Below are 131,192 nucleotides of genomic sequence, written 5' to 3'. Positions count from 1 at the left end.
GAAGTCATTTACAGCAGGTTTTGCTTAGCACTTAAAATGTTGGCATAGAATTTAGAAGAAATACTCAAATTTCCTATTATACTGGAATATATGGATAAATAATTCGCTGCCAAATGAGTTTTATTCAGTTTTGTATTGTATATATTCTCTGTATGTACAACGTATATTCTATAAATGTCCTTATTCGTTTCCAAAAATCATAAATAATTTAAGTCAACGCCTAAATCAATCCGCGTTTCGTTACTGAAACGACCTTTGTACTCACTTCGCGATTAGTTTTACTATCTAACTTATGAGTCATCATGTGCATGAATAAAGTGTCCCAATGCTTCGTGGGCTTATTATACGGAAATAATAATAATAATATTCATTTATTTTCTCACAAAAACAGAATAAATAAAGGAAAACGGCTTTCCCGATTCTCATGAAATTTTGTGTGCATATTGGGTAGGTCTGAGAATCGGACAACATCTATTTTTCATCCCCCTAAATTTTAAGGGTAGTCCACCCCTAAATTTTTTTTTTAATTTTTAGATCATTTTTTATTTTTTTTTCAACTGAATCAACAACATTAAAAATACATACAACCCTAAATTTTCAACCCTCTATGATCAACCCCTATTTTTTATTATAAATTATATACATGGCAAAACGATGTTTGCCAGGTCAGCTAGTATATTATATAAATATGTAAAATGTTCTCACATAAATAAACAGCTGTTTTTACTACTTCAACGTATTTTTAATTCATATTTGAAATTACCTCTCAAACCAAGTGTACAACAAAAAATAGGGGTTTTTATCGTCATTTATGGGTATTGTGTGGAAATCGTCTCTTGCCTCTGGGATAAACAATCGAGGATTATAATAATAAACATAAAATTTTCTTTTATCTTGTCTAACTAGCATTTCATGAGAAACATAAAATTTTCCTGCTAGGCATCTCTTCCTCAACAGAGGATGTATCCAACAACTCTTCTTTCTACTTTGTCTTCCAACGTCTTCTACAATAATTATAATAATTTATTTATTGCCAGAATTTGGTACAAAATGTTAAGGTGGTACAATCGTAATTCGTTTGCATATTCTGCCGCACACAGTGGCGCGCAAATTTACCTTAATTTACATTTTACATTATTAGTTACTTTATTAAAATTGTATCAATTACAATGTCTCACACGAATAAGAATTTATTGATATTTTTCCAAAAGTAACTAAGTTGCGTTTTAAAGACTCTAAGATCTTTTAATTCTTTCGATAACTTTTGTAAGCTTTAATTGCCATGCAAAAGATGTTTTTCCGAAACAGTTCTAGATTGATTTACGAGAAAAATCCTAAATTTTATTATAAAACTAAAGTGAAAAGCAAAAGTCAATCTGCTGTACATGACCTTGATGGCATGTGATAGTATACATGTTATCTCTTCCGAATAATGATCATTTTAGAACATTTAAATTGTTTTATAAATAATTGATATTCCTGCCAACAGTATTAATAACATTATGTGTGGGATTTTTCCGAATTGATAAAGAACAAAAACTGTTAGAGTACTGTACTGTATCTAGAATACAAACCGTACCAATTCTTAAAAGGCCGGCAACGCACTCGCGAGTCCTCTGGTATTGAGTGTCCGCGGGCGGCGGTATCACTTAACATCAGGTGAGCCTCCTGCCCGTTTGCCCCCTGTTCAAAAAAAAAACGTAATAGTAAGTAAATACAAGAAGACTAATAAACGCGGTTCTTTTTTATTTATTATTATTTATGTACATAAACATTCGAGGATGTTTGCCAGACTGACGTGACTTCCTTTCTATATTTTTTTTTATAGAACAGGGGTCAAACGGGCAGGAGGCTCACCTGATGTTAAGTGATACCTCCGCCCATGGACACTCTCAATGCCAGGGGGCTCGCGAGTATGAATATGACTGTCCTCCTCACATATTACTGTTATTTTTGAGAGTATAAATTTAAATGTTTAGATTTATCTACAGAATGAAATAAAAAACTGTTATGTCATAAAAATTTATTAAAATCCAAAGTATAATTGATCATGTCTGAATCTTTAAAAACCTTGAAAATTTTATTTACATTATCAAAAGTTAAAGATGTCATGAAGAAGGGGTCATTCAGTTCATTCACTGATTCGACACTAGCGACTTGATTGAATATCGATATTTAATTAACTATCTAGATATTCAATTAACTCCCTGATTTAACTACTTTACTGCGACATATAAACGGGAATGTAAAGGAAATAAAAATTAAACGATTTATTTAATAAATACACTTAGAGCTAAGTTTTGACCGAAGAAGAGAAGAGAGAGAATTTCTTTTTGGATGCTCCGATTTCGTTATCTTCCGCGATGGATCTTCAAATGCCGCAGCGCACATCTGGCCGCCGTGCCTTTGGCGATGCGGTAGTTCCGTCCGATTCCCTTGAAGGTGCCTCTGCCGAACACTTCTACGCACACGCGGACTCGTCTGCCGTCGGCTAGGCGTTCGGGTTTTCTAAAAAAAATATACCATGTTATAGCTAAAAGGTTGGTTTAAACAAATCTTAGAAATTACTGGTTTGAATGTAAAATCTCTTGTGTCGTAAAATTTATATATCCAGTATTAAACAAAATGTGTGTCAATGTATTCTATAAAGGTGAAATTTGTTTTAAGTAATTTATAATGGTGGTTATTTAATTATTTAGTTATTTATTCCACCTAAATATTCTAGACCGATTATCCTACATAAAAATATATATAAATATAGCTAAATATTATTATAAATGAAATTAATTTATTAATCATTGTAATTTTATTCAAATGGCAACACTTAATTTTTTTATTTATTAATTTATTAACACTTCGTTGCAATACATAAAAGGAAAATATTAAACATAATGTAATAAAAAGCAACGCTTATTATCGCTTTGAAGCGATTTCTTCCAGACAACCACTGTGAGTATATTACATACTTTACAATATGTACATATGGCTTCGTAAATTTGTGATTTAATCTCAGATCGACGCCTGCGCACTGACAGATGTCAAATAACATATCAGACGACATTGACATCTCATCTATTCTGTCATAATTATAAATATATTTTTATATCAATGTATACAATTACCCGCCTAAATCAGACTTAGAGTTCTCTCTAAGCCGGCAACGCACTTGCGAGTTTTTTTCCCAATGTGAGACTCCGTACGGACTCAAAAATATGTCGGACACTCACCCAAACTTAGCCGTGTCCGGTTCGGCCTCCAACAATTCCCTGACTGGGGACTTGGGGGCTGCGGCACTGAAGGCTTCCAGCTCGGCCATCATCAGACGGGCGTACGACCGCCACACGGATCCGAGTGACATGCCTGGAAATAGAGTTTTTTTTCAAAGCTACCGTCATATCGATTGCTAGGTTTGAAAACGAATTGAGAAGTGCCTGGCTATAGTACGGACGCGGAGCACGAAGAATTTTGTACAATGACCTTTGGGCCTACTGCCAGTGGTTAAAAACATTTTTTTTATAAGTACGAATACAAACGGTAGTTTTGATTTTTATTTAGACTAAACGGCTTGATGGATTCATAAAAAGGAAAAGTTATGATTGCGACTAAGATTTGGTAAAAAAAAAGAGAAACACTCTTAAAAAAAACATTTAATTTTAGTCAGAGGCATCTATTTCTGATGAACTATCAGATGTTTCGCCAGATACGTCACTACTTATATACTGTAACATATATACTACTTATAACAAAACAAACCAAAGTACATGTGCACCACCACATGTCTTTATGGTTATGACTAAAAGGTTTACAATCTCTGAATACGGCGGTCACTGCATCTGTGTGAGCGCAACGGCAATATGTTTATGCGCGAGCGACAAAGACATAAGATGAGGGGTCATTGTACGAAATTCTTCGTGCTCCGCGTCCGTACTATAGTCATATCTCTTAATAGGATAAAATTGAAATGCGGGTAGTTTTAAAAACTTAAATATTTCCTAACGTCCTGCGATACGACGTCATTATATGAAAGTGCTTTCTCAAATATGTGAACTTTTGAGAATTCCAACTGAGAATGCATTTTAAACAATAATTTGAAAATTTATTAATGTTTCGTATAAAATTTAGAAAAGTAAAGCATATGTTAGTCAGAATAATTTATTTTTTTAGCTTCTACTCTTAGAATACATCTTCATTTCTCTTGAAACAATTTTTAAAATTCATGCGTGTCCGTTGTATTCAGAAATAGTTTCTTATTGATTTATTGTCCAGTTAAAAAAAAAAATTCCCACACCCACTTGGTCTACAATGTGCAATATTCTAGACCCGAATAATCTTGACATTTAAAAGATCGCTCAATCAGTTCTTTCTCTATCTTTCTCTCTCTCTATCTAGTAATATTTATTTTTGTTGTTATGTGCACGCACCTGTTATGCCACACATTGTTGCAAAGTAACCTCTTCCTTATTTTTTTAATAATAATTAAATAAAAAAATGACTCACCGGAATCGAGGAAAATGGCCCCCGCTACAGATTCAAAGAGATCCCCGAGTGCCTTCGGAACCTCTACATCTTCGGCTTGCTCCATCTCATCCTCTTGTATTAAATAGTGCTGGAAATAGAATTAAAACAATTGGTAAAAACAAATAGGAACTATACGTTCGCATAACTCTGGTTTGGATCGCTTAGAGAGAATGTCCAGGCCGAACCTTCATGGACCTAAAGGTGTAGTGTAGTAGTAGTAGTAGTAAGAAGTGTCATTGGATACTTTGTTATATTAAGGGTCTGTTTCACAATGTCCGGATAAGTTCCAAATAAGCTATTTGTTACTTATTTGTAGGATAAACAGTATTTTTGCGTTTCACGACTGTCAGATAGCGCTATTCGTCATGAAATGCAAAGTTATATTTTAAGAAGAATAATATGTGTTGCATAGCTATTTGGTACTTTATCCATAAATTGTGAAACAGGCATATTAGTTATTGGTCTTCAGATAGACTAGACAATTTATAAAAAAAGTCCGCATAGTCTTTACAATCCGAATGTCTACAGAGTTAAAGAGAAATTGTTTCTAGTTGTTAATTCACAAGTATTGAAAAATATCGATAACTAGATCACCCGGTGAAATTGACGTGACAACGTCTAATAATAATATTAGTTGTCCCGTTGCGCTCGCTGTCCCGCTACGCTCATTGTCCTTTTACGCCCATCGTCCCGTTACGCTCATTGTCCCGCTTATTATTCTAATAAGCTTGCGCAACAATTATTTTCCACTCGAAGACTTAATATGCAATAATTTAATCATTGTTTTGTTATGATGTCATGTTCAATTATCGCCAGAGAACCGACTTAAGAGACCTTTTTTTAATTCAGACCTCTTACTTTTAAAATTCTGAAGGTAAGGTACACTAAGTAAAAGACATCAAATATGGGATTCATTATCAGGATTATCATTTTATTTAAATTAAACTGATTATTTATTATTAAACCTTCCTTGATGTCCACAAATATCAAAATGATCCAAATTGGTTAAGCCGTTCCCGTGTTTGAGCATGACAAACAGACAGCAATAAATAAATATATATATATATATATATATATATATATATATATATATATATACACGACACATATATATCTACTTTACTATACGAAATATAGATAATCATTTGAAAACCTACCTCTTCACTAATAGAGTGACCATTCTCCTCTTGTATCTTCACGTACTTCGTCAGCACTTCGTTGAGTCCGGGGGACATGTGGCGGAAATATCTGAAATTTATTTAACACGAGAATGTTATAATACATATTACAATTTATCAGTGTGTACATTACAGTGAATACATTTTATTTACGCTTCTAATTATCAACTAATATATAAGTAAGTAAGTGATACCGCCGCCTATAGATACACACAGAAGGCTTGCAAGTTCGTTGGCGGCCTTTTAAATGTTTTGTTTTAAAAATAGAACGTGACTTAACGTTATATATACGACTAGTACGCATTATTTATGATAAGTAGTATCATTAGCCAGCGCATATTTTGTATTTTTTATATAATAGAATAGCAGACTCGGCCAAGCGTTGCTGTGGCTAAGGTTTTTGTTATATTACATAGTAGTAAATTAATCAAGGGAAACCGTAGGAGAACTTATGTGAAACGTTGGTACCACGACACGGACCTAAACTAAACTACCTTTAACTCAGCGCCATCTGTTAGAATTGTATCTAATAATAAACAAATGTTAATGTTATCGTAATTTTAGTAAGGATGCCTATTTTTTTTGAAAATAAAATATAGCCTATGTCACTCAGGAATGATGTAGCTTTCCAACAGTGAAAGAATTTTTCAAATCTGCCAAGTAGTTTCGGAGCCTATTCAATTCATACAAACAAACAAACAAACAAAAAATCAAACCTTTCCTCTTTATAATATTAGTATAGACAAACTTGAAGTCACGGAAAAATGTTTTCCAAAAAAAAACTTCAGCATTTAGAATATTTTCCCTTAAGGGGAAATTTATTTCTACACAAATTGAAACATATTGGACATGGGATTTTATTTTTAAGATTTATTTATTTACTTGTTTAATAGCAATGAATTTTATGATTTATTATTACTTTCATAAAACTAGATTTAGGTTCTTTTGACGTCCTGGAATACGGGCTTAGCAACAACAACCCCTATACAACGATTTTATGAAGTGAGGGTAGGAATTTAAAATTTTCACCTACCCGCCAAACTAAAATTTTTACTTACTTATGAAAGCCGTGCCTAGCAGCCAAAGTAGCGAATATTGTGTTATTCACGAGTGCCGAACGCAGGTCTGTGAGAGCACCGGGCGAGTGACGCCGCGGGTCTTCATACAAGTGTCGGGTTATTAAATAATCTGAAAAATAATTGTGACTTTCAGGATCTAACAGTTTTTATCTCATTACACTATCTAACTGAAATCTCTTTTCATTACAGCATAAACGCGATGACAGAAAGAGATGAAAGAGTATTAATTCTATTTTTTGTTAATTTTAAATCGTGTACTTTTTTTGTTTACCCTCAGTAAGTATTTATTTTCTATTTTTCGATCCTAGTGTTGCCTGAAAATAAATCGCTTGTTAGCGAAAACAACATCCGTTGCCATAATAACTTATGTAACCTGTTTTTTTTATTTATTTATTTGGAAACAGAACGGATACATCTCTACATTAAAAATAAAACATAAAACTAGCACATTGGATGTATCCACAATAGGTTTCCCTGATATAATATGTATGCTAAAAGTAACATATATAAATGTTTATATTAAAAAGTGATCATATACTATATTTAAAAGTCTTAGTATTACCTAAAATAGCGTCTCCGAGGAACTCCAGACGCTGATAGCAGTCTGTCAGCCTATTTTTCTGATGGGACGCGTGAGTAAGGGCTTGGAGTAACAACGATCTGTCGCGGAATCTATATTGAAGAGTCTTCTCCAACTCTTCATACCCTGAAATGGATTTTTTTCTGAGTCTATGCCTAGTCTAAAATTGTCTATGTCTGTTTGATTTATTTATTGGCAACAAAAAAGGTATAAGTATTCATAATACAGGGAAAATTGTACTTTAGCAGCCTCCAACGTTTCAATTGTTTGTGTTAATTACGTACAATAAACACTATTTTAATTATTTAAGAACATAAATAAATGTAATACAATTTCATTTACACAAATTGCTAAGAGAGATGAAAACATTTTTAATAAATTCATAAGAATTTAGAATTTTGTTGTATATATTATTTATATTATATTATTAAACTATAATTCCCTTTGGAGTAATGGTTAGTGTAATTAAATTTTCAATTGTTCTTATATATTTAATTATTACAACACTATAAAAAATAAGTAAATATAATTAAAACAAATACATTTATTCACTTTAGAAAACACAGATTCATTTTTGTTAGTGATTCAATTTAAATAAAATAAAACTGGTGATACCTGACAGCATTTGTTCAAGTTCTCCTTCTGGGTCTTCTATATATCGTAGAAGAGGAGATGGCGGTGCTTTCAGCTCCCCAAATACAGGCTTATAAAAGAAACAAAAATTAAACCAACTTCTCCGTATGTAATAAATTCCGATTTATATTAGTTAAAAATGTATTCTTGAAGTTTAAGGAATTCCCCATAAATTCTTGAACAGCACATGGTCAGTCTTTTTTGGTGGATGCGTTGCTGGCCTTTAAGGTGTACGCCCTTTTTTAGCAATTGGAAACAATATAATGATTTCATTATTTCATAGTAATTATTGTTTCGGGACTTACTTGGATCCATTTCCCATCAGCATCCCTATAAGGTCTCAACGATCCAACCGGTCTACCAGTCCAGCTCCAGTCTTCTGGTGGAGGTTGGAAATCCGGAGTACCTTCCTCATCAGACGAACAGCAGCTTTCCGAGTCACTCGATAGCGGTTCGAAGGTTTTTTGAGGCAGTTTCTGGAATTTTATTACTTACTGAATCTCTTTACAGCCATAGTTTTAAAAAAATATTTTCATTATAAATTAAAGTTATTATTATTGGTTGTGCCACGTAAAGTTTACGCATCTCCTACTCTTACTATTCCCATCTCTTTCCTTCAGAAACTACTATTCGGGCGGAAACTGATCCAACAATACAAAGAATCTTTCGCAAGAACATTTATTAGGAGAGGAGTCGTGATATAGCGCTTGCCGTGACAGCTCGCAATTTATCGCATTAATGACGGCCAGCTGAGGTATCTAGAGAGGGACCAACTGATTAGTGATTATCACTACTGCATTTGATGTGGTCGCTTGGCTGGTGACTTTCTTGTATACATAACACATACAGAGGCAATCGAGCCCAATGTGAAGGCGGTGGCGGTTAGTTTGGACATAGGGAAAGCCTTCGATCGGGTGTGGCACAGAGCACTGTTCTCGAAGCTTCCAGGCATGGGCTATGTGAGAAATTATGCAACTGGGGTTTCATGTTTCACGTTAATAGGAGCATCAAGGTCGTCATCGACGGAGCAGGTTCTCATCTTTAGCCCGTGAATGCTGGAGTACCACAAGGCAGTGTACTATATCCGACCCTGTTTCTTTTGCATATTAATAATTTTTGCGACTTAGCAAGAGCTTACAGATTCTCTCCCTTGACTGTGGATTCAACGTAGAGTGGTTCGAATCGACCAAGAACCTAAAGTCGAATTGGTTCGATGGGCAGATGGTTCTACATAGTGGTGGTGGACGGCAAATTGCCTTAGAAAACGCTGTTGTGGAACGACGGACGTCGAGGTGATACGGGTGGAATTTCGTATTCTACTTCAATGTCCAATGATGAAACTCAGTTGCATTAATCCGAACAACTTCTCTGAATACTGACTGATCATGAAACTGATTCTGCAGTATGAGGCCAAGACAGAAGGAAGGTTGTAGCAGAAGACGGACTAACTAAAGCGCACCTCTTCAACACTGCTGGCCGGCTGGTAGTTCTGGCTCTGCACGTAGGGATGCTCCAGGGGCAGTTCCAACAGATGACACGGCAGCACACGAATGCCAAGCCAAGACATAAAGAGCAGGGCTCCGCGGGGTCCACATTCCAGCAGATAGGCCCCGATTAGGGCTTCCACGCAGTCCGCTATGGATTTATCTGAAAATATAATAAACACTTTACCCCCTTATCCAAAAATATAAGGTCTCGTTCTGTCAATCTGCGATGAAAAGAGAAAAAACTGAAGGAAAAGACCTTCAGAGACAGTTAGTATTAAATAAAAATACAATTTCATAGCCAGGATTCGAACCATCTTCATCTCTTTCTTTCTATTAGCGTTATTACTGATATGAAAAGAGACAGATGACTTTAATGTCTTATTTATAACGAGGTAAAAGAATATTCTTACCCGGTATACTATGCTGCGTTATAAGATTGTACGGGATGAAACATCCTGTATTATCTATCGGCACTTTCTTTTCGCCTTCCTCTTGATCGTGCTGACGACAAAACATTTATTAATATAATAATAATGTAAATCTTCCATTCGACCATATCTTTGGATGGTGGCAGCAGGCCCATATTAATATATACTAACAGTTGTACAATTGATTTTATTTTAATAATATATCACCAATCACATTGGTGCGTGTACGTTCCAGGTTACGTACACGCACTCATACGCACGAAACAAGCACGACCATTTTTTACAGTTGCTGGAGAAATTCGATAATACAAATTATTTATTCACAAGCACTTACAGTGTCAACGATACCGTCGAAAAAAAATTAATATATAATATAATATACGCAATATAGCTACAACTATTATGTGGAATAATTAATAATATGTATATGCTATAACTCAATTCAATTTATAAAATTCACCATAAGAACATTATTTATGATTTGAAGTGTTCAAGCCAGGGCAGAAATACTTACCCCAGGTTGCATTGTATGTGGGGGCTTGTGGCAGGGTGGCAGCCAATTGTCATGCGGCTCGAACTTCGAGGCGATCATGCGAGCACCTAAACGCTTATTGCGACCCAGGCGGTACAGGTTCAGATTGGACACCTGCAAACAGAACTACGTCAAAAGGCCAGTGGCTGAATGAAATATGAAGACATAAATATTATACTCTGATTCTTCCGTAGGATTCTGACAGCTATAATTTTTTGATATATCAGAGATAGCAAACCTTTTTGGCCGGATCATTTTTCAATTTCAATACGAGACTGAACTTCTGAGTCTATAGATACATTTTATTTGTTGGTGAATGTATCTATTTTATTAGGTGCGGTGCTCCACTTTAAAAGTAATTTAACGGTGAGTCCCTTTTCAAATAACGCACAGGTAAGGATATTTTTTTTATAAAGGTTTACTAAACCTGGAATTAGTAGGCAGTGACGCCAGCTAAATGAATAAAATAATATAATGTAATAGAAGTTTAATCGATTTATTGTTCGTGGTATTCAAATATTTGTTACTATGTATTGACAGAAATTTTCTAATAATATTCAAAAGCTTAAACCGGAATGGTTTAAATAAATATACCGAAGATTTATAAACTACCTTCTTAATAAAATGTAAATCATTCAAACTAAAAAAAATCTGTCCCTTTTCAACACAGTGTAAACACAATTTAAAAGAAAGAGACGAAAGAGTACTTTGAAAAGTGCATTTTGAATTTAGCGTGTTATTTACCTGTTTACTTCTCATATGCGATAGTTTCCCTTCGTGTACGGCTGGGTGTGCGCAATACAAGTACGCAGTGATCGCAAATTTCAGAAAACTGTCACCAATCGTCTCCAAACGTTCTAGATTTATACCGTCATTTGCGTTCGACATCGTTAAAGCCTGAAATTTAATAATGTCAAACTTAAATACCAAGTACCAGTGACACCTTTTAGGTCTTGGCCTCAGATATCTGCATCTGTTTCTAGAACATTTGTCAACTTTTGTCAGTGTAACCATTTACAATAATACCAAACACGGAAATTTAAAACTCTCAGTTCTTCACAATCACGAAATAATAATGGCAAGTTGACAACATGTTTACAATTACATCAGACCACAAAAAAACCACTCACACAACAAACCTACAAAAGAAAGACTCAAAGTAATCAGCTATTGTCGTGACCGCCATCTTGTTTTATATTATTAATCAACACGCTGGCTTTCAGTCAGACCGATAGTTAAACGTTTTCGACGCTTCATTTAAATGAATATCGACTTGATTGAATATCGATCTTTAATTCACTGTCTAGAGATTCAATTAAGTCTCTGAATTAAATACTATACTGCGACATTTACATTGGAATCGTGTTTTATTCCAAATATATAGTGCTTTATGTACCAACTGTAACGACGAAAATAAAATCACAATAGAAACACAACTAGATATACTGTGTAAAAATATGAATAACGTCATTTTGAGTTTTAGTTTAATATATGACTCCTTTAGTTGTTCCCACTCATACATTCTAATAAAACAGTAAGTTTCCGTTAATATTTTAAAAGGTCGACTGTATTTCTATTGCAATTTCACTAAGATTTAAAACTCCTTAAATAAGCCAAGTTATTATTATTTTTAGCATCGCAACCAAGGGGTTGCGATGCTAACAAAAGGTTGTTAGTTATAAGTTTATTTTAAAAGATTAAAGAAAAACCTAAGTCTAAGTCTAAACCTAAGTCATAGCATCAAGTTTTTCATGTGTTTGATATTTCCAATTACCGCCACCGAACGAAAATAAAAATATTTTTGTTAATAACCGAAACTAACCTGCAATATAACACTAGGACTGGGCCCCGGATGGCCTTCCAAACTCGGCTGATAATCAAAATCAAATTCTTTTCCATTCTGACATTGGTCCAAGTAATACGGCTTCAAATCACTCGAATCCCGTCTGTTGATCAATTCCTCATATTTATCCTTGGAATCAAAGCCGACATTTGCAACTTTTTCGTTCACATAATCTGTGGCATCGATATCTATATCGACCATAGAGAAGCAATTCAACTTTTTAATTTCCTCATCCGTCAATGTCTTTTTTAATTCCGCGAGAAGTGTCCGTTTGTTCTTCTCTATGGCTTCTAGTGTTATTTGACCATTGTCTGTATCGATTCCATTAAGATATGGAAACATTTCTGATATTTTATCTTTTGATACATCTGTTTTAGATATTTCTTTATCTTTATTATTAGAATTGGCTTCCATTACAGCATTGGATGAATCAGATGATTTCTGATAGACGATATTATTCTTAGAGACGACTACTTTGAGACCATCAATATTTTGAGTTATATTTGTTTGTTCATCTGTATCTCTACCCTCTGGTAGGAGGTTTTTTATCGGATCACTTCTTGTAATAAGATGACCAGCAATAATTTCTTTTTCGTGTGATATAACCGAATTACGGTACTTTGACACATGCTGAAAAACAACATTTTATTTTAAATCCCATTGTATAGCCTTGTCAGACGGTCAATATAATTTTGAAATGTCGTCAATTGACTGATGTGCAACGGCAGAAATAAATATCAAGTATAATCATAAAATCTAGATATTTGAGATGCACGATGCATCAGTCACTATTTATTCACTGTATTTGCATTTTGATTTGGAGCACTCAGAGTAATGTTGAATCGCCATTTTACAAAAAAAAACCTACGTAAAGTATTTTTCAAAAGTAACTGATTTCGCAAATTTACTTAATATGAGGTAAGGTTAAGTTTGACCTGTATTATGGCAATACTGGCCTAACTTTTATCGCACATTATTACGGAACACGTCTAATCCAAAGAATGATCTTCTGACTAATGACGATTCTGAAGTCAATATATATTGAGATATGTATCGCCATATATATTTACCGTCTGATCCCTGCCTATCACAACTACAAACGATAGCAAAAAAAACACATTTTGATGATAAAAAATATAAAATCCCCCAGAGCTTCTTAAATCACAAAAAGATTCCCCAAAAACCTCTTAATCCTCACCTCTGGCGGTGGTGTGCCATCCTTCAAAATCTCCTTATAGGCCGCCACATCTCGCATATCGTCGTCCCTGTCAGGCAAAGGCGCAGGGGCCACAGGCCGACGTCGCTCGACGTCCACCGCTTCAGCCTCATGGGCTGTCTTGTATTCAATTCGTACGCCCATTGCAGCTACGACAAAGAACTTCTCAATAAGTTCGTAAATTTTAAAAAAGTTGAGGAATTTGGAGTAGGAGAAATAAACAGCTTTATGAAAAGTATTTGTTATACAATCGAAATGACCAGGAATCTTCCATTATTTGGTGGTATTTTACTGACCTGACGGTCAACCTCCAGTAATGGAGTGGCACTTGAAGAAGAAGAATTTTACTGACAAGACATCTTATAAAAGAATCATAAATCAATATGAAAAATAATTGACGGAACAGATGAGACAGAGAGAAAAGAGAAGATAGAGATGCGAGAGCAGATAGAAACAGCGAGAGAGAAGAAATAAACAGAGGAGAGAGAGAAACTGAGAGAGAAATAAATAAAGAGAGAGAAAGAATGAAATGTGTAATTATCTTATACATTATGACAAGAAAAAGATTAGATCACTATGGCATTTCGAATTTGTTATCACGAATATTGATTGTGTTTAAAAATTTGATTTAAGATTGTTGTGTTGCTTGTTTTCTATATTTATTTGTAAAAGCTATCCAACGCTCGGCACGATTATATACGTAAAATTATATAAGTACTAATTTACTTATTAATTTACTAATTTTTAATATGATAAGCACTTAATGTGTTAAAGTGCTCCTATAAGGGTACAAATAGATATGAATATTTATATGTTAAATGTTGTGTTTTATCTATATGTGTGTGTATTTTTATACATGTAATATAAGTGGTTTAATTATTTAAACTGAATTTTATCTCGATAACTTACCATTAGCATTTTTGCTACTTGAGAATCCGTCAGAATCTTCGTCACTACCGTCCGAGTTGAAGTCTGAATCGTCTGTATCAAAATCGCTGAAAACATACTCTAATTATATCTATCGTAAAATAGATACAAAATAAATGGAAACATCGAATGCACAATTTTCTGTATATTTGATTATTTGGTCCTTCGAACCAGAATTATTTTTTTTTTTTTATAGAACAGGGGGCAAACGGGCAGGAGGCTCACCTGATGTTAAGTGATACCGCCGCCCATGGACACCCTCAATGCCAGAGGGCTCGCGAGTGCGTTGCCGGCCTTTTAAAAATTGGTACGCTCTTTTCTTGAAGGACCCTAAGTCGAATTGGTTCGGAAATACTTCAGTTGGCAGCTGGTTCCACAGAGTGGTGGTGCGCGGCAAAAACTGCCTGGAAAAACGCGCAGTTGTGGAACGGCGGACGTCGAGGTGATACGGGTGGAATTTCGTATTCTGCCTCGACGTCCGATGATGAAACTCAGCTGCAGGTATTAATCCGAACAACTCCTCTGAACACTCTCCATGGTAAATGCGGTAGAAGATGCAGAGAGACCCCACATCTCTACGCAACGCCAAAGGATCAAGCCGCTTGGAGAGATTTTGGTCGTCAACGATTCGAACCGCTCTTCGTTGAATACGGTCAAGTGGAAGAAGCTGGTACTGGGGAGCACCCGCCCAAAGGTGGGAACAGTACTCCATGTGGGGCCGAATTTGCGCTTTATATAGTTGCAAGCGGTGGCCCGGAGTGAAGTACCGTCTCGCCCTGCTGAGCACACCGAGCTTTTTGGAGGCTAATTTTGCCTTTCCCTCCAAGTGACCGCGAAACTGAACGTCGTTCGATATGTCAACGCCAAGTATTCCAATGCTGGCTGTGGCTTTAAGGAGAGTGTTTTCGAAAAGAGGAGTAGCGACAAAGGGTGTTTTTTTAGCGGAAAACGCGCAAACTTGTGTCTTTTTGGGGTTAAATTGGACTAGGTTTAGTCTGCCCCAGTCAGAGACTCCACGTAGTAGGGTTTCTACTTCAGACACAAGTTTGTTCCGGTACTCATCGACATCTGCCCGAGAAATACTTGCCCGGCCAGTGTAAAGAGTGTCCCCAGTGCTGTCATCCGCATAGCAGTGAATGTTGCTAAGTTGCAACATATCATTGATATGCAGAAGAAACAGGGTCGGGGATAAAACACAGCCTTGTGGGACCCCAGCGTTCACGGGTTTAAGGTCGGAACATGTTCCATCGATGACGACCTTGATGCTCCGATCGGCCAGAAAGCTGGAGATCCAATCGCATAATTTCTCGGGAAGCCCATAGGCTGGAAGCTTCGAGAGCAGTGCTCTGTGCCACACCCGATCGAAGGCTTTCGCTATGTCCAAACTAACCGCTAGAGCCTCCCCCTTGGACTCAATTGCCTCCGCCCATCTATGCGTAAGGTATACAAGAAGGTCACCAGCCGAACGACCACGACGAAAGCCGTACTGAGAGTCACTTATCAGCTGGTGGACCTCCAGATACTCCAGGAGCTGGCAATTAATAATGGATTCCATTATTTTGGAGAACAAGGAGGTTATCGCTATTGGGCGATAGTTGGACGGATCGGAGCGATCGCCTTTTTTAGGGATCGGATGTATCGATGCGATCTTCCAGCACTCCGGGACAGTGCCAAGCGAGTACAGGTACCGGAAAAATTATAACCTTTACCACAATAATTTATTTTTGGCAATATTTTTACCAAATAAATACCTGGATAAATATGAACAATCGCTTTCAGCCATAGAGAATTTCCTTCCAGGGTAAAGCTTCGGCTTATCTATTGGATCTGACCAATTTGCACCACCTGAAAAATGTATTACAAATGTCAATATCTGTATTATTTTTTCTGGCAAGTATAACTCTCGTATGTTATAATAATAATAATGTATTTACTTAAGATAATGTGGATTCTATTGGATAGATTTTGGTTCACAGGTTCATTTTTAAATTAATGTTAGAATTTGGCATTGACTTGATATATAAACAATCAAGTCAATGAATGCCTAGACATAGGGTTCCTTAAGATAAAAATGAAGCAATTCCTCAAAAGGGTTCTCTCACTATGAGTGTCAGTGGATGGCGGTATGACTTATCAGTCAACCCCTTGGCCCATTTGTCCCCTGTTCAATAAAAACAAGCACATAACGAACTAACGCTTACTATATTATACAGTCTAACATATAACCTGTAGCAGACGTGCAGAATGTAAGGTTAGGCGGAAGAGGCTCCATAAACTCGTCGTACTCCATTGTTTGTGGTATTGACGACGCCATTTCATTACTCCAAGTGCCAATCTCAAAACCCTAAATAAATAAAAAAACATTTTATTTGTCTACCCTCAAATAAAAAAAAACTATTCAAACATTTTTACCAAGCATTTTTTCTTAAGCTACAACTACAAAATAGGTATGAAATGTTTCCGAATATTTTCTAATATTAATTTAACAAGGGTTTACCCATTCTAGAGATCAACCAAAACTATATTAAAATACATCGGATTTTAACATAAATCACAAATGATAGAAAACTCACACTCTCCGCTTCCTCCTTCTCTTGTAATATATCATTGATCGTCTTCTCCTTCTGCTCCTGCGATTCATCTCCAGTCTTCTGCAAACTCTCTTGTTCTTCTTTATCCCTAAAATTTGACTAATATTATAAAATAAATAATTTGTTTTGTATGTTTTTACCAAACTTTAAAACTACTGCACCGATTCCAGAAATTCTTATGCAAGAAAGAAAACAGGTTTACGCAGGCCTACTTGACAACCGGACTATAGGGCTTCATTTTTACTCAAAGCCTCCTGCTATTGCTGCGATGCAGAGGGTTATTGAAAACCTATCCTCAGACCTCCACACGCCCTTAATACAAGAAATGTAAAAAAAAATTCTGGTGGTAGAATCAAGTCAAAGTCAAAAGTCAAAATTTATTTATTTATTCATATAGGTAACATAATGTACACTTATGAACGTCAAAAAAAAGAAATATTATATGTCACCAAATTAATACTCATTATAATGTTACACGCAAAAAATATTTTTTTCCAAAAACAACACAAGTTATTTTTCTAAAAACAGTACATTAAGTTGATTCTTTAAAACTCCAGTTGGAAGATGTTTTAATGTTATATACATCACCTTGATTGTCATAAAAAAGGTGTTTTTTCAAAGGACAAAGGTAACCCAACTATTAAGATAAATAACTCCACAAATTACAACATTTCTTTTGGGCCTTAAATACCCCATTTACAACGACTGAATTTCGTAAAAATTTTGTTTCCCCAAACTGTAATCTATAAGTAAAGAAGAAACATATGCATGATGAGGAGCTGATACATCATGAGTTCGCCAGGGCATTGAAACCAGGACGACATTAGAATGCCAAATAAAGCACTCGCGATCCCTCTGGCATTGAGAGTGTCCATGGGCGGCGGTATCACTTAATATCAGGTGAGCCTCCTGCCCGTTTGCCCCCTGTTCTATAAAAAAAATATTCCTGAGTAACAAAGACTACATTTACTTTCAATATATTGGTTGTTAGTGCAATATAATTGAAATCTAATATCTTAGACGGTAAAAAAAATCAGTGGCGTTACAACTCTTTAGGTCTTGGCCTCAGATTTCTGAATCTGTTTCATGATCGTCTTTTTTTCTCAGATGGTAAAGTTATAGATATTTCCCACCTCTGTTTCTTTTCCAGATCTTCGCTCTGATTCCAGTCTTCTATCTCCTTCTTTTTGTCGTGTTTCTCCGAGTCGGCACTGAGTACCTTAAAACATATTATGGCTGTTTTATATATTATAGTCATACATACACATACAGTAAAAATTAAAAAGTGCGTGCGTACAACGTACACATGTCAGAAGTGAAACTTGGAAAATTAATTTAATTATTACTTAGGTAAAAGCCCCAATAGATGATCATGTACTGGTATATGATCACTCCATGTATTTGTATATCTATATTCACACTGTTTACACATTGTATACGTGCTAAGGACAATATTATATATAAATAAAATATTGCACAAGTCGTTATGCGACAGAATTTCCATCTAAAATTCTAATATGTAACTACTAAACGAATACATCAACCAATAGCATGTATTTTTCTTCGATCTCCCTTTCTCACTCTCTCAATCGCTCTCTCCCTTTTCTTCGACAAAAACGCTGCACATCTTCGTGACGTTGCGTAAAAAAATTACCCTCATACGCCTGAAGAAGTTTTACTTCAATAAATATAATCATATATAAGTGACATACTTAGGGCCTGTTTTACAATGTATGGATAAAGTGCCAAATAGCTATGCAACACATAAATTATTCGAAAGATAAAAGTTCCGAATAAGATACTTCGCATTTCATGACGTATAGCACTATCTGACAGTCGTGAAACGCAAAAATACTGTTTATCCTACCAATAAGTAATAAATAGCTTATTTGGAACTTATCCGGACATTGTGAAACAGGCCCTAAGTGACATAAATAATTCACCTCTGCCAAACTCCAGCCAAAGTCCAGAGCCGGCCAGGTGAACCCTGGACACGAGTCATCGTCTATTCTGGGAATGCCGAGCCCCACGTCCAAGGCTACGGCGCGTCGGATCTCATCCGCTATCAGCAAGGCGTTGATGCTGGAAAACGTCATACAATTGTAGACTTAACAAAAATCTTCTTTTCTCTTCTAGATGCGGTTGCCTATTTAAGGAGTGTATATAAACAATATATATAAACAATATATATATATAAACATATATCCCAGTTATACAATGTGCGCTGTATGTCAAAAGACAAAAATCATTTATTCCTGTAGGTACAATACACTTATGAACGTCACAAAGAGAAATATATGAAATGCTTCTAATTATACATTTACTGCCAGTTCTCAAATCAAGGGCAAGCAAGGCAAGAACTGGCAATAAACTCTCCGCCACTCTTTTTAATCGCCAAGTTTTTGTTTTACATAATTTTGTAAGCTGCAACCATTACACCATGTTCCACATGACATCTTAAGTTAATAATAATAAAACAAATAAAAAACAAAGATTTGTCCTTTATCTAAGAATATAAATATAATAAATTATGTTGTGTATATTTGTGTATGCATTTTTATATAATTTTGAATTTTGAAGACGACTTACGGACAAATTCGGGTAAATTTTTTAATGTGGTTTGAGAAAGATTTTTATGTGAAGAAAATCTAAAAACCAGTTTGCTACTAGCATTGCATAAAATTTGGGTTATATCTTTAATATTGTCAAAAATTATTATATTATCGTCACACAATGTATATAAAATAAATAAATTATCTGACAGATTTAAAACTACATGATAAATCAAAATACGATTCTAAGTGGACTTGAAAAGAAGTTATAGTGAATGAGTGAACGAGTGAGTGAGTGAGGGAGTGAGTGAGGGAATGAGTGAGTGAGTGAGGGAATGAGTGAGTGAGTGAGGGAATGAGTGAGTGAATGAGTGAGTGAGTGAGGGAATGAGTGAGTGAGCGAATGAGTGATTGATTGAGTGAGTGAGTGAGTGAGGGAATGAGTGAACGAATGAATATCAGCAACTCACCGATACAACACACAGGGCAACGCAACTGTAGCAAACCAAAGCGGAGCCGCAAAAGGATGGACTTTGCAGAGTTCTGGTACCATTATCTGCTTCTGGTCGAGTCGATCGCGTTTCGCTCTGCGCGTACGCTCCGAAGACACGGGCAACGCTACGCCTTTGCGGTTCACATATCTGACAAATTATTACAAATAACAACTCAAACACATATATTTTAATCGTAACATTGTTTTGCAGGCTCTTAAATCCTAATGTGGTTTAAGTTTCAATTTTTGTTTGTTTATTCCTGTTATTTTTATCTTTTTAGTTTTAGTTTTTAGTTATATTATTAGTGATTTGTTTTATTTTTGTTTATTTTGTTCCTTTGATATATTGCTTAAGTTCTAATGTAATTGTATATGTATGTGTAAGCGTGTTAAATTTGTGATGTCATGTTTTCTTGTATTTTTTAGGCATACACATTGTTTTAGAATGTATGATAAATAAATTACTATAGGTCCGTTACATTTAAAATATTTATTACCATCAAAGTAAAAGTACAGTTCAACGCGGCAGACCCGGACCACGTTATATTAAATCGCGTTGTATTAGTATTCTCATAAAACAATTATTCATTTAATTATTTAAACTTATAATTATTTGGACATAATTTGAAGTTTAAATTTAAAATTAAGTCTAAATAATAAGTTTAAAAACAATAATACATAACTATAATCCGTAAAAAAGTGTTTTCTTTAAATGTGTAAAAATTATGTTAATAAAAGACAATACTAGTTCAAAAATTAATTAACTTTGCTAATTTAATATAATTTAAACTCACCTGGGCGTCAAAAGGTTTAACCTGGCACTGGTGTGATCCACATCCAACAATGGCTGATCGTTCTGCGTCAGATCAACCCCGTACTTGGCTTTGTAGTAAGAGCGGAAGGTCGCGTGCTGATCCGAAGGGAATGCCGAGTCGGGGGTGAGGTGCCAGCATATCTCTGCTACCAGGAAGAACTGAAACCAAATTATCATTCTTTGAAAGAAGGAACATATAATTAAAAGGCCGGCAACGCACTCGCGAGCCCTATGGCTGAGAGTGTTATCAATATAAATTAACATCAGATCGGCTTCACTTCACTGTCTGTTCTTAAAAAACTCAAAATTTTAATTAAATTGCAAATTTTTAATTTAACTCATAATAGGTATTGATACAAATGTTAGAAAATACCGAATTTAATAATAATAATAAATCGTTTATTTGCAAAGAAAGTGGTTTATTCATATTAGTTTATAATAAAACCACACAATTAGTTATATAAAAACAGGCATCCAAATAGCATAATAATTAGAACAGTTTTCTTTTGATAACATTTATAAATGTTATCAAAAGTTATGGACCAAATATTCTCCCTTTAAAGACACCTTGTTAAAAAATCACCTTAAAAGTTCTATTACCTGTGGTTGATCCTGATTCCTGTACCAGGGCGTAACAACCGCCTCATTATATTTCTCCGGGTCAAAAGCGAACACATCACCCGGCCTCAAGAGTGGATTCTCTATCTGCCCCTTCTCCTTCTTCTCCCATAACGCGGAGTTCTCCTGCTCTTGCATCTTCTTGCCTTCCGTATGTTTGAAAATAAGTTCTAAGAACGCCCAGTCTATATCCACCACTGTACCGGTTTCCGTTGTTCCTAGGAAAGAGAAAGAGATATTTTTTTACATTTTGTATGGCCTATGTCGGAAGACCTGAATTTAAAATTTACATTCACATAATTTTAATGATAAATGAAAAATGAAAAATGATGTTATAGAGAATAAAGGCTTTTATTATTAAGTTATATATTATTTTTTTATAGAACAGGGGGCAAACGGGCAGGAGGCTCACCTGATGTTAAATGATACCGCCGCCCATGGACACTCTCAATGCCAGAGGGCTCGCGAGTGCGTTGCCGGCCTTTTAAGAATTGGAATCTAAGTCGAATTGGTTCGGAAATACTTCAGATATTACTAATTACTAGATTTATAAAACGCCACGAAGATGTGCAGCGTTTTTGTAGAAGAGAGATCGATTGAGAGAGAGTGAGAAACGGAGATTGAGAAAAAAATACACCCACTAATTGGTAGATGTAGTCGTTCAGTAGTTCCATATTAGAACTTTAGATGGAAATTCTGTGGCAAAACGTCTTGTGCAGTAAACGCAGATTTATTTATATTATCATTAGCACGTATACAGTGTGAATATACATATACAAATACATGGAGTGATCATGTACTGGTACATGATCATCTATTGGGGCTTTTACCTTAATAATAACTAATATAAAAAGAAGTTTCACTTCTCACATGTGTACTTTGTACGTACGTACTTTTTTAATTCCTAACACCTGTTTTGTATAAAAGTGTTTATAGATGCTTTTGCATCATTTTCGTGTGTCCATAGCCGCACTTTGTGAAGTATAATCTGTAGTTTGTATTTTTTAGATTGTTATTTATATTTTGTCCCCCCCCCCCCCCCCACAAATACTTGGTGGGGACAGCCTGAGTACCCTGGGACGGATTAAAGTTCAACTGTGAAGATATATTAAAAAGAAATGTGAAGATATCATAAAAAGAAATATGAAGCATACTTACGTTTAACAGTTGGTACGATGTAATAATTGTTCTGCGTCGATCCCTCCGTTTGTAACTTCATGCCGCGACGACGCACGCGCAGAACGTCCGAAAATACGAAACGCATGAAGCTGAAATATTTGTTATTTTTGTTTAAAGTCGCCTTTATAAAAAAATCATGTGACGGGAGTTATGTAATCGAAAAGTTAAGTTCCAAATATATATTTTGGTTATTCAAGAACGCCGTACGACAAGGTAGAAGCGATAGAGATGAAGATTGTGCGACAAGGATAGAAAACCAGCTCGTACAATTTCAAATAAACCCTACGCCGTTTTCTATCCAATCGCCTGTCTCGTGACAATCTACGTATATACGTACCGACGTACAAGCCGAGCTCGTCGTGGCGACAGACGAACGTCCGCGTCCAAGGCCGGCTCAACACTGATCCTCACTTCGCCCGAACGCGTATATACTGGAAACGCGGGAATTTGCAACCTGAGGGAATAAAAATACAAAAATTGATAAAGCTTTAGTCTTTAGACAGTTTTCACACTTGTCCTCTTATTATCACAGCATAAACACAATTTGACGAAATAAATTTAAGCTTTTTATGAAGATTATTTTTATTAATATTTAGGAAACAAATATTGGCTAATAATAATAAATAAATAACGCAAATACCAAGGGTATATAAGGCTTTTTAGAGAAATATTAAAAAGGTTTGTCGACATCACAGGAGAACGAAAAGCTGGCTAGCTACCTCGGACAAAGAATTAGTCTAGCTATTCAAAGGGACTCTTTCATAATAAATTTCAGTTATAATAACTTATATGGTTATTAATATTTGTTATTAATTAAGGTTATGTATGGGATGTACTGGAATGTATATTTATGACCAGGGATTAAATAAAGGGATTTTTTTTTATGTATACTATTTATCATTAGGGTGATTGGGTTCTTAAAGGCAAGGTGCTTTTATAGCGTGGGCGACTACCTAGATCATAGGTTTGAAATTAACGCGGGGAACATCACTTCAGATGTTAAGTGTCATAATGAATAAAACCAATAAATAAACAAAAGTAGAAAATAAGAACATGAACAGAAGTACATACATGTCTGAAAGGATAATAAATGTATTTATGTTAATAAATAAATAAAATATAAGATGACATTTGCATGCCTATTCATATGTGGCGGATTTTTGTAATTTATGTAACTAATTGTAAGACTATTCTAGCAAATAAATGATTTGATTTGATTTAGGATATTACATATTCTTTATAAATAAAAAGTTATTTTTAACTTTAAATACTTCTAAAAATAATTTTAGAAATCTAGTAGTTTATTTGTTAAACTTACTTGGTAGGTTCACATCTTGCGACAAGTATTCCAATAGCTTGATCAGCGTTCTGCGGCAGATGCAACTTTCTTCCTCGAGTGTTATACCTCTCTGGTAGCGCACACCATAGATTCGAGACTATTGCATAGAGCATATTTCTTTTTGTACCTATAAACAATAGTCTATTAGGTTTTTCATATAGGACCTGGATGACCGAGCTTAGGTCGGTATTTTTTATATAAATCGTGTTTTTGGAAATTTTATTTAAGTACGAATTACATACTAATAAAATTATGAAATATTAATATAATTATCGAATAAAGGTAAGTATATTCATATTTATGTTTTTATTTGACTGACATCTTTAAACGAGCAATTCTATGTTTAAGTTGATAAAACACAAATAAAATGACATTTTCTAGAAATGATTCCTAGCTAAATCGATTTATCGCCCCCAAAACCCTCTGTATACTAAATTTCATGAAAATCGTTGGAGCCGATTCCGAGATTCCAATGATATTTATATATACAAGAATTGCTCGTTTAAAGATATAAGATTAGCTAAGATTTTCAAAACTTACCAGAGGGTAACATAGGTTTACTCATTGGTATCGGATTCGCTTCGATATCAGCATCGCTCGTATCTATTATCGGCTGACAATCAGTGAACGCCCAGGCTGTCTGAATTACATATTCAATTAAATCCTTCCAAACGAATTCAAGAACATATTCTTTCAATAGTGGAAGAGATCGCTTGTTAGAGAAAAATCACAAGTTGCCGATGTGTTAAAAAGAGGGTACTTCCGAAAAAAATTTGAAAATAAACTCGCGGAATATATATACATAAGACAGCTTCTTGGGTAAATTAATTACTTTATACATCTGTTGTATAGGGGTTAATTAAATAACCATGCTCCAGAAGAAATATATATAATCCTTATTGGATATTTTATATCTAACAAGGATTAGATATATGATCAAGAAACAGATTCAGAAGTTAGGTGAATCATCAGGTGGTATGTTTTTTTCAGCTGCATGTAAATACAGTCAAAACCGTTTTCGACGACATCGTTTAGAACAACATACCGATTATATTGACCAACATCAATGGTCTCGGCTGAATTCTTCTGTATTAGGTTCTTAAAAAATATCTTATCGGCTGTTACGACTATCGGTTATAACGACTAAATATGAGTAGTCCCTTCAATGTCGTAATAACAAATTTTGACTGTATATATATTCTAACAAATATACGAAACCTTCAATTATAAGTTAATAACTTACACGTTTGAAGTAATACTGCCTTCGTTTAGTGGTCCCTGGGCGGGCGGAATCGCTGTTGTCCAACTCTTGGGTAAGGTTCGAGTCCATTTCAGCTGCTTTGAAGTTTTCTTTGCCTGGAAATCGTTTAAAGTAGAAATGTTAAATATTAAAACACTAATATACTAATGGACAAGATTTTAAATGTATTAATGATAATATATTTTTTTTATTAAGTAAATGTTTCCGTTAAAAAAAATGTAGCAGAAAACAGGTTCAGTAATCATAATTGATGATCTCTTCTTGATTCTTTTACCCAACAGGAATTTCGAGTTGCTTAATGAGAAGATAAGACAAAACTAATTCTCTTAACATGACTAGCTATTAAATTTTTTTTAATGAAATCTATTGAAACATGGTGTAGTGGTTGCAGCTCCTTACAAACATTGTGTAAAAAAAAACTTGGCGATTAAAAAGAGTGGCGGAGAGTTTATTGCCAGTTCTTCTCTTCCGTCTACGCCCTTGATTTGAGAACTGGCAGTAAATGTAAAATTAAATTCATTTAATATTTCTTTTTTTGACGTTCATAAGTGTACATTGTTACCTACATGAATAAATAAATTTTGAATTTGAATTACTGACACAACAGAACTAATTCAGACGTCGGATAGTAGCACAGTTCTTATAGGCGCTCTGAAGACAAGCTGTCTTCATCCCAAAATGCCGCTTAGCGGCGTGGCATTCGCGCTGCGATAGAGACGAGACTAATTTCACTTGTGTAACTAAACTACGAGAGCGAGAGAGACAGATGTTTCCCCAGTGTATCTTCACTAAGAAAGCGATAGAGACGAGTCTAATTTCACTTGTGTAACTAAACTACGAGAGCGAGACAGACGGATGTTTCCTCAGTGCACTTCAAGAGCGAGAGAGACAGATGTTTCCCCAGTGTATCTTCACTAAGAGAGCGATAGAGACAGACGTTTCGCCAGTGTATCTTAACTACAAGAGCGAGACAGACGTATGTTTTCCCAGTGTATCTTCACTAAGAGAGCGATAGAGACAGACGTTTCGCCAGTGTATCTTAACTATAAGAGCGAGACAGACGTATGTTTCCCCAGTGTATATTCACTAAGACAGCGATAGAGACAGACGTTTCGCCAGTGTATCTTAACTACAAGAGCGAGACAGACGTATGTTTTCCCAGTGTATCTTCACTAAGAGAGCGATAGAGACAGACGTTTCGCCAGTGTATCTTAACTACAAGAGCGAGACAGACGTATGTTTTCCCAGTGTATCTTCACTAAGAGAGCGATAGAGACAGACGTTTCGCCAGTGTATCTTAACTACAAGAGCGAGAGAGACAGATGTTTCCCCAGTGTATCTTCACTAAGAAAGCGATAGAGACGAGTCTAATTTCACTTGTGTAACTAAACTACGAGAGCGAGACAGACGGATGTTTCCTCAGTGCACTTCAAGAGCGAGAGAGACAGATGTTTCCCCAGTGTATCTTCACTAAGAGAGCGATAGAGACAGACGTTTCGCCAGTGTATCTTAACTACAAGAGCGAGACAGACGTATGTTTTCCCAGTGTATCTTCACTAAGAGAGCGATAGAGACAGACGTTTCGCCAGTGTATCTTAACTATAAGAGCGAGACAGACGTATGTTTCCCCAGTGTATATTCACTAAGACAGCGATAGAGACAGACGTTTCGCCAGTGTATCTTAACTACAAGAGCGAGACAGACGTATGTTTTCCCAGTGTATCTTCACTAAGAGAGCGATAGAGACAGACGTTTCGCCAGTGTATCTTAACTACAAGAGCGAGACAGACGTATGTTTCCCCAGTGTATATTCACTAAGACAGCGATAGAGACAGACGTTTCGCCAGTGTATCTTAACTACAAGAGCGAGACAGACGTATGTTTTCCCAGTGTATCTTCACTAAGAGAGCGATAGAGACAGACGTTTCGCCAGTGTATCTTAACTACAAGAGCGAGACAGACGTATGTTTTCCCAGTGTATCTTCACTAAGAGAGCGAGAGAGACGGAGAACGACACCAGCTCCACCACCTACAAACTAAATTGGGGGAAAACCCCACTTGGAATCGGCACACGAAATCCCTACAGTTTGTGCTTCTATCCTACGTCTGAAATCGTTGACATTTCGTGGTTTTCAATTAGCCAGACTGTCAATTTGACAGTTAACTATTTACAATTGTCAAAAAATTGGTAAGACCTTGGTTATTAGTAGTAATTTATCAAATACTGTTTCCTCAAACAGTTGATAAACATCATGATAGTAAAATCAAAATTCAATTATTCTTATAGGTAACATAATGTACACTTATGAACGTCAAAAAAATACATTAAATCTAATTTTACATTTACTGCCAGTTCTCAAATCAAGGGCGTAGAACGGAAGAGAAGAACTGGCAATAAACTCTCCGCCACTATTTTTAATCGCCAATTTTTTTTACACAATGTTTATAAGGAGCTGCCACCACTACACCATGTACCATATTGAGTAATAAAGAATAAAAAAATAAATTAAGAACAAAGATTTGTCCTATATCAGTAGGAGGCATGGTGAAATAGGAGTACGCACTTACATACTCGTGAGAACAACACGCAAATACGTAGTATAAACAACTAATATCACCGCATACACGAATTCAAGTACGACTAGACTCACCTATGGGCATCAATTGATCGTCCAGTTCCCCTGACTTGTGTAAAATCCTACAAGCCTGCAGGGCTACCATGCGCCTGGCCAAAACGCGAGTTGGCATCGGATGGCCCTTGAGATTAAAAAAAAACATAGGTCAAACATTGAAGGCTAACCGACGAGGCTCATCTGATGGGAAGGGATACCGCCGCCCATGGACAATCACCAGAAGGCTTGCATAATGGTCGGCCTATTAAGAATTGGTACGCACTTTTCTTGAAGGACCCTTATGCCCAAACCCAATAACATATTATATCAATCCATTTTTGACATTTTAACATTGATGTGGCAAAAGTGAAAAGTGTGGCAATAATCAATCGATGGTTTGTAATAGCCATCTGTCGTTACAAGCTATCTCTGGTTGGTCGAATCAGTGTATGTAGATAGATCTTTGTATGAAAATAACAGTTTAACTGTGCCAATATCCTATCTTAAGATTTCAACTTACACCAGTTTTTAAAATAATTAAAAAGCTATTTCATATAGTTTAAACATATACATGTATATTTTAATATTATTTGTACAGTTTTATTTACTTTATTTGGTTTATATTGATTATCAAATATGAGAGTAAATATCTATAATTTTTTTTTAAATAGTTAATTTAAAACCGGCTCACCACAATATTGTATTTAACCGGACAATTCAACGGCATGCGTAGAGTGCAAATATATGCCGTCTTCATTTCGTTCCCTGCCGGGATTCGAACCTCCTCCATCCACCATTGAGGTGCCAGCCGGGTGAAGGTATCTGATGGAAGCTTGCCACAATACCTAGAAAATTATCTACTTTGATTCATGAATGTAATGACAAATAAAAATGTTATAGTTTTAGGTCAGGGCATCAGGTTTCTGTGTCTGTAATCATTTAATAGGCAAGAATATGATCAATCTTCTGTCCCCGATACGAAACATACTGGTTTCCTCACGATATTTTCTTTCACACGAGCGAATGTTAAATGCGAACATAGAAGGAATGTCCATTGGTGCACAGCCAGGGATCGAACCTAGGACCGAGGGATGAGTGTCACACGCTGAAGCACTAGGCCAATACTGCTCATCTTTTCCTCGAAACATTTCAGACAATTTTTGACCCTCTACCTTCGTTTATGGATAAAACTGGAAGCCTGCATCTTCAGTTACCAAGCAGGGAATGTATAATTACATTATATTTCAAATTTAATTCAATTTGAATTCTGTTTTAGACATTGGCTTTATATAAATAAAATATTTCGAGTATAAGTCGAGCAAACAGAGAGATTGACTTGGCTTTAGAGTTAGTTTAAATAAATACATTGTTTCCATGCGATGGCCAATGTATTTATTTAAACTTTCACTATAATATGTAAGGTTAGTTTATTAAGTTGCGTTACATGGAACTCAGTTTGTACGTTAGAAGAACTTATTTGCTAGACTTGGTATTACATGGAACTGACTTTGTACGGTAGAAGAACTAAGTTGCGACATTTGGTATTATGGATTTTGATTTTTTTGTTTTTTTATGGTATATTTTTTAAAGAACTTACCTATTAATTAAAGCGATAGCACTATTTAAATCAACACTGGCTTCTTCAGTTTTCTCAACACTGTATGTTATTTTCACTTCACTATTCACTTTATCACTTGTCTCGTCTATAGTTCCACTTGCCCGCACTTCTCTAAAATCTAAAATATTGTTTTCACTTATATTCACAGATTTTTCTTTTACATTAACTTTATTTTTCTCTGTATTTTCTACATCAGATTTCTCATTTAGGTTATCAAAAACTATTTCCTTTTTGACATCTCCGCTATTTATTTGGTTTTCAATACAATTTTCGTTACTTCTCTTGAGTTCTTCTTTATCCTTATTTTTCTTACCATTTCCAACATCTACAATTTCTTTACTTTTTCCCGTATCTATGCCATTCATATCATTAATACTTGTATTTATTTCATTAATTTTATTGATGACATGTCTATTGCTTGGTTTATAGGCTTTGATACATGAAGTGTATGCATCTGCTTCTATTTCTTCTTCTTGAGGCGGTTCATTTTGAATACCACACCCACATTTCCTTGTGACAATCTGAAAATACAAATATAACATTTATGGATAAGTACTTATATTTGAATGTAATGCAAGAAAATCTACAGTAGAAAAACTGAAGAAACTACTATGTTTTTGCTTGGTTGACCGTTTCGAGTCTGTTGTGTCTACCTGCATTTTTGTTACTGTATTTGTTTTGTGAATTTTTGTATAGGTACCTTCTGTGCGTTCTAGTAATAATTATTTAGTCTTGTAATGTTTTTTCTCAGTAAGCGAATTTTTTAAATTCATATGAGAAATAAAGTTATTCTAACCGTAACTACTATGTTTATTATTTTTAGTGAAATATTTCGTTTAAATTGTATATATTTTTTAACTTATTTATCATAAAAATTATAATAATCAATTTACCCCAAGTATATCTTTATTAGCGTTGCCTGGAAGAGATCGCTTGTTAGCGTTATTTTATTTGATTGTATATAAGTGTTAATAAATAAAGATGACCTGATCTAGCTCCTTGTACACGGCAAGATTGTGGACTAACAATTTGCTGTGTCTGTCAGCATTCGCCAGCAATGATACCGACGATTTGGCAGCTCTTGCTCTACTTCGACAGAGGCCGTAGGATCGATACCTGTAAAAAATATTTTCATTATTAATAAAAAATTACACGTTTTAACAAAAATGTTTTTTAATATAAATCTTCTGTTCCAATTTGTAATTAATAACTCCTAAAGGCCTGCCTCCTACATTTGTGTATACAAATATAGTAACAAACTTCTAATTGAATGTTGACAAGTTTTTCTGTGCGTGTTATAATTAAACTTTTAAACGGCTGGGCAGTTTTTGCAGTGTTTTTTCATCAGAATCACTTCTGTAGATTTTGACGTTATGGTTATTCCTGGTGGCTTTATATAAACGTTGACAGATATTTTAAATTGTCTAAAGAACTTTTCTCTAAACAATATCGAAAATAAAAATCCCCTTCAAATTAAAAAAAATAGCAGCGTTGTCACTTTTTAGGTCTAGGCCTCAGACTTCTGAATTACATTCATCATCTGTCAATCTAATAGGCTGTAGGTGATCAGCCTCCTGTGCCTGACACATCTCGACTGTTTAGGTCTAAGGCAAGCATCCTCACGATTCTTTCACCGTTCGAGCGAATGTTACATGCGCACATAGAAAGAAAGTCCATTGGTGCACACCTGGGGATTGAACCTACGACCTCAGGCATAAGAACCGCACACTAAAGCCAAGCTGTTCCATTATCAACTGTAAGGAAATAACTCACGAGGGAGGAACATCCCATCTGACGACCAAGTTGCATCTTGGCAGATCGATGCCCTCTTCCAGGGCAGACGTCGCCAACAGCAGATTACATTCGTGCATACGAAACCTGGAATCAATATAAAAATTATTTAAAGTAAATAAAATTATAATAATATAGTTCTTATATTCCGAAGCTCTGTCATCTGTGATCTTTAATATCCAGAGGCCTCCTTTAACACTGTCCACTGTTCTCTCTTCCTGAGGAAGGATGATGTACTGTCTCCTTTAATCTAAAGGATCCTCGTCAGTCTTAACTGTCACTGACTGTAAGATTCCCGTAGCTAAGGATGTTTTGGCCTTAAGGCCTTGGCTCAACTCGGCCTGAATGGGTCTTTTTCCGTGACGTAGACGTATCGCAAGAGCGTCTACGTCTACGGAGTTAGGGGAGTATTTTTCCTAAAACTGATTATAGCTACGTCTGAGGTCTATAGATATTCAGTTGGAAATACTTCATTAGCGGGTTTCAAACCCTAAATTGGTGCTCACAATATGACCAAAGAACTCATTAAATTGTTCCGAATTACATTAATAACAAGAGTTTTAAAAATGTATGGTTACAAACAGTATTTGACAAATTGAATAAGCTCCCAGAAAATAGAAGGAATATATCAAATGCTGTACAAGAAATCTAAAGAAAACATAATAAACTTACTTCTTTAAAACATCTTCTTGCTTCCTGCCTTGCCTTTGATGTTCCCTCGGCTCTTGTACCGTCTCTACGGCGCAGTACTGAGCACAGAGGTGGGACAGCGATGGACGAGAACGGGACATATCCTGGGAAAACATTATATTATCTGTATAAATAACAAAATTTGCTAAAATATAATGTATCGTATAAATTTCGCGATAAATATTGTAAATCCTATTTTAAAAAAGTATGTGTGGAGTTTCTTGTCCATTCTTTTCCACACGAAACTACCTTTTTTAATATTTTATTTAACGTTCAAAAGTGCAATTTTAGTTGGTCTAATTGGACTAAATGATTTGATTTGCGACTAGCTTAATAAGCCGTCCATTTAACAGCTTAGCCTTTTAACTAAACAAGGCTATTTAAGTGGTGGCCTGAAAGATATTAAGCCGTAGAGTTAAAACGTATAATAGAGATGTACGTACAATGAAGTGGCAGAAATACAAAAGATAATATATTTGTAATAACCTAGTTGGCTAAATTCACATTATTTTTGACACTACACTCTTCCATTGTACTTGATTTTTTATGAAACTTTGGAAAAAACCATCAAAGTTGTGGTTTGCCGACGCCATATTGAGTTTGAAGAATTTCGTTTCGAGATTGAGAGTGGCATACAGTTAAACTAAATTTAAATTAACAGTCAACATGCTAGGCAAGTAATGAAACGTCATCGATCCAAGTCATTTGCCTAGCTGTTTAATCAACTGGCTGAATATCTTTCAGGCCGTTAGTTAAACGGCGCCGTTTAGTTAAAAGGCTAGGCTATTAATTAAACTGCTTATAAAGCTACTTGGCTGCGACATTGTGTATATATTATATATATACATATGTAAAATAATGTAGTAATATGTATATGTAATATAATAATGTAGTAATGTATATATGTATAATAATGTAGTTACAATTTTGTGCTAACTTTTGGCCAAATTTTACAGAAATATATGTACATGGTACAAAGTTTAGCATCATCTAGTGCATCTTAAAAGCAGGAGAAACAAAGGTCTAGAATACTTACAATAATAATCATGAACATAATCTTCGCCATCAACGGTTCATTCATAAACACAATGCCGCACAAGGAATCACTTGTCTGCAGTTGACTTTTCACATTTAGCTTCCTTCTGCCCCGGCCTCGCCCTCTTTTAAATGACTTTTGATCGTCAATTTCACTGGTTTTCACATCACTTTTCACTAAAGCACTGCTGTTTCCTGTAACTTCACTGTTATTTATCATTTGTTTGACATTTACTTGATTAGATTCGTCACTGTTATCATTGTTACTTTTCTCTTTATTTGTATTGCTAATACCTAAATCATTTGTAGCATTATTATTACTTTGAGTATCTGTGGGTCTGTCACTTTTAATAATTACTGCATCTGTGGAATTGCTTTGTTCCACTGAGTATACTACAGTAGTTTCAACTTCGTCTTTTTGTATATTTTCAATTATTTTAATCTCAGTTACTTCTTTGTTAACTGTTTTATTACTTTTATCTATATTTTCATGATTTTCATCAACACTATTTAAAATTGATTGGTTTTCGTTTAAACTACTGTCAGTCTCCATAGTTTCGTTTCTATAGTTGGCATCAAATTCTTTTAAATCACATTGTATAACATTAACTGTGTCTTCAATTTTATCACCTAAAGATGTAAAGTCGCATTTATTAATTTCTTCTAATAATTCTATTGTTCTAGATCTTTTCAGGCTTGTATTGTCAAAGTCAGTTGCATTATCTTTATTAATAACTATCGGTTCGAGAACTTCATCATCTGTTTTTTTAATAGTAACTTCATTACTACACAATTGGTTGGAATGTGCTTGATGATTTTCAGATTCATTGCTTAGAGGAATTTCACTAGAGTCATTGCATCCGCTGTCATCATTGTTAACATCGTTAATTTGCACATTGCAGACTTTATCTCCTTCATAATTAGTATCAGTTACTTTGTTACTTTCATTTTCACAATTAATTTTAACTTCTACTTTATTGTCCTTCGTATCATTTTCAGGTCGAAATTGTTCCAAAATCGCTGCAAATCTTAATACTTTTTGGGTTGAGAACATGGCAAGTTTCTCCCAATCCGATTCATATTTTGAAAATATACAATCGGCGTAGCACCTTATTTTCACAAACACGGACGTACACAGACATAAAAGAAGAAAATGGCGTTCATATGGCACTTTTATTTTAAGTTTTTCCAGTTTCGTTAATAAAGAAAATGCTGCCTTATCGGCTGCATAGGGTCCTGAAAATACAATTACTATAATGTAATCAATAAAATCTTCAGCTGATGTAACGGTTTTGGTGAGTATAATAGACAAATACCCTAAGAATTTAACATCAACAGCGGAAACCAATTTATATAATGCATGCTCATACACTGAAGGAAAACATTCTGGAGAACCAGTGTGCCTTTATTCGCCAAGTGTCAGGCATATTAGACTGATCACATACTTGAACAAAAATTTAGCAGTTCAGCAACACAAATTCATCAGCTCTCAGCACATGAAAGTACAAATAGTACACATACCCAACTCATCCAAAACATAGAGAAACTGACAAAATATATCTTTAGGTTCAATAGTGGGGTCGGGAATGTTCATAAATTCCTCATAGAGTTCTTCACCATATATTTCTGTGGGGTCATATCTGGTAATAAAAATATTAGTATTATTTTTACTACTAACAACAGTATATCTAGCATATGTATATCTGGACTAGATTTATAACTAAGGTTTAACTCAGCAGAGATGAGTATAAAATCACACAATATTTTTTATAGAAATAGGGGCAAACGGGCATGGGCGAGCCTACTGGTGACATTGCCAAGTTGTGCCAGGCTCGCAAGTAAATGCCGGCCTTTTATGAATCGGTACGCTCTCTTCTTGAATGCCCCTAAGTGGAATTGGTTTGGAAATACTTCAGTAGGCAGTGGACCTCACAGATTTTAAACCTATAATATAGTTATAATTAAGTTGTGGAATAACGGACGTAGAGGTCTGAAATTTTGTTTTCTGCCTCAATAACCGATGCTGAAGATGATCAAACTCCGTTGCAGATATTAACCCCAACAACTCCTCAGTACGCCTCCATAATATTGAGAAATGAGCTAACTAATTGCCAAATAGTACAAACAATTTAAAGTTATCAATGGAACCAACCCATCATACCAATTAGAATTATCATCGTCAAGTTGATCTAAAGTACAGATATTTGGAAAATGTGCTTGAAACTGCTTCCAACACTTTTTCCCTGTACAGAAAAGTTCGAATGCACTGCCCATGCGCTTGGGACGTCGGTACCAGCACTCATAGTGCCATCAATATTATTTTTTTCATTTCGTAAAAGACCCCTGTCAAACCACCATATTGGTACAAATGACCAACTATTTTGTGTATCTCCCGGCCTATTAGCAACAGACATATAAGAACTTGCAGACAAACCCTCAATTTCTGTGGTAATTTATATTAATCTAATTAACTATTTAACAACAATGTTAGAAGCTTACCTATGCTCATTAATAAACTGAAAAGCATCATTAATTGTGTTTCTCATGAATGATTCCAACTCCTTATATGGATCGGAGACTTTGTCACAAACATTTCCATATTCCACTATCACCTCTTTTGGTTTGGTTGTGGACGGTGATAACCTGAAATGTAAAAAATTTAATATTCATTAATTAAGAATTTGTTTTTAATGAATCAATGAATGATAAAAGGTTTTTTCACTTGATGGTTCCTTTTCTGATAAAAATAATATTTACCAGGTAAGTTATACAAATATATTTAATTGTAAGCTATATAAAAAAAAAAAAATTTCATATCAATGATTTATTTTCTAGTTAAGTAGTTATTATTCGTTATATTATCAAATGTTTAGTATTTTAAAAACCTATAAATCTTTTTAAGTATTATAATTTTGTATATACAAATCTTCCTTTTTTTTTTGTAACTAGTATATTTTATTTTAGTATTATATATAAATAAATAGAAATTGTTATATTTAACGGCGTCTTTTCAGGAGAAACATAATCACATATATTTATATCTTAATTGTTCTTCAAATATATTTGTTTACCTTTTTCCACCATCAATATCTTCAGCAAGATCCATTTCACAGCAAAGTTGTTTCTCCATTTCCTCAATTTTCCATTCCAACTTTTGATACATGTCAAAGTCATCACAATTTTTATAAACTTGCATCAACCTATTATTATAATCACTTATACAAAATGATTTATCTTGACCTTTAGTTTCTATTTCATCAATATTTTCTATCACATTGTTTACATCTTCAATCACATCACAATCTACATTTTTGGTTTCTTTTTCGCCATCACCAACTAAAATAATTTCATCAGTTGCATCCTTATTATCCTTATTAATTTCATCACCTAATTTACAATTGATATTTAGTTTATCATCTACTTGGTCAATTTTTGGTGAATCATTTAACTTTTTCTTTGAAGTTTCATTTAAATGTTTATTGTCATCATTGTTTTTTAATTCATTTTCACCTATTCTTCTTATATCTTTGTCTGATTTATTTTCATCATTGATACATATATTAGATGTATCATTTTTAGAATCATTAACATTGTCATTATTTTCCACATTATCTTTAGTTGACTGAAATAATGGATATGTCATGGCCAAAATTTTAGGTCTGTTATCATTATCACAGTCTTTGTAAAGTTGCATTATCTAAAAAATGGGGTTTATTATCAGAAATGTGGGAATTGAATGTATAAATAATAATTATGATTAGTCATATACAACAAGTAAACTTCCCTACATATATATATTACTAGCTAACCCGGCAAACATTGTTTTGCCATGTTTTTGTGCCAAAAAATTAAAGTTTATAATTCAATTTCAATAAACGAAAAAAACATAAGGGATGATTGTAGAGGAGTGATGTATTATTAATTTTATTAATTTAGGGTTGCATGTATTTTGGTATGGTGTATCGTAAAAAAATAAAAACGAAAAAAGAGCCGTTTCGGAGGAGTTCCGTTACTAACCCCGTGACACAAGAATTTTATATATAACATTTAAGAGTGTAATGAAATCTGATCACGTTATGATTTTTTACATAATTTAAAGACTGGAAATAAATTTTATATACCAGAATTATCATCTTTCATCTGGGAATATATTTTATAATAAATTATACAGATTTATGTTATATGTAAAAAAGTATAAACTACTAGATTAGTTTATATTCCAGAGATACCACTTATGGGTGAATAGAATGCCATACAGAATGTTGCCTAAATAACTGTTTATTTGATTGGAGCAGACTAAAAACAGTTGGCATATAGTACATTATAATATGTTATGTTTTTTCTACCTTATTCATAATACTTACATGTTGCAAATGCATGTCTCTAAAAACTAAATGACAGCTATCAATTATTAAAACATTAACATCTGTCATCTTAAGTAAATTATTCTCCAGTATTTGGTTGAACAGTGTTGATGTGCATACCAATACCTAAAACATTGAAATTAGTACACATAATTGATTACATGATCTTTATAACATTACTATGTATAATAAAAAATACTGTTTAACTCACCTGCCTATTTTCCAACTCCTGTTTCCAATCTTGTACTTCATTGTATTCCGTCACTCCAATCACATGAAGATCTGTTAGGATCATCAACTCATGAGCCACACATGCAATTCGAGATGATCGGGTTATATACACAGAGCGCTTGAAACCTGATAACAGTGTCCTGAAATAATAAATATTTTTTTTTAAATAATATAAAGTAATGTTTAGCTGAATGTGTAGAATATATAGATTATGCAACTGTACTATAAATCCTTGTACTACACAAGGATTTATAGAAACACAAGCACATAAACATATATGTATATGTTTTATATCTGAAAACAGTTTTACTTAAAATATTTAAGTGTTAATAAATATATTTTCACTCATTTTCTTTTGTTTAATTTGTAAGAATTAGATCATTTTTGTTTCTTCATGCAGGTACATTAGTATATTTGGGATTTAAAAATGTCATTTTCTTAACTTACCCACGTACCCCATGAGCGCATTCAATCAATAAAGAAGTAGGTATGAAGTTAGTATGTTCAGTTATCATTACATTCTTGGTACCAGCGGCAGCTGCCAGCCTGGCACCTCCCTCAGCTGCTGTGAGACGGGAGCAAGACTCCATTCTGTAAAATGTTGATTTGTATTACATATTATAATTTTTTCAATTAACTTGACTTACCTATAAATTTTTGGGTAGTAGTATTAAAACTCCTGTAAACATAACTAGATTTTTTTAATTTGCTCTTAACTAAAATAAAAAACGAGAGAACTAGTCATAAAACCATATTAAGGGTCCCACAGTTTTCTGTGATAATCAAACATTGAAGCTTTGTTTGAACAATGGAATTCTAAGTATCAATACATACAAAGACTTGTTGATAAGACATAATCAAGAACAAGGGCAATATGACACTAACTGTACAGGTGTATGGCAACAAAAATCGATATTATATCTTCTTAGATATAAGTATAAGAAATATGAGTATACATTATTTCTTACATGAAATATTTTATGTAATAACAATATTATAATAATCGCCTCAGCAACCAATCACCATAGAGACAGTATTATTGATGTATACTAAGTTTGTATTACCTTAATATTTTCGATTAATTTCGGTTTTCACTAGGTAATAAAAATTCCTTTGCTTCAAAGAAACTTCGGATTATATTTAACCTTAGGATCTAATTGGATTAACTCTATTGAATAATCACATTAACAGCACAGTTATTTTTGATAACATTCAAATGTAATTCACTTAAATAATCTAAATAAAAGGCTTTAGCATCACCTCTTAAAGATAATAAACACATAAACATAACATCGCAGAAGCCTGTGAAGATAAATAACAGGCTCTTTAACAGCTATTTTACACTCAAATGTTATAATCATATTGTAAAATAAAAACATATATTTGAATCGGTGGCTATTAGTACCTTATTTCATTCGGTAAATAGATCTAAATTATCCGGGAATGCGAAAGTGAAGATGCAACAGCGCAAGGCGTTTAACTAAACACCCGTTCAAAAATCAAAATTCGCCGACTCCGGTCAAGCGTGACAGCTATGTATTTGAGTGTTGACAGTATAGACTATATTATATATACACTGGTTGATAGTAAAACTTTGAAAAATGTGAGGTTTTTATGGTCAACTCCCTAGTGTGGGCATAAAAATTTTTGTCTGTAAGACTATCAACGAATTAATATGAACAGAAGGCAAACGAGCGGCTCAAGTGATGTTATGTGATCTTTTATGACATTTTCCTTAGAATAATTTTGATGTAATGTGAAGCTAAAAGTTGCTAAGTTTCTTACCAGTTCTTCTCAGAACAAGACCTCATGAAAGTTTTGCGAACGTTGGCATTTTTAGTTTTTGAAGTTTGTAAACATTCGACAAGCATGCGCTACAGCGCATCTTAACTGAATAAATGCATTTCCATTTGATTGACATTGGTAGGAGGCTCGCAAGTGCGTTTTAAGAAATGGTATGCTCTTTCCTTGAAGTTTAATTGGTTCAGAAATACTTCAGTTCACTGAGCATCCTGTTAAACAATGCTTAGTTTTGGAGATAGAGATACAGATGATATTTTGTATTGTACTATATCTCTCGCTATCTGCATTAATGGTATGAAACTCAACTGTAGGTGTTAGTCCAAACATCTGCTCTGAACACTTTCCATGTGAAATGGAGTAGAAGATACAGAGATCCCAGGTGTCTTCGCATCGCCAAGTGATCAAGCCGCTCGGAAACTGGTCGTCGACGATACGAATCACTCCAAATTGAATACGGTCTAGTGGATGGAGCTGGTACTGGGGAGCTCCCGCTCAGAGGCGAGAACAGTTTTCCACATGGGGCCGAATTTTTGTGTTCAAATGATTCATGGTGTATGATTAATAAACTCGGTATGAAATCTAATTTACAATATTAATGAAAATACATTACTTTTGGATTACCTAGTTTGTTATTTGGGTTCGAGTAATATAAAATGTATAGATATGGCGCTTAAAAAAACACTAACAAAAACCCTGGGACATCTTGATTACCCCGAATTTTGGCGGGAAACTCCTTTGACTGTACTGTCCAATAGATCAAATGACGTCACCGGCGAATCGGGCGGCGGGCCTCGGCACATAAGTTGGCAAGGTTTAGGCGTAGTGGGGACAAGTTCGCGCATCGTACACTTAAGTGGAACAAAAAACTGGTCACTTTTATTGATTGTCATTATGGTTATTGCCATCATTTATTTTAAATCTTGTAATTAAACAAAGCGAAGGAATTCGTGACATTTATCAGGTGTTATAAATAAAACATAATATGCAAATTTTTTTATTAAGTAAAAAAATATTATTATTAAAAATTATAAGTTCTGGTCGTCACTATCGGTTAATAATACTGTTACACCTGGCATCAAACTAGAACTACCACCTGAGTTGGTGGAAGGAGTTGACTCCTCAGCCTCGACAAAACTATCTTCACTCTCGTCGCTGGAGTCACATAAAATCCTATGCAGACTGCGCTCCGACCCATTAAAATTGATGTCATCTTTTTATTTATTTATTTATTTTGTACTCCTAAAGCTAACACAATTACATATAATAGCAAACAAATACACCGAGAACATAGCCACAGATGGAATACATGCATACATGCATTATATAACGAAAAGATTTACAAAAGGGAACAAACAAAACTTTTAATTTTTTTCTAAGCTTTTCTACTGTGGGTAGCTCTTTATTTGTAATATGGTAATTGTGGTACAAGTTCTTACCACCGACTGGTCAAATGTGTCGATATCTGTAATCGGCTTTGTTCCATTCCTCTTTTTTCCCGGTGTCCTAAAGACAGTGAGGAATTCGGAATTTCTACCTTCTTTGTCTATACGTCTAACTGTTCTTTCTGACGTTTTAGTAGATTCTGCAGTCAGTTTTACCGTCTCTTTTTCAGTTTTAGCTTCTTTCTCAATGAAACAGTACACATAGTATATCATTTTTCTGGCATGTCTGCGTAAAACGGTATTTGGTCCTGGCATTGTAATAAACGTTACAAAAACAAAATTTAAAACTACAACAATAACGCTAACAAAAACAAAATCAAAACTTAATTTAAAACTGAACTCGAACTTCTCCATTGTTACCATGGCAATATCATTACATCCTACATTCTATAAGTTTTAACGAAAGCAATCAGTTACCTAGTTGGTCCTGGTCAAGAGTTTTGTATTATCCTAGATACTAAATACTTCAATTGTCAATAGCTAAGCTAACTCACTAACGAACAAACAAAATAACAGCACGTATTTCATTTTTACAAACTATGCTTCGCTAATCCTTTACTCTGCACTCTGCAGTCTGCAGTCTATGATAGGTATTTTATTTTATTACCTACGCGATAAGATGATTTATTTTAAATAATTGTATATTCCTGTCTTGTGTAAACTTTTCCCCAGGAAGCCGGGCGTTATCTTAAATTGAAAACTCAGTCAGATAATATATTGATTAAAAGTTAAAAGGTATGCACTTTTTAAAAATATTTTGTTATTCGGTACTGATGATTAAGCACAACAAGTTTGTTCCGAAAGTCTAAGAAATTAATATTTTTTTGTTTATCTTTGAACACTATTATGTTTATGACTTTTCTTAAAACTTATGTTTTCCAAACTAATAAAAATGCTTTTCGAAACCGATAACTTAAGAAGTATTTATAAACAAACCCAAATAGAAGTCCCTAAGTGCAATATGCTATAAATGTATATCTGTAAGTCAAAGGTTTAGTCAACAATTAGTAACATAGCCCTGAGATACAAACAGAAACCTATGTACTTACTAATTTTTTAGGTTTGATAGTCATCAATTGTTATAAAAGAATATTTATTTTTGACAATTTTAGTCATTTGCTAAAGCAAATTGAACTCCAATTCAAAAATATCCTTTTGGAAAGAATATTCTAAAATGTTGTTTTTGGCAAGCTTTTATTTTAGGCATTCTTAAACAACCAAAACCTGTTTTAGAATGTGGCAGGAGCCAATCAAGAATCATTTGTTACTGGATTGCGCCACAGATCCAGTGTCACAAAATTTTAATCCATATGAAGTACTAGAACCACAGAAAGTTGATTTAAAAGATAAAATCCTTGTTGATTTAACACCGGTAGAAGAAAAACAACCTGATGCCACGCTACAAGTGGGGTCTTTTTTAGATACTGTTACTAAAACAGACTACAATTTAGTTGATTTGTATCAAAATATCTATGTTACACCACTTCATTTACAAAAAAAGCCATCTCAAATTGACAAAAATGCACTTATTGACTTCGGCAATTACATTGACAAACAGGAAGTTAAAAATATAGAAAATAATAATGTAACAGCTGTTAGGCTAGATAAAACTAACTTACACGGCTTTGATGATTTCATTCACCGAATAGTACCATCCAGTGCCAACACAACTGATGTGAGAGAAACAACTGAGGATGCAAGTAAAAATAATTTAGATGCAACAATTGATGATCTAAAGAGATCATGTATAACTAAATTTGACACAAGCATTCCAGAAACATCTGAATTTTCATTATTCAACAACTTTAAATGTTCAACTTCAAAGAATGATCCACACATAGAAACAAAAACACCAAAGGCTGAAAAAGTTGGCACTTCAGATTTTAAACCAGATTATGAATACATGACAAATCAAACAAAAGATCATTCAAAAGATATTTCACATCAAAATAATTTTAAAGATTGTCCCGGTATGAAAAGTGACCTAAGTCACTTTCAACTCACTGATAGCATGAGAAGAAACATATTAGATGAAATTGAAAAAGAAGAAATCCCAGTCAAATGCAAATGTTATAATGCAAAAAATATTTTAAACCTCAATAAATCAATGGATGCATTTTTCATTAATCCATTTGATAACAATCTTCCAGTCACTCATTCAAAGGATCTCAAAAAACCCAAAGCACTCAGTATGCTATCTAATAATAAATTTACCCAAATAAAATCAGGGCAATTACTACAAACTGTTGTCAAAGATCAAAAACTATACGCTAAACAGATGAAATTAAAAGAAAACAACCAAAACTTAACGAAAGGCCCTGATATCTACGAAAAGTCAATTATCTTGCCGCAAATCATGGAGCGCTTGGCGGCAAGAAAAAAAGTATTAGATGATCAGAGAGATTGGAAACGGCGACTTGTTTTGGACAGTGGAGAGTCTAAATTTAATGAGGACATTCCTTCTGTTAAAACCGAAATTCTTAAGGCAGATTGTAATAAGGAGCGCCTCACTAATTTAAAAATAAGGTCATCTTTTGAAAACTTCATCAAAACTGGTTCAACTAAATAATTTCTATACTCCAATATATGCAGTGAATTTCATAGAATTACTAACTTGTGATGTTATGAAGCTCTGGTCAAAAATATGGTATATGTATATGTTAAAACATCACCTAAATTTGTCAACCTTTTTTGGAAGATTAGGAACACAAACAATATCTCACCATATAGTTATATATATATATTATACCATACAAGCAAAGGGCACTGAGGCATCTAGGAGACCCATCACTTCCTTGACTGCAGCTAGAACAGCTTCTCTTATTAATGACACCAGTTCAAGCCGCTGATATAGTGAAGAGTCCCTGGAAAAATAATGACAGGAAATTATAATTATGACTAAGACAACTAAGGCACAATTTGTCAAGCATTATTAATAATTAATCTGGAGGTTATGAATTTTTGATTATCTACCACCCTTATATATAAAAGACACAATAGATGAGTGAAACAGCCTCATTGAATTGGTCAATTAAAAACAAATCTTAGATTTATTTAGGTATAACACACTAATGTATATGCATAAAAAAATGTGCTTTATTTTTTGCATATATTTGTATATACACACATAACTTATACACATTGTTTGGTTTTAAAATTTTAAATACATATTTACTAAGTGATATTATGTTAATGCTTAAGAATTTTTATATCATAGATACCTTAATGAATTTTATACTACTATATGGCTTGGCTTATAGACAAGAGTTAAAAAAATATTTCAGTTTATTTATTAGTGAAACTACAAACATTAAACTATGTATACAAATATCCGTTAATTATTATTCTAGAAAATGTGTAAAGTTACACAAAATTACAGATTATTTTTTGATCTCCTAAATAAAATGGCCTGAGAAAATAAAAGAAGGCCTAAAAATCAATATTTAAAATTATTTATTGATGATTTATTATTACAATTTACTTTAATGCTTTTTGATAACCAGAAAGTATATTGATGAAATATAATAAACTCCTATACACTTGTTTTTGGAAACAGTTTGGTCAAATCATTTATTTCAATTAGGCATATTAAAAATATAAAAAAATACTTGTTGTCCCTATCAAAAGATAGTTACATATGGGAATTAAATTGCAAGAATGTTCATACTTTTTAAAAATAGTTTCTACCAAATTGTATATACATGGTGTATAAAATGCAGCAAATTACTATGTAGGTACATGGTGGTCACATATTTAATAATCATGACCTATGTAGTTGCAATATTTTAATAGATTAAGTTAATATATATTGTCTATAATTTGCTTCTGGAAAAGTCTGTATTCCGTAGTAAAAGTGCATTTGTATTTTTAAGTCTTTAAATGTTGACATGAATTTTTTAAACTTTTATATATGAAATAAAATTTTGAAACTTACCTCGATTTTTCTTTGCCCAAATATGTGTTGTATTGTAGGTCATATTATGTTGTACTGAAAAAAACTGCTTTTCAAAAGATAAACTACAAACCGTGAATTTAAACTAAACCTATACCTATAATAATCATAGAGTATTTTTGTCTATAAAAAAATACCATAAAATTATAAATTTTTATTAAAAATTTTCATAATACGTAATTTTATATTTGCAATTTGAGGCGAATCGTCTAATATAATTACTGAAGCAACCTTTATTGGCAAAATATTCAATTATTGGAAATTGAGTTAAAATACTCTTACAAACTGTGTAACTAAGTGTATTTTTAAATATCCTAATATTATTCAAGTTAAGTAGAAAGCTATATTATTCGCTTACATACTGTATATCAATTTCAATAATCGAAACTAGTGCTTTTTACTAAAAGAGCGTATTTCTTAAAAGGCCGGCAACACACGAGCGAGTAGCGAGCCTTCTAGCAATGTGAGTTTCCATGGGCGGTGGTATCACTTAACATCAGATGAGCCTCCTGCCCGTTTGTACGGAGTTAAGTACATGATAAGGCATTACGCGAAATTCACTAAATCATCAAATATTTATTTCGCATTTGTTGCATAATGCATTTACATCCAGCCAGGGTTCGAACACAAGAACTTAGTATCAAAAGTCAAACTTGTATGAATACGTTAACTTAAAACAATGTATAATAACATATAAATCTATTCTTAAACGAATGTAAACTCGTAAATTGTGTTGGTATTTAAACTATGTTTAATTAATTCATGTCGTAGGATTTATATTAATTTTCAGTTTGTAGTATGTGCGAACTGTTCTCTAGCGTTTACCAACTCTGAGTTAGGGCTATCATTTATAATGTACGCGAAAGCAATACTTCCTCTTAGTAATTTTCCTTTTAGACTGTTAAAAGGAAAATTAATAAGGCAGGCATAGGCATCATAATATAAATGAATGACATGTAATCTACGACACTACTACAGCCCGTGCTGAGCTGTAAAGGCCCTTAAGGCCAACAGCGAGATTCCTTAAAAAAAAAAAAAAATACGACACTACGTATGAGTGTTCCAACATTTTTTGAGTTATTTTCTTCCTGTTTGGTTATTAATAATAATAAATGCGGTAGAATAATCATGATGTAAGGTATTTTTATTATAAATTATGATGAAAATATATTTTTCTGCTATCAAGAATAGCGTCGGATACCTTTAAAAAATCATAAATCTTAGTTTAAGGTACCAAACAATTATTTGGAAGTACATTAAAATATATAATCTTGTGTGGGACTAGAATGACAACTAGACTATCGATTTCTTCATAATATGTACATCGAACATGTTTTTTATTAATGCATATTTCATTCGCAAGCAAAACAGTACAAATTATTTATATTTAAACAGTAAATTACCTATAGTAATAAACACTTACACAATTTGCTACATTGTAATAAAACATTCTTAGAATTTATAACATGTAAGCTAATAGTAAAATATGATACGTCTATAATAATACAACCTTCTATTAAACAGCTCATCTATGAGCTATGGTTTCAGAAATTTATATAAAATTGTTATTTGGGGATTCCCCTGATAATTTTACTTGCCATGTTCTATTCGAAAAATCTACGAAATTATCGAGTAGTATTAAACATTTAATAATAATAAAAGTTTACATATTGTTTTTATAGTATTTATAAGTAATTATCATAATTGTGTTTTTAATTCAAATTATCTACATCCAAGCTAAAATACTTATCTCGTTTAAAATTAAAAATAAACTTTTGGCATTGACAATTGACATTAGCAAGCAGTCACTGTTGAGTTCAGTGAACGTCAACGACGAAAGTTATGAAAATAAATCCACGATTACGAAAATAGACATTTTCGCAAATTTATAAACATTGGTGTTGTTTGTTTTGTAAAATATTAGCCGACTTAAAATATTTCATCAAGTATTCAAAAAAATATTTTAACATGGATTTTATTTGCAAACTAGAGAAGGAAATTGACGACTTACGAGAGAATTTAGCGAGTAAGGAACAAGAATTACTTTCAATTAAACATAAAATGGGAACGGTATGTTTATTAAATTTCTTTCGCTAGACTAATTAAAAACACGTTTTGATTTGTATTATACCTATCCGAATCCGTATATATAGCTAAATACTGTGTAGTGGTACACATTTAAGCTATTACAATATACATGTATAAAGAAAAACATTTTCTTTACTCAAATGGAATTCAAATGTTTTTCTGATTATTATTGGTAGAAACTATAAACAAATAATGTTTTATATATTAATTATTTTCAAAAGTTTGAAAGTCATTTTAAATAACAAGATACCGTAGGAAGGAGAATAGCCTCTAATCTAAAAACCCTGTTAATTAATCCAATAAGAGACAACTAATGTTTTATAATAATTTTTATGTAATTGATTGATTAATATAATACATGTACACATTTCATTCCAGGCAGAAATACATATGGATAATCAAAATGGATCTAACATAGAACAAACAAAGGCTTTAAGAGTGCAGTTTGGTGAAACATTACCTAAATGGGCAATAGAAAGGTACTACCTACCTTGATAGTTTTACAAGAAATTGACTGTATGAATATATGTTACCTTCTAGAGTAGTAACTCTTTGCTTATTGCTGATTTTGAGTAAAGGAAGAAAACTTTAAGAACCCCATATTTCAAATTGTGTAAATATTTCAAAGTATGTAAGATAATCTTTACAAATGTTGTTTGCATCTTATGACTTATATAGTTAAATGTTTTTGAACCCAGATATATTGAAATTTAATTTACAGGTACAGTAGACAAATTTTGTTGCCAGAAATAGGTGTTTGTGGACAAGAGAAATTAATGCAGGGCAGAGTATTAATAGTTGGGGCTGGTGGCTTGGGATGTCCTGCTGCTGTGTATCTAGCCGGTGCTGGAGTTGGTAGGTGTATTATTTAAAACTAAGAGTATCAACTAGCTTAATTTTTGAAACAGACATTTAAATTCTATAATAAGTATAAAAGTATTTTTTTTTTCTATTATACTACTGTGTGTGTCTGCTTGGTTACAACTAAAAGATAACAATTTACGGTTAACACAATTATTTTGTTTGTTATGTTTTAATGTAATCTTGCTCTGATTTAATATTTAATTATACTTAATGTGATTTTATTTTCAGGGGAAATTGGCATAATAGACTATGATACAGTAGATCTAACAAATATACATAGGCAGTTTCTGCATACAGAAGGAGATCAAAATATAAGCAAAGCGGAGTCTGCTGCAAACAGTTTGAGAAGGTTGGCAACAATAAAGTTCTTTGTACATTGAATTTATTCAGATGCAAACATTATGTCCCCATGTCTTTATTAAAGTATCTAGCTCCTTCCATTTGACCATATTCAACAAAGAGTAATTCAAATTGTCAACAACCAGTCACTTCCACTTGAGATGTTAGCTCTTTCTGCATGTGATGTTCAGAGGAGTTTATCAGATGCCTGCAGCTGAGTTTCATCATCGGCCAATGATGTAGATTACAAAGCACCATCTGTATTACCTCAAAATCCAAGAAATTTCTTAGACAATTTTTGCGCACCATCACTTTGTGGTATACCATTATATAATATTTGAACCTTATATTATTGTTTCAGCATAAACTCCCGCATAAAGGTGACACCGTACAATGTACAGTTAGATTCAAAGAATGCCTTAGACATTGCATCAAACTATGATATAATTTTAGATTGTTCGGACAATGTACCAACAAGATACTTGCTTAGCGATGTGTCTGTTTTGACTAAGGTAAGGAGAAGCTAGTAAGTTAGTCTATGTATAGTTTTGTATGTTGTATATAAATATAATTTAATTGTGATTAGAGTTCTTCTTGCCAGTTCTTGTTTGCATGAGAGTAGGGATGCCGATACAACATTTCTAATGTCGCGCTTTAAAAAAAGTAATTTACAGGTCTTATACAGACTTGCGTAATAGAGTTTTCATTTAAATAATTTGATAATACTCGCTTCAATTTCTTTTGCTAATCAAGGAATTATTACTCACAGAAATATTCCTATTGAATTATTTCTTTATACTGTTTTCAGGTTCCTTTGATATCAGGGAGTGCGCTGAAAATGGAGGGCCAACTCACCATTTATGGTTACAGAGCAGACAAAAACCCCACCGAAAAGGTAGTTTAAGTTTTAAACCTATCTGTAAAGTGAGCGTAACGCAGTGTAACCTTTTTCTGTACCCCCCTTCCCCCCCCCCCCTAGTAACGTTATGTACGTATACGTTACTCACAATAATGGGATGAAAATAAAATACTTCCGGTATTTCGTTAAAATACCCTTGTTTATAGAAAATGGGGCAAAAGGGTAAGGAGGCTCATCTGATGTTAAGTGAATCCTTATTTATTGACACCCCGTCTAGACCCTGAAACGCATCGTTACTAGACCCCGCCTCCACCCAAATCCCTTACGTAATATTTGAAGACAATCATAATCTAAATATATAATTTGTGAGATAAAAGTTCTTGCCATATTTTGCCAATATGTTTCATAAAAAATTTTTTTTTTTTAATTTTTAAAAAAATTTAATTAAAATTTCTCTGATTTAGCTGCTTTGAATCCGTGGTGGTGCCCTAGTTCTTAACACATTTAAAAGTAAATGGCCTAGGCCTTCAAGAAAAGAGCGCACCAATTCTTAAAAGGCGGCACTTGCCCTCTGGCATTGAGACTGTCCATGGGCGGCGGTATCACTTAACATCAGGTGAGCCTCCTGCCCGTTTGACCCCTGTTCTATAAAAAAAAAAAAATCTAAAAAGGTGGTAAAGCCATCGATTTATATTTATTAAAATTACATAATTAACTAATGTATATGTATGTGTATTACAAGGGATGCCCGTTGCATCCCTTGTAATTTATATATACTGTGTTATTTGTATTTCTTTAGCAACGAAGTGTAAATAAATAAATAAATATAAAACTAATAAATGAGTAAAAATTAATTTCCTTCCAGGATATGACGTATCGAGGTCCTTGCTACAGGTGTGTGTTTCCCAGTCCACCGCCTCTAGAGTCTGTGGGCAGTTGCTCGGCCAACGGGGTCGCCGGTTCGGTGCCTGGGGCTATAGGTATTTAAAAAGTGTTTTACTTAATCTCCATTGCTTGTAAGCTGGTCACGTGACCTTGTATTTCCAGTGATTTCCAATTTCCCACATGGGGCCCCAGTCCCCACAGCCCCCTGTGGGGCCCCGCTATTCGAAAATTTAATAAAATTATTTAGTATGTCTATTTCAGTGTATTCATAGTTTTTTTAGAATTTTTTTTTCATAAGTGTTTGTTATCTGTACGAATTACTTTATTTTGAGTTTTATTGTATAAAATAACAATACTTATTGTTTTTAATTCAAATCTACGATGAATGGTTTTGGTTAGTCGTGATCGTTAAAACATTAAATTAATTAATTAAATCATTTAAATTGGATTGTCATGATTCATGTGCACTGTTTACTTTTTGTTTTGTTTTATGTAACTTGTATCAGTTTAGTTTATTTTTATTTCTTTTTGTTTCTGTTAAGTATGTTTTTTTTTTTTGTTTTCCCTTTTCTATTTTTGCACTTCTTGCCTTACTTATCTAATATACTCATAGTGGTTTTTTCCTTTACTAACAGTGGTTGTCTGGAAGAAATCGCTCTAAAGCGATAAGGCCGCCAGTTGCTTGTCATTAAATTATATTTAATATTTTCCTTTTATGTAATGCAACGAACTGTTAATAAATAAAATAAAATAAATTATTATATTTCAGGAGCCCTACAGTCGTTGGAAGCGATAAAATATTTGGTCGGACAAACGAAGGAGAAACTCCTGGTTAAAAGACTACTATTGTTCGATGGAGAAGACATGACATTTAGGACCGGTGAGAAAAAACTTTCCTCATATTCTAAAATATTGAATAGCTATCAATTGTAAAAGGTCGACGACACACACGCGTAGCTTCAGCATTGTCCATGACCAATAATTCTGTAATAATGGGGGAATTTAAAAAATTATCATGTATGTGTGTCATATCACTGGAATTTGATAATATTTAATTACTGTGTATGTTTGTTTGTTTCTTGGCATTGATGTTAAGACGACGAGGTGAAAATTTATTCAGTTGCTTTTGATGACTTGTTTTTTTTTAATTCAATTAAAAATATATAATAAAAATATTAATTTTAATATTATTTGAGTTTCCAGGACGTTTTAGAAATATGTTATTTTTATTAATGTTTAACTCCAAAGAAGAATGACAATTATTTAGATACATTATTGTAACATATCATTTCATCAGCTTTGTAAGTTTTTGTGAGAAATAAATAAATATTATTATTATTATTAATGTATTATTGTTTCAGTGAAGTTGCGTGGGCGCAACTTGAAGTGTCCGATATGTTCGGACACGCCCACAATCACTGGTTTGGTCGACTATGAGATATTCTGTAACTCGCGCGCCCAAGAGAAGGTATTTATGCTCTTTATATATATAAATATGACATTTTTATTATTTATTTATTAATAAAATAATTAAATACACAAGATGAACTCACTCTCTGAACACATAAAGATGTCGATTGTTAACCAAAGGAAATGCTTTTATTCTGGGAGTACATTGTCTTTATACAATATATATATATATATAACTAATGTATACAAATATTGTAAATCCTATTTTAAAAGTAGTATTTGGAGGAGGGCTTTGCCGACTGGCAAACAGATCTAGGAAAGATAACCAAACAACAATTCACACTAAATTTAAGCATAATCTATAAAGCTTTAGAATTTACTGTTAGCTTAACATATCCATGTACTCAATTGATCTGAATAAAAGGCTATTATTTTTATTATTGGAATTAATCATTTGATTTGATAGATTAAAATTGAATCAATTGTTACTTTTCATTGGCATAATAGTATAATTAAAACTAAGGGCAAAGTCTCGTTTTTGAGTTGAGATAGTCGCTGCCTTCATAGTATTGGATAAAGAAGAACGCCAATATTTTAATTCACTCTATTAAACGAATCTATGAAATGAATCTAAAACACAATATTTTCAGGATCTCGATCTCAAAATCCTTGGACCAGAGAACCGTATATCTGCCACAGAACTGGCGGACAAACTGAGCGAAATCGACTTGGAACAGCGCCATCTGTTGGTCGACGTTCGAAGCGAGGCGGAGTTCAAAATGTGCTCCATAGATGGCGCTGTCAACTACCCGATCGATCAGATGTATAGGGACTTTGATGACCTGTTGGAAGAGATTCGGAAATGTACTAGCCATGGTAAGTTATGTGTCTCTAAATCTCTTTATTTATTTATAAGTAATCTTAGATTTATAGGTTCGATCCCCAAAAACTTCGTAAAGAATCCGGCTTGCTTTAGACCCAAAAATTTCTGATCACCTCCTAGCCTGCCTGACATGATCATGAAACAGATACAGACGTATGAGGCAAAGATCTAAAAAGATTAAAGTAACTTTTTGTCTTTTTTTGTGACGCGTCGATAATAGGGTAGAATGCAAAAGTGTCTACCCTCCTTAAAAAAAAAAAAAACTTATTATTAGAGATAATAATACCCATACGTGACGAGTTTATTCGGCACATCACAGTCCCTCTTGCGTCCATTCTAAAAATATTTTTTCTCTTTCAGTGACATTTATCTGTCGCCGAGGCAACGACTCGCAAATTGCGGTCAAGCGTGTGTTGGAGGAAATAGAAGAAAATCATCGTTCAAAGATTAAAGACCTATTTGGCGGTTTACACGCATGGTCGAAAAATGTTGATTGTAATTTTCCAATATATTAAATGCTAGCGAATAAAATTACCCAAACATCCTGACTTTTATTAGTATCATTAAAACCTACCAGGCTCCAGAAGATAAACCACTCCTTATATGGAAATTGTATTCGTTTTTACAACAAACTCCCAAGCGAAATTAGAGAACTATCACTAAAAAAAAATAAAATTCAAAGCTCTCGTTAAAAGTAAATTAATCAATAAAGCCTTTTATAAATGTGACGAATACTTAAATGATCCTAATCCTTGGGATTGATTTGCTCCAGTTCAAACAATTTGTATTAAAAACTTGGCGATTGAAAAGAGTGGCGGAAAGTTTCTTGCCAGTACTTCTTACTTATTTAGTATTCACCAACGAACGAAGTTCCTTACAATGTTAAGAGGCGCGTAAAGCACAACACTGTTCATATGTGATTTTGATTTATAAAGCAATGTAATAATAAGCTTATGCTTTTTTTATTATTATGGAGGCCCCGGGTCTGCAGGGCCGGATTCGGATTTTATTACTGCTTTTAAGCTATTGCATAGATTTTATCGCAGGCATTGAGCGCGGCGACCGAATCAAGAAATTCCGTAACGAAAATAACCTAACACACTATGCCGTAATAAAGGTTCGCCCAATATGCATTAGAGCAGGACGGAACGCATACTATGTGTCACATCTTTCGGATCATAGCTGTGTACCAATGGAATTTACTATCTCCCACTTGCTTCTACTGTGAATGCAAACATCGTGAGTAAAATAAGACTCATATAGGTTTGTATCGCTACTCGAGAGAATGTATTACTTTAATAATAAAACGGAAATATATATATATTTCATTCATAATTTAATTCCTCTTCATCGAAATCGTACTGTAACTCTTCTTCTCTATCGTCTCTTCTTACTTTATTCTTTCGCAGTTTCTTTAAATGCTTCATCAGTGCCATATCATTACGCGCGTCCATGTAATCGCTTTGTCTTCTAGAGTCTTTTGTTCTATTCTTCAATTCCGTTCGTTTATCTTTTTGCTTTTTAACTTTACGAGGATTTAGATTTAACCAACGTTTCGTGTTTAATAAATCCACAGCCATTTTACTAGCGACTGAATGCAATGATTCTTTACTACTTAAATCGCGTTTCCTAGAATTAATATCATTATTTTCACCAATCATACCTTTAGTTAAAAATGCATTATTAACACCTTGGTTATTTGCAGGATTAATATTATTAATTGATGCCAGTACATTGATTCTATAGACATTTTTCACGTTTCTTGCTTTTATTGATTCGTTATTTCGCTTGTAGGTAAAGTCTAGATTTTCGACGAGTTCATCAACTTTTTGCGGTTGATTTCTTCGTCCTATTATTATAGGTATTCTAACTTTCATTGTTTTGTTTTGATAATGCACCGGAGTGGGATATTTGGAGGTTACTACTTCCACGTGCAACGACAGGGATATGTGTATCACTGAAATTATAAAAAAAAACCAATATATAAAGAAATAAAGGTTTATATATTAAAATATGTATCTAGATAAGTATAATATATTTCTAACACATAAATATACAATATGCTTAATCTACATAGCGATAATAATATCTAATTATAAATGGGTAAATAGAAAATGAAACAAATTCAGAAAGTTTGGTTCCTGTAACAGTGTGCCTTTATTGCTGGAATTTCCTCGCTGCATTGGAATACCTATTCGTTGAGCGAGGAAAGCACCTGTTCTGGTGTCACCGGACAATCTACCAGGCGAAGAATTAGAATAATTGATTACTAGCAGCAGCGGTCTTAGGGGGTGGCAAACCGGCTAATTGGCTAAACCGGCCTCGCGCAACAACTGAAGCATATTTAAAAATATAGATTTGTTTAACTACATTTTATTTATATTTTTTTCATTATAACTTTTGAATTTGATCCTTATTACTGATTAAAGTTATAACATACCGGTAAATTAAAATAAAGTTAGTTAGTTTAACTTAAAACTTAATAGGAAAATACATTCAGTAGTAAAATGACAAATATCTAAACCAAACAAAACCTACTTTCGCATCACATACTTTTCACGATGGATAAAGGGAATCTCAAAGATATGCCCGTAGCCTCGCAATGGGTAAGTCCGCCTATGATTACTAGTATATAACGAGGAGATATTTTAACATTAACAAACACAATAATAGTAATAAAACACTTGTTAAGATTTCGTTTGAACCAACTGCTGACATAGCTCACTTGACTATTTTAAATATTAATAGCTGACGGAGCTCGACACACCAACAGCTCACAAGTATACTATTATGTATGTGTCGGTGTAAGTAGTTGGTTACGTAATACATAATGTCTTCTAGTCGAGCACTTTTTTCTAGATGACATAAAAAGACGTGTGGAGCATGATGTACAGACTAGAGCGAGTTCGCTCGAGCGAGAGAAGCAAGTTCGTACATCGAGAGCGTACAACGTATATGGTGAGAGAACGTTGCGGTATTTGCTACCGCGGCTAATAAATAGTCTACTCAAACACATAACAGATAGCCTAACACTAACCAACATAAATTCTAAATTAAAAAACTACTTTTACATGCAATTGTCGCGCTCCTGAACAAGACTGCTATGGTTACATTAATAAAAACCAAAGCGGTTTTCTAATGTAACATATTGTAATATATATTATTTTGTAAAACAAAGAAAAAAAAACGTAGTGGTAGTATTTAGTAAGTGTGATCCAAGAACAAGGTTTCTTTGTACCTATGGGCTATGTGCGACGGCGAAAGCCTAGGCACTTATTATCACTTTGCACATAGGATTATTATCCTCGTTATCAAAGACGTTGCGCCTAGTAAATGCTGTCTCCGATCCTATCGACATGTTTATATGTTCGCAGAGTGTATAGTGACAGTAGCGATATTGTTGTATCATAATATACTATTTTTTTATTTTTCTCGATATTATCATGATAATAAAAAAAATGTCTTTATTAATTATTAACAGTACAAATTAATATGCAAAACACTCCTTATCAAGAACTATTTAATAAATTCGGTAGTGAGCAGATCAAATTAAAAGAGACATAGTAAAGTGCCTATCTAATCCGGTAGAACTATTGGAGGAGGAATATTTTTATTATTTTAATAATTGCCATGTATTTAAGATATATCTAATATAATATATTGTAGACATAGAATTATATGTGGTGAACTTTAATAAATAAATACACACTTACAACAAAAAACGGTTAACCATCGTAACATCTTTGCAACTTTCTTAACTTTAACGAATTGATAAATTGAAAATTACATGGTATCACTAATTTCATTACGCAGATGCGATAATAGACATGTTTTAATCTGTCTATATCATTGGTTTTAATTTCTTCTTTTAATAATGAAACCGTGATGAAAATGACTTGACGTGATAAAACGAGAAAGAGAGAACAAGTGAGAATATAATATCAAATTATGTAAATTTGCTATTATTTTCTTTATTCCTACATAAATATGTATTTACAATGTATTTCGCCAATACAACAATCCCCTTGTGTGTTGTATGTACAAAAGATTTCAAAACAAATGGTGACTTTCACCAGTATAATACTAGAAATAGAACTAATTAATCTAAGCGTACGACAAATCAGGCTCCAGAAGATAAACCTTCTATGGAAATTGTATTCGTTTTTACAACAAACTCTCAGTGAAACTAGAGCATTATCGCTGAATAAATTTAAAACTCTCCCACCAGATTCCTTAAAACTCTTTTACCAGATTCCTTTTAATAGAAGTTTAGCAGTTCCAAGACCCCAACTAAATCGAAGTGCCCAATACAGGTGATCTCATTCCCCATAGCGATAGATCATGAAAACAGATGTAGAAATTGAGGAAAGGCCCAAAAGTTGGACCGACATTCTGTCACAGAAAGCGTCTCCAAAATCTAAGTAGGTATATTTAGTTCGGCTAACATTTGACACGTGGACTATATCTACATTGTATGAGATGGCCCAAGCCCCTTTTCCATTAAACCCAAATGGCTGTTAGGGATGCGCGCGCAATTTTTATATCTTTCGATCGGTTTAACTGTTTAATATACATTGCTGCTTAACTATTTTTTTTATTATTAAGTGCAAGACGATGCCTTTTTTTACTTACGATTACGTAAACTAATTCCATTTAAACGCTTTGTTTATTGAGTGTTTTACCTCTAATTCAACACACAGATCCAAGAAAACACCACCAACACCTCGGCGCTACCAGCGTTTGATTACTTTATAATTCAATCGAACTAAGTATTTTTTTTTATATTACAAGGGGACCAAAAAGCCTAAGTGGATCCCAAAAAGTGCAGTCATCACAGCCCATGGACACCCATTTTTAGTGGCGCGTTGCCTGCCTTTGAGGGAAGAGTGAGAGAGAGAGACTTTGAACAATTATGGGTCGTGTCTCTTAGAGAAGACGCGCACTGGGAGTGGATTCCACAGTTTACTAGTTCGCAAAAGAAAGTGTCTGGTGACGTAGACTTCTAGCCAAAAGGTGACGTTGATGACATTTTGCATTGATACGGCTCGTACGGTGGTGAAACGAGCCAACCCAAACAACTTCAGAACACACTCCATAGTATACTTTCTAAAATAGAGACGCAGTGGTTGCGTAGAGAGTGAGAGAATCAAGCAGATCAATAGAACGTTGGAGATAGACAATTGGACAAGCTCTTCGCTGAATTTTCTCAAAAAGAACAAGCTGGTATTTGGGAGTACCAGCTTGGACTTGTGAGCGATATTCCTCGTTCCATATGAGCTCGTTTTTATGGTTGTATTTTATTTAAGACAGCAGCAGCAATGTACTGCTAACACAGGCGAAACATTGTTCAATACAAAGCATAAAAGTCGTGTTTATTTGTAAGTCTTGACTCTAGTAGTCAGTATGTGATTTCGCCAACCCCTTGGGTGGTTCAAAAGTTAACGGTAACTGTGATTGTGATAAACTAAAACCAATTTAACTTTATTGCGCATTGTATATAATAAGGATAGTGGAAATACAAATATAATAAACCTTTACGTAATCAACTTAAATAACTTAATTTATTACAATTGAAAATCTTGATCAATAAAAAAAAACAAATTAAACCAAAAAATTTATAATTACTAAATTATTGTTTGTTTATGTGCATATTTATCTTCTGATAAGTAACTTGAATTCTGAAATGCTTCCAATACACAAATATACAGTGTTTACAATATTCTAAATGTACATAGTAATAATAATAATTAAAATTGGATAAATAGACAGTTTAACAAATTTAAATACTTTGGTCCCTGGCAGTGTACCTTTAATACTAGCATATCCTTGGCTTTATTGTGATACATATTTGTTTTAAACAGCACCATCTCTGGTTAGCTGCACTACCAGGTGCCAACTTAAATATTTAAGGCACTAGTAATAGTTAAGTTATATTTAGAGAGCAAATTACTTAATCCCAAACTTGAAGTCAATTAGGTACTTATTAAAAAATAGTGTGACAAAAAGGATAGGTAATAAAAGTGACGTAAGTAAGTAAGTATTGTTATTTAAATGGGTAACGTTTATTTCCAGCAGATATACAGAGTTTAATTAAACAAAAACAATAACTAATCTTTAAATATAGATACAGTATATTTTATATATAGAGTAATACTCTTAACATAGTAATTTCTTTTTCTTTCTTCTCTTCTTCACATAGTAATAATACTGAATAAAAAATAATAAAAAGAAAATTATTATTTCGGTTCACAACAACTTATAAACATATTCTTGACTATTGAAACAAATTCTTAAAAAAAAATACCGTCTCCAAAAAGTTATGTCACTAAAAAGTTTTTAATAAGATTCACATTTACAGCTACAAATTGGTCCCAAATCCCAATATGAATCATTTGTCTCACTGTCGAACGAACTTTCATATATTGATAACATCGATTTATTCCTCATTATTTTTTTAAGTTAGAGGTATCGAAGTGTAAGTAAATAAATACAATAATAAATATTAGGCAGATTTTTTAACCACAAAAAAGTGAAATAAATATAGGTTTTTAAATAAAATAGTAGTGAACTGGAGAGGTAAAACTGTTGAAACAAGAATTATTAATTTTTGATTAAAAAAATCTGAGGATTTTATCAATTCGGTGTTTTTGTGGACTTTTGTCCGTGGACCGATATGGACGATGGCTACTAAATACTTTATATATATGTATTCCCTAAAAAGAAATCGGCTTTATACATAACAATTTATGTAAGAGCAAGGATTATCCATCAACTTCAAAAAAATCGTCTAAATTAACGATCCAAATTGGGTACCAATTTTACAAGGCCGGCAACGCACTTGCTAGCCCTTTGGTATGGAGAGTGTCCACGGGCGGCGATCGTCAATGTTTTATCGACTTTATATATTTTATATAAATCAACTAATTATTACTTTTGACTTATAGAGTTCAGTCTCTTACGCCCGAAATAATTCACAATTAGACTGTGACAGCCGATCGATCTTCTATCTGCATCCCAATAACCAAACCCTACGAAGGAATCCATTTTTAGCGACGTATAGAATGCAATCTCTTCGCTCTTACAATCATATTTCATAATCAATATAAACCAATAACATAAATAAAACCGTACAAATAATATTTAAATATACATTGAAACATCAAATAGCTTTTTAAAAATAAAAATAAATCAGTGGCGCTACAACCTCTTTAGGTCTTGGCCTCAGATTGCTGAATCTGTTTCATGATCAAATTTCCTTATTTATATATTATAAACTGGTGTAAGTTAAAATCTTAATATAGGATTACCCAGTTTATTATTTATTTTTGACTTTTGACTTTTGAACTGTCATTTTCATGCAAAGGTCTATCCACATCATTGAAATACAAAAAACCCAAAAACAACAAGTTTTTTTGTATATCAATGATCCACATACACCGATCTGACCTACCATGGATAGCTTCTATCGACAGATGGCTACTACAATCCGCTGATTGGTTATTGGCATACTTTTATCAATATTTGGATAATACATAAAAATATATCTAATAACTAACCTTAAAATTTAATAATTAAAAAATATTATTAAAAGGAGTCCCTTTAGGCAAGGTTCCGAAGATACTAGCAGCGTTCCCCCTTTGAATAGCTAGACTAATTCTTTGTGCGAGGTATCTGCCAGGTATCTTCGTTCTCCTGTGATGTCGACAATTATTCTTTGGATTAAGATATGTATCTCAGATGGTCAAATACGGATTGAGATAGGGTTTGGGCGTTAGTGATTTAATGCCAAGCGAATTAAAAAAAAATGTTATTTTGATACTTTTGATCGCTTATTTATGATTTAAAAGAAATTATTATTGAAACAATTCAACTGTCAAGAGCATTTCTTTAGTTGTTCGTTAGTTAACGAAAAAGCCGAAATAACGTCTAAAATCTCAATAACGTTTGCGCTACGGGTATTGCAAACCTTTTAACTTTATAATAAATGAATCTTAATTTAATCTAAACTTTGTATCTAAACAATTAATTAAGAAATACATTACATCATAGATCAAAGGTCAAATCGAAGCTAATTTTGAAAGGGCGCGAAATAATCAAAATGGCGTCGGTGGGTAAAGTATTGGCCACAATAAAAGCTGTCATCACTCGTTTGGTGTTTGCGTGTCATGGAATAATAGCAATTTGGCAAGTCACCGTTTTTAAAAATAACAATGAATATTGGTACTTGGCGTCGCCGATTCTCCTGTTGATTTTCGAAGGCGTCTTCACGCTGACAGTCAAAAAGAATCAAGAGTGGAAATGGTGAGTGTTAATTGTATAGTGCATTCTATATCTAATTAGCGAGTCATAGAGTATTCTATAAAATTGCATTTGACATTGATTTGATTTTTTTGCATTCGGCCAGCAAATAAAGCATTGTAGATATTGAACCCAATTCCCACCACAGATTATAGCATTTGTTTCTTCGATAGTGATTATGCAAGAAGGTTTTATTTCACGAGTCTTATTTTTGTAAAAATTCTATGTGAACTTAACTATAAGTTTGTTATAACACCTAAAACCATTAACTCTTCGTGATAGGGATATATTATCCCCTTCGTTAATTATACACTTTATCCAATTTCGTAGAAAAAATATTAATTAATGCTGCTTCATGTTGACATAATTAAAACAATTTAATCTTTTAAAACATAATGTACATAACATATTACAAATATAAAAGAGTGGCGTTACAACGTTTCCTTGATATTCATTCTTTATTGGTAAATGGTAAACCGCCGATTTTTGGGTCCCATGATGGTCGCAATGTTTACCGTACGAGTGACTTAATTATTAATAATAATACTTATTATGAATGTACTATCAAGAGTGCGAGTACGGCACAGTCATGAGTGCATGATATTTTTCGTATTTCTTCAACTTTTCATAATGCCCTGAAATTCAGAGGTTTTATTGTAAGATGGTCAAGTCTTCAAGTTTTTGTCAAGGAGAGTCAGGGGTTTAGGTCTTAATTATCCATGTTAAAGGTTATTCAAGTTCATACAAACAATAAATGTTATGATCACTAAGCAGAAACTAAACCACTAAGAAATTATGCATAAGAGTAACAAAACTTAACAGAATAAGGGGTAGATAATAATAATAATAATTCAAATTTTACTTCGGGTATAAAAGGCGCGTCGTAGCTGCCTTAAATTACCGGATGTGACGCTGTCAAGTTATGCATTAAGGTTTTGCTATTTCGGTTCACACCCAGACTTTTGAAATCAGGCAGTTGCCAGTTAAAAAACGATTTACGAATATGAAAGCACTTATAACACTTTTTGCGATAGGTCAGACGCTGAAGTCTCAGCTATAGACTAATTACAAAAATGTACTTTGACCTTTCTATCTCCATAATGGAGTTGTCTATATACACAATTGAACCTTGCTTTTGAAGGATGTTAAACCAGCTTTCGGATCGCTAAACTGTCTTCCGTGTGTATGCATACGGGAATCATAGTAATAAAATACATGTGTCAGAGAGATAATCATATTTTTTTGATTTTTGTTTGTAATTTGTATGAAATACGAAATAGTTTGAATTTGTTTTGTATTCTGATTTCCCATCTGGGCTTTTCTTAAACAGATTTTCGGGGATTTCATAAATAAATACAGCAAGGGCGGGGCTAGTAATCCCATCATATAAAGATAATTAATTACACAGATGTTTGTGTGTTTAAGGTCGAGTAAAATTTTTGGTTTTTTATTATTGCCTTTTCTTTCAGATACTTTTACATCAAACACATATATATTTCTATATCATTCTTTTTAGGTATATGTGTGCCCTTTTTGGCAAAGGCCTCCTCCAAATCCTGCCAATCCTGCCGGAACTGTACCACTCCTTGCCATGTACCTGCAGTCATTTGATCAATCCATCTTATTGGTCCGATAGTACTGTCTGTTCCTCTTGCCATGTGCTCACTGACTGTAAATATCTACTAGCAAAAGCCATTATACCAATTGACACAGTAAGACCCTATCTCCCTGGGTATCACGGATACACCTTTGATATACTGTTATACTGCAGGTTCTGTCCATCGGTGTTTATCTACCTCGGCCTGGTGGTTCCAGCAATATGGTTGCTGGAGTTGCACAAGGTCGATCTTCGGTTGCAGAAGAAGGCAAACATAACATACATCGAGGTAAACATAGTATGTATTTCCTTTTGTCTATTATAAATATAGTTTAGTTTGTGATTGTCAATACTTTAAATGAAACGTTTTAACAGATGCCTCAATGAACGTTAGCATTCGTATGAGGCTTTATGTTATGTATGTAAATACAAGTTAGAGGTAAGGCGGGTCTTACTATCACACTATATTTTTTAAAGGCGTTAGTAGGTAGAATATTTGATGCGGAAATGTTGGAGAGACTGGGGCTGCGTGTGCCAAATACGGCGTCCACAGAATTCTACAAAATCAACAGAAAAGATAAAATGTGTCTTATGGCTAAATTAAACTAAACTATAAAACTATGTATTTCTTGGAATCATAACAATCTGGTTGTATTATACTACTTCATATTAAAAAAAACATAAAAAAATGAAACAGTATATAAGTATGTACTGATCCTAAATAACGGACATAATATATATTTTGTACCATTTTATACCCGACCATAGAATGAAGTATCGTTTTACTACTAAGCTACTCAGTCATATTATATTTGTAGACAGAGATCCCGATTCCTGGTGCCACCAAAATCCCCACAGACATGTGGGTGACGTTGATAGAGCAGTTCCTTATGCTGACACTCATAGTGGGTCGGTGGCTTCTGCCCAAAGGAGATCTTACGAGGGACCAGCTCAGCCAACTACTGCTGGTATATATTGGTGAGTTATACTATATCGGTATAGTTTGTTTTATGATAGAAAAAAATGAAAATTTAGTAATCAATTAATACACAGACGAGCATGTATGGTGAATGTCATGAAAGTGGATAAAGCGTGAGAGACCAGGACGGTAGCAAATGGAGTCCTAGTCTCTGTCTTCCTGTGTTTTTTTTTAATAGAACAAATAGGGCAAACGGGCGGGAGGCTCACCTGATGTTACCCGCCCATGGACACTCTCAATGCCAGAGGGCTCGCGAGTGCGTTTTTTTTCTGTGTATACATAAATAGAGACAATAATGTTTATAAGTGTGTTTACGTATCATTATTTGAAACTTAGATAGATTTTCTCCGCCGCCGGAGGTCTCAAGAAAGCCAATAATCAAATAATAAACAGCTCAAATGAGTCGCTGTATTTCGATACTTATTCGTACCACCGCTACACACTGCGCTTGAACCCCATAGCCCAAGACTAGACTCCAAAGGGAACAGAATTTCACCATTAATAATATTTCCTTTATTAGGTACAGCCGCGGATATAATCGAATTCTTCGATTCATTCAAAGATGAGAAGGTGGCTACTGAAAAGGTCCTCGTCCTCCTCACCCTGGCCATCTGGTCATGGTCGCTTGTCCAGTTCACGGTCGTTTTGACAGCGACCAAATCGAGGAAGTCTCGTGGCACAGCACATAGGTCTGACATGTACGTAAATGCACGCTGCTTAGCTTAGCACGTTATGAAGCTATAGCTTAATTGTATTTAGCTTATTTTATTTATGCTCTCAAACATCACATTTTAAGGACAATCAGATATATAACAATATGTTAAAGGGTGTGTTAATTTTGCTGTGTATTCGACGCGCATTGTTGAGGGTCAAGCTCCCAATTCCCCACTTACTACTTATTAGTTTCCTGGACGTTTCAGCAAAGAAGTACCAAATATTAAGCCTTATAAAGGGGCACTAATACTATGATTCAAAAATATACTTAGAACAGACTAATGGATAGGAAAAAGTTATCTGGTTATTTTTAGTTGAAATTTGGCAAAAATAAATAAATACGAATTTGAGAAGGCACACCGCTAACTATACGTAGATCCATGCAACTTCTTCACAATCGAGTAGCTCGCAGCTCACGGGATTAAAAAGTTTCTTGCCAGTTCTTCTTGCCTCTACGCCCTTGACCTGCGAATTAGTAGAGAAAGTAAATTTAGAATCAAGTTAAAATCTTTTCTGTTGACTTCATTTTGAAGTGTACTTGTTTGCCTATATGAATAAATATTTTCTTTATATGAATAAAGTTATTTTGATTTGAAAACTTTAGTTTCAGATACATTTACATTTATAGGTCTACCTTTTTTTTAGGTATGCCTTTTTTTGGCAAACGCCACCTTAAAATCGCACCATTATTGTCTGAACGGTGCCATTATCTGCCATGTACCTGCAGCTTCTTTATTGTGATCTATCCATGTTATAAATCGTCTCCCACTATTGCGTTTATTTGGGGTTTCAGTTTAAATCTATCTGACACCAGTTTTCCGTTCCTCTAGCCTGCCTCGCACATTTCCATTTAGGTTTCTTTATTTGTATATAATATAACATCTGCTACCTTAGTTGTTCTTAAAAATGTATTCTTCCATTTCATCCATCATTCCGTCTATCTTAGACACACTTATCTAATCCAGCAATAGGCTTTGTGTAAACTAATACATACCGTTATAAACATATATTCACTTCTCATTCTCACGATATTGCTCAGCAATTCATGACAGTTAATAAATCTCAATTTCAATATGACAATTTGGAGATTAAAAAGAGTGGCGGAGAGTTTATTGCCAGTTCTTATCTTCCGTTCTACGCCCTTGATTTGAGAACTGGCAGTAAATAGATAGTAGAATGAATTAAAAGCATTTAACATTTATTTATTTTTTGATGGTCATAAGTAAACGTTGTGCTACCTGTATCAATAAAGGACTTAGATGTTTTTGATGCTGGTTTCTTCACGATGTTCTTCCTACAATTGTTAATTTTCTGTTTATTTATGAAATCAGACCTTATGCTATATTTAAGGAACTCCAGCCGTGCGTGTTGTTGCTCCATCGAAGTCTGCGCAATAATGATGAACATCGTCCTTCAAGACGCACCATTTTTGGCATTTCGACTACTCATCATCGCCCATTATAAGATTATCAACTATATGAATATATTCTTCACTTGTAAAAATACGTTGGTAAGTTGACAACTGTATTATCACGTTAGCCTTTCATTTCAGATACTTTACAGTTAAATACATTTATATTTATAACATCTATTCATTCCTAGGTCCTTTTTTGGCAGAGGCCTACCAAAATGTCGCCATTTCTGTCTGCTATGTGCCACTCTTTGCCACATACCTGCTGTTTCCTTAATCTAGTCTATCCACCTTCTGAATTGTCTTCCTCTTCAGCGTTTATTGTACCTTGGGCCCCAGTTTTACTTGCTCCACTTTTCCGTTCCTATTGCGCCGCCCCTTTTGACTTAACTTTATTTATTTTCATTGTGACATCTGATGCCTTCGTTATAATTAATCTTAATTATATTAGCTGACTGAAAGAAGAAGGAGTTCTGTTTGACCTGTATGTGCATCACAGATTTACTCTCGATTAACTGACGATTTATTCCAAGATTAAGATTTACTCTTGTTTGATCCACCCTAAGTCTAATTGCCATTAATATATATAATGATACTAAATTAGGATGAGATTCACAAACGAGATTCACAAACGAGATGGCTCCTATGTCCGACTCCCGTATGTCAAAAATTTGTTTAAAAATGCGAGTCATAGTTTGCGAAACTTTTAAATATTTCGTAACAACTCAAAGATTTAGCGCGATTTCAGATAACACCTATTTACATTTTAGGTTATACTGCTGCAAATATATAGACTATATGTGCTGCATTTGGAGAAGACTGAGGATACTAACGGGGACTCGGTTTATAGAAAGAGAAAGAAGCCCAAGACGAGTGAGAGGAAAGAGAGACACAGGTATTTATTTATGCTTAGCATATTTTAAGCTAATTCAAAGCTTTATTTAAATTTCTCGTTAAAAGTAAATTAATCAATAAAGGTTTTAATAAATTTGACGATTTTTTAAAAGTTTTTCTTGCCCGCTCTACGCCTTTGACTTACGAACTGGCAGCAAATGTAAATTTCCGAAGCCTTAAAAATTTGAGAACAATTTTAAAATAATTAATTTAATTTCTTATCCAACGTTCATCAGTGTACTGGTTTACCTTTATGAATAAAGTTATTTTTTAAACCATTGTCATCCCTAGCTGTCGGATCCGAGTATTCAACACCCAATGTAAAACCCAATATTATACATTCATACATATTTTCAAACATTCATATTTACTTCATCAAAATTCGCCATAAAAAGTTTTGTTTCCGGCTATTTCATGTGTTAACAGCTAGTTCCGTCCTCCAACCAGTAATCGACCTCTGCCTCCACAGTTTGCACAGTTTATTTCCCTCTTCCCCCTTCCCCCTATCAACCTATACATGTCAGTCTTACTACACGTAGTACATACAGAATTTTGTGCTCAAAGTTAAAAGCCAAAATACTCAATTTGCGATTTTAGAGAGAGGAAACCAAAGGAAAAGAGTCACCGAAAAAAGAATATGACAGAAGAAACATCTATAGCTGTTATAAGTGACAGAAAACAGGACAGAATTGACGGAGGCCGGATTAGGTGAGTGACGCATTTCTTACATTTGTGCGACGCAAACATTAGATAAAGCGTAGTGAGGAGTAATAAACAAGGTATGAAAGTAGCAAAAGTAGAAAAACGCTGCACATCTTTGTGACGTTCTGCAAAAATTTTACTTGCGCCTAAAGAAGTTTCACTTCAAATACATTAAATTCGGACCAGCCGTTTAAGAGGAGATCAGTGACATACACACCTATAGTAGAATTATATATATATAAAGATATTAATAATAATAAAATAGGATATAGCAACTGTGGCTGGTGAAATTGGGTTGGGTACGGCTCTAATCTTACCTGGACAAAATACTAGAGAAGTATTCAAAGATTCACTCGAAATTGAATTTTTTACTACAGGATTTACTCAGGCTATCCATTTGCGAGTTAGGAAATTAAAAAATATCACAGTAGGTACGATCAAAGATCTCTAGCCAGTATACGAAAGGTATACAAATTATTAAATGGTTAAATACAGAACAGGAGATTAACATTGTGGTTATTTCTTTTCCATTAAAAATCATTCGAGTTCTTCGCGAATGTAACAAAATAAACACTACTTATCCAGAGATATATTCGGTGGGGGGCTTATCAATTTAAGCCCTGTCTCAATCCATCTTGAGCATCTGAGATCTTAATCCAAATATAGATAAAAGTGTGGCAATTACCAATGGACCGATTGTAATAGCCATCTGTCGATACAAGCTATCCATGGTTGGTCGGTTCGGTGTATGTGGATTGACAATGTTACAACTTAACGTAAATAAATAAAATAAATAAATGTTTTTAAACTTTGTATGAAAATGACATTTTATCTGTGCCAATATCCTATCTTAAGATTTTAACTTACACGCTTAAAATAATTAAAAGTATATTTGAGATGTTTTAAACATAGACATGTATATTTTAATATTATTTTATATTTTAATATTAACTGTATCCAGTTTATGTTTCCACCATACCAACTTACCTACTATTTAAGATTATTTATACAATAAAGTAAGAAAGAAAGAATTAGTACAGTTTTATTTACTTTATTAGGTTTATATTGATTATGAAATATGAGAGTAAAGAGCGATGAGATTGCATTCTATTAGTCGCCAAAAATGTATTGTCTTCGTAGGGTTATTGGGATGCAGATAGGAAATCGATCGACTGTCACGGTCGATTGAAAACAATCTGAGACTGTGGATTAGTTATTGTGTTCGGGCGTTCTGTAATCTCTAAGTCTGTGGATAGATCGAATATAGAAATTGGCCGTATATCACCCATAGTCGGATGGGGTCAGTAGCATTTTGTAGAATAGACAATATATTATATTTATGTGTAGATTAGCAGTGAAAGGCAGGGTGAGATCACCTTGACATAGAAGGGTTCCGAATCATGGCTAGTGATGCGCCAAAACTGATACGATTTAACTTTAGTTTGAGAAAATAATAATTTGAATTGACTAAATAATAAAATATTTTTTTTTTGATTAAGTATAACGCAATAAAATGTAAAGTCTATATAATATAAAAATAATAAAATATCTAGTCTTTGAGGGATGTTTAATCACAAATCCAAAGCTTGACCGTGAATCAGTCACCATTACTTTCTGGGTAATATGACAGTAGTTATTTATCAATACCGTTGAAATTATTGCTGAAATTATTTTTTAAACTACTTGAAAAAGTGATTATAATTGTATTATGTTATAACCCTATAGAATTTGTTATAGTAACTTTAGTTGAGTTTATGGACTTATAATCATATTACAAATTAAAATATAATTGAAGTTAATTTTAATATACATAATAACCTTAAAAAAATACCTTAAAATGTAATAATTAAAATATATTATTAAAAGGAGTCTCTTGAGGCAAGATTCCAAAGATACTGGCAGCGTTCTCCCGATTCTTTGTCCGAGGTACCTAGCTGCCAGCTCTTCGGTCTCCTGGGTTGAGATTTGACTTGAGCATTAAGTCCGATATAAGAAAAAATGTATTTAAAATTATTAAATTCAAAGGTATACACCATTGTATAATACTACAGGATTTACTCATAGGCCGTACCATCTGCGAGTTAGGAAATTAAAAAATATTACAGTACAATCAAAGATCTCTAGCTGGTATACGAAAGGTATAAAAATCATTAAATGGTTAAATAATGTTTAGGGCAATAAAATCAGCAGTATCTTCCAAATTCCACTTCAAATAAAATTATTTACAATTTTTAAATTAAAAATATATTAAAGGCTTACACCATTAACGAAAAGTTTATCAAAGATATCGTCCTAAACATTTGCCTTTTGAAGTGAAATGTGTGTTTGTGCATATTTGATTGACATATATGATTTTTAAATCCATTCGATTTGCTTATTTCCTAATTAGAAACACATTAGAGATAATATAAGTCGTGACTAGGGTACTCCTAACAAGGAGTAACTGATATAACAATATTATTTTAAGTATAATTTGTCCTTAAATATATCGACCATTTAGTGCATCACTAGTAAGGGGCGCGGTTCAAATGAGCAAGCAATACAATGGATGCGATGACCCGCCGTGTCTATCTTATATTGCTGTATAACTACGCCCTAACTTGTCCTTGGAAAGCATTTCTGAAAATCAAAAATCTATAACAAATCACATGTATCAATCTTAATGCAGTTATTCATGCCATCTCAAGATGGCGGACGTAATCTTTTGACATAAGACATTGACAGATAATACTTTTTTTTTCAGGGCCATAATATTGACAAATTCAGATGAAATCAAAGAGTTGGAATTGACTAAACTATTCAAGGATCAAGTGACAGTTGAAAATGAGAAGAAGAAAGGGTAAGATATTGACTTGAATTTAGTGTTGCAAAAAACGTTCTGCGCTTTTTCGTAATTTTTTTTACACACGACATGACAAGTGGGGTTTATTTTATTTATTTATTTACAAAACACATTGGTGATTTATTTTATTTGTCATAGTAATTTTGTATGATGCTATCTTAAAGAGTACCGAGAGTTTTTTATGCTGCTTTTTTCTCTCGGCCTACACCCTCTGTCTTCTTTGCCGATGAGGGATGTGTACCGATTCAAATTTAATGACGTGGAATGAAGATAAGTGATACCTGTATTTTGTATTGCATAATAGACATATTTAATTTTATTTTTAAGCTTTATTGTGACAAGCACTTATGCACACATAACATACACAATAGATAGTAATAAAAACAATTAAAATATAAAAGCTAAAGGAAAATTTATTTCAAAGTGTGTAAACAACTATGGATATTCACACCTAGCTCGTTAATCAGAATGCTCAATCTAGATATCGGGGCCATATCGCGTTCTTCTAAACGGTGGGTATATGAAAATTTAATTTATTAATTTAAGCGCAAACGATATATCATTTAATTTTCTGCGTTTCTCTAATGACATCTTAAAATGCCTAGCGTGGTTTCGTATTGAAAATCTTTTGCAAAAGATGCCACATTAATCATTTTAAAATAAAACAACTTGCGTAAATTCGAATTCATTATATTATTTACCTCCTAATTAGTATGTTTAGAATTAAATATACACATTGCAATCGGATAGTACCATAAATCAGTGATAATATCAGCGCGTGAAATCATAAAGGAAAAAAGAAAAATTTGTATAATTTATTTGTTTTGACTGCGAATACACTTGCATCAGATTAATCTAGATAGTTATCATATATAAATAAAAATAAAGCAGTGGCAGATTTCTCAATGTTTTTGATGATTGTTTGTCAATCTATAAATAGAAAAATAGGTGAAACGCCATCGGCTTTTTGGGTCTAAGACAATAAGGCAAGCCGGTGTCCTCACGATGTTTTCCTTCACAATTCGAACAAATGTTAAATGAGCACATAGAAAGAATGTTCATTGGTGCACAGCCGAGGTTCGAACCTACGACTTTGGGATGAGAGTCGCACGCTGAAACCACTAGACCAACACTGCTCTTATTTTTATCACAGCTAAATATACAAACATATAAATCGATTTACTATTTTAGAACAAAGAAGAAGCAGAAAACCCAATCGTCCGAAGAGTCTCTGAACAACATTCAACACACAACAGACGATTCGGGTATTTGACATCACCGGGTAAGGCGGGAAAGTCCCCGACGTAGTCCCAAGAGGAGTCCTAGGAAGAGAGATAGACAAGAAAAACGAGATCGCAAGGAGAAGAAAAAGAAAAGAAGGGATTCTAGTGAAGACTCAGATTCGTCAAGCTGAGCGAAAGAAATCTACAAATAGGCGATGTCCTTTTTAATGACAATTGTCATTTTGACTTTAATGTGACGCCTTCAACGTCAAGTGAATGGTCACAATTTTTGGCGGAAAGCGCGTTTCCTATATCTTCTAATTTACAATAATTAGTTAATTAAGATAAAGCAGAAATGTAGATCAACCATTTATATTTTAATAATTAAGTCGGGACCAGACCATATCTATTTGTAGTGTTAAGGTCTTCAGTCGTTTCGGTTCGGTTCTCGGCAAAAATTCAGTGGAACTCTAAGAATTTATTTAGCGCTAGAGTTTTATTACTATCAGCAGGCTTTGGTAATTAATTTAATAAAACGATTATTATATATAACTCATTAATTTCCTTGATAAGAATATCAACAGTTGTAGTAAAAATTTATTTAACTCTCTGTTCTCTTTTAAAAGCGAAAAATTGTTCCTATCACATAAATAACAACGTATTTGAAACATTTTTTTTAAATGTATTTATTAGCCGGATACAAAGTCCATTGGCGTATGTGAAACAATCTTTCCGGTGTAGCCATATTTTTTTTTAAGTTATAATTTTCTTAATAAAACTAGAATATAGTTTTATATATGTTGCTTATTCGAGTATTATACATATTTATATAATAACTAGCTATAACTCAGTTCGAGAATAGATTTAGGCTAAATTAAATACAAATAAAATATAAGAAAAGTGTCGAAAGCACTCAGGAATTGTTTCTTTTTAAATTTAATGAAAAAAAAATATACTAACAAAATTTGGTTACTATTTTTTTGATGCCTTTTCAAATGTTGGCCCTTTGTATTGTTGAATAATTAAATTAAAAATATATTTTAATATTTAATTAGGAGGGAATAACGAATGTAGACTTACCAGTTAAGATTCAAAAACGAGATGAAGTGTTCAAAAGGAATGAATTTTGACAGAAGTCGGTTTAAAAAAATCAATAAATAATTTGCAAGAATATTGTAAGAAAATATTTTGGGTGTGCAATATAAAATATAATAAAAAAAATATAATATAATATAAAATATAACATAAACTTCGCATACTTATTCATATAATGGCGTGCAAATTTGTCTTAAAAGGTAGAATTTTACATCATACAGCTTTCTCTCACAACTCTCTCTTAATATCACCCTAAGTAGATAATATGTAATGTGAGGTTATTATATTTAATTGTAAATCATATATACTAAATGTTTGAATGACCCTTTCTCGTGATACATGGAAATAAATTAAGGCGACTTTTTAAATTCCTCGGGTTTATAGTATGTTTACGACCCTGCATATTAAACCCAGACGTTGGATTTATATCTATGTAGCGGTCCAAAGGTAGATGATTTTATGATGTGGCTATTTCGTTAAATCGGCAGCTCGTAAATTTTGAGTATATACTAATAATCTGTAACTTCCGGTTCAAATATATAATCTTGTTCTGGTGAAATATTAAAAAAAATGTACACAACAACAGAGTGCCTTCCCCTTAGAGGGTATAAGTAGTGTTATTGGACACTTTCCTATATTAAATATCCTTTTTAGTTAAGGTTAGTTTTAAATTACTTATAAGTTTTAAGTTAGGCTAGATCGTGCTGTTAAATGATGTCTTTGTGCAGTGGCAATTTATATAAAAGATGTTCTGTGGTATTAAGAAATGTCAAAGTGACATTTCTTTTTTAATTCTCGTTGTTCCTAATGCCTAGATCAGACATTTAAAGTCAGTAGTCTTATTTCTTCGTATATTAACGTATTTTAAAACGATGGCAACATTATAGAGTTATCAAATAAATATATTATGTGGAGGTCAACTTAACGTTAAAAATTGTTAATTAGTATTTTTGCACTCACAAGATTGTTAATGATTTTCGTATTTTATTAAATTGTTAGAATTTATAAATAAAACGATTGAAACACATTCCATAATTTATTGACAACCTATTCATAAAAATATATTTTATAAATTCTTAAGAATTGATAAACTCTTTTCTTTATATACCCTAAGTCGAATTGGTTCAAAAATACTGTCAGCTGGTTCCAATTAGTGGTGGTGCGCGGCAGACTTAACTGCCTTAAGAAACGCACAGTTATACTACGGACGTCAAGGTGACACGGATGATATTTCGTATTCTGCCTCGACGTCCGCTGATGAAACTGAGCTGCAGGAATCCGAGCAACTCAACAGCAGTGGGAGCCGCTCGGAAAGTGACTGGTTGCCGACGTATTTCGTTTGGGTTGAAAATACTAATAAAGATGCGTCTGTCAAAAACATAATGACAAACTGAAAAACGACATGTTTCTCACCTCTAAGATTTTATTTATAACAAAACTTTTATACAAATAAGTTATTTTTATTAACAGAAAACCTTTAATCATTCTAATTACATCTTAAAATCATAGTATATTACCCGAAGAGTCCAGAAACGAGTCTGTGCGAGCCGAATATACAAAAGGTTTTCGGAAATCTTTCATTAAATAAATTTCATTAAATAAATCTTCTTGTGGGTTATCTTAATTATATTAAATATTAAAAAACGCTGGGAAAGTATGTATTGACTTCCAATCGGATTTAAACCTTAAACCCTTTATGAATACGGCTGTGACTTATAATTATTTAGTTGACATGTCAGCGCCATATTTGTAGAAGAGTGCGCGCCAGAATTGCGCTCTCTCTGGCGTGAGAGGCGCCACGTATTGTGGTTCTAGGTTTATTTCTAAATGGTGGGGATACGGCAGCCATTCCCCATTTGATACGTCTGGGGTTGGGGTTCTGAAATAAAATTAAATATTAAAGCAAAAACGATTATCTGAACCACTCCTTTCTCCTACATGTATAAACTATTTATTCGATGATGAAAAAAGTGTTAAAATGGCATCTGGTAGATATTACCGGTAACCCAGAGGTGGTGGAAGGAAATGATGCTAGCGTTAAAATTACACTGCCACAGGAATCAACTTTTTTAATTTGAATATTTTATGTACCAATTCTTAGTATTATTATTATTACTATGTAACTTAGGAATATTTTCAGGTAATTGGTGCTATGAATTATAACTCAGTTGGAGAAATGTGTCCAGCGATACTAGACTGAAAATTTTTTCTCCTTTTAATTTTTTTAGGATCATAGGATTATCAGCCTTCTGAGCGAAGCACGCAGCTGATTTGTATCTAAAAAATGCCGATTTCCGCGGAATGTTTTCCTTTAGCATACCAGAAAGGGTTAATGGATAGGCCATACACTCCGAAAAGATTCCAATTGTAGGTATTCCCAAGCAGGCGTTTCATTGCAAGAAAAGCAAGTTTGGCCGTCAGAAGCAAACCAGCAAAGGTGTCGTACAGATGAGGCAAAGAGAGCCGGAAAGATTTACAGTGAGGTGAAAACTTTAGCTTAAAACTAAACGCGACGGAGACTCAGTGTAGACGCCCAGTGCCCCAGGGGTTATAGGATGTTAGGTCATACCAGGACGTGTTCATTGCGAAGACTGCAAATATTTTGCATAGCAGGGGTTTAAATACAGTTTCACGCTCACGAAATTTTAGTCAGGTACTTACCCAAATTTAGCGAAATTTGTCCACATCTGCGTCATGAAAGTAATAATTCTGGCGTCATTTTCATCCATTTCCAACGGCAGTCTATCCAAGTCGAACACGTAAAATAACTCGTCCAAATTTGCTGTGGCATCAAGTGTACTGTTAGTCAATATACGACCAAGATTTCTGTTACCAATATAACTGAATAAATACTGATATAAATCTGTATTATTCCCGTAAAGATCTGCAAATAAGGACATTGGACCCACGTGACAGAAGTCTGTGTTCAGGTTTACCAATCCACCCACTAAAGCTTCATCATTTGTTATTTCAGAAAAGAACGTTTCTCTTAGCATATTTCGGAAGTCTTCTTTGTCTTCAGGATTGAAGTTCCTCTGGTCTAACGCTGAAAAGTCTTCGTGATGTATTCTATCCATTTGGCCTGTTATTGTATTATAGTCTAGAATAGAAGAGAGTCCTTCGACAGTGTTTAGACCAATAATTGCTGGTACTGGATGGAAATAGCCTGGTCTGTTTGAGAGAATATTAAATGGAGTATCAGTCAGAAATGGTTCTTCATCTTTGAACACTTTTTCTACGGATGGAAGGAAGACTGATTTAGCATTCATTTGGTTACCTATTGCCTCTTCTACTTTGCTTATCTGTGTTTCCCTGTAAAGTTTGAGCAGAGTTTTTGGATCTTCAGACTTCATACTAAGGGACTTGGCTAAATGACTAGCTGTTTTTAATGGACTATGGTCGAAAACGTGGGGGGAAAATGGGGATCCACTCTCAGATATAACTCGATGGAACAATCCTTTCGTGCTAGGCGACATAGTCAGATAAATAGCGGCAACTCCACCGCTTCCTTGACCAAAAACAGTTACATTATCAGGGTCTCCTTGGAAATTCTTAATATTCTTCTGTACCCACCTCAACGCCGCCCTTATATCCTTCAACCCAGCATTTCCTGGTGCTTCTTTGATGCCTAAATTAAGAAAACCATAAGCGTTCACCCTATAGTTAACTGTTACCACGATAACGCCATGGCTGATGAGAAACTGCGGCCCATAAAATATTGGCGAAGAGGAACCGACACCAAAATCTCCTCCATGGAGGAAGACCATTACGGGACAGGTTGCGTTAATGAATGCAGGGGTAAATACGTTGAGGACCAGGCAATCTTCGTTTTCGCTTGGTGCAGCGAGGGGATCGTATGTGGGAAATTGGGGACAAAGAACAGCGCGATTGTCAGCTTTGTAGATACCAGAGAAGGACTGAGGTGGCGCTGGTGCCTGGAAAGGGTATTAATATATTTTAGTAGAGAGATTTTACCAGAAATTTAGTTTTTAAATATAAATGTATTTACACTTTGTTATTCTGAACATAGTACATGTAAAATAAGGTAACATAAGTTATAAGGGAACGGGGGGGTTTCTTTTTTGGTTGGGGTTTTTCTAACCCTAGGTACATACCTATTACCTAACGTCTTATTTTATTGTATATTAGTACATACTAAGAGTACATACAATAAAAACTCTTTGTATGTACTCTTAGTATGTACTAATATACAATAAAAATAAGACGTAGCGCCAATTTACATATACCTATTAAGAAAATTGATTAACAAAGAAAACTGAGAGACTTCGAAAATAATTTATCCCTATAAATATTATCTATTATCTAAATATTTTTGGTATTATATGGATAAAAAAACTTACCCGAAATTTGATCGGTACAGCATATCTTATCCCTAAAAACTCGTAATATAAGCCACTTGATGCTAAACTACCCTGAACTTGGCCCTCCGTCGTTGTCACTATCAAATTATTCTCCATTGCAAAAGTAACGCCAATAATGGCGGCAAATGTGACAATTTGCCACTCCATACTTTTCAATGCAAAGGAGGTTCTACTGAATGTATAATTTATCGATTAGATATTAATTGTCCATTTTATATAGTTATTTATCAAAAACTTTCGGAAATATTGCAATATTTATTTTACACCTTACAATAACCCTGTCACTGCAGAGATTATTTTCCTGTTAATTAATATTTAGTTTAAATACGTGAGATTCGATTTATAATTGAAAATTATACATCGAATTTATTGTTATTACATAACAAATCAACACCAATTTTAAATCACGGATTCATTAAGTACTTATTAATCCTGTCAGGATTAATAAAACAAAACTTATTTCTACGTACTGCTCTCACTATATCACTAGTGTAGGAACATTAAAAATACACGACCCAAAACATTTCATTTAAATTAAAGACGCCCTAAATTGGTGTTATTTCAAACTCACCTTATTAATTGTTATTTAATTTATAATAAATACGCTTGTCATTTGGATTTTTTTGGTTTGGAGGTTATTAATTTTGCTAATTGTAATGCATCTGCATTTAAAGTGTTGAGTGGATAAGTACGTGCTCTTTTAAAACGAGATAATCGGATTGTAAGACAAGATTTTATGTAATTGTTACATTATTATACAATTGTGTGAAATATTAATTGAATTGATAAATTGCCTTACTTCAGTGGATTTGTTTTTCGAATAATTACAAAAACACAAGGAAGGTTATGCACTGATCATTTTACATACGTAAAGAAAGATAGATGCTGCTATTTATATCCCGTCCAAAGAAGGATCCTAGACCACTGTATTAGCGATGATTGACCTAAAGGTCCCGGTAGCTGAAGTCGAGAAATTGTATAGTCTTAGCGGCTGTAAAAGCTTTCTTTAGGTGACGTCACAGTAGTGATTTGTAGCCGCTCTGTGAGTTAAACGGCGCCGTTTAGTTAAAAGGCTAGGCTGTTAATTGAACTGCTAATTAAGCTAGTTAGCGACATATATACGTAAAATCATATTTCATTTCAAATCTGCTGAAAATCCAATTCATTTTCATTCATAATCTTGTTATTTGTCACACATGCAGGGAACCACTGAAAATCAGTGTGGCTGGTGACAGCAAATTTTAATTAACAATTAACAAGACAATTAAAGTTGCTCAACAAAATTTATTCCTGTACTGTGTTATGTGTACATATATATGTATATGCATATTGATTAAGTTCTAATTATATTATGATAATTGATTGATTTTATTATGTTAAAGACTAAGGGCCTGTTTCACAATGTATAGATAAAGTGCCAAATAGCTATGCAACACATAAATTATTCGAAAGATAAAAGTTCCAAATAAGATACTTCGAATTTCATGACGTATAGCGCTATCTGACAGTCGTGAAACGCAAAAATACTATTTCTCATACCAATAAGTAACAAATAGCTTATTTGGAACTTATCCGGACATTGTGAAACAGGCCCTTAATAAGTAGAAATAACATATATGTCGCTGTAAAGTAGTTAAATCAGATAGTTAAGTGAATCTCTAGACAGTTGATTTAAGATTTTCTAATATTATGTTCCTAGCATTTTGATTTAAATAAAGCAGCGTCGAAATAACTATTATCTGTCTGACCGGAAGCCACCGTGATGACTAATTGTGTAAAACAAGATGGTGAAATAAGAGTCCACCGTAATTATTTAATTTGTTATTGTTATTTAATAGTAATTATTAATCTTAGTTTATAATGTTTTCTCAGTAAGCGAATCGGAGCGAATCGGTCATATACTAAACCATCGCTGTTTACCAAATAAAAATGATTGGCGCTTAGGATAATACTCACTTGCTGATTATAAGTCATCGATATCAAGAAAACATTGATGAAAACGTTGTTGTGTATTACAACAGTCTACCAACTTACCGTAACCTTGTCTTGCAGGCTCTTAATGTGGTTTAAGTTTTCATTTTGTTTGTTTACTACTGTTAAAAAAAAACTTTTTAGTTTTAGTAATTAATATTATTGTTTTTAATTATTTTGTTTTATTTTATTTTTGTTTATTTTGTGGTCGTTTCTTTAGTTTTTTCCTTTGAAATACCTACTGCTAAAGTTCTAATGTAATTGATGTATGTGTTGTGATGTCATATTTTCTTGTATTTTTTAGGCAAACACATTGTTTTAGAATGTATATATAAATAAATAACTAAAAAAAGAGATTACCTTAATATACTCTCAGAAAGAATTATTTTCACAGAATTGAAAGCCTACTTACTTGATTTAAACACGTAGGTACTTATTAAAACGTAAAGACCGTTATAATTTTAAGACATACAATATAATAAATAGAACTAACTTTTCTTTGCATCCTTAATATCTAATTAATTATCTTTTTAATATTAGAAAAAAACAGCTAGGATATTCAGGTTTCCAGTGCATAACCATTTCCACCTATTAGAGCAATAATAATAATATTATATTATGTTTTTTTCTATTACCTTGAAGGTTTTTATCGGGTAAAAAAATGGAATAAGAATTATTATTAACACAGCGATTGACCCAAATTCCACATGTTTCGTTATTTCAAGGTCAAAAAAATAACGGCTGATTTAAGGCCCGTCCGGAAATGTGTCATTAACAATTTCCTAAGAAGTTTATAATTCATGTTATCCGTTCTGTTCAAATAGTTCTATAAATTTGGAAAACATTGGAACAGTAAATACATAACGGTGCATATAACTTATTTAATGTTAAATCATAATATACTTTTATTCATGTTACAATGCTAGTGTACACACAGTTTCTGTAAAGAGAAAGTAACTTATATTTCCGAACGAACTTTGCTGTCGTCAATTTCCTATCTGTGACATTTGTTTTCGTTTTGACATTTAATTTCAGTTAAAAATTTTATAATTATAATTTACTTATTTTTTTTTAAATAATAGATTATTATAGCAATAGTATTACAGATTATTTTTATTTAAACAAAAACTTACTTTAACTAGTCAATTATAAACTGAACTGAGTTTTAGTACAATCACAATCCATCCTGCTTACGTGTTGTGACTAAAAATAATGCAATAAAAGTTAAATTAAGTCCATACCAGCCTAGTTATGAATAAGAAACCAAGAATAGGTCCTAAAATACGAATAACACGCCCAGCATTACGTCGGAAGCCAGAGAATTTACCACCAAATTTCGACGGAAAGAACTTCATTTATACTTGCCAATACTGTTGTGTAAAATTCACTCAAAACAGTCATTTCTTTCGACATATGACGTCGAACCACCAAGCCCAGCAACGGCAAGCTACTTTTGAATGCAATGACTGTCAGATCATGTTCAAAAAAAAGAGTAACTTGGATATACACTGCCAAACTCAGCATCAGATCAAAAGTAAGTCAAAATGCGAGGCGTGTGCTATTACGTTTAAGTCACGTTACTGCCTTCGACAACACTTAAAGTTGAAACAAATTTTAGCTGAAAATTCATGTATAAAATGTCAGAAAAAGTTTACAAGCAAGGATAGACTGAATAAACACTACAACAACAAACATACATACAAAAATGTAACATTTGAGTGTGATTTCTGCTCTCTTAAGTTTAAAGCAAAGGAATCCCTACTAACTCATTTGAAAAGAGTACATAATCGGTTTAGATTTTTGTAAAATTACAGTTCACCTACCCATGGCCTCTTGAGATTTTAGATTATTATTTATTCGCAGGACATTCATGATTGAATTTATTTTACTTCTCTTTTAATTCCAAAAACATTTATTTAGCCCTTTTGTTGTTATTACAGCACTTGGGATATCTTTTGTAAAAGTATTTCCTTTAATTGAATATTTAATTTAAAAACTGAAGTTTCTGTTCTCTATTTTGTATTTAATGTAATATTCATGAATTGTCTGGTTAAATGTATATTTTTTAGATTAATTCTTACATTTTTTATATTTTCAAGAAGAAACTTGAATATTGTCTTCAGGGCCATGTCAAACATTAATTTTGAACCTGTTTATTACTTTTCTTTCTTAAGGTTTATTTCATTAATAACTTCTATATTTTTGTCTCAACACATTTTAATACAAATAGGTCCAAATGTATTTTATTTATTTTTTAGTGTCTTAATAAACATATTTTTGGTATGTTCAGTTTAAAATGTTTGTTACTAATTTAAATATAATTAAATTTATACAAAATAATTTAGTATTTTTTTATATTTTCATAGTTGTATCATGTTTATGCATCTATTTATTATCATCCTATGATTTAAGAACTTCTGCCTGTTGTGCCTTTAAACTTTTATTACAAAACCTCCTGAGCTTTAGAGACATTTGTTTGGAGGTTGGAATAACAACTTAATACTCCTCTATGATAAGCTATGTACGAAATAGCAGCACTACTAACTGGTATTAATTAAATTACATCAGGTTTTATTAACAATAAAAATGGAATAACTTATTTTAAAATATTCATGTATTTACCCTAAAGCCTAGCATTCACATTTGGAATGATATGAGAGTAGTATTTTAATAAATTGGCACAGTATGTCCAACTAAATATTTACTATTTTGGTAAATAGCATTAGGAAATACTGTTTTTTATAGTCTAGTCTTACTGAAGCCTAGAAAACTACTATTACTACTATGATAAACAGGAGTTTAGTAATGTGAAGTGGTTGCAGAACTGTCATGTGTCATTTTTACCAGTAAAATAATTCAACAAAAAATTAAAAATAAAAATAAATGTTACTTTGAAAGGAGAAGGTTTTTTTTAGTAGGTACCTGGTACACATTGTGTTTGTTAATTTTTTTTAATATATTAAATTCTTGTATGCTTTATATAATTGGTACATCTCAGTTATACAATAATTACCTATTAAGTGTGGTTATATGACTAATAGTTTCGTCGATCTTTAATGAGAAACCAATAAAAAAATTATATTAGAATACACAAGTTTGGTACAAAAATCAATTAATAAACTTCGGAAAAAAACGGAAACATAAAAAAATTAAATTTCTCATGTCGATTTCAGTTAAATTTAATTTAATTGTTTGACGTAGTCTGTATAATTATTATCGTGTAAATAATACGCGTGAAGTGAATTGTGGCAATTTTTAATATTTTTGATGAATTCTTTATTACCGATGTACACAGCAAAACAAAAAGTTGTGGTTGGAAATAAACAGGGATTCAAGCTGTCATGTTGGCAAGAGGACACTCGTTTTTGACATTAGTAACTAAACTTTTATAGAAAAAAGTAAAAAAATATTCTCGTCTTTTATTTATTAAGTGATTTTCAGATATTTACTTAATTTTTTTTATACACAAATTAATAATCACGAAGTACCTATCATCTATACTAATATTATAAAGAGGAAAGGTTTGATTTTTTGTTTGTTTGTATGAATTGAATAGGCTCCGAAACTACTTGGCAGATTTGAAAAATTCTTTCACTGTTGGAAAGCTACATCATTCCTGAGTGACATAGGGTATATTTCATTTAAAAAAAAAATAGGCATCCTTACTAAAATTACGATAACATTAACATTTGTTTATTATTTGATACAATTCTAACAGATGGCGCTGAGTTAAAGGTAGTTTAGTTTAGGTCCGTGTCGTGGTACCAACGTTTCACATAAGTTCTCCTACGGTTTCCCTTGATTAATTTACTACTATGTAATATAACAAAAACCTTAGCCACAGCAACGCTTGGCCGAGTCTGCTAGTATTTAAATATGACAGTTTTGAAATGCCTTTAATGTGACAAAACATATCTTCAAAAAGATCATATGTTAATTTGACTTATGTACTTAATTAACAAAATTGTATGGAATGACTTGCTAAATGCTAAAACCCTAAACTTCTGAATGCGTAGAGTAGATAGTGTGCAGCGAGTAAAAATGTTTGTTTAAACTTAGCAACATTAATTGCTATGCGGGCGACAGCACCAGGAGATACTTAGGGCCGTGCAGGTATTTCTCGGGCGATCTGTACCGGAACAAACTGAGTCTAAGAAGACAAGTTAGCATATTTTCCGCAAAATAAAACTCTCTAGATGGTAAACTTCTCTCTTTGAATACACTTCTTAAACCCTCAGCAAAACGTTCAGTTTCGCGGCCATTTGAAAATCTAGTTAGACTCCAAGAAGCTTGGTGTGCTTAGCAAGGCGATATTGTCCTCCGGGCTACCGATTGCATGTCTATAAAACGCAAGCTCTCACCTCTGAACGGGAGCCTTCAAGTTCTTCCACTCTTAATAAAAGCGAATCGAATCATCGGTTACCAGTCGCTTTCCGAGTGGCTTGATCCGTTGGTGTTTCATAAATCATGAAGATGTTGAGTCTATCTGCACTTTCTATAGCTTTTACCATAGGGAATGCGTCAGAGGAGTTGTTCGGCAGAATATAAATATCCATGCGTATCGCCTCGACATCTGTCGTTTCAGAACTGAGCGTTTTTAAATTTTTCCACGAACCACTATGTCAATATATGAACCAGTTGCCTGTAAACAAGTATTTACAAACCAATTCGACTGAAGGTCCTTTAAGAGAAGAGCTTACAAATACGTAGGGCGGAGGGCCACACCGCGACTCTGGCAATGTTGCGTGTCTACGTGATTTCACCTAAAATCCGTGATTATGATCGTACACACACACACACTTGATAATGAGCCTCCTTCCCGTTTGACCCTATTATATATTACAAAAATACAGCTTTTATAAAGTGTAGTGTAGTAAAGATGCCTTAACAGTAGAGTATATATAAGAAGTGGAAAACTAAATTTGTCGACACGAACTGTCATTTACATACAAATTAAGTTCAAAATCGCTAAACGCTCTCTTTTGGGCAAGAGTTCAATTGATAGCGATAAAATACTTAATTATTTAAGTTGAATTTGTAATTAAGCAGGGCAGTAAAAAAATGAAAGCAAATTGAGAATGTGAAAAATCAGATTTATTAATTGGCTTGGTCTCCTTAATATTTTGGATTCATTCGCGAATATTCGACGAACCAAACATTCACATTTTTAGTGTTGTGGCCATTATGTCTTTTGACATAGCCGTAGCCGGTGAAGCGTTTTCTTGATAGAAACAACAGAGCTATAGAGACTGAAAAATAATATATGTTTTATAAATATCCTCTGATGAACTCGGCAGGTTACAACCTATTAGTGTGGTCTCAATTTCTGCTGTAGCAGACCACACTAATAGACACTTATGAACTGTCTGTTTCTTGGCTTATATTTTTTATTTGAAATCAATGGAGCATTGTAATTATTATTATATCTGTGGAGTTAGGAAGGACTTCTTTCATTAAAGAACCTCGATAAGTAACCATTGACGGGTCTCGGTACAAATGAATAACATAGTGGTCGCAACTGTGATGCTAACTCGTATAGTATTACTCCTATGGGGCTGTTCAAGAATTACGTAAGCAGATTAACTGCAGTTTATCCCCCGTCTTGTCATCAAAATTAAGCAAAACTCTCAAAAATAAAAATATTAATATTTTGTAGGAATCCTCGAAAATGCATTTCGATTTCAAGCATAGACAAGTGTAAGTAATATGTGTAAAAAAGTAAATAATTACAGTTGACGTAATCACTAAATAAAAAAATCAAGCGACGAACCCGCTTCCCTTCCCACTATAGTGCTTACGTAATACTTGCACGGCAGAATCAACCAACCAACTTCAAAAACCCCTAAATATCGATTAAAAAACCCCCAGTTTTTGTTGCATATTAGGGTTAAAAGGAAATTACATTCAAGTGTTTTCCACATGAAGTATTAAAGTTTAGTTTGCTGGTTGGATTCTAGACAGTATAAATAGTATAAAAAAACCATCTTGAATTCTCTAAAGTAGGTGCAAAATTATATGGCTACTTATTTTATAGTTACTGACAACGCAGCAAGGAGTTTTTATAATTTAAGTCGATGTTCCAGTTTATACCTATAGTTTGCCGGTGGTTATATTAAGTTAAAACATAAATTTACTTACATTGTACATGTTTACGAACATTGTTCACGTCAGCAGTTGTGTGAATTAATTTATAAGTTAACATACAGTCTAATATGAACAGTAATGAGTCTTTAAAAGAGGGTTTACTCCAGGTAAGATTCAGAAATTAAACTTTAGAGTTCAGTAAGATTCAGAGTCAATGATTACTAAAGATTTAAACATCTTTGTGGAGGAAGGATGGTGTAGGTACTGTTGCAATCTGCAAGGAGGACCCTCCCCCACCTCCCGTCTTATTACTGACTAGCTCCAAGACCCTAAGTGGCTAAGAAGAGAAGTTTTAAGTATATACCGTAGATTCTCTGAGGCTGGATTATCTTAGTCGCTTACTAAGTTTCAGAGTATGCCCTCATAGCAGTTATATGAAACGCAGATTTTAGATGTCGCTACAGATGTATTATAAATCACTCCGAAAAACCAGTCGAAGAACGACCAAATAAATATGACTAGAAAATAAAATTATTACTTTAAAGATACTATATTCACATATCTATCTCTGTCGTAGTACGTTTATCGGACAAAATAATAATTAAATACGATACAATATCTAAAATTCGCGGAGCATGAATGTTTCTACTGTTTATATTTTCCTGTCATCTGTGACTAAAACGGCAATCAAATCATTAATTTCCACCTTAAATAATACACATTTCATTACTTAACTATAGTTACCACTAACTGAATTCTAAGTCAGAGTTTACTACACTTTAGGAGCATAAGTTTTTGATACTAAATTGTTAAATCCAGAACTTAAATCGTCGTCCCGTATTCATTTCTTAGATTACCAAAATCTTATATTTCAGCCGTTTTTTTTTCTTGTCGGTTCTGTTTGACAACTCTGGCGCCCTTGACTAGCTTTTTAGTTACATTTTATGGGATATGTGCAAGGGCGAAGGTCTAGATTATTTGGGGCAAGGGCAAGAACCAGTCTGTTGCACAGATCCCCGTTATCCAGGACGTTACGCCTATAATCTATGGTCTCTGTTTGGTGATTATTTTGATTTCTCTTATTGCCCAGTAGGCTGAGCTTTTGTGCCTGACACACGGGTCTAAAGGCATATCGGTTTCCTCACGATGTTTTCCTTCATCATGAGAGAGACACACAGACAAAATTTCTTAGTTCGTAGTTACAAGTTTGATTGCTTAATCTACTGACTGCCTGAATACTGAATTTCTAGTAGTATAGTCTATCAGGAATAAGATTACACCAAAAACGCCACAAATTTCATTACTTTGTGACTGTTGTGCACATGAATGTGAAGTAAAGTAAAAAAAAAGTATTTTTTTCTAAAAAAAATATATTGTGGGTATCACTTGGAAAAGCGCTGGAGAGCTGTTCCGTGCGGGGTTCTAAGGTTATCCATTCTTTCTGGGAAACCCTGTATAATATATTCCGTTTTTCGTTCAATTCAAATTCGTTTTTTTGAGGGTTTAAAAAAATGTAAACATTTTATCATCGACAAGTTTATTCGATTAAAATATTTTATCGGATTAACACCGATTCTATAAAATTAATATACTACGCTTACAAATACAAAATAAAATTTATAAACTATCTACCCATATTTATAGAAACAAATTGGACTCTATTTTGTCTCTTTTTTCAAATTGTGTTTGTTCTCCGATGAAAAGAGACAGATAATCTTAGTTAAAACAGTGCAATTCATTTTATAAATGAAGGGGTAATAACTAATATGGCATCAGTAATGCTAAACATAATATTTTACCGTTACCATGGCAAGCGATGTAAAGAGTACGGTTACCATGGCAACTATCACGGCATTTGTGACAAGTTTAATTGTAGTTTTTCTGTTTTGAATTTTAGCTATATTCTGCCGCTAGAGGGCGCTTTTTCAAAAATTAATTCTCTACTCGTCTTGTGTTCAAATAGCAGAACTCAGCAATGATAATAATAAATACTGGGGTTTTAAATATAGAAACTAGAATTTTATATCTATATTCTGCCAATAGATGGCGCTGTTATAAAGTTTTAAAATAAATTCTTTCGTCATGTTTACTATAACGGTACTAATACTGAGGTTAATTATACAAACATGATATTTGTCTAATAAGGCTATGTTATTGTTGTTTTTGTATCTTGGAAATGATGCTGCCGCTAGAGGGCACATTTTTTTTTAAATAAATTCAAATCTATCGTGTGTTTGAATCATACACACATTAACACAGATGGTTCCTTATATGTTCTGCACAATATTGATTGGTTGTATCTGCCCTACATTGATGTTCTGCGGGAAATATTGCATTCGATTCGCGATTTCCACTTCATACGAATCTTGCTTCTTTGGGAGGGCGCGGGGTTGCTGAAAAATGCATTATATTTATCAAAAACTTTGCAGACTTGAATCTTGAACGGACATGGGTCGGAAATTCGATTGAGGCAATGGATTTTTCTCTTAATAAAATAATTAAACTTAAAAAAAAATCAGTCTGCAATCAATTCACTGCAAATAACTAAAGTAATCATTTTACATTGAATTTACGCTGTGATAAAAAGACCTTGTGAAGTACCATAAAAAAAAACCCAAATATTACCCAGGACAGATGTCAATATGGATTTTCCCTAAGTAAGAGGGGGAACCCCCCAAATTGGTACCGTGTATTATTTATCAAAGTAATCTAAAAACTCACTTTTCTCTTATTATCGTGCATCATGCGCATATGCTTATAAATGGAGGTCTGCCAGGCGAAGGTGGCGGGGCAGAAGGAGCACTTGAAGCTCTTCGTGTCCGTCCGGTTCGTGTGCATGGCCCAAACGTGGCCCTTCAGCCGTTTCACAGTCTAAAAAGTTATATAAAATTATATTTGTGTGTGTGTGTAACACACAGATGTATACTTATAGCGAGTGTATTTATATCTTTATTTATGTATATATGTGAGTATGTTACTGAACTCCTTAAACTGGACCGACGGAGGTAACTTAACATCAGGTGAGCCTACCACATAAACCCGTGACGCTACAACCTCTTTAGGTCTAGGCCTCAGATTTCTTCATCTATTTCATAATCAGGTGTCAATCTAAGAGGCAAATAGGTGATGAAACTTCTGTGCCTAACACATGTCGACTTTCTAGGAAAGGCAAGACGGTTTCCTCACGATATTTTCCTTCAGCTTTCGAGCGAATGTTATATGCCCACACAGACAGATAGTCCACTGGATCAGCCGGTATTGAACCTACGACCTCAGAAATGAGAGTCGCAAGCTCAAGCGACTAGGTCAGCACTACTTTACTACAGTAAAATTAATAAAACGCATTTATATTTTATGAAAAATGAGGGTACCCCACAAATCATACCTTATAAGATTTTCCGCAGATCTCACATAAATGCTCACTTTCCGGCTCCATTTTGTTTCTACCCTCATGTATATTATTCATATGAGCCATCATTATCTTAGCAGTTTTGAAAGGCTGAAATAAAAATATAACCATATAACTTCTAAAACATAAATAAATATGAGTCGGCTTGTCCAAACATAGGACTGCCACACATAAATTATTACTTTAACATAAATACCTTATAGCACACCTGACATCTGTATTTAATGCGCTTCAGATGCTCCCAGTCGATGTGATCCACCAAACACCATTTCGCTGCGAATCTCTTGTTGCAGTACTGGCACGCATGGCTGAAATACACTTTTATATTAAAAAAGGTACCCTCATTTTTGGCCTCACATCTGTTTCCTCATCATTTTCTTAATCGATAAATACGTCAGCCTTCTTTGCCTGACATATCAAAGGTTCTTACACTTACTTCACCGGTTTTTTAAGGCTAACCTGATGTTTAGTGATACCGATGAACACTGTCAATGCGAACGAGTGCGTTGGCGACTTTTTAAGAAACACTGTACGCGAGACTGTTATACGATAAAGAGGCCAATAGAAATTAGCCCCGATTCAGCAAACTACAGATTATCAAAACTAGTTATTTTAAAAAAAATCCCTGACGTCACCAAATGACATGATCATCATGAGGCAGCACACTGAACGAACACAGAAATATTTTGAAAATAAATATAGCCTATGTAACGATGTAACAGTTGAGAAACATTAAAAAACCAATTCATTCTCTTGTATATAAAACATTATAACGGCTAGACCGATATTCATGAATTATTTTGTTATTAGATCGTAAACTTCTTTAAGCCTTCGTAATATTTTCTAGTATTATTTGTAAAAATTTAAACTTAAATAATATATTTCATGATTTTCACTGTAATAACCAAAACAACAATTACGCAATCTTTTGAAAGGCCGGCAACGCACTTGCGAGCCTTCTGGCAATGTATTCCTGGGTATCACTTAACATCTCCTGCCCGTTCACCCCGTTATATAAAAACAAAAAATACTTTACATAATTTTTTTGGTCTACCCTCACAACAAAAAAAAAATACACACCTTAAAGCACTTTCATGGACATGTTTCTTGCTGAGTTTCATATGATTATTATAACAATCGCGACTGGAAAATGTTTTCCCACAATCCCTACATTGATGCATGGTCCCCGATTCTCTTTCCCGGTGATTCCGCGTGTGCCGTGCGAGATTCCGCTTCCAGAGAAACAGCTTACCACAAATGGGACACGGGTAGTTCAGTCCGTCGTGGATTACGCTGAAAATTTTAATAAAAAAATCAGTGGCACTGATTGAAAAGCCTTATTTGCCCCATATTCAATAAAACAATAAGTCCCCATAAAATAAGCCCCATATTCAATAAAACAATAAGTCCTCATAAAATAAGCCCCATATTCAATAAAACAATAAGTCCCCATAAAATAAGCCCCATATTCAATAAAACAATAAGTCCTCATAAAATAAGCCCCATATTCAATAAAACAATAAGTCCCCATAAAATAACCCTCTTATCCAATAAAACAATAACTCCCCATAGACTAAGACTCAAATTCAATAACTTACACATGTGCCCTGTAGCTCTTCGCTGAATAGAAAACTTTATCACAACCTTTACATGGTATGAGCATACTTTTAGTAGGTTTCTTCGTCGTGGGAGTTCCTGACATCGATCTGAAAATTTAAAGAAAATTTGAAGTGGGTGCGTACAAAGTACACATGTCAGAAGGGAAACTTCTTTTTAGATTAATTATTATTAAGGTAAAAGTCCCAATAGATGATCATGTACTGGTATATGATCACTCCATGTATTTGTATATCTATATTCACACTGTTTACTGTCTATGTGCTAATGATAATATAAAATAAATATAATTATATTTATCAGTGGACGAGCATAAAAATTATTACTATTACTTACCTGCTATTTTGTAAATATTGAACATAATTTTATATAGCTAATTTCAATGTAATTCTTTAAGAAATAAATTAAGTACATGGTCGGTTGGGTTTTAAAAGATTGATGTAAATACTCACTTAAGATGAGATTTAAGTGTGATCTTATTAGCGAACACCTTTCCACAGCAATCACATTGAGGTCTCTCTTCATTGCAGATGCTTCTGTGATACACAAGTTTTGACTTTGTACTGAAATAAAATATAATATGTGAAATATATGGAAAATATCTCAAAAACTAATGAACCAGTTTATGTTGTTTTTCTAATAGACCTGAATTTAATATATATCATCTTAAAGGCTTTTAGTTTACAAATTTCTTATAAACAATAAATTCTTGTGCACACAATTTAACTACAGATACAGATCAAAATGATAACCTCCTTTTTTTTCGAAGTCGGTTATACTCGGTTTTGATGTTTGTATATTATATAGTTACATACTTGATAATGTATTTACCCCATATCAAAATAAATAGAAATCAAACATTTATCTACTATTATTATTATTTATGAAATGAAATAAATTACTCTAATTTATGAATTATTGAAATGATATTTAATAAAAAATGTGACTAATCTTACCTAAAATCCTTATTACACACGGAGCAGATATATCCAACTGAGGGTTTTGCACAATCATGTCTTGACATAAGTCCTTTTAATGTTGTTACTAGACCACATATTCGACACCTAAAAGAAGAAATGAAAAATTAGGCAAAATTTTTATTATATTTTAAGCACATATCAATAAAAAAATTATTTATATTAATAAAAAGTGCTTTTAGAATTTATATCATATTTCTTTGATGAAATGTAAAAGTTATCTAAAAGTAATTTTTTTTTAAACTTATAATGAGGAGACAATAATGAATTGCTTAAAATACAATCCTAACACAAGCTGTATACTATAAAAAAATATCTTGTACCTACTTGTAAGCACTGAAATGTTGATTACGATGAACTGATATATTTTCCTTATTAATAAAATACGCTTTGCATACATCACATTGTATTGAAGTCTTGTCTTTCTGAAAAATATATTTAAATCTTTGAACATGAAACATGGCTTTTTGCACAAACTTGTTTAAAAGGACTGAAGTTTAATTAATTTTTTTTGTACTGTTATGAAAGAATTAAAAAACAATAAATTTTTATCAGACACTTTACATCTTATTTGTAGAAATATTAAAAAAAAAACTTGTTGATTTGTAAACTGCCTCCTTTGGAATCCAAAATAGTTTAAAAAATAAGAATTAGAAATAAACAGAGAGACATGTGTGATTAAGTACTACTATTAACTATGCTATTAATAATTTCAATCAATTAAAAAAAAGTTTATTTTCTTATAATGAAATATATTGTCTGTCGCTCATAGTAATATTGCAGTCGTGAGCCCAATCTAACAGTGCATTATGTAAAAAGTAATTGTAATGATTCATGTCTTTGCTCCTTTTACATAAATTTAAAAACTTACAGGTGAGTGTTTTCCAGCTATATGATAATCCATCAACTTCTGTGTTGCAAATATTCTCACACAATCCTCACATTTGTGTTTGACTTTAGCAAACTCGTCATTGGCGACATCTTGCGATCTAACTGTCCACATTTCTTGTTCATCCATTGTGTATAATTCAACTATTTCTTGTGGGAGGTTCTTTAAACGGTTTTTTAACACAGGCAATTTAACCTATAAAAATAATATTATTTAGTAGGGCCTTTTTTGTATTGTGTAACATGTGTGTGAAATAAAAGATTAAATAAAAAAAATAAAACAAAAATCATTTATTTCAGACCAATTAATAAGTCCATATATTGTTAGTATATATATAGTAAAACTTATGTTAGTTAAATAATAATTACCTTCTCTTTTTTCTTCTTCTTTTCTCTCTTTCTCTTTTTATCTATAACCTCTTTCTTTAATTCTACCAACAATGTGTCATCTTCTGATGACTGTGTGTCAAAGGCGTCACGCATATCATAGGATTCATCCTTTACATCAATATCTATAAGGAATCGAATTATATATATATATGTACATATTATATATATATAATATATATATTATATGAAATATTAAGAATATGTAATTCTTATTATCTTTTTATTTCATTTAAAGCATATGCATTTGATACATAATATGTATAGTTTATTTTATAGGTTTAAGTGGCAAACAAATTTAATATTACATATTTTTTGTGTACCACTACAAATACCCTAAGAAGCTACTGTAATATCAAAAAGAAGTTGCTTACTTATTCCATCACAATCCTCTTCTTTAACAACTTCTTCTTTAATGGGGAACTCAACCACTTGTTCCTCATATGTCACTTCATGATTATTCACATGTATGCCCAATTTAGTTGTCGCATGTTGTGATAAATCATGTGGTGAATTTAGGAAAGGATACTGAAATTCAAATAATTATTATTTTGTAGCTACCTACTTGTAAGCCGAAATGCAGAAATGTGTTAGTCTTTTGTCGGTTTAGAAAAAAATTGGGCCTTCTCAGATATAAATTATTTATGCAGGAAATGAAGAAATTTAATAGGATAAACCAAAAAGGAACATGTATTTAGACAGATCTAAAATGTTACATGACATACATACATCACGTGAATATTTGATAAGGACATCATAGGAGTCAAGAACTCTCTGTCGGAATTTCATTAAATTTTGTACAGCAGCTAGGCATTCCCAACAGACTTGTATGGAGAGACCATCTGGCACCTGAAAATTAAATAGTCTGATATTAAAAGTTTTTAATGTTGTAGTGAGGTAAGCAGGCTGCTAAGGTTTATAATATATATAGGTTAATAATTAAAATTTATAATAAAAAAATCAATAGCAACTCTAAATACGAATGATTAAGTAAAGAAAATATAATTACAATTATTACTCTTGGCAAGGCAGCAGCAAGATGTAAGTATATACATACTTATGATAGAAGTTTAAAACCGACGAAGTAATTTTTAAGCATAATGGCGGATCTAAGGTTTTCTGTTCTCAATGAAACTATATATTAACAAACTTTTAATATTATTTATGACTATAATACAGTAAAAAAATATAGTGAAGTTGTTTCTATACTAATACTGAAGGCCATAAAAGCATAAAAAGCCATAATTTTCAAACTTACTTCGATTTCACCGATTATTTTAAAAGCTTCTTTCACTTCATTTCTATAAAACATCTTTCTGTTGTAATTAAGACAACCAACACATATACCGTTTACATTATATCCTTCGATATTTATGTCCAATTCCTTCATTATTCCTGTTTTCCTAAAATTAATTTTTAAAGGAACAATGAAAGCTTTATTCCTTTCTATCGGACATTTTGTTTTGATTTTGGACAGCCAATTTTGACACTAAGACCTAAGTTTCTATTTGACAGTTGAAGCCTTCAGCCAGACTATATATGCATAGACTATATGTTATGCTTATACAATAATATGATAAAATTATTGATTTTACCCGCGGGTCCTACAATTCACATTATGTACTACTTTTATAATGTAGATAATATACCGGCGCGTAATATATATTTTTAATTATGTACAGATCGAATAAAATATTGTTATTCTCACGCTTAATTGTTATAACTTATGCTTAGATGTGTAATATGTAATGTTTTTAAATTATTATTACAGTTTGTGTTGAAGTGTTGCTTGGCTTCAGTTTGCGAGTTTCAGCCTTATGGTTTAAGTTCGAACTTAACCGGCTGTACAGCAATGAATTTTCTACGATTGCGTAACACTCACTCCTACGGTGAACGATGAATGACAACATCTTAAGCATACCGGCATGTCTTACATCTATTGGCGGCGTGAGTCAGGCAACAGACCAGCCTAAAAGGTTGTAAGGACACCAGTTTTTTGTAAATAAAAGGCCGTAGTGGAAGAAGAAGAAAATTTTATTGTTAATATCGAGAACAATCCAATAAGACAGAACAGCAATAATTTTTTAAATTACGAAATTCTTAAAATGCTATTTAACAATGTCTGGTGTATTTTTTTATAAGTTCCACTGAAAGCATAAAGAAAGAAAATCTCGCTGATGAAATGAAAATGTTGATGTAATAATGGTCAGCAAGTATGCATATAAATAAATACACAATTATATAAAAACAATTTTTACCCGTACCAGATCTAGGAGAGCATCGTCACTCGCTACGTCAAGGAGACTTATCACTGAATCTACCCTACCGTGGACATAGACACATTTGTTTTTTACGGGAATAACATAGGCTCATGATTCGTCACGTAACCGTTTTCATACAAAATCGTTTATTGTTAGCAGTTCACGCCTAACGCAAAGAGATATTGTCTCGGTCCCTTCATTACTAAACATCTATGTGACTTGTAAACAAAAATAACACATGATTTTATATAATATGTGCACACGACATCTCGCTCTGAAATTTTATCTATGTATATGGCACTTATATATGTATATTTTCCAGATCTATAGATAGATATTTAAACTAATTTACTTAGAAAAGAATTACTTAAACAATTTATTGCTGTCGGGTTATGGCTGGAAATTTAGCTAGGGTAGAAGACATAACAGGCCAAAGTAATACAAAACAGCGCTGACCTTAGTCAAGATGCCTTTACAATAGTGTATGTAGAAAGTTGGAAACTAAATTTGTATAATGATTTGGCGACACGCGCTCTTATTTTTATATGAGGCATCTTGACTAAGCCGCCAGATACACTGTAACTCCCAAATGAAATAGTAATTTTGAAGTTAAGGAAGAAGACAGTATCTACATTGTAACTTCACATAAATAAAAATTAAGATTAAAATAATCAACATTCTCTCTTGCATTCGTAAGCTTTCCTTCCGGAATCACATTTGACATCGAGTTTGACATGAATCTTTGCGGGCTTTTTCTAAAATGTTATATACTGTATACTAAGACATTGTTCTTCAAGAAGAAATCTTCATCTTCAGATTACTAAGAGACCATATACATTGGAACTAAATATAATTATATAGTGATTATCTGTATTATTATAAAATTTAAAGTAAAGCCTTTATTTGAGGTTTAGCAGATATGCTATGTTATAATTAACATGCAGTACTGTAATAAAAACCCGAAGAACGTATTGGTAAATAGCTTCCTAATAAGAAAACGATGGCAACGCACTCGCGAGTGGGCATTTAGAGTGTCCACTGGCGACACAAAATTTCAGGTAGTGGTTTCTTACGAAAATTTCTGTCCATCCTATCAAAATATTAATCTGTGGTAATTTGTGTGTGGTCAAATGTGAATTGACCACATAGAAATAACCGGACTTCCAATGCTGTGTGTGTTTTGTGAAGTTGTGATTTGGATCCGTTTCCAAAACTCCAAAAATCCAACACATAAGCTTTGCTCTAAATGTCGTTTCTGAATTTCTTTAGACTGCTGATTTCAACATTTGTTTAAGTTAATAGGACTTTTATTACATTGTTGTACGTGCAAAAACACCTATTTTTTATTAAATTTTAAATGTACACATATAAAAACTGATATGGTGTTTGTAATATTATAGATATTATCGAATTTTAAATTGAAACTGCATTGCTTATTTAATAATAATTGGACATATTTTTAAACATTAAAAATATACGATATACAATTAATATAGTAAAATAGAATCTAGTAAATAGATAATAGGGTGACCTAAACTTGGTAAATATTATCTTTCTTATTAATAAAACGTGTGTGTACTTATGTGCACGAGTTAGAAGTTATACTTCTTTGGCGTAACAACATAAAAATATTTTCAAAATTTTTATCTTTCGGCTTATTCTACGTTTATAGAGTAATAAGTAAGTAAGTAAAAGTAATAACAATAGAATGTATCTGGGCGCTTACTCTGTGACTATCAATAGTGTTACCGATTTAAATAATGAGTGTTTGTCTAAAGTCCAAAGTTGCGATGTCAGCGCTATGGATATTGAGAGAATACATCCAATTTCAAACATAAACATCAGGATCGGTATTTCTGTCGCTAATGGAAGTACAAGTACACAGTACTTTTTCATTCACTCACTTCCCGTGCGCAATAAAATATTAGCTTCTGATTTTGTTTCTTTTTACGCACTTCTTAACTATGTGACCAGAACACGTGCCATACCTAAAAGTATAACATATACTAACATTTTTTTAGAGATATTATTCTAAAGAGAGGATTTCAAATGAACCCTTTACTATATCACAAACTGACCAAGTTCAGGACACCCAGTGAATTTTATCGTCACCAATATCAAAGCCCTTATAAATCTATAGAGCGCACTTCATTTGTGCCCAAAACACGCAGGTTTTTAGGCTTCAATAGACTACCATATTCACTTTCTTTGGGAGCCATGCCACAGAGGCTACTAGTAAAAATAAAATAAAAAAATAAAATACGTTTATTTTGGAACATAAGATCATCTAGGTATCACTTATTCCACGTCAATCAATTCGAACTTGTAGGCATCCCTACTCATCGGCAAAGACAGAGGGTGTAGGCCGAGAGAAAAAGCCGGCGTAAAAAACTCTCGGTACTCTTTTAAAAAAGTAAATGCCAAAAGCGGAATGTAAACAAAATTTGACGAACTAAAGTACTCTCTGTCTCTTTCTGTCAAATTATGTTCGAGATTTAATAAATAGAGAAAGAGTACTTTACTTATGGAGGGGGGAACGCTCTATACATTTAAGGCAATGTTATACAAATTTGGATATTCAAGATAACTTTATTTAACCCTACGATTTAATAAGTTTTTAATATTTGGTGATTTAATTTAATTTTTCTCAATTCATATAATATTAACTATAATAATTTTACCATTGGCCGAGGATTGGAATAAACGCTTATTTATAAGAGTTTAAGACTAAAGTTGGACCTAGCGTTTAAAGGCATTTAGTTAAGATTAAATCTAGATAAAGAAGAGGAAATGCGTATAGCTAAAGATTTAGTGTCAGAAACTTAAATAACCGTCAACCGTTATACTTTTGAAGTGACGTAGGTTTTAGGGTTATGTAAGTTTGCAACACTTATTATATTGAGATTAGATTTATATCAGAAATACCTTAAAATGGTTATTCAATTTGGGAGATTCGATGAATGTTATTTATATGTAGGAAAACCCTTTCTACATGAATATAGAACTAAAACAATTTTAAGCAAAGTACTCATCATAGCGTAAAGACAAAAAGAGACAAAACATGAAGTTAGTTAAAAGTATGTGCAATTTGGGTGTTTTAGCGACACCATCCGAAGACTATGGTGTCAAAATGTTTTTACGTGTCTACTTTCATCAGTTGTTTTTTGTTTATGGAACGTTCTAAATTGGAATTGAATTTTTGATGTTGGATTGTCTATTAATAGAGAAATGCTGTAGTTTATAGAACACGCTACTAACAAATTAACGCGGGCTTAAACTGTCATTTAAAATAACCATTTTAACATATCACTGTAAATTGAAAACAATTCATGTTTTGTTAATTTTATTTTCTCGTGTACGTCTTGTTTGTATGTTTTCCATGTTTGTTTGTATGTTCGGAGTGATTTGTGGTAGTGGCTTGTTTCTTCGTTTCACTCTTTGGGGGGATGTTTCTTCTGTTAACTGAAAAACAAATACAGTTACAATTATATCGAATAGTATAGTTTTGAACAATTAATATATAGAAATAAATAATTAAAAGTGTCATAAATTGGCCATGTGTGGGTTTTTCTTCTATCGAGCGAAGTTAAAATCGTTTATCAATCTTTCAAAATGGACATATAAACTACTCAACTACACTATATTTTTTTCCATTTGCCTGACAAAAATGAAAAAAAAAACAATGTATTTTTTGGAGCTTGGCTACCGGATAGGCCCTTAATAAACTATTATTTCATTGCAAATTATTAGTGTATATTACGCGCAAAATGAATGACACGACATAAAAGTGAGAAATTAAAATTTAGATTAATTTTTTTTAAATATTGTTATTGACATTTATAACTTTTTGGTTTTGGTTAAGTCAAATGGTTCCCCATTTTAAAGATAATAAATATAATCTGTACGTAATAATACTAACAGTGGTAGTGAGTCTTAATGGTGCAGTATGAGGTCCCAATAATGGCGTACCACTGGAGCTACCAGACTGAACTGAACTGCTTCTGTAATTTAAAATAAAGAATACAGCATTAAGGAAAAAAACTAACATATCAATAACAATTAAGAAGCTAAAGTGGAAATGGTGGGACTCATCGCAAGAGGTACAGAAAAGTGGAGCAAAAAACTGCTTAACTGGTGCCCAAGGTACAGCAAACGCAAAAGAGGGAGACAACTGAGAAGGTGGATTGACCACATTAAAGAAACGGCAGGTGGTACATGGCAGAGAGTGGCACAGTGCAGAGAGGAATGGCGGGATTTGGAGGAGGGCTTTGCCAAAAAAGGGCACACAGATGCACCGGAATTGGATTAAAATGGAAATTTGTTAAATGTATATAAAATATATAATGTAAAATTTATCTGAATAAAGGCTATTATTATTATTATTATTAATATACTCTGAAAAAGGTTTTCTATATTTATAATACAAGTTTCACAAGTTAAGCGTGCATCTCTCGTACTGCAAGTACAGAGATCTTTCTTAAAAGCCGGCAACGCGCCAGCTGAGTTAGAGAGTCCGTGCCGTTATGCTGTCATTTTTATAATAAAATATCGTGAGGAGGATACTGAACAAATTTCACATATGTCAAATTAATACGATTGCGATACGAACGATTCATGGGCGGCATCAGGTGAGCCTCCTGCCCGTTTGGCCCCTGTTCTAGAAAAAATCAGGTGTCTGTTTGTCCCCTCTACTATAAAACAAAAACTGAGGTAACTTCCTCACGATGTTTCAAGATCAGTTGATCTTAAACACAAATTTGACATGTCCCAGACTACTATTCACCTACTTGTTTATATTGATGAAATAAATGCTGTGACCAAACGCTATGGGCGTTTGTTCCACAGGTTGGAATATATCATGTACACTGCAATATGCCCTTTATTACAAAAGCATAAAAACATTATTAGAATCTCTTGGTACTGAGCTACTGCAAGGATCAGTACAGATGCAGAAATACGGCTCCCTAGATCTAAAAAATAAATGAACCAGTGGAACTTCAATTATTTTAACTCTGGTCCTCAGATCTCTATATTTGATGTGATGTTTATTTGATGACCATTGTAAATCTAATAGGAGAGTAGGTGATCAGTCTCCTGTGACTTTTAGGTGTAGACTTTTTGGGTCTATGGCAAGCCGGTTTATTCACGATGTTTTCCTTGACCGTTCTAGGGAATATTAAATGTGCACCAAGAAAAGTTGGTGCATTGCTGGGAATCGAACCTACGCCCTCAGGGATGAGAGTCGCCACCAAGTCAACACAGCTCCTTTTCAGACCTAAGACCTCATAGAATTAAATTAAGATTAAAGATTCTACTGGCTAAACAGTTGTCTACTTCGACGTACCTTCTAGCTCTCGGCGGAGGTGGTGGGGGCGTAGCAGAAGATCTAGATGACGTCCTCGAATCCTTTGTATCCTCTGAGACCTGGGATCTAACAGACACTTGGGACTTCATTGACACCTGTGAAGCGGAGCGGAGCTTAACCCTTTCTCTCCTCAGTGGAGGGAAGGGATGACCAGGATTGGTGTAGGCGCTGACAGAGGGACTAGGACCGAAGGAGGGGTTGGGGCTTACAGAGGGGTTGGGACTGAAAGAGGGGTTGGAGGGATTCGGACTGGGAGAGGGAGGGGAAGGTTCGGATCACAAGACTGTGTCGAGGGTATCAAGAGAGCGGAGAAGAGCGGGGTCTCGAGCGCACCAGCGTGCTAGTTCGTCGAGCGTTACTACACCATCGGCATTTGTGTCCATTAGCTGTAAAAAAATTTATTTATTAAACTACTATAATATTTCTAAGCTTTCTAAAGCTTCTTATAACTACAAATAGGCGAAACTGCACTTTTGATACAAAACTGATGAATTTATTAAAAGCGTTTATGAAATCTTACAATTATTTTAGAAATACCAATGGTACCTACACTGCATCAGGGACCAAACTTTTTTAAAGTTATATATTCATTTTTAATTATTTGGTTAATAAATATTTAATTTCCGTCGCGTAAATTGCTCTTGTATTAAAACTGTATAATTAACTTTGAATTTATATAAAAAATGGTAGACTCAATAATTTCCGTTTCCATAAATACATTAAAATAAATAAACTTAATAAATATATAGAAATTTAGGTACACATACAATTAAGTTAAGGAAAGAGAAATTATACTAACATAGATTAAACTACATGAACTAACACTAAAAATGAATTGTAAGAAGTGTAACTTTAAATACTGAAAATAAAGGGCTTTTTATTTATTTTATTTTACATACATTAAAAATCCGATCCACGTGCGTCTCCGCTTCAGTACGTTGAACCGGTGGCAAGGCAGTGCGTCCCAACAGCTCATACACAGCGCGGACCACAGACACCATCTCTCCCCGGGAGATCCTTCCATCGCCATCAACATCGTACAAAGCGAACACCCAGGACACCTTCTCTTCTATAGATCCACGTGCTACACGCGATAGTATTTCCAGAAATTCCTGGAGTAGAAGAAAAATATTTTAAATAATAAAAAGACCTATTTACATAGCATTTTTTATTTAATATATTATATTATTTATAATTTATGCAATTATAGTTATTTATTTATTTTCTATTGATACAGTTCTTTTTCTTTGACAATAAGTCAGTCTGTCTCACTCTAACGCAAACCAGCTGCATCGGCAGCACTTATGCTGTATCATCGATCTCGTCAGAGAGATGTGAATACGCAGTGCTTTCTGTCCCACTCTAACGCACCTGCGTTACGTCACCGTTCACGCCAGACTGATTTGAGACGCAGTATGCGTTTTGTTCCGCTCTAACAAGTACTGGCCACACCTTTATAACGGCATCGTGTGTTAGGTTTATTATCGTTATGGAATTTCTTGATCGATCTTCGATTTCTTGGTCGCTGTTCTAAAAGCCCGCGAGAAAATCAATAGAATAGCTTAAACCTGAGGCCCAGAGTAAGGGTTGCAGGGCTGCTGTTTTGGGAGGTATACTTAGGTATACCAGCCTCTTCCAATTCTCCCCTTTCCTGAAACTGCTCAGTTTGGACATTCCTCTTTTACATCAAATTAGTGTTATTATGTAATTTCATTTATAAGGTTTATAATAATTAAGCGTTCGCTAAATATATGTTAAACGTCCAAAAATCAATTTAACACTCAAACATGCCTCGTGAGAAAATAAATATAAGAAATAATAGTACGATGGAAAGAATAATGCCAAACATGACATTTTCGTTAATATTTAACATTAATGTTACGATATGTAATGTAAGGACGATGAAGGAACTGAATGCATCCTTCATTTTGTTATGACCGCAACTTGTTGCCATAAAATAAAACATTACTATATTGCTGTGAAATTCTACCAAAATTATACTACCATAATATTATGGTAAAGTCAATAAAATTAATCAGTGGCGCTACAACCTTTTTAGGTCTAGCCCTCACATGTGTTCATCTCCTTCATGATCATTTTTGTTAATCTTATAGTCAAGAAGGTGATCAGCCTTTTCCTGGTAGTCATTTAGGGCGAATAAAACCTATTACTATCTTCAGAAAAACGTTAATTTACAGGTATCACCCCTATCGTGCCAAGCCAATTACTTTACGAGTTATATCAGTATTAGGTACACGTCAATACGCTTAAAATTTCCATTCTACAGCCATAAATATCTCATTTAAATGTTGAAAATATTTCTGTCGTTTTCTACTAAACAATATATGATAATGTCAAACATAAATATAGATGAAATCTACTATAAAATATGGTAAATTGGCAACACTGATATGATTTTTCTGAAGTTTATTACAAACGACAACCCTACGTCGTATTATCGACGATTTTTATAGTAGACCTTTCATATTTTATATTGGAATGTTTTTTTTATGATATTGGCTATCGAATACTGCTGAGCCTTTTTGAATGTAATGGCACTTATGTTGAATAGAGTTTTGTTCGCGGGTCGACTTATATAATCCTTTGCAAATTGGATTTACGTACAGAAAAATTTGCTAATACATATTATGATTTGTTAGAATATATTTATGAAATTTACTATAGTACTTAATACTATTGTAATAGTTTACAATAGAAACCGTATTAATATAAGAAGTAAAATACAAGTATAATATTAACAAAACATAAAACCTTTTAATAACTAATAAAGATAAAGACTGACCAATATCAGTCTCTGTACTGTCACTCTGCTAGTTCTGACCTATCAATCTAATAGGCAAGTAGGTGATCAGTCTTCTTTGACACACGCCGTCTACGTTTTGTGTCTAAGGCAAGTTAGTTTCCTCACGACGAAAGTAAATCTTCATCGTTCGAGCGAATGTTACATTGGCGAACAGCTGGGGATGGAGTCTACGACCTCATGAGGATAGCAAAAGGCAAAAACGCACTAAACTAAAGGCACTTGGCTAACACTTGGCTATCAATAATGTTAATATACACTCATATTGAATTTAATTACCTCAAAGTTGAGTTTTCCACGTTGTTTGTGCTTCACCGTGTTGAAGACGAAATGAGCATATTGTGTGGCATCTGAAACATGGTAAAAATCATTATACTTTATGTACCAATTTGAATTAATATCAATAACACATAATTTGGCGAGTGCCCGAGAGTTTACACCCTCTACGCCCTTGATTGCGAACTGGTAGTAAATGTAAATTTAAAATAAATTTAACATATTTTTTCTGTTGCCGTTTATATGTGTACTTGGTTTAAAAAAAATGGAAAAAGTCAGCGGTTCGACTTTAATGTTAAGGGTTGTTGAAACAGTCAACTGCTGAAGAACTATAACCATTCCCAGGCTTATCATCACGTACAGACTTGGCAAGTACAAGACCTCATTGCCCCATACTCCACGCATTATAATAAACATTATAGATATAACACCGTTAGTTGATGGTAAGAGTTCTAAATTCAATTACTAAAATACTGCCCCTAATATATGTATAGTTAGAAATTAACAAATAAAATTACTAAAAATAACCAAATTAAATTACACGAAATTAACCACAAATTTAACAACAATAGTAACGTCCTATATCTAGTGCGAGCGTCGAAGAAGTGCGCCCGACCATACAGCGCGCCGTGCTTATATAGCCTGAAAACCAGTTTAGTCCAGTATACCCCACTGCTACACGTCACTTGACTTTTTACAGCTTATTCGGCCTCTCCTGACGACGGTGCGTCCTCGCCCGTGTGATGATAGGCAGGTTGGCATGTTGAAACTTGACCTGCTGATGACTCTTGTATCACGTGCGGTGGTTGTGGTGAAGGACTATCGTCATCATCAGCGCCACCTAAAAATTACATCATTTTTGTTATTATAACGTTAAATTAACATAACTTCATCGAAAGTAAGAGCGCATCCATTACTTTCGACACAACATTAGTTCATTTTTTTTTTTACATAGCAAGAGCGTCTCCATTGCTATCAACAGTAAGAGCGACTCCATTACTGTACATCACACTAAGCAAGAGCGACTCCATTGCTTTAACAGTAAGAGCGACTCCATTACTGTACATCACACTAAGCAAGAGCGACTCCATTGCTTTTGATAGTAAGAGCGACTCCATTACTATCACACAAGACTCCCGCAGGTCTTTACCAAAATAGTTACTACCTATATGATAAGCAGTTCTAATAAAATGACAGTTTTCACAAACATTTATCAACATACATAAGTTTTGAAAAGGCAAGTAAAAATTACTTACTCTCAAAGAATGCGGCACACACATCAGGGGTCCATTCCCCGCGCCAGGGCAACATGTATTCCGCGGCAGCTTTACCATAAGAACCAGCGACTAATTTTAGTTCATATCTGTCCTGCGACAACGTCGCTAAAACCACATATGGTCCGCGCATACAGGAGTCTAGCTTACCAACAGCTTGGCACAAATGCAAAATCGCCGCCATTGAAATGCACACCCTTGCGAGTCAACCTCGCAATGCACGATGTCTTCATATCTTGACCATTGCTAATGACTCGGCATAGATACTCGATCTCCGTAGTCTGAAAGTTACATTTTTTTTTTTAAATTAATGGAAAAGCCTGCCTGGGTCCCTTACCCTTACCCCCATCTCTGACACATCATGTAATGTACCTAAACCCTCTTCTATTGTTTTACTAGGTAATAATACGTCATATACACAATTACAACACACAAGGGCTCTGCCTAATCTATGTAAAATCGTAACGTATTTGATATAATTCGTTGATATACAACCTGTGCATTACCTAATTCTTATGGCATCTTTATGTACTCATAATGACCCTCAGGTGTTACGAATCTCGGGAGTGGTGTCGATTTTTTTATTTAATTTTATCTGGTGAAAGCCAGTAGCCATATCAAGGTAAATATAATAGGTAGCTTTACCTAGCCAAACAATATGGTCCTCAATTAACGGAAGCGGGTATTTTAACTGTCTTTGAGTTTTAAGTTTAAAGTCGACACAAAGCCTATCTGAATCGCTTTTTTTTCTTTACAAATCTCTATCTCTAATTATTTATTGATTTAACACATCTTTTATGATATCTCTAACGCGTAATTTTTCATCATACGACATTTTATAAGGGCGGTAAACTATAACTAATTTAGCCTACCGCTCGACTCGGAACGCTGTCGAACAAAACAGTCCTCCGTTTTATGTCCTACCTTCTTTCAAAATGTGCAAATAATTTTGATATTAGAAAACTGCCTTTTATCTAAACTTGAATTGTTTGTAGATTGGGTCTCTGGTGCGGTTCCATACTTAGTTTTTTTTTTAGGACACAAAATTTGTATATGACCAATTTCCCCAGATGAAAAACAGTTAATATTAGACTGAAAATTATCTCGTTTTCGGGAATTATCTCGCAAATTTGGCCTTTTAACGTGATTTTGTATTATAGAGCGCGGTTCTAGGGGCTTGGTATAAAATGAGAGGATTTTAACTAAGCCTTCCGATGATAAATTAGCACAAGTCGCGGCGGCGCGAACTTGTGGGTCCTTAATACCCCGAATAACTACTGCGACAATTAACTTTTCACTCATTCCTCGTATAACACGCAATACATGAGATAACTATCAGAGTCTGTTGTCATTACGTCGAATAAAATATTTGCTAAGTCGCTACGGAAAAAGCTATTTAAATTCTCTCAACTATGATCATTACTAAGCCACTCATTTAGCCACACTTTAGCATCCCCTTTCAAACAGTATCCAATCAGAGATACACACTCACGGTCATCCCAATAATTAGACAACCGCGCAGTCTTCCTGCTCACACCATATATCGAAATATTTGAAAGACGGATCAAAATTAGAAATATAAATGGAGTTAGATCTTACCAGAATTGTGCTCAAAGCACTTACTAGTTTGTCGGTCACCTGATTAAGTACCAGATCAGTGCTTGACTCGCATGCGCTGCTTGAACTTGGCACCGGAGCGTTCTCAGTACCATTGTGCGAACCGTCAGTACCAGGTGGTAACGAGTGTCACTTAAGGAAGAAAGCAGCAAATCCGATGGTGTTGCGCATGTCGGTGCAAAGGGCCGATCCCCTCGCGGTGGTGTTGCTGAGCACTGTTGTGGTGACACCACTGGTGGACATAGCTCAGTCGCTTGCGTCGGTTGACGGTTTAATATCGACTGTAACGTTTCTTCAAGCCCAGAGACGGGCACACCGTCTTATTTTACGTGTTCGCCGCCTACCCTCCATTATTTTTATTAAACGTATAACACTCGCGTTTCAAACTGACTAAAATAAAACCACGTGGGCGTTAATTTAAACTAATCAGAAATGAGAACGAATCCCACTACTGAAGTTAGAAATTAACAAATAAAATTACTAAAAATAACCAAATTAAATTACACGAAATTAACCACAAATTTAACAACAATAGTAACGTCCTATATCTAGTGCGAGCGTCGAAGAAGTGCGCCCGACCATACAGCGCGCCGTGCTTATATAGCCTGAAAACCAGTTTAGTCCAGTATACCCCACTGCTACACGTCACTTGACTTTTTACAGCTTATTGTATATTATCATCTCATTTACTACCTGCATAAACCAAAGTATATCGCGTATAATGAAGTTGACTTCATTAAAACTTTGCACATCGCCGCCCTCAGACCTCCACCGGGTTATAACAGGGATGTACTCGAGCTAATATAATACATATATATAATATAATGCAAAGAGAATATTGAAAATATTATATCATAGAGCCTTGACAAAATCAATTAGTTGCTGATGTAATTTTACATATTTTATGTTTTATAATTCTACACATTGTATTTATATATTTTTTTATCTCGCACAATGTTTTATTGTTTTTTTTATTACTCTTTAATATATACATACATCATGAGCACACCCCACATACACACCATCACGTACATACCCACACTTTTACATCATCACACAACACAACTAATTTAGGCTTAGTTAAATAAATTAAATCACAATTAGTCAAATGTATTAAATATTTTTTGTTTGTTTGTTCCCTTTTTTAAATATTTTTGTTGTTAAAGGTATCATGTATTCCATCTTTGGCTATATTCTCAGTTTATTTGTTTGTAATTATATATAATTTATGTTAGCTGTAGGAGTACTAAATAAATAAATACGATTTCGATATTTGTAAAAATGCGAGGAACATGTATACTAACAATACAATAATACACCTGTATAGTAATTTTATTCTATGAGTACATTATCTTCACATATAATTATTTAACTAATGTATACAAATATTGTAATTCCTATTTTAAAAAAGTAAGTGTGTTTCTTGCTCATTCTTCTCCACTCGGAACTTTTGATAGGGACAACTAGAATCATCTTTATATGTTATTTAACGTTCAAAGGTACCATTTCAGGTGGTCCAATTGGAATAAATGAATTTGAAAAATAAATTAATACCAATAAAACGTTTTTACTTTTTATTTAATAAAATAAAAAAATACGTTTATTTTGGAACATAAGATCTTCTAGGTATCACTTATTCCACGTCAATCAATTCGAACTTGTAGGCATCCCTACTCATCGGCAAAGACAGAGGGTGTAGGCCGAGAGAAAAAGCCGGCGTAAAAAACTCTCGGTACTCTTTTAAAAAAGCAAATCATCAAACAATATTTAAAACAAATATATCAAATTAATTAGAGGCAGCCTGCCCAGCACTAGTCCCAGGCCCTTTTATCAACTAGAAATCAAGTACTAGCTAAGAGTACGTCCCCGTACAATCGCGTACATTATATAGCGATACACGCACACAACAAGTGGGAAATACGAGAGTTGGAAAGAAAGTTTAAATAAGATTAATATATTATGAACCGGACTGTACCCGTATTTACAATCAAGAGTTTGTTTAATTAATTAAAAAACTTTTTCCCCAAATTAAAGCGGGATGATCGTATTAACATGACCTATGGTCTTTTCTTGACTGTAGATACAAGTTTATGTGCTTATACTATTATAATGATGATATATGAGCTTATACTATTATAATGATGATATATGATATATATGTGAGAAAGATGTATACTTACTAACAATAATATAAATGGCCTATTTTAGTATAGTGGTTTTAATCTATTTAATTGTTTTTGTTTAATTGTTTTAATCTATCTTTAATGTGAAGACAATTTGTAGTACATTAAATGTTAATAAAAAATGATTATAGTGCGTAACATATCTATATCAATAAAAAATGTTTACACCCTGGAGGACCAGAGTTCGATTTCCGAAACAATATTTGCCTCGCGTGGGCTATAACTTGTTAAAATGTAACTCACCTCCAAGGGGAAAGAATTGCGAGAAAATATTCTTAAACGACTCCTCGTCCACTACGCCTGTCGGACACTCCTGCATATTAAAAAGAAAAATTATGTTAATAACGTACCAAATATAGTTAATTTTCATTATTGAGTGTATTGGTTGAAGGTTCCGAACCTACGTTGAAGATTACTGTTTGCGCATTTAACCATGACACTGAGTAAATTTATAATTTTTAAACAAAAACGTCTTTAATTTTCCTGCGATGCCTGATGCACTAATTATCATCAGATCCTGTTACCACACTAGGATATCTTCTTTCCCACATAAAAGAATCATCAAAATCCGTTCATAAACGAAACAAAAGTAATCACCGAACACACATAATATCGAATTGAAAATAAACTCTTAGGAGACTGTCTTAATGATGAAGATTGTCTCGATGATGAAATCTTTTTTAATAATAAAGACATACTTAATTATAGAAATCAACTTAATGATGGAGACTGACTTTGTGATGAAGACGGAATTAATGATAAATATTGACTCAATGATGAAATAGTATTAATGATGAAGACAGACTTAATGATGAAGTCTAACCTGCTTAAATCCTCGGTACATGAGCTTGATCTCATGCTGCGTGAAGCGAGTGGTGGACGCCAAGGTGGCGGGGGGCTCCGGTCTGTAACGGGCGCCTACCGCCCACGTGTTGGGGTCTTCGATGTCGTCTTCTGCAAAGCAACAAAAAAGAACATACATTTTCTCTTTCCTAGGTTACAGTGTATGTTTATTAATAAAACAGAAATCAGAGAAGCTAGTTTACTAATTACTGTATTACTATATATAATATGACTATATTATGTTTGTAATGGCCATCAGCCATCTAATTGTAAGGAATTCAGTAAGGAGGTGCGGTCATATTGGGAACAAGAAAAGAAAATATGGCCGAGGTCACCAATATCTTTTCCACATGTTTTATTTAGGATTACGAAATAAATATTGAAAATCGTATTGTAAAATTAAACTTTAATAAAAACTGTTGGAATATTCCAAACAGAAGTTCCAACAAAGGAATTATATGCAGAAACATTTCAACAGTCTAATCATGTTAATTAGACTGGATCGCAAACATTATTAAATGTACTGATTATAGAATTCATCGTAATTAGCAATAATTATTTGTAAAATACTGTCAAATACTGCTTAGACGTATTGTAAATGTTTATAATAATATAGTAATCATTGCACGCGAGTCTCGCCTTTTTCTATATTATCTCCTTTTTTCGAACGAAAATAAACACGAAAAGAACAGAAATTTAAAGGCCGGAAAATGCACACACATTTACACACTACACATCAACAGGTATGTGTTGAGGTGTAGTGTGTGAGGCCTTTTCAAGCAGGCATCTTTGTGTTTACTAATTGCGTCAACTGTAACTAATTACTTTTTACAAGTATTACCCACACATTCTCTATGCTTAAAAACGAAATGCATTTTTGAGGATTCCTATAAAATTAATTCGTTAATGTACTATTATTTTTGAAAGCTTTGAGGATGGGGGGGGGGTTTAAAATGCATACGTAATAGTTGAAAGGCCCCTAATCTTCCTAAAATAAATATCGAAACTAGGACAAGTTTCCAAAATTTAAAAGTGCAAGGTGACCTTACTCTGAGTAAGGTCTCAAATTACACACCGTCTCGACCCACATTCGTATGTTTGTCTTGTTGCACTCACGACATAGGTCCTCAAACTAGCATGAAGTTATATATGTGCCAGGAAATATTCTAGTCGCGTTCTATTACTTATAAGAATCATAATTTAATTTGATTAGAACTGATTCGTTTTTATTAATCATTATTAATTAACGAATATTGTTACGATTTAAGTGATAAATCGTAAAAAAGGTTTTTTTCATGAAACATTTCAAAATTACGATTTGTAGACATGTCGAAATATTTTTTTCATGTATGAAGGCTTGCAAGGTTGATCACGTATAATATAATAATCCAAATGAAATTAAATAAATAATAAATTTGCTCATAAGACCAAAATATTTCAGTCAGAACATTAAAATACTTTTAATGATCAATACAATACTTTTTATTATATCAATACAAAAATTTTGTTTTTTTGTTTTTATATTTCTTATCTTTATTAAATTCAAAATCTATATAATTATAAAATAATTATAAATCTTTTTTCTTGCTTCTAAAAAAGCCCATAATACTACTCGACCAATGGCTTATGAATAGTGGCAAATAATAATTCAAATCTTCGTTAACTTTGAGAAACGTGTGCATAGCCGTTATAGAAGTACAGTGAGACAAAAGAGCGACATTTTGTGTTATTTAGACGACATTGTTGTGAAACCACTCACGTTTAATATTACCTTGAAAAGAAGTTTCTTTGAAATTCATAAGTTTAATATTCATGTTACACTCGCAAACTTCAGTCTGTAGCACTCATCTTTTTTGTTGAATGATGTCTTATTTTTATGACTTTAATTGCTAATGACTACTGTTTAGCAGTTTTTAATAGCTTTTAAAGACTACCAAGCTAGAAAAAATTCTTTAAACCATTGCTTAAACATAATAAATATATGGTCAAAAACTTAATTGTTTTTTTATTACATTTATATTACCATTTCGTATTCAAGGTACTGTATCCGCGGCATATCTATGGAGCTTTTGCTATATTAAAAAATATTTATATATTAAATGGGACCAAAGAAAAGAGCGTACTAATTCTTAATAGGCCGGAAACGCACTCGCGAGCCCTCTGGCATCGAGAGTATCCATTGTCGGTGGTATTACTTAACATCAGGTGAGCCTCCTGCCCGTTTGCACCCTGTTCTATAAAAAACCCTAATGTCTAAATGTCCTAATAGCTCCACCAACATGTGAGTGTCGAGGCTATTCAACTCCTTGACACCACGGAGTTAGTGAGAAGACTGAAAAGGACAAAACAATATGAACCAGTGAAATATGATAGTGCACGTTAGTATTAAGTGCGAAACAGTAAGTGAAATAGAACTCAAGAACATACTTCTTTAAAAGAGACTGTAAGTAGTGTTATTGGACACTTCCTTATGTTAAAAATCCTTTTGAGTAAACTCAAACTCAAAATATCTTTATTCATATAGGTAAACATGTACACTTACAAACGTCGAAAAAAAGAAATTAAAGCAATTGTAAATTTGCATAGTTCGCAAGTCAAGGGCTTAGAGCGGGTAAGAAGAACTGGCAAGAAACTTTCCGCCACTCTTTTTAATCACTAAGTTTAAAGTCATACAAATTGTTTGAACTGGAGCATTTAAGTATTCGTCAAATTTATAAAAAGCTTTATTTATTAATTTACTTTTTCTTTCTATTATTTTAATTGATTTAGTGAAAATTCTCTAATTTCGAATAGAATTTCTATATAAAAGTTGTTTATCTTCTAGAGCCTGGTTGGTCGTACACTCAAATTAGTTCTGTATCGCATTTTTTACTGGTGAAAGTCACCATTTCCTTTACAATCGCTTACATTTTTCTATACAAGGCTTCAAGAATATGTTGACCAGATAGTGTCATAATATTTAATTACTTAAACTTTAACCGTACCGACTCCCTCGGAGAAACACAACAAATACCCGGAAGTAAATTACGTAACACTTAAATTACTGATTAATCTTAAGTTAGACTAGATCTTAATATTCCATGATGTCTCAGAAAGACACATCTAAAAAAAAGGTTAAAAGAGATTATCTTAGGTGGGGCACTGGGATTTATCTTCGCCTGGTAGCTTTGGTATGATTAACACTGAAATGTTTTACAGTTAACCTATAAACGAATAGTAACTAAGTTAAACTGCTGTCGCTTTGCTCTTCTAATTAACCTATTGATTGACTCTGCGTTAACTGTGGTTTGAACTACAGCTGCAACATTTTGATGATTGTGATTAAACATTTATAGATATGACGTATTTATTTCCGTAAATTAAGTTCGGTAGCGGTTTTTATGTTAAAATATATGTTTAATTAAACGCTGTTTGAAGTTAAGTTTCAACTAACTTTAATTATTTAAAATATGATCTTATAACTAACATACAATTAGGCCTAGTGAGTTGCAACACCAACAAAAATCTAATTCTCTCCATAGATTGTGTTATGTGTTATTAAACATTTTAACATAATATAATGTTATATAGATAGTGTGGGTTAAAAGTAAAGGACTCAATTTGGCTCCTAGTGTGCGATGATTGCTAGCATTTGGTTTGCGCTTCAATTATTAACTAACATTAATATAATTAACTTACTTAACTAATGTTAGGTTATATAACATGGTTACAATTTTTTTAAGATTTAAAAATGTGACTGGCCTTAATAACCACTCGTTAAACATTATTTTAGGCCATTCTTATATAAAGTACATAATGCCATATATTGTATAGTTGTTAGTGTGAGGCAGTGGGAAGAAATTACGAAACATTTAGATTAGGTTCAGGTCTATGGATAGAAATATTTAATATGATAACTAAGGCAACGAATACCCGTAAAGTATAACTATAGCCACGTGTTTTAACAACGTGTTTGTTAAAGAGGCTTAAAGCTGAATTAATGTAATCAATCAATTTAATTGAGTTAGAAATTGAAAAAACATGGTTATCAAATATAAAAGTCGACTTACGGGGTTTAATGAAATGTGATATCGTCATAACAAAGTATTGGTGAAATGAAAACAAAATAGTTTTTTTTGATTACCACTATTTTGTATAGATACAAAAAGGGAGTGAGTCTTTGGACGCATACGCCAATCAATTGGAAGAGAGATAGATGCGACGCAAGCGTACAATGAGCGTATCGGGACAATGAAACATGCTTTTTCATGCGTGAAGATGGCGTTTATCGATTTATTAGACGTTGTCAAAAGATATTGGTAACTTGAGGTTTACCAAATCTTAGAAGAATCTGTCGCAGCAAATGCAGATTTTTACTCATTTGTAAACAGTGTCAATAAAGATATGTAAATACATGGAGAGATCATATACTGGTACATAATCATCTATGGGGGCTTAGTATTTAATAATTTACAAAGAAGTTTCACTTCTGACATGTGTACTTTGTTCGCACGCACATTTATTTTCATATACCTCTTGCCTTTTTGACTTTTCATTATTCATTATAAAAAGGTAAAATAAAAGTATATAATACAAGTGAAAGTAATATAACGGATATTACGTTATACAGCCTATTAGGCAATCTAATTTGAGATCTTGAGTGTTCTTCCACATGTCACTGGGGAAATCAAGTACATTGGTCATATATAATAAACCTCAAAGTTAACAGTATTTGTCAGTTATATTCAGGATTTCGTGTCTACTGATTCGGTATTTTTTAAGCTAATTAATTTTTTTTAAATGTAATAGGAGGCAAACGGGCAGGAGGCTATGATGTTAAGTAGTAGCCGCCCATGGACACTCACATTACCAATAGACTCGCAAGTGCGTTGCCTGCCTTTCAAGAATTGGTACGTGTTTTTCTTGAAGGACCCTAAGTCGAATTGGTTCGGAAATACTTCAGTGGGCAGCTGGTTCCACAGAGTGGTGGTGCGCGGCAAAAACTGGAAACTCAGCTGCTGTTAAGTGATAGCCATGGACTCTTATTGCCAGAAGACTCGCAAGTGCGTTGTCAGCCATTAAAAATCATATTATAAGAAACCAATGAAATTTTTTTAACTCAATAATAGTAGTAAATATGTACTATTTATATATTCAGGTGGGACGCTTCATTTACATATTTCTACTTCTACCGTGTTATGATTATTCCAGTCACGTATCACATTGTAATCTAAATGCAGCATATGTTCAAAAATATTCGAATTTTAAGGCAAATTTACATATTTATTACTTTCTTTTGAAAACTAAATTAAAAAGCCGTCTCTTATTATAATATGCAGCGATGCCCTTTATGGGCGTCCCGTAAGCTCCTTTGCCCCTTTCCAAAAAAAATACAATTCTACTGCAATAAATTTTTCAATATGGTAATAATATAATTAATTAGTTACACAGTCTGTTAGTAATTAATTTTTAGTGTATAATGTTGTGTTTCCCTGTGAAATTAGCTTTTATCAATATTTTTGTTTATGCTTCTTCGCTCTTTCGAAGGTTGACGATAATCAACTTAAATTTGGATTCCGCGCTTCTGAACATCGCTTTTGACCAAAGCATTGTCTAAGATTCCTCAATGTGTGTCTGCAGCTCGTAAGACAAATTTATTTTTTGTCATTAAGTTTAATAAATTTTTGTATACCAACTGTTAATATATTTTAGTAAAAAAGCGCTGACTATGCCACTAAAATGCTGTGAACAGATGTAATTGGACTTCAGGCTTTCAAATGTTGTTTTGTGTGTTATAAATGCATGTATTTAACCAATCTATTTTCTGTTTCTGTATTTTGTGTATGACTAGACATTCTTTTATTATATATTATCCCTTCCATTTGAATCTTTGTTCATGCATTTCGACGGTCAGGAACTTTACTCCAAATCTATAAATAAAATATTATTAAATGCTTACACATTTATATATTTATTATATTTATATACTAGTGACCCACCCCAGCTTCGCACGGGTGCAATGCTGATGAAAAGCAGGTTTTTATTATGTATTGTTATTTCCGTCGCTGGAAAGCTTCGATAATATACACGTTCGATCGCTGTTAAATAAGCTGTAATGGGCTGTATAGATCTATATTAAATGAACAATGTATTCAAGGTATTTAATTGGTTAAGGATTAATGCTGTATTGATTAAAATCGCTTCGAAAATTAGCCATTATTTGTCGTAAAAAGTAAATGACAAAAAAAGTTATTGTGGGTTATCCATAAGAGATAGACATATACCATAATGGACTTTTCTGTAGACCTTTGCAATGTCTATAATACTTAGTACATTATTTTGATAAAACCCGTAGGGTTCAGCCTGCGTTTGCAATGTAAGCGGAAAAAATGTAATTATTTACGACATCACATTAGAAACCTCAAAAATAACAATACTTCTCCACTATTTAATGGATGTTATTATACATATAAACCTTCCTCTTGAATCACTCTATCTATTAAAAAAAACCGCATCAAAATCCGTTGCGTAGTTTCAAAGATTTAATTATATTCATCGCATACAAAGGGACATAGGGACAGAGAAAGCGACTTTGTTTTATACTATGTAGTGATAATCTATAAATTTTATGCCGGTCCTTATTTTTAGCGGAGCAGCAATTGGAATGACTAAGACATCCAGTGTACTCCCCAAATATTATTCCAATAGATTAAAAATTGCAAGGTACTTCAACTCGAATGGGGCAGTCGAAACCGTCTTCAAAGAATTTTTTGTCCAAATGGTACATACTTTGATTAATTATATATACTCTATTTTAACAAATCTACTTTTTGTTCCTCCCATACAAAACGCCAATTTCATCCTATACCTATTTTCACTCTAAAATATGAGTCTATACGACCCAAGACGAGTCTACACAATATTTTATTTAAGTAAGAAGATAGGCATTTATGTATTAAATTACAGTCCATAATCCCATTTCAAAATAACTGTAACAACGCCGTAAACTTTTTGAGAAAAATAAATATTAAAGTTCTCTCGAGTTGACCTAGTCTTGAAGTGATAAATAGTATTATTAACTGCATGTCTAGTGCCGCTCAGAGATGACCTACACTGATACTATTATTATAGGACTTGTTTGTTTTGTCTCTTGTTTAAAAATTGGGTTGACGATACTTATTTACATCGACATACAGATTTCTGTTTCATTGGTAATATTTTAAAGAAAAAAATGTGTGCGTGTGTGTACTAGTGTACACACGTAAGAAGTGAAACTTATTTATGACCTGATTTTTAGAATTATGCAACTTTCTTCATATATTGCTAGAACGCGGAATAAAAGATGGACACTGGAATAACGAAATGGACTGGACCTATTGGAAAGAGATGTATATGACGACAAAAGAAAAGATGGATTGCTGGCTTTCAGCTGCACCAGGTCCTCTTCTATGTCGGTCTTGCGGTACTTTTTGGGTCGCAAAGCCAGCGGTTCTTATAAGTTTCACTCATGGGTCTTATAAGGTCATTCTTAATTCATATTACTTAAATATCCTCCTATAATATATAGCGTTGGTGGGCTGAAATGTACGTTGAAAGTAGGGAAATATGTTAATTTATTTACAGTGGTTTATAAATAAAGTCATCAGCAGAGGTTTACGATTCTACATGATTTCCCTGGCTGTTGCGTGAGTTCGTAAAGGTACTTTGAAATAATACCGAATAATATCAACAAACATATACAATTTATTGAAAGATACGCGTTTCTTATACCCAGTGAAAACACAATGAACCGTGCAAACAGACCGAAATGTAATTGTGACCATCAATCATTTGACGTTGAGTCATTCAGTGTGGCCATGAAAACAATAGGTTATTCTATACTAATATTATAAAGAGGAAAATTTGATTGTATTTTTGCATTGAGAAGGCTCTAAAACTACTGAACTGATTTGAAAAATTCAGATTTAGAAGCCTACGCTATACTTGACAAATACCGGCAAACATCTTGAACAAATGTCCTTGCCTGCGCACAAGCAAGTTTTAGGTATCACAAGGGGGGGGGGGGGGCATGTACGTGATTGGTTCAGTTGACGTTTGTGTCCCGCGCTGCGACATGATGCGCAAACATTCCCCCACTCTTTTGTTTAATGCTCAAAGAGTTTGCCTGTATCTGTAAATATAGGCAATCAAATCCAAAAAAGTTAGTGTTCTATATGAAATTACGATACTGCAACGATGTCTGAAAAAATCATTAAAGATAAAATCACGTGCACTGCCTCATCGACAATAGAGCTACACTTTGATAGAATACATTAATTACAAAACAGACTATTTTCATTTATAAACCTATTACAGGGAAACGTATTGGCTGTACATGATTATACTGTTACTGAATACATACATTACATGTAACGGACGTGTTTAATCGAATAAATCTTTATATTTCCAAATTTCATTCATGTGAACTTCATACGAATCAAACACTTTCATGAATCATAAATTGAAATTCATCAATGTTACAGTGACAGTAATAAGATAGTAAATACACAATCTTTCACGATCATATAATAAATATATTTTCTAACATATAAGCTTTCATGGCCCTACAGCCTTCCTCACAAAGCACACTTTACGTTGCTTTGAACAAATCGTTCATACACTAAGCTATTGTCTGCGCAACGCTTTCACTTCGTTATCAACTGTTTCCATTCTTAATTCAATAGAGAATTTTAACCAAAGAATTAACTATTATATTACTATAAATGGTTTAATTTTCAATTAAACTATTCAACAGCATTCCATGATTCAATTGAGGCTTTTTATTTAAAGAACGAAAACTCTTTTGAAAAACCTAAATTCTCGGTGTATTTGAATTATTTTAACTAAATTACGTTTTTTCCTTTATTTCTGTTTAATTTTGTCAGAGTTACAACAGAGAAGGTTTTAAATTAAATTCCTGGTGAAACAGTAATAGAGCTTACACACGCAGAATGATCTAAATTACCTTATGACGTACGACTAATACTTGAGGTCGTAGGTTCGAAAAGGAAAATATCGTAAACGTACTTATCGTATCGTGCGTCAGGCACAGAAGGCTGATCACCTACTTATCTATTAGATTGACAAATGACCATGAAACAGTTATAGAATCTGAGGCCAAGACCCAAAAAGGTCGAAGCGCCATTGGTTAACATTATAACAATAAATATAATATCTACGCGAATATTACAAAGCTAAAGTTGCTCTATAAAAAAAACTTACCCATTGTAAATTCCGCCGTGGTGAAGCCTTTTTGAACCTTCGGGTAACACTTCACACTTACACTATGAAAAATAATTGATGAGAAGTGAATACGGATAATTTAAATGAATATGGTTCAGAGAGTCATGGGCCGTTCGTTTTAAGTTTACAGGTGATATTTAAATATTTAGGCGCCTGGTAGATAGAACCAGTGACCCCATAGATGTTGCTTTATTCGCCCAAGGTATATGTATCGTAATACAGCGAGAAAATGCTGCCAGTTCTAAAGATACACTGCCACAAGATTTCTTTAAATTATCAAATAATATATTTTTTATAATTATTATTATTACTATGTAGCTTATGAATATCGTCGAGCTAATGTGACAAAAGCCTGAATTGGTTTATATTATATTCCTAAAAAAGAACAATAAAAACAATAACTAAGCTCGAAATGTAATAACTGAAATCTATTATTTAAAGGAGTCCCTTTAGGCAAGGTTCCGAAGATATTGTATTACACAAGCATTATATTATAATATTAATTCATAATTATTTTTAATTAATGATTAGTTTATTGTATTTCATATTTTAAGGTCTGAGGTCCTGGGTTCTATCCCCGGCTGTGCACCAATAGACTTTCATGCATTTCAAGACTTTAAAGATAGAAAAAAATATATTCATTATTTTATATATGTAAATGAATTGTATTAATAAGTTTCATGGATACTGTAGACAAGGTAGCAGACATGAATATAAAATATAATAATGGCTACGGTTTTAGGCCTGGGCCTCACATCTCTATTTCATGATCACACTTATCGACTTACGATGGTTTCCTTTACCACTCGAGCGAATGTTAAATGCCTCATAGACAGAAAGTGTATCGGTGCACAGCCGGGGATAGAATCTACGGCCTCAGGGATGAGTGTCACACTCTGAAGCCACTAGGCCAATACTACTCATGTATAATTTTAAATAAATTAAACTAATCAATAAATAATTTAAAAAAAATTTAATCGCGAGAGGATTTTTAATGTTATTTGTTTTAGTGTTTCCTGTTCTATCGCTTTAGGGTCTGGTGTGATATTTGATACCAACTGCACGACCACGAATCTGTCATGACTGTTTTTTCCAAAAATAGGGAGAAGTTAGAGATGTAAAGAGAGATAGAATTAATTACTTATGTGTAAAGCCAAACCGTCAATCCCAATATTATGTTCATAACGAACTAATAAAATCGTTGAATATTAAATCGTTCTAATAAGCGTAATTCATGGTTATGTGAAATCAATAAGGCTTTATACGCACTAAAGGTTTCTCTAAATTACATTATCTCTAATAAAATCTCTAAATATCAACACATAGTTTCATTTTACATGATTATGGTAGTGAAGTAGTCCGGTTGGATCAGATACAAATAGCCACCATAAACTAGATACTAACGCGAGGCACTATATTAGCTTTATTAAGTAATGTACAGTAAGATGGTATTAGGATAGACCTTTATTCAGACCCCAAATAATTGTATGCTCCTGGCCAGATTCCAAGTGCTAAAGTAAGTAGTCTCCCCTATTCTAGATTAGGGCTTAATTAATATAACCTAGGTCTAATTTACTTGGCATCCGGTTTTAGGAGATGTCACGATGAATGCAACACGACTTGCAGCTGAGTTATATCATCAGAAGTCAAGACAGAATACGAAATACCACCCGTATCACCTCGAAATCCGTCAACAACTGTGCTTTTTTGAGGCAGATTTTCGTTTTTTTTTTAATAGAACAGGGGGCAAACGGGCAAGAGGCTCACCTGATGTTAAGTGATACCGCCGCCCATGGACACTCTCGTTGCTAAAGGGTTCCCGAGTGCGTTGACGGCATTTTAAGAATTTGTACGCTCTTTTCTTGAAGGACCCTAAGTTTAATTGGTTCAGAAATACTTCAGTGGACAGCTGGTTCCAGAAGGTGGTAGTGCGCGACAAAAACTTGCCTGCCACCACTACGTGAAACCAGCTGCCCAGTAAAGTATTTCCACCAAACCATTTCGACTTCAAGAAATAAGGGTACCTCTCTCTGCGGGCAATGCACTCGCGATCCCTCTGGTATTGAGAGAGTTAATGGGTATGGTGTCTCAAAATATAGTTGATATTTGTGCGATTAAAAAAAGTAAGTCCTGTGTCAAAAAATGTTTGTATACTATTAAAGTACACATGTGGGAAATTATTTCTTAGAAACAATAAAATTACTTATGACTTATGAGTTTAACAAAGTAATTTCTTGAGCATCGAGGAAAAATAATTATTCCTCGGTGCTAAAAATCACGCTAACATATGAAACGTGATTAAATAATAAAATGGTATGCACCAAATCCTATTCAAATTTAGTAAAAACCTAATTTACATTGCAATCAGTGTGTGGACGCCCTGGGGAAACGAAATGTGCAGATTATGGAATTGGAGTGTTGCCAGCGCGATCATATTGAAACTCAACCAATAGAGATAAAGCTTATATTTGCATTTGGGAGGATTGTCACATTGCTTAGCCATTTTGATTTTAAAATACGAGTTTAATAAAAAGAGTTTGAATACTTGAAGTATTTGACTTAAATATTTAACCGGATATTTGATACAGGCTGATCGTGACGTCACTTTGTAAATATATTTGTATATGTAATTGTGTATCTCAGTAGAGTAGTGTTTGACTCTCAGCCTTGAGATCGTGGGTTTGATTCCCGGCTGTGCATCAATGCTTTCTATGTGCTTTTTTGCTTGAACGGTGAAGTAAAACAGGGAAATCGCCTTGCCTTAGACCCAAAAAGTCGAGTCGAGTCGCGTTTGTATGCAACGAGCTGATCACCTACTTGCCAAATGATCATGGAAGACATGACATCAGACATTTAAGGCTCAGACCTAAAAAGGTTGTAGCGCCACTGTTATTTTTTTTTTTTTTATTTGGTTCACAATTGTATGTATGAAATCTATATAAATAATAATGAATCGTAAGATATATTGCTTAGCGCAATACTTGAAGACTGAACTAAGTATTTTTTTTATTCCTGGAACTCTGAGAAAAGTTTTGAACGTGAAAGTTTTTATTCCGGAAAAAAGAACGAAGCAAAGGTAGCAAAGCAGTTAGATACCTCACATAGGACCAGTCAATTGTCAACTAAGTCTATAATATAGATTGTTGATGGTGCATCTTATATCAGATTAAATTGTCACATTTAATTAAGTCCAATGATGGAAAATACATTTTGAGTAGCAATAATTAGAATAAACATTTATTGCATTGTTCAATTAAACTAACACATAAAACTGTCGAAACAAAGCGATAAAACTATACGACGGTATTTGCATAATTTTATTGTAATAACTTCATTCTGTTTAAACCATTCTATGTAGATCTGTTATTCAATTGTATTTAACTATTCTTTAGAAAAAAAGATTTATATAAACGTATATAAAAACGTTCAAACCTAATTCGCTGTTTTGCTAATGATTTTTTTCTCTACTTTAAGTACCAACATTCTTGGTTATTTTATTTTATTTTTTTGTGTAATTGTCTTATCTTGTTTACGTTTTTAATTGTATTTTTTTTAATTCCTATTTTTAGCAAAAATTATGTTTACATATATTGCCGTACATATTAGATAGAAGATTTTATAAAATTATCAGTAGATTTCGTAATATGTATGATGTTGTAGACTTAATAAATTAATAAACAAAAAGTACTTATTTCAATATTTTTTTCTCCAATACAATGGTACATTATAAACAAAATATGGAAAAATATTTACAACTTGAAAAAGATGGAGCACTGGAATTTTGTACTTCTGTGTATTTTGTTCATAAATTAACTGTTAATGTAGCTATAGTATTGACATCCGCATGACTCTCCGTCTTTTTATTAATAAAAATAAAAATGACCCCGCAAAGCTAGCTTGTACAACCATTTCTTCAGCAAATTGTAGGATTAAACGCGCCAAATCTAATTTCAAAATATCGTCAGTAAACAACCAATTTTATGGGACGAAAATTCAAATAATCCGTCCCTTTTTTGTTTTCTAATTATGAAAGCAATACGTATAAAGGAATTTATAATTAAAAGCACGGAGACAATTTTAATAACAAAATGTTAATCGCTTACGGTACACATGCGTTATTACATTTATTTGCGGACTGTTTTAATCTGTATTTGACCGGATTTTTGATGGCTTGATTGTTTCTCAAAACAATGTGTTTATATTTATTATTTTTGTGGCCTCCTATACCTGACACTTTTTAATCTAAGACAAGCCGGTCACCATTCGAGCGAATATTAAATGCGAACATAGACGAAAAGTCAATTGGTGCACAGCTGGGAATCGCACCCGCGACCTCAGAGTTGAGAGTCGCACGCTGAAGCAACTATACTATATATTAACAATTCATTAGCAATTAATAATATACAAAATTAAAGTATACAAATAAGTAAGTAATTAATTAGCCTAACATAAATTCTATTTCATAATTTATTTTAAAAGAATACAGACCGTCGTTAAAACATTTCAAAGCGTTTTAAATCTAAAAGATTAAAATAAAAAATGTACTCTCATAATGTTACGATCCTTGAAAAAGTGAATTGCGAATGGCGGCTGACTGAATTTAATTATGAATTTGTATGTGACTGAAACGTTTTTACAGTAATTAATATAACTTGGTTAAACCGACGCTAATAACGAAGTAATCTGAAATCCACGGTATTATAACGAGATTTTACCGTTAGTTTTCACTCGGCTTGTGGCTTTATAGCCTTATCAACTTGATCTTATTTTGTTAATCTCTCATATTACTCCTAATTAGCTACGTTTATATTTTACACTTATGACTATAACTAACTAAATTTCTTTATCCAAATTATTACCATCTGAGCGTTTTTCAAGATACCGCCGCCCATGGACACTCTCAATGCCAATGGGCTCGCGAGTGCGTTGCCAGCCTTTTAAGAATTGGTACGCTTGTTTCTCGAAGGACCATAAGTCGAATTAGTTTGGACATGCTTTAGCGGGCAGCTGGTTCCACATAAAGGTGATATGCGGCAAAAACTGTCTGAATAAATGCTTATAGCACGTAATATAAATATATAATTACCATTTCTCAAATATATAATCAATCAAATAGGTATTAGATGTGCCAATCTCTCAAATAATCTTAAAAGGCCGGGAACGCACTCGCGAGCCCTCTGGCATCGAGAGTGTCCATGCCCGTTTGTCCCCTGTTCTATAAAAAAAAACAATCTCTGAAGAATATTCTGATACCACTCAAAGCCTCGATCTAAGTAATATTTCAATTATTTCTGTCAGTACACATGCGCAAACTGTAAAAATAAATGTAAACAATTTATATTCCAAACGAGAATCAGCCAATTAACACTTCATTACATTGAAGCAAGTTATCGATTCAATACCGAAGGGTTGGAAATAATAAATGAGAACGATGTCGACATCTTATCGTTAATTCTGTTTTTTTTTACAGGACAGTGAGCAAATGCCCATGGACACTCTCAATGACAGAGGGATCGCGAGTACGTAATGGTGAATGTGATAAAACACTTTATTTATTTTATTTTTTACTTTTGTAACTTTAATGACATTGTAGTTTATGACATTTTCCTTTGAAATGTAGAGGGAGGGTAAATGTTGCTGAGTTTCTTGCCCGATCTGCTCAGAACAAGGCCTCCCGGTACTTTTGCGAACGCATGGCGTAGTTTTGCTCTTTCGCGAATTTAGTAAGCATTTTTGACATTCATAAGCATGCCCTAAGACGCATCTAAACTAAACGATATTTTCTTGAAGGAAAGTTATTTAACGCAGTTGGCCTGCTCTCTATTCGAAATGCACCTTCATACTTTAAATGGGATTTGGATGAACTAATCTATATGACGAGGCTTTAAATTACCGCCGAAAAAGTGTAAGGGTATGACTACTGCAAGAGCTGCAAGCAGTGCTGAGTCCACATGAGGTCGTAAGTTCGATCCCCCGCTGAGCACCAATGGACTTTCTATCTATGTCTGCATTTTTTTTAGCACAGGGGGCATTCGGGCAGGAGGCTCACCTGATGCTAAGTGACATCGCCGCCCATGGACACTCAATGCCAGACTCGCGAGTGCGTTGCCGGCCTTTTAAGAATTGGTACGCTCTATTCTTGCAGTGCCCTAAGTCGAATTAGTTCATTTAACACTAGCTCGGAGCGCATTTAACACGGCACAGGGAAACGTGAGGAAGCCGACGAGCTTTAATCAAAAAATTCGAGGGTGAGTGTCAGGCACAGAAGGTTGATCACCTATTAGAAATTATAAAGGGATAGAAACTATATGCCGCTAAATCGTACTCTAAGAGGTACGATACTAAGAAGCTTCGTATGGCGCAGAGCATTGTTGTGACTGCTTTATCGATTCAAATAAACGACAAATAATTTCGGTGTATTAATTAAGTTAACGAAATACATAGGTTAACGCTCCTTTTTCAATGTCCGTTGAGTGAACTGGCAAAGGTTCTATTCATAATATGCATATTAAGTTATATAGTTGCATAGTAAGTTAAGTATTGTATGTTTTTATTATGTAGTTTTGTTTTTCTTAATTAATTTCATATGTTTTTTTTTGTTTTAATCACTTATTGATCATACTTGTCAATTTAGGGCCAGATGTTAGGGCAGAAGTGTTTATAAATAAACTTTAAAAAAAACAACATTGAATTTCTTCTCTTTGGCGGGCTTCATAGAGCCTCAGGAGCTGTGTGAATGGGAATGTACTGGTGAACCCAGAGTTGGATCTTTAAAGAATAAGTTTCGCACAGCAAGTATGCCTCAGATCAAACTTTTTAAATTTATTTTAGCATTTCAATTATATTACTTATTAATATGTAAGTACTATTGTTAACAATCTAATTATAATTTTGTCCTATATACATAGTTTATAGATGTTTTAATTAATTAATTAAGTTATTGAAAACACAGACTTTGTGTTTGAAAATTCAAAATGGTGTGATTGAAGCATCAAACTTAAAGCCTATTTTAAAATACATTTTATTATACTTGACACGTTAGACCTGATAATGTTATTTGAATGATGCTTTCTGATAATACAACACTTGCTTTGTGTTTTAGCTTGCAAGGCACACATTTTCATTTTAGTTTCTTCATATATTAAAATCTACTGATTGCTGTGCGTCATGCGACCAACGCAGTGTATGGAACTTTTAACAAAAACTAAAGTGAATTTAACTTAAAGCCTTATCTATTATAAAACCTGATTGTATGATGGTAATGATCAACCTAACTATTCATTTCGAATCAATTCCAGAACTTCCAGCTCATTAACGCAATGCGCAAGCGAGCTGTAAGTCTGGTAAATATAGCGCGCTGCAGCTGGCGATAATAGCGGGAAAACTGGATTGCCGATGCGCCATTTTTAATTTGATAATTTAATATACTTAAAGGCTACTAATATAATATTTACTAGCATATTGTGACTTACACAATAATAACCCTATGGACTCGTGACTGTCTGCTTGAATAAATAAATAATTCTTATTAAATTGTATCTGATAGTAACTTAAATTTTATATTTGAAATATAACAAATGGTATGGAAACAAGTACACTTATGAACGTCAAAAAAATTAAATTAATTGTAAATTTACATCTACAATTAATTTCTCAAATCAAGGACGTAGAACGGAAGAGAAGAACTGGCAATAAACTCTCTGCCACTCTTTTTAATCGCCAAGTTTTTTAATTAAACAATTTAAAACAAATAAAAGTAGATATTTCACGAACCCAAATTGGTTTTTGTTTCACTGTATCAATATCTGTTTAACAATGTATGAACTACAAAGCCACGAAGGCAAATAAATATTTATAAAACATTTAATCGTTTTGAAATATAAACTATATTAATATCAGTTATTATGTTACATATACTTGCAACTATTTAACTATATTTTATTATCTATTGTTTAATATTGGTATTTATCTTGCCAAACTTAATGCTTACAAGTTATCTTTATCTAGTTAAAATCAATAAATATTTTTTATAGTTGCGTAGATTACTGATTCCGTTTAAAAACTATTTTTAAAATCAGTATAAAAATATCTCTATGTATGAGATACATAAAGTGATTTTATAATTGTATATTGAAATATTTTTTAATTAACGTTATTGGAACTAAATCCACTTACCGCGTTTTATAAGTTTTAAGTTTTTACTTAATTTTCAAAATATATATTTTTTTATTATTTCTATTCTGAACCAAAATTAAAATGATCTGAATCTAAATCGATATAAATTCATCGCTGCATACAAACCAAAATGCATAAAAATCTAACATTGAACAGTTCATTTCAGATAATGTTGGCCCATACTAAATGTGTATGCCCAAAAATGATATGAAATATCAAAAATATTACGTGTGTATGTATGTCGTGTTCGTGAACAGGTGGTTTTTTGAGATACGAGAGCGAATGGACGCTCAACGCGACGGCCTGCGAACGACTAAAACCTGAAGGCTGCGTCCCGGGATCCCTGGCGGTGTAGGGTGACCACAAAAACCGCATAAAGAAATATTGGATTGAATGGAGTGTTTGATAAATAATAATTAAATGTTACTGTGTCATAATGCAATCAAAGTCTGTGTTAGTAAGCGATTTTGGAAGCATATAGTAAAATAATATGTTTATCTTTTTAAAAAGCAAATCATCAAACAATACCACAATATTTAAAACAAATATAGCAAATTAATTAGAAGTAGCCTGCCTAGCACTAGTCCCAGGCCCTTCTATCAACTAGATAATCGCTAACTTTAAAGTAAGCCTTTTTACGCAGATTTATATAGATATTTAGATTGATTCTTTAATACATTTTTCAAATTTGTTAAAAGGCAGAGATAAAAGAGCCTCTGGGATTTTATTAAAGTAGAGTATCCCTTAAGTAAAACATACTTTAAGTCAATGGAAAAACTGATTAGACATTGTTGATTTTAAAGAAATACTTTTTTGTATTTTTTTTAATCTTAAAGTAATACCAAAAGTATAAATGGAGGAAGATTATTCTTCATAAATGTAGATTATAGCATGGTCCCTCTATCTTCATCCCCTGCAAAGGGACCACAAAACGCTTGCGCGCTGCATCATACATTATAACACTGTCAAATATCTACTTTATTTCACTAGCATTATGGTTTAATTTTGTCTCTAAATATCTAAGTCCTTAATAAGAATATTTCTGTAATAGCTTTAGAAGCAATTTCGAGTTGTATTATATCTGAATTTAGCTCCAATTTTCATTAACAAACTTTATACTGACTGCATTCTAAAATGTCGTATAGCCAAATTTCGGACATGCGATTTTAGTTTTTATCACCAAGACATACAGATTTTTTTTTTAAATCCAATTAGAATAAAAGAAACTAGCTTATTGTAACGCTAATAAATGTACCAAAACTATTTAGATACGCGGTTTTGGGCTGTATTTTATTATTGTAGGATATATCATGCCGTGTCGTTTAGTGGTTGTTACGACGTTTTCGAATATTGTAAATAAGTGTGAGTTGAGACGCAATGCTGGTTTATAAAAACAAAATGTGGTTATTTTTTACTGAACTGCATGTTAACTGTTACTGTTAAATCAACACTACAATTTTGCTATAACTTTTAAAAGAGCTTACGTACAGGAAAACGAAAATAATACAATTATAGTTTTCGTATCAGTTTAATTATTATTATTACTATTTAGGAAACGAATATTTGTTTTAATACGTTTATATTATGTTTAGTATAATAATCCAATTATATATTTTTTATAACACTAAAATTATTTTATTATGTGAACTTCAATTTTAGGGACTGAAGTGTGTATTTGTAACAATATTTTATTAGTCAGTTTTTCTTATTCCGTAGCAGTTCCATGATGATGGCATACCCAGAGCAAACGAGATCAGATTTTGGAAAAACTTTTAATATTTCTCCATAGAAATAACATCCCACGCCTATTCTGTTTGGACGAGGCAAATTCTTGCTTTTGTTTAGTTTGTAAATCCGCTACCGGGGCTGAAGTTTTTTCATAAATATAGAATGTTGTTGTAAATATTTGGTAATTGCCACTGTCGAGGTAGACATTAAAAATGCATTACAAAATGAGACTTCAGCAACGCGTCAACGTAGCTTCAGGCCTCTTGGAAACGACAGACAGTGTGTAGCGACTGAAATCAAAAAAATATTGAAATTGCGTTCCCTAATTGCCCCTACTTTAAATTAAAATCTGATAACAGCCAATAGGCTGATTGCAGATGGAAGGAAAAAAATATATTATTATTTATATCGCATATCCAGTTAAAAACTTAAAGAAATATTAATCTGCCCATTACACATATTTCGTTGCATACCTTTTAATTTAAGCAGTGGTTACCACTGCATCTGGTCTTCGTCTTCTATTCATATATTGATAGTGTTTGGAGACCTGGAACAGCTTGAAATCGTAGTAATCTTCTGCATCGTCTCATCTTGGCGGTGCTTTCCGAAGCCATCGTAGTCAATGGTCCTTGTTGCCTACAATGTTGAGCTTAAGCTCTGCTACCAATCCACACTGCATCGACTGAATGGAGGATGACCTGCCAGCAATTACTGGTATGGGTTGCAGAACCAGCTGTAAGTAGTTTTTTATTGTACCAGTGTAACAGTCTTAAAAAAATAGATAGAAATAGTAATTTAAATCACGGTTAGTAACGCCGAAGTCACTCATAAATAATAGATAAGCTTTATAGATGGGCTGTCTGTGACATACTGACATTTTATTGCGAGTAGGTTTTAGTACGTTTTAATGGAATAGTATATTTAAAGGAACAAGTTTATTTATGAACTAACACTAGTTCAATATTACAAGACCAACAGACGGTTTTAGAATTAGAATTAAAGTGGAATGATGTTCAGGAACAGGGAATTTAATCAGTGTAATTACATTTCTTGGTACTCAGTCCAATTGCAATCACACTGTATTTCAGTTAAAGCAGTGAAAACAGTATTTAAAAAATAATAAATAAATCAGTTGTGCTACAACCTTTTTATCGTAAATAATAATTTAGCTAGATGTTGATATTATTAATAGGAAGTCTAGCACTGCGCTAGACTTTGGCGTGCGACTCTTATCCCTAAGGTCTTAGGTTCGATCCCCGGCTGTACACCAATGGACTTCCAATCTATGTGCGCATTTAACATTCGCTCGAACGGCAAAGGAAAATATTACATTACCGACGTGCCTTATACCAAAAAGTCGATGGAGTGTGGCAGGCACAGGAGGCTGATTACTTACTTGGTTTGGTTAAAAAATTAACATGAAACATATACAGAAATCATTATTTTATAAGAAGGACTATAAAAATGAAGTTTTATAAATGATTTCTGTTGTATGATAGCAATTGTAAGCATGTTTAACTATCTTCATTTGATATCTTTTGTTTTACTTTAAATTATTGATACAACAATACCACTTTAATATTAAGTTCAAAATACAAAAATCATTTATTCATTTAGGTAACTATGTTGTTTGCAATGTTTATAAGCAGTTGCAACCATAACACCATGTTCCACATCACATATTAAGTAATTTAAAAAAAAAACAAAACCATGATTTGTACTCTATCAGCAGTCGACATAGTGAAATAGCAATACGCACATTCCCGTGGGAATGACACGCAAAAAGTTGTATAACCTATTTGTATTGTACCGTCTTTTATATAACCATTGAATACACTATGAACAAAGTAAATTGTCTGGTGACGATAGTAGTAGTAGCCGTTGAAGTACCTAACAATATTTTCTTAATATTAATTTATCTTGAATTAAATTGAATTTATTAATGATCCCAACAAGTTTGTCTATTGGGTAATACTATATTTTAAAAGATATGTGTATGTGTCTTTGTGATGCCTTTACCGGTCCTAGGATTTATAATATGAATTAGTTTAATAAGACTTAATGTATTTGCATTCGTTACTGTTATCCACTGATATTACCTCGAAAAATACAATATATCCTTCCAAACTGTATAACCAAACAAATATGCCTAGGAAACTATATAATATATTCCATGAACAAAATCCTAGAACTCTATTAACCAAACTAGTTTATACAGATAGAGTTAAGAAATTAACATAAATAATAATATACAACGCTATCGCATTGATGCAGCAAACCGTAGCTTCGTAGCTATCTACGTAGCGTCGTGTATTTGCAGCGTAGCACCTTTGTATTCTACGTCGTAGATGTAATTGTATATTATGCTATGTAGGTAATGTATAAAGTTCCATGAGCTTAAGATTGCAATAGAATATACATCTAAGGACAAATGCTGCCTTTATAGCCTAGTAAGACAATTTAGCTATACGTGATAATATTGAAATATATAATATATACAATATATTTCGTTATTAAAATAATACTATGAAATGAAATTATGCCCTAACAATGCAATGTGTGTGTTAATAATATTTGAGATAATATCGTTGAACAATAACCTGTGAACTTGAAACCCACGGCCCAAGAGTCTCCAGTATTCGAAAGGGAACAATTACTATTAAATATGTTTTGTTTTATCAATGTAAATCTAGTCTATATATATATATATATATATAGTATGGGATAGTGACTTTTGTATGCATTGGTTTCTTGGCTGTTTAATTTCGCATCCATTCGATGGAATATTTTAAATAATATGCCCATGGACAGCGATAAATTCGCGTTATTTACAAAATATGTAACGCCTCTCCTGAGATTAAAATACCAATAATTCTAAAACTGAATAGCGATAAACCATAACTAAACAAAAAAAAACATGTGAGCAATTCACATGTGGTAGAAGTGAAACCTTCAAAAACAAGGTTTTTATAATTAATCATATAATAATTAAACATTTTTTACTTTCTAAATGTACTAAACATTTCTTTAAAAACAGTATCTTTTATTTTATATAAATCTGTAATTTGGCAAAAACTAAAACATCGAAAGTTTGAAATTCTATAAAATGAAAAAGCGGCTGTGTAAAAGTATTAAAAAGAGTGCTGCAGTAAAAAGAGGCTGTATAATGCCTCCTACCTCATTTCCTCCCACGTTAAATCTTATGAATATATGTTTCTGTCTCTTTTTACTGTCGTTTTTTCCGTTGCATCCGGTTTAAAATCACAACGATTCTAACGTAGTTTCACTTCAAAAAATGTTTTATATAATTGTAATAAGCAACCTTATCTGAGTACTCTGGGGCGTGCCTTTTCGTGAACAAAGCCAACGTATGAAGATAAATGATGGAGAACAATATGATTTATGATTGAACTCATGGGGGGTAATTATCCCATTTGTGTAGTGGTTAGCATGTTGACTGCATGTATTCAGGGTTGAATCCCGGATGTATTTGAAAAATATAAAAGGTGTCGCATTTACGACAAAAAAATTTAATTAATAAAAAAGTACTCCTTTCCCTTTTAATTCACTCGGTCCGTTATTTAAATCATAAAGTATTACTGGAATATTTCACAAAAAAATATCAAAGGAATGAAAGAAGAGCTTTCACTGTAGAATTTTACGGGTAAGGATTCTTTAATCTTTTATAAGAACTTCCTTTGCGTTCGAAAAATTACGTGAAACTTGGGATTTCCTTTAAAAATGACTTTTGATTCAAAATCGCAAACGTAAGATCTATTAAGGT

At 33.3% G+C, this 131,192-nt stretch overlaps 8 protein-coding genes across 9 annotated transcripts; 4 read left to right on the top strand and 4 right to left on the bottom strand.

Annotated features, from left to right (window-relative positions):
- Window positions 1-2,013: 2,013 nt before the first annotated feature.
- Window positions 2,014-38,200, bottom strand: LOC110998952 (endoribonuclease Dcr-1). Its single transcript, XM_022267772.2, has 41 exons — window positions 38,057-38,200; window positions 37,590-37,749; window positions 37,379-37,504; window positions 36,086-36,711; window positions 35,514-35,657; window positions 34,536-34,654; window positions 33,016-34,250; window positions 31,962-32,083; window positions 31,272-31,376; window positions 30,485-30,614; window positions 29,478-30,019; window positions 28,572-28,725; window positions 27,920-28,025; window positions 25,251-25,363; window positions 24,548-24,647; window positions 23,987-24,134; window positions 23,006-23,122; window positions 22,648-22,757; window positions 21,472-21,707; window positions 20,852-21,030; window positions 20,035-20,205; window positions 18,956-19,094; window positions 18,146-18,231; window positions 16,995-17,100; window positions 16,648-16,765; window positions 16,173-16,266; window positions 14,404-14,489; window positions 13,477-13,643; window positions 12,258-12,908; window positions 11,180-11,332; window positions 10,418-10,549; window positions 9,886-9,976; window positions 9,448-9,635; window positions 8,294-8,464; window positions 7,971-8,058; window positions 7,338-7,481; window positions 6,755-6,884; window positions 5,676-5,766; window positions 4,498-4,606; window positions 3,228-3,360; window positions 2,014-2,508 (listed from the first exon to the last, which is right to left on the bottom strand). The coding sequence occupies exons 1-41, from the start codon at window positions 38,197-38,199 to the stop codon at window positions 2,352-2,354; spliced, it is 7,920 nt and encodes a 2,639-aa protein (XP_022123464.2). The 5' UTR covers window position 38,200; the 3' UTR covers window positions 2,014-2,351.
- A 3,231-nt stretch (window positions 38,201-41,431) lies between these two features.
- Window positions 41,432-52,682, top strand: LOC110998954 (adenylyltransferase and sulfurtransferase MOCS3). Of its 2 annotated transcripts, none has more exons than XM_045633106.1 (11): window positions 41,432-41,589; window positions 47,273-47,373; window positions 47,616-47,749; window positions 47,987-48,107; window positions 48,459-48,609; window positions 48,906-48,992; window positions 49,822-49,936; window positions 50,611-50,721; window positions 51,203-51,309; window positions 51,902-52,127; window positions 52,495-52,682. In XM_045633106.1, exons 2-11 carry the CDS (start codon window positions 47,285-47,287, stop codon window positions 52,647-52,649), a joined length of 1,296 nt encoding a protein of 431 aa, XP_045489062.1. In that variant the 5' UTR covers window positions 41,432-41,589; window positions 47,273-47,284; the 3' UTR covers window positions 52,650-52,682. The 2 variants fall into 2 exon arrangements, with proteins under 2 accessions (XP_045489062.1, XP_022123466.2); XM_022267774.2 differs by lacking the exon at window positions 41,432-41,589 and adding an exon at window positions 46,619-46,876.
- On the top strand, window positions 41,600-43,804 carry LOC110998955. Its single transcript, XM_045633107.1, has one exon. The coding sequence runs from the start codon at window positions 42,089-42,091 to the stop codon at window positions 43,421-43,423; it is 1,335 nt and encodes a 444-aa protein (XP_045489063.1). The 5' UTR covers window positions 41,600-42,088; the 3' UTR covers window positions 43,424-43,804.
- A 7,550-nt stretch (window positions 52,683-60,232) lies between the features above and the next one.
- LOC110998951 (transmembrane protein 26) lies at window positions 60,233-66,457 on the top strand. The gene is made up of 7 exons (XM_045633284.1): window positions 60,233-60,435; window positions 62,204-62,318; window positions 62,848-63,007; window positions 63,529-63,706; window positions 65,073-65,232; window positions 65,904-66,028; window positions 66,454-66,457. Exons 1-7 carry the CDS (start codon window positions 60,233-60,235, stop codon window positions 66,455-66,457), a joined length of 945 nt encoding a protein of 314 aa, XP_045489240.1.
- A 6,455-nt stretch (window positions 66,458-72,912) lies between these two features.
- On the bottom strand, window positions 72,913-76,460 carry LOC110998958 (acylcarnitine hydrolase-like). The gene is made up of 3 exons (XM_022267779.2): window positions 76,251-76,460; window positions 74,551-75,824; window positions 72,913-73,768 (listed from the first exon to the last, which is right to left on the bottom strand). Exons 1-3 carry the CDS (start codon window positions 76,416-76,418, stop codon window positions 73,609-73,611), a joined length of 1,602 nt encoding a protein of 533 aa, XP_022123471.2. The 5' UTR covers window positions 76,419-76,460; the 3' UTR covers window positions 72,913-73,608.
- A 2,824-nt stretch (window positions 76,461-79,284) lies between these two features.
- LOC110998953 (zinc finger protein 782-like) lies at window positions 79,285-80,145 on the top strand. Its single transcript, XM_022267773.2, has one exon. It carries the CDS (start codon window positions 79,494-79,496, stop codon window positions 80,046-80,048), a length of 555 nt encoding a protein of 184 aa, XP_022123465.2. The 5' UTR covers window positions 79,285-79,493; the 3' UTR covers window positions 80,049-80,145.
- A 5,711-nt stretch (window positions 80,146-85,856) lies between these two features.
- On the bottom strand, window positions 85,857-93,071 carry LOC110998960 (zinc finger protein 726). The gene is made up of 14 exons (XM_045633231.1): window positions 92,863-93,071; window positions 92,334-92,453; window positions 91,979-92,132; window positions 91,587-91,729; window positions 91,201-91,413; window positions 90,657-90,754; window positions 90,309-90,416; window positions 89,805-89,915; window positions 89,334-89,441; window positions 88,816-89,028; window positions 87,932-88,043; window positions 87,712-87,825; window positions 87,048-87,197; window positions 85,857-86,719 (listed from the first exon to the last, which is right to left on the bottom strand). The coding sequence occupies exons 1-14, from the start codon at window positions 92,992-92,994 to the stop codon at window positions 86,594-86,596; spliced, it is 1,902 nt and encodes a 633-aa protein (XP_045489187.1). The 5' UTR covers window positions 92,995-93,071; the 3' UTR covers window positions 85,857-86,593.
- Window positions 93,072-96,325: 3,254 nt separating this feature from the next.
- Window positions 96,326-125,984, bottom strand: LOC110998959 (Kv channel-interacting protein 4-like). The gene is made up of 9 exons (XM_022267780.2): window positions 125,909-125,984; window positions 117,485-117,546; window positions 108,225-108,355; window positions 107,645-107,714; window positions 102,331-102,401; window positions 100,130-100,342; window positions 99,210-99,616; window positions 97,785-97,866; window positions 96,326-97,327 (listed from the first exon to the last, which is right to left on the bottom strand). Exons 2-7 carry the CDS (start codon window positions 117,486-117,488, stop codon window positions 99,506-99,508), a joined length of 600 nt encoding a protein of 199 aa, XP_022123472.1. The 5' UTR covers window positions 117,489-117,546; window positions 125,909-125,984; the 3' UTR covers window positions 96,326-97,327; window positions 97,785-97,866; window positions 99,210-99,505.
- Window positions 125,985-131,192: the final 5,208 nt, after the last annotated feature.

The sequence above is a fragment of the Pieris rapae genome, chromosome 22, assembly GCF_905147795.1.
Source record: "Pieris rapae chromosome 22, ilPieRapa1.1, whole genome shotgun sequence".
Classification (NCBI taxonomy): domain Eukaryota; kingdom Metazoa; phylum Arthropoda; class Insecta; order Lepidoptera; family Pieridae; genus Pieris; species Pieris rapae.
Note: the sequence above shows the minus strand (reverse complement) of the source record. Positions and strands in the feature narration are given on the sequence as shown.

Excerpts from the sequence above, each read along its gene's own strand:
- LOC110998959 (XM_022267780.2), bottom strand. Across the intron at positions 107,715-108,224 it reads TGTACCGAGGATTTAAGCAG|GAGTGTCCGACAGGCGTAGT; the intron begins GTTAGACTTCAT and ends TTTAATATGCAG. Across the intron at positions 102,402-107,644 it reads GCAATTCTTTCCCCTTGGAG|ATGCCACACAATATGCTCAT; the intron begins GTGAGTTACATT and ends ACCATGTTTCAG.
- LOC110998958 (XM_022267779.2), bottom strand. The coding sequence starts at position 76,418 with ATGGAGTGGCAAATTGTCACATTTGCCGCCATTATTGGCGTTACTTTT. Across the intron at positions 75,825-76,250 it reads CTGTACCGATCAAATTTCGG|GCACCAGCGCCACCTCAGTC; the intron begins GTAAGTTTTTTT and ends TACCCTTTCCAG. Across the intron at positions 73,769-74,550 it reads ACAAATTTCGCTAAATTTGG|AACCCCAACCCCAGACGTAT; the intron begins GTAAGTACCTGA and ends ATTTTATTTCAG.
- LOC110998955 (XM_045633107.1), top strand. The coding sequence starts at position 42,089 with ATGTGGCAGGAGCCAATCAAGAATCATTTGTTACTGGATTGCGCCACA.
- LOC110998953 (XM_022267773.2), top strand. The coding sequence starts at position 79,494 with ATGAATAAGAAACCAAGAATAGGTCCTAAAATACGAATAACACGCCCA.
- LOC110998954 (XM_022267774.2), top strand. The coding sequence starts at position 46,775 with ATGGATTTTATTTGCAAACTAGAGAAGGAAATTGACGACTTACGAGAG. Across the intron at positions 47,374-47,615 it reads CCTAAATGGGCAATAGAAAG|GTACAGTAGACAAATTTTGT; the intron begins GTACTACCTACC and ends TTTAATTTACAG. Across the intron at positions 49,937-50,610 it reads TTCGGTGCCTGGGGCTATAG|GAGCCCTACAGTCGTTGGAA; the intron begins GTATTTAAAAAG and ends ATTATATTTCAG.
- LOC110998952 (XM_022267772.2), bottom strand. The coding sequence starts at position 38,199 with ATGGAGTCTTGCTCCCGTCTCACAGCAGCTGAGGGAGGTGCCAGGCTG. Across the intron at positions 37,505-37,589 it reads AGGAGTTGGAAAATAGGCAG|GTATTGGTATGCACATCAAC; the intron begins GTGAGTTAAACA and ends TCAATGTTTTAG. Across the intron at positions 4,607-5,675 it reads GTCACTCTATTAGTGAAGAG|CACTATTTAATACAAGAGGA; the intron begins GTAGGTTTTCAA and ends TTCTATTTCCAG.
- LOC110998951 (XM_045633284.1), top strand. The coding sequence starts at position 60,233 with ATGGCGTCGGTGGGTAAAGTATTGGCCACAATAAAAGCTGTCATCACT. Across the intron at positions 60,436-62,203 it reads AAGAATCAAGAGTGGAAATG|GTTCTGTCCATCGGTGTTTA; the intron begins GTGAGTGTTAAT and ends GTTATACTGCAG. Across the intron at positions 65,233-65,903 it reads TCACTTGTAAAAATACGTTG|GTTATACTGCTGCAAATATA; the intron begins GTAAGTTGACAA and ends TTTACATTTTAG.
- LOC110998960 (XM_045633231.1), bottom strand. The coding sequence starts at position 92,994 with ATGAAGGAATTGGACATAAATATCGAAGGATATAATGTAAACGGTATA. Across the intron at positions 89,442-89,804 it reads ACACTTAAATCTCATCTTAA|ATCGATGTCAGGAACTCCCA; the intron begins GTGAGTATTTAC and ends TTAAATTTTCAG. Across the intron at positions 87,826-87,931 it reads GATGTCAGGTGTGCTATAAG|CCTTTCAAAACTGCTAAGAT; the intron begins GTATTTATGTTA and ends TTTTTATTTCAG.